At 37.1% G+C, this 144,179-nt stretch overlaps 1 pseudogene; it reads right to left on the minus strand.

Moving 5' to 3' along the window:
• Nucleotides 1-10,230: 10,230 nt before the first annotated feature.
• On the minus strand, nt 10,231-12,746 carry LOC134739970 (keratin, type II cytoskeletal 8-like; annotated as a pseudogene).
• Nucleotides 12,747-144,179: the final 131,433 nt, after the last annotated feature.

Here is a 144,179-nt window from a genome sequence, read left to right on the forward strand (position 1 = left end):
AATCAACATCCCTCATTCCATAGCCCCCTGCTCCCCAATCTATCTTTTAAAAAAAATCTAACATCTGAATTTTCAGGGAGGTTTATTTGAGTAATCATAAAACTATGGTCTCTAATTTAGCTGACTCTATGTGTATTGAACTGTTTAGTGTAATTCTGTTTTGATAAATTGGCTTCATATTGGCAGCAGGCAAGAAGAACCCTTTGGGTGGTTACAAGTTTGGGGGCTAATCACTGGTATAGCCCTTGAAGGTACCTGCTGCCCATGGTTCAGCAGCTCCTTACCAGTGACAGATCCAGAGGCCAGCTCAAGCAGCCACATAGTTCTCTTGGAATAAGTACTCCCCCGGTGCCAACTCTACCAGCAGAGTGCTATCCACCCATAGTGCATGGATCTAATTGTAATGGAGAAATATTTCCTCAAAGACATCTTGTAACCTGATTTGGTGAGTATACCAGGTGCTGCCAACACCCTCTTCCTTCCCTGAGTCTATTGATAGCTCTAGAGGCACTGTATGTAGCCCCATTATAGGGACTGTCTGGCTCTGTAGCCCTCTTATGGGGACTGTTCATCTCTCCCTTGATTGTAGGAAGAGTCTCATTTTGGGAAGATTTCTCTCCAAAGAAACAGAGAATAGGGGACCTGTTTGGAAGCATACTCTTCTGGTCTGTCATCTGGTCTGGAATCCTGGTTTGGAAGGCCTTCTGTTCATATTTACTTCATTGTGTGCATTTGTATACGTAGAGAAGATCTCTGATGGAATTGCTGCCAGAAATCCATCAGGCTGTCCTAATTTGTCTGGCCAGTCATATTTGGTGAGCGCTGAAGGAGCCATTAGCTGGAGCTCAACAGGTCTCATCAGGATAACCCTCTGCCCTTCCATCTTGCCCAGAGACTACCCACTGAAACTCCTGGTCAGAGGTCATCTCTGCCTACCTTAAGTGGATCAAATATAACAGAGACCAACGAAGACAAGTTTGAGCCTTGCAGATTGATACTTGGGCACTGAGTAGGGTGATTAGAGTTTGTGTTTTGTCATGTGTATTTTGCTCCAGCCAAAATAGGAAAAGTTAATTCAGCTCCCCCACATAGCCCATTGGGTGGCATCTTGTAAAATTGAAAGGCTTTTGCCTATGGTTCCATAAAACAGAAAAGAATGATTTTCTTTTGTAATGTGGTTTGGCCCCTTGATATGGTTTGGCTATGTTCCCACCCAAATCTCAACTTGAATTGTGTCTCCCAGAATTCCCACATATTGTAGGAGGGACCCAGAGGGAGGTAATTGAATCACGGGGGCTGGTCTTTCCCATGCTATTCTCATGATAGTGAATAAGTCTCACGAGATCTGATGGATTTATCAGGGGTTTCTGCTTTTGCTTATTCCTCATTTTCTCTTGCTGTCACCATGTAAGAAGTGCCTTTTGCCTCCCACCGTGATTCTGAGATCTCCCCAGGAATGTGGAACTGTAAGTCCAATTAAACCTCTTTTTCTTCCCAGTCTCACATATGTCTTTATCAGCATTGTGAAAACGGACTAATACACACCTCTAGCTATGGTGCAGCATGCAGGGTCCTCAAAAGCCACTCCATTCTTCTGGAAGCTTAAGAGCAAGAATTTCTTCAGGCTTCTGGTCTCTCTCTCTGTACAAACCAGTTGAATGAATGGTAAAAGTCACTGTTAGTCCCTTCTACAACATTTTGATTAATAGGAAAAAGGATTTGTATGAGTCATCTTTTTGTCTTTCTGTGTCATTCTGTACCACAAGATAGAACACAGGCCTATAACCCTTATAAGTCTGCTGTTTCAGCCAGCCCTAAAGACTGCTCAGCTACAAACTTTGCTGAGGTCCCTGAAACAAAAACCAAATGAGGTTTCTCTTTCATGTTGTGTCTTAACTTGACTTTGTGACCATGTGGGGGTACTCTCTCTTGGTCTACACAGTCCAGAGGGTGGGAATTTGGGGGTTCATGTCATGGTTAGCTTTAAGATTTCTCTTGAGCAGTTAAAATCCTTTGCAAGCTCAAAATCACCACCACGGACTCCTTCTGGGGAAACACAATTGCCCCATGCTGTAGCTCAGTAGCTAAGGCTTTGCCTTTTCACAATGGTGGCCTGGGTTCAATTCCAAGCTTAGGAAGTGGGTCACTTCTGCTTTAATACCTGTAGGACTTTTTCCAATTATTTTTCCCTTCATGGACAGCTTCTTGATTTCCTATCTTCAATTTTCTTTTTTCTGAGTGACCATTGGGGTGGTTCTATATCTTGTAAAAACCACTTACTATCTCTTTGAAAACACCTCATGCATCCATGGTTAAGTGATAGCCTTAGTTGAGGATTATTGATTTCACCTGGGAGGTTACCTTTAGTAAAAAATTCAAAAGCCAGAAATATTGGCTGTTTGTCTCAGCTAAAATCTGGTAATAAAAAAATAAAATTGATTTTTTACGAGCTCTAATAAAAAATTTACTTAATTAAGGCTGATATTTGGGCTATATGTATACAGATATTGTTTTAAAGCCCCTGCTCTCCCTCTGTAAAAGACATTTTAGTCAACAGAATTCTGTCTGATTCTCCTCTTACCCTTGTCTATTCCTACTTCCTCTTGTATCTAAACTTTTTTACTTTTGGGGGGCCAGAAATTACTTTGCATTATAAGAAAATTTTAACCTTGATGTATAATAGCTAGATAAGAGATAAATTTCTAAGTAGTTGATGGCAGTTGCTTACTGTGAATAATTATTACTACAGAATAATATTCCTTTCTTTGTGTGTTTAAATAAAAATAATGTGCTCTTAGACACCTAAAATACATAGAATGGATGGCTAAATATGGAATGGGCTGACCAGCTTGGGTTGCCCACCAGCCTCAGGGGGATGTCCTTGCAGGGAACTGCACAATAAAACTGTGAAACTGTCTGGCCCTGTAGTGTTCCCTTCTTTTGGGGGATCCAGGTTTCAGTGAAAAAATGGGATGTTTGATTTGGGGGGATCTGTTATCTCTTCTTGTTGTGCCCACCAATTAGGCCCTAAAAACTGCATGCTTTATTTCCCCTGTTTCTTAAAAGGCTCTACCCTAAAGCCAGTAGTCCAATTAATTTACAACTTTAAAGAACTCTCCGTATGTAAGAGTGTCTTATTTTTCTGCCTATCTTAACTCAACTTTTACTTACACAATTTTTCTTCAGTTTGAGTTAAGTATGAATTATCTATCTTGTTTCATCAAGAATTACTCCTTTAGAAATGCAAATTTTGAGTTGTCTAGCTGACAATTGTTTAGAGCAGGGAACAAGTAATTAAGAGACTAATGGTCTAAAATGGGGAAGAGAAACTTAAAGACTGACAAATGAAAAATCTTCTATCTCTACATTTTCTGTTTTGTGTGTGTGATGTTTCACTACCAAATTATATAAAGGAACTCTTATTAGTTGGCCGAAAGATAAATAAGTGCTTAAATCCAATATTTTGTCAGAAAAATAGAAACTTTAATGCCTTTTAGTTCATGTGACTCTAATAATCTTTGGTAAATAAAAATTATTTTAATATTATTAATAAAATAACAGTCTTCAAAATTTAGACGTTAGGTCTAAATTAGGCAAGGCAGATACTGCCTTGCTAGATGCTTTAAGGTTATAAACTGCTGCTATGACATTTTATTATTGTTCAGCTTGCCTGCTTTACAGCCATTAGATTCTAGGTAAGGCCTGGGGACATACCTAGCTATGCTGGAAACAATCTGTCATTCATTTGCAGTTCTGTCTCATGTCCTAGGCTCTGTACCTGGTACATAACTAAAATTGCTTACACTAAAAATAAAAGTTATGTGTTTTTGATAATGACATAGAAATGTAGTTTTTATAAGATTAACTTTCTCCAGTTTAGAGAGCTTAAAAATTGTTTTAAGTCAAAAAAACTAGAGATTTAAGCAAGCTATAGAAAATTTGTGAAATATTTACCTTATTTTAAAAATACTGTGTGTGAGCAAGTTGGCTATAATTAAAAGGGCATTATTTAGTTTTTCCATCAATTGAACATTAAAATAAAAGCACACTGATTCAGAGCCAGAATCTAAGCCCAAGTGTTGAATAAACAGGGTTTTCTTGGAACATTGATCTGTTCTTTATCAGAAAATTATAAAGGGTTATGAAAGGTTTATGAAAACCTTACCTATGGTCAAACAATTAAGATTAGATAGATTTGTTTATATAGTTTTATTAAGAATTGGGTTTAACACTAATATAATTGTACACGAATGCAAAGGTGAAATTTGGCTCCTTTTGAACAAGATTTTCATGTAATATTGAGAGAGATAATAAATTTTGTTTGCTTTTTGAATAAATCACAAGGGAGAGAGAAGAGACAGGTTAAGTTGGCCCCATGCTCTCTTTATTGAGTCTTGTTTGTAAAACTCAGTCTCCCCTCTACCAATTAATAAAGTTTTTGCCTTTTTGAAATTTTTAAGTTATCATTTTGGCAAAATAAGTGACTTATGATGGTGGGATTCCATTTTGTGACATCAAGTGTTTTAAAACTTTGACATCAAGTGTTTTAAAACAAGCTTTCCAAAATCAGATTTTTAATTGTCTTTTTTTGCTTCAATAATCTTTTAAGTATTAGGGTCTCTGAAGTCCAAGAGACATACTCAATTTATTTAAAATTATATAGGAAGTATTCTCAAATGTAAAATCGTGTTTTACTTTCTTTGGGTTATATTCATATAAATGTGTTAATTTCATATTTTCTAAAATTGTATAATATTCCTATTAGTCTGATATGTCTCAGTATATGTTATCAGTAGTAATTATGATTGTTATCTTAAATTGTTGTGTGCCACAGAGATGACCAGATTTCCTCGTTGGTTGCATCTTTAACCATGGATAGATGACCTAAGATTTTGTCATCCACAAATAATTACTGTCTTATTTTGATCTTTTTCAAAAGGTAATTTATAACCAGCTATAAGACTACGAAGAGTGCTCTTGAATACTGGTCTCAGACAACTTTGCAAATTGTGCCTTTATAATAGAGAGAAAAGAAAATATTCGAAGATTCTCATGGAGAGCTGATGTGTTCATGAGGACTGCTGGTTCAGCATCAGGCAGAACAGGAGATAATTACAGGGACTGAACTAATAAATACCAAAATAATATTTTCATGATTTTTGTTTAAAATGTTGCTAATTCTTTTATTGTTTGTAGTCCAGAAAAACCTATTTTTCTTTTAATCTATTTACAGTTTTTAGCTATTGGGTAAACTATACTCCTATGAGCAAAATTTGGAGGATATTTCTTTCTTTTTACCTGATTTCTTCAGAATTTAGAAACTATGAATATTCTTAACTATGGCAATATAGTTATTTGCATACATACAATAAATATCTGGGGTTTTATGTAACAGGACACAATTGAAAACACTGATTATTTTACCAAGGCTTTGACTAGAATGGTATGCCCCCAAATATAAACAGACTTCTTTAAGGAATCCAGGTTGACTTACAGAGCTGATAAAAGCTCCTTGGGAAAACGGCCTCATACTTTGTCTACATAGTCCCTGTACAGGCTTCCTGACTTAACTTTGGTTAGTAAAGAATGTCACTTTCTCACAGGTCCAGGGGCCCCAGGTTATCTTGGGACCTGGAGAGGAGAGGAATTCATTCAATTCATACAAGTATTTGCAGGCACAAATAAATTCATTGCTGGAACAAGACTCTAAAAAGTCTATGCTGAGGTTCCTTATGAAAAAACATTCCAGCAAAGCCAATTTAAAAAGAGCCTATGTGGGGCTGGGCACAGTGACTCACTCCTGTAGTCCCAGCACTTTGGGAGGCCGAGGTGGGTGGATCACCTGAGGTCAGGAGTTCAAGACCAGCCTGACCAATATGGTGAAACCCCCGTCTACTAAAAATACAAAAAATTAGCCAAGTGTGGTGGCAGGCACCTGTAATCCCAGCTACTCAGGAGGCTGACACAGGAGAACTGCGTGAACCTGGGAGGCGGAGGTTGCAGTGAGCAGAGATCGCGCCATTGCACTCAGGCCTGGGAGACAGACCGAGACTTCATCTTAAAAAAAAAAAAAAAAAAAAGCCCGTGTGGCAAATAATTATTCTTGCTGTACTTTATGCATACAATCAGGCCAAGTATAATAAGACTAAAGCTTATTTCACAAATAACTTTGTCCTACTATGATTTGCCTATAATAAAAATAAAGACTGGAGAGAGAAAAATTATTGCTACAAAAAATAACTAGAGTACACCTGTTGACAGATTCTAGTCTTGTCTGTTGTTTTTGAGTTTTTATTATTTTCTGCAATTTGGACTGAATCCTGAATTTTTTCTGGGCTAGAAGTCCTCAAATTAATATTTTCAAAATTTTCTTCCATTTTTCTGACTTGGACTAAATAAAATGGCTACTAACTTCTTCCTGAAGCCCTGCAAACTTGCTTGTGGTGCAGGCAAAAAAAAATTTTTCAGACTGCTACTTCCATCCTCCTCTATAACTAAATATCCTTTGAGTCTAACATCTGGATAAATTGTACCCAACATTAACCTTTATTTTTTTCTGTTTCCATGGAAATGCCTCTTATTAAAAATCCATTTGCTTTCATCACATATAAAGGCCTAGCTCATCTGCAATGCCACCTCCTGAAATGGGAAACAGCTGTTTAACTGCACTGAACTATTCTCAGGACTAGGAAACTGACTCAAAGGATATGGGATGGTATATTTGATTTTGTTATTTCTTGTTTATCCCAATTTGTCTTTCTAACAACCTCTGACCCAAATCTGTCTCAACCAGTGACCACATGGCTGATTGGTTCTCAGGGCTATTCACGTGGCTCCCTAGGGCTTCAGATTAATTCTGCAAAGACTTCTTGAAGCTAGGATTTGTACTCCTTATATTAAGACTCATTATCCTATAGTCTGCTGTTCACGTAAATGCTTTACTAAAACTGTGGATGAGAGTACTAATGTCTTTGTCATGCAAGCCTTGGAACCCCAACCAGGCACCTATAAATACATGCAGGCAGCTGAAAGGCAGTTTTACTCCTCTTGCTCTGGGGCCAAATCCTATCCCACTACACCCTGTCAGCAGGAAGAAGTTAGAGTAGTTGTTTGACTTTTCCCATCTCTGTTGCTCACACCTTAAAAATAAGATGTGTTGAAACCCCCAAAATGGGGACTGAAACTGTATTTGCAAACATTTTAAGAATTAGGAAAAGATCTGACTTCACCAACTTCATCTTGCCATTAATATTCAAGCTGCCCTTAGTCATTGCTGGACATGAGTCAGACTAACCTTGGGAATAATTTAGTTTATAATTTAACTAAGATAGCAAAGATAACAGCCCCTCCCCAAAACAAGCCCTCTCTTTACTGGGGACCAGACCACCTTTGTAAAAATAAAAAATCAGCCATAAAATTAGAAATTATGGCTCAAGAGGTCAAACCAAATTACAATAGCTATAAAATAAAATACACAAATGAAGTTAACCAAAGAGGTGAAAGACCTCTACAAGGCAAACTGCAAAAGATGGATGAAAAATATGAAGATGATACAAACAAATGGAAAGACATCCCATGCTCATGAATCTGAAGGATTAATACTTTTTAAATGACATATCACTCAAAGAAATCTACAGACTCTATGTGGTCTCTATTAAAATATTAATGACATTCTTCACATAAAGAGACAAACAAAACACTAAAATTCATACGGAACCACAAAAGACCCCTCATAGTCAAAGCAATCCTAAGCCAAAAGAACAAACCTGGAGACATTACACTACCAGACTTCAAAATAGACAACAAAGCTGTAGGAACCGAAACAGCATAGTGGTGACATAAAAACAAACACATAGACCAAATCCAACAGAATAGAAAACTCAGAAATTAGTCTACACATTATGGCCAACTGATTTTTGAAAAAGGTACCAAAAACACTCATCAGGGAAAGAACAGTCTCTTCAATAAATGGTGTAGGGAAAACTACATACATGTGCAAAATATTAAAACTAGATCCTCACCTCTTAACCTTTACAAAAGTCAACTCAAAATGGATCAAAGACTTCAGTGTAAGACCCAAAACTACAAAACTACTAGAAGGAAACATAGGGAAAATGCTTTAGGACACTGGCCTGGGAAAAGATTTTATGAATAAGACCTCAAAAGCACAGGCAACAAAAGCAACAATAAATAAATAAAATTATATCAAACTGAAAACCTCTGCACAACAAAGGAAACAATCAACAGAGTCAAAAAGCAACCTACAGAATCGGAGAATTTGAAAACTATTCATCCGACAAAAGATTAATACCCAGAATATATAAACATTTAAACATCTCAACAGCAAAAAAAAACCCAATTTAAAAATGGGCAGATAATCTGAAATGACATTTGTCAAAAGAAGACATGCAAACAGCTAACAAATATATATAAATTGCATCTCTAATCATCTGAGAAATGCAAATAAAAACTACAGTGAAGCATCATCTCACCACAGTTAGGATGACTATTATCAAAAAGACAAAAAATAACAAATGCTGGCAAGGATGCAGCGAAAAGGGAACACTTTTACACTCTTTGTGAAAATTTAAACTAGTATAACCACTGTGGAGAACAATATGATGGCTCCTAAAACAAAAATGATAACTAGAACTACCATGGGATTTAGCAGTCCCATTACTGTGCATTTATCCAGAGGAGAGGAAATCAGTATATTGAAGAGACACCTGCACCTCCATGTTTATTGCTACAGAATTCACCATAGCCAAGATATGGAATCAACCTAGATGTCTAACAACAGATGAATGGAAAAAGGAAAATATATATATATATATGTATGTATATATGCACAATAGAATGCTATTATGCCATAAAAAGGAATTAAATCCCATCATTTGTGGCAACATGGATAGAACTGGAGGACATTATGTTAAGTGAAATAAGCCAGGAATGGATAGCTAAACACCATATGTTCTCGCTTATGTGTAGAAGCTAAAAAAAGTTGATCTTATAGAAGTAAAAAGTAGAACAGGATACTAGAGGCTGGGAAGGGGAGTGAGAAAGAGGTTATTGGGAGAGATTAGTTAAATAATACAAAATTACAGTCAGATAGAATGAATAAGTTCTAGTGTTTTATAGCACTCTAGGATGACTATAGTTAATAATATATAGTTTCAAATAGCTGGGAGGATATGAAATGTTCCCATCACAAAGAAATGCTAAATGTGTGAGATAATGGATATCTTAATTACCCTGATCTGATCACTATACATTATATATATTGAAACATTATTACATACCCCATAAATGTGTAGAATTATTATGTGACAATTTTAAAAATAAAATAAAATTAGAAAAAAGTAAAACAATAACTCTGAACTTTATTCTTTTAGTGATGAGAATTCAATGTAGGATTTAAAAATGTATACAGCAGAAATGTAATTAAATTAACTTGGTGTTAGTTTATAGCAAAGCTTCCCAAATCAATATACAGCAGCATGTTATTTTGCCTGCAAGGGTTTCAATTGTTTTGAAATAGATATTTCCCCTCAGTCCCCAGAAAGAATAAAGCCTTGCAGACAAGAGGCCTTCAAATATGAGCAGACGTCTTTGTCTATCCCAGTGTGCTTTGCAAGTTTATTTTCTACATGGGGCATGAAGTAAAAATTATTGGGAAGCATAGATTTGCATGATGATGGAAAAGGGAAAGCCTAAAGACAACGAAAATAGCTAATAAATTAATATACAGTGTGTTTACTGGAGTTGTATGCATTCTCACAAGAGGCATTCTTTCCCTACCAGTTGAATGTTCCTGGAAGGTCACATACCAGTTAAACTCCACTATTTTGTCTTTTAGTGACCATGCTTGAGCCCACTTGTTCAACTCCTGAGATCTTATTAGGAAGCTGCTGAAAACATTTCAGGTGTTATTATCTATCAGGAGACTGTCTTTCCCTGGCACTGGCTGAGACGTATTGTATTGTACTGTATTGTATTGTACTGTACTGTACTGTATTGTATTGTATTGTATTGTATGGTATTGTATTGTATCGTATTTTTGGCAGAGCTAGCTGAGGCTTTATTTGGAAGAAAAAAATTGTTTCATAGATGGAGGCATGGGCAGGGGGTACCCCAGGCAGCGAACTCCCCTGATGGGTAGGCCGAAGGCTAGGGCTGAGCCCAATTTAGCCCTCAACCCACCCACGGTGGGAGTGACCACCAGTGTCTGCCTCAGTTGGGTCTCCTGTTCCCTGTGCTCCACTGAACAAAAGCCTCTGCCACAGGCTGTGGGGCAGCCACAGGATGGGGTAGGCTGGGAAGGGCTGCCATGGTCATTCTCTTGGGCAGGAGGTCAGACGATTCAGAGGCCAGTTTCCCATCATGGGTCTCAATCTTCTTCACAACCACAGCCCTAGAGAAGCTGGTACTCCTGAAGAAGCGGGAGCCCATGCCAGAGCCAAAGCTGGAGCCCAGGCCATAGCTAAGGCTCGTGAGGCCTCTGTAGACCAAGTTCAGCCCACCTGAGCAGACACTGGTGATCTTCATATGGATACTCATGTTCTGCATCCCAGACTCCAGCTGGCTCTCCTCTCCCTCCAGCAGCTTCCTGTAGGTGGCGATCTCAATGTCCAGGGCCAGCTTGACATTCATCAGCCCCTGGTACTCATGCAGCTGTGTGCCATGTCCTGCTTGGCTCACTGCAGGATGGCCTCCAGCTCCAACAGCTTGGTGGCCTTAACAGCCAGCTCCTCATGCTGCTTGGCATCCATGACGACAGCTTCCAGGGAAGTCCCTTGGCCTTTGAGGCTCTCAGTCTCAGCCTGGAGCCCACTGATGTTGATACAGGATTTTTCTCAGCCACTTTGCCAATCAGAGACCTCTGGCTGGTGATGCGCCTGCTCAGGCATGGGCTCACCACAGGAGACAGACACCCTGTCTACTCAGCCAACCAGGCCATGCCTGGCTTGCATGCTGACGTGGATCCCATGACCACTGAGACTGTGCACTCAGTCCCTGGCAGGAGGGGGTGTATGAGCAAGAATGCAGGGTCTGGCCAGCTGCTCCAAGCAGGACTTGCAGCTGGACCAGGTGTGTCACAAACAACTCTTATGGTGGACTCTGGTGTCCAGATGAGGGGAATGCAGTGGCACCCAAACCAGGGTGCCTGTGATCCCAAAACCCTAGATGGGGTGTTACAGTATGCTAATAGCTTCCTCCCATGGCTCTGGAACTGGCTTAAACCCATCGCTGTTTCCCATTGTGTGGGATGGCTGCCCTCCACCAGCAGAGGGCAAAGGGTCGCAGTGTTACAGGCTTCTTTCTATGCACATTCAGTGAGTCCCAAGTTCTTGTCCCACATCCATGAAGAATGAGGTTATGCTGAAAATTGAAAGGTGAGGAGAATGGAGAAGAGTTTTATTAAGTGACAAAACAGCTCTTAGTTGAGAGGGTATGCAGGGTGGTCCTCCACCAGAAGTCAGGTGGTCTCTCTCCCAGTGGGGCTGGGTCCAGAGCTTTTATGAGCTCAGAATGGGGGAGTGCATGCTGATTGGTTTGTGAGTGTGCAAAAAATGCTAAAACAAAAGCAACAATCAAAGGTGGGTACAACAGTGTAAAAAACCAATTAGGGAAGAGTAGCTATATGTAAAATAGGTGAAGGGTAGGGATCAAACAGAGGAAAGCATGCCAAATGGGAAAAGGTTCTCAATCTGGTCTGCGGATTTTCCAGGGACTTGTAGCTAGGCTTTAAACTGTCTTCAGCTTGAAACTCGGGCTTCATGAGGGACCAGCCCCTGTATTCCTAGGATTTGTCTGCCTCCTGCCACTAACAATGTTACAGCTCATCTCAGCAATGTCCATCTTTGTGTGACACGGCTCATCCCCATGCTTCTTAGCCAGCATCTGCAGCTCCTCATACTTGATCTGGTACATGCGCTCAGCCTTGGCCAGGCTGTGGTTGGCAATCTCCTCATACTGGGTCTTCACCTCAGCAATGATGCTGTCCATTTCCAGGGAATGAGATCTGGGAATGCAGCTCACAGATATCCTCTTTTTACATCTGCCTGAGGAAGTTGATCTCATCAGTCAGCCCTTCTGGGAGAGATTCTACCTCTACCTTGTTTATGCAAGTTTCATTCCACATCCTTCTTGATGAGGACAAATTCACTCTAAATCTCTGTGTGTTTATTGATGTCACCCTCGTACTTATTATTCAAGTCCTTCAGCAGCCCATGCATGTTGCCAAGCTCTGTCTCCAGCTTCACCTTCTCCTGGCCCAGAGTGTCCCACTGCCTCCAAAGGTTGTTGATGTAGCTCTCAAGCATGTTGTCCATGTTGCTCTGGGCTGTCTTCTGCTGCTGCAGGAGGCTCCACTGGTCTTCAGCATCTTCTGCTGCTGCTCCAGCAGTATACCTTGTCGATGAAGGAGGCAAACTTGTTGAGGGTGTTGATCTGCCCCTTCTCCTGGGTGTACATGGCCTGGATGTTGGAGTCCACCTTTGGCTTAAGGGGGCTCAGTAGGCTCTGGTTCACCATGATGGCTATGATGCCCCCCATATCACTGGCCCCACCATAGTCTCCACCCAGACCCATGCCAGTTCCCTGCCCACCCTAGAAGCTGCTGCTACTACCCATTCGGGAGAAGTTCAAGGAGTTGTTCCAGGCCCACACATGTAGGAGTAGCTGCTGAAAACCTGGGGGCCAGAGATGGACACCTTGTAGGACTTCTGGGTCACCCTGATGGACATGGTGAAGGCAAGAGTGGAGGCAGGCAGGCCAAACCAAGTGGAAATTTGAGGAGTGCAGAATCTGCTTCTAGGTACAATTATTATCGTAGAGAGACAGTTAGCAACCACCTGATGGTCTCCTGACATTCCTGGTTTTGTGGTGGACGGGGTCTCTCCTGTCCTGCTCATGTCTGACTAGCTGCCTACTGTTACAGAATGCCTAACCCAGCAATGCAAAATGCAAATACATTGTCCTGTAGACCTGGTAACATAAGAACTTAAAATGGAGAAGAAAATTCTATAGTGAGCACAAAGATATCATATGTATATATCCCTTATGTTAAAATATGACTCTGAAAATAGGTATTCCTAACAGCACTGACCAGATGGCCCTGTTCAAATGCAAGTTGCCAATCTGAACCACGTGAAGTACCAATGCAATGTGAAAGCCATTTATTAGCAATGCAAATGTCAAGCTACCTCTGATTTTCCCAAAAGCAGGATAAACAAAATAAATGAGCCATTAGGAGGCACAGGTGAGACACTCAGGCTTCAAGAACCCTGCTTTGATTACTTTGAAAGGCAGAGAAAGGCAGCATAACAAGTTTCCACTTGAACAGAGTGTGTTTATTCAGCTTGATGCAAGTCAGAGGAAATAGCCCTAATAGTTTTGAATTGCTATAAAAGGTTGTATGCACTTGTCAGATTTATGCATTTAGGCCATAAAAGCAAAAGAGTCTTACAGACGCATTTTCTTAATTAAGCAATTCAGGTATAAATTCAAAGACAGAGAAGAAATGCAAGCTTCACATACACCAGAGCACGTGCCCAAAATGACCTTTCTCTTACTTTTACCCTAAGATTTCCTTTTCATCCTTCAACACTAGCTCAAATATTTCTGCCTCAAGTGAAGTGTCTCCTGAACCCCTCTGCCCATCACTTCTGCCAGCTAATGACTTCCAGCAACTTGTACATCCCTCCATTGGAACACTTTGCTTTATAATTATTTATTTAACTTCCTCTTCTTGTGTTCTGTGATGTCTTCAAAGGCAAAGATTGTACACTATTTGTGTCTCCAAACCTCAGAAGCTTTCACAGAAAAGATTCTAACAATGTATATTCACAACCAAAATCAAGAAAAAGAGATGATCCCTAATACTTTAGTTTGCTAGATTTTTGTTGAGCTCATAGTGATGCTTATAAATTTGACAGTATAATGCTAGATAAGTATTTTAAAGGGTAATTGTACAAAGAGGATAAAATCATGACTCTCATGGGGATAGAAATTGAGCACTATTATATATTTTATTTAACTATAAATTAGAGAATCAGGCAGATGTCACAACTTTTCAATGGAGAAGTAAAACAAGCATAAATATGTATAGAGTAAACTTTCCTCAGTAAAGAAATGTTGAACTTAAATGATAAACCAATGCAACTGGCTTTTTTTCCATGGGAGGAGAATGGAGGAAAGTCAATTGAACCTCCCCACCAGACATAATTCATTTGCATTTCTAGGAACATGAATTATTTTGCATTGCTATCAGTTATCTACAATTTGCAGTTATAAAATACTGCAAAGGCTAGACTTAGATAACCTGGAAGTGCATTGCAATGAGTTTAATATTTGTGTACCTCCAAAAGTCATATGTTGAAAACCTAACCCCAAGTTAATGGTATTTGAATGTAGAACCTTCGGGAAATAATTAGGTCATGAGAGTGGAGTCCCCATGAATGAGATTAGTGCCCTTATAAAAGGGACCCCAAAGAGCTCTTTCTACCATGTGAAGATACAAGAAGTCAGCCATCTACAACTAACAAAAGAGCTCTCCACAGAAACCTACATTACTGGCACCATGATCTTGGACTTCTAGCCTCCAGAACTGTGAAAAAACAAATTTCACTTGTTTGCAAGCCACTCTGTTTATGGTATCTTGTTATAGCAGTCCAAGCTGGTAAGACAAATCTGCTCTAATCTAAATAATGCATTGTTTTTCATAGGAGACATCCAATAATCTTTTTTATTTAGTCCAAATTTTCTTACATTGTGTCATCTTAAAAGTAGAGTGTGAGATCCTATGTTCTTTCATTGAAAGGTCAACGTACGATCAAAAATTGTTTTAGTCCATTTGTAAGACAATATTTCTAAACTCCTCTCAACGTGTTGTTATATCCTTAGCCCTTCCATAGTAATGAACTAATAACAACAAAAACTAACATTTGGGAAATTACTTTTTGCCAAGTAGTGTGAAGAATGCTTTATCTAAAGAATTTCTTTAATCCTCATGCCAACTTGATGAAGTAAAAATTTCATTATACTCATTTCATAGAATAGAAAACAGCATTAACAAACCCTCTAAATCACACAACCGGCATGTGACAGATGTGAATTCTAAGCAGAAAACTCTATCTCTGCTGTCTAATATGGTAGCCAATAGTCACAGGGGCTATTGGGACTTGAAATGTGGCCAACTCAAATTCTGATGTTCTGTAGGCAAAACCGGCAATAAATTTTTAAGACTTAGTACCATAAAAATATTTTGAAATTATAATGGTTTGGATGATTGAGTTAAATAAAATATATCATTAACGTTACCGTTCTGTTTCTTTTTACCTTTTAAAATGTGGCTACTAGAACATTTTAAATCACCTATGTGGCTCACATTATATTTGTATTGACTAGCCTACTCTCTTACTGGCAGACTTGAAGGACAGAAAATTGCCAACAAAAATCAAACAAGCTCTCTTTTTAAAAAATGATATGATTAAAATATTTATGATATCAAAATATCCATCACTATTTTAGTGGACACATGTAATTAGCAGAGAATTTTCTGCATAACTTAAAGAATATTGTAATAGATTCACCCTCATACAAGAAGAGACAATACCACACTTAATGATTCTTAAATGTCAGTAGTGTTTTTAACACCAAAGATAGTAGTCTAGGGTATGGAGTCATCATGACAGGGAGTAAAGCAGTACCCATACCTGATTTCAGGAGGCCTAGCTTCACGTCTCAGTTGCACACTGACTTTAGCCGGTAACTACATGAGTCGCAACTTTCTTATCTGTAAAAGAAAGACATTTAACCTTGAGATCCCTTCCAGCTGAAGAAGCTCTGTGAACATACTGATCTTCACCTGGTACCTTCTTCAAGATGATTTAGAACAGCTGTTCTCGGACTTGAGTCTTGGAGGGTCATTAGGCCACAGATTGCTAGGCCCTACCTCTAGAGTTTCTGATTCAGTGGGTCCGGGGCAGAGCTGAGAATTTGCATTTCTAGTAAGTCCTTGGGATGTTGATGCTGCTGGTCTGGGGAACACACTTGGAGGATCACTGACTTAAAATAACATCACAGAGCCTCTCACATGAGGAGTCATAGGGGCTGCAGTAAGGGCAAAGTAGACTTCACCTACCTCCACTCAAAAGGTGAATTGAGGGTTTGACCTTTTTCAAGCCCTCTTATTGAGGATGATTCAAAGTTTTATATTCTTATCCAGATAAGGGGAGAGTTTAGACCAATAATGACTTTAATGATTTTTTTCCCTGCTAGCATTTTGCCTTAAAAAATTTTTTTTTAAGAATTACACACTCTGAAGGGAAATGTCAGATTCTAAGTCGTATTTTTTTTAAATTGGTTGGTATTCTAGTGTAAGCTGTGTTGCATTTTTAAATATGGGTGGTGGGCAAAATCTCCACCAACAATGTTACGTAACAGAAACACCCACACCTATATTTCTATTGATGATCTAATGTAGACTATTTATTTTCAAAGGATGTATAATGATAAAAGGAATGCATTTCCCTTTTGCCATTTTAAAATTTTATTTACTTTTACATTATTATAAAGTATGTTTTGTGCTTTTTGGGATAAAATCAGCTTGTTCTAGTTACATTTATAAAATTTAAAAGCTTCCCTTATTCTCTTAATGTTTCAACATTTTCATTGCTTTGCATCTGGATATTTTTAGGACATAATGTGCAACTTTATGGTTCTATGAGAACACCAACTGACTGTGCAAATATGTATTAAAGCAGTGGGAATTTGGGCTACCTTGTCCAGACGATGCTGACAGAAGCATTTTACACATGAGATGGCAAATATGATTTTTAAAATAATAATGACAAAAGCATCTACCCAGTTGGAAAAATAATGTAGATTTCTTTATTGCTGTTCTTTGTTCTATTTTTGTTTTAATAAGTTCACCTAGATATTAGTGGAAGTGCTGTGGAAATCGTGAGCCCTCTGTCTTAATTTCTTTTTTCAAAAAAACTTCAACTTAAATTATCTATTAAAAAAGCTTTGTATTTTTCTGTTAATTTTTCTTGAGGATTCTAATTAAGCCTCATCTCTATGAGAAACAAAATTAGTAGATATTAACAGTATTCTTTTACAGATAAAAAAGTTATAAAGTGTTGGTAAGTATTCTTACATCAAACTTACTGGTTTAAAATTATAAGGAAATTTACAAAGTCAATTACCCAGATGATGTGATGTCGTCAAAATAATCAACAAGGAATGGTTTTGTTCCTATTCTTTGTCTGATGTTTGGTTTATGTGGATATAATCTATGTCTCTGGCATGATTAATACCACAGCCATTTTAATACTTATTTTTAAGTACAGAGCTTTCATGATTATTGTGCCCTATCCTCATCATTAATAATGGCCATCTGCACTTCCTTTCCTTTAATGAGTGGTGTGATTTTACTTTGTCATCAGTGTGTTCTGGTAATAGCACTGTTACTGCTATACTCAGATAGAAAAGTGCCTGAGGCAATTATGGAACCCATCTGAAATTTCAAAATTAAAATATTTTCCTCAAGCCTTGTAATATGCATTTCAAGCACAAGCTCACCACCATTTCTAACTAATAAACATTCAGGAAAGCATTTTTGCCAGATCAATGATTTCTTTTTTTTTTTTTTTTTTTTTTTCTTTTATTATTATTATTATTATACTTTAGGTTTTATGGTACATGTGCACAATGTGCAGGTAAGTTACATATGTATACATGTGCCATGCTGGTGCGCTGCACCCACCAACTTGTCATCTAGCATTAGGTATATCTCCCAGTGCTATCCCTCCCCCCTCCCCCCACCCCACAACAGTCCCCAGAGTGTGATGTTCCCCTTCCTGTGTCCATGTGTTCTCATTGTTTAATTCCCACCTATGAGTGAGAATATGCGGTGTTTGGTTTTTTGTTCTTGCGATAGTTTACTGAGAATGATGATTTCCAATTTCATCCATGTCCCTAAAAAGGACGTGAACTCATCATTTTTTATGGCTGCATAGTATTCCATGGTGTATATGTGCCACATTTTCTTAATCCAGTCTATCATTGTTGGACATTTGGGTTGGTTCCAAGTCTTTGCTATTGTGAATAATGCCGCAATAAACATACGTGTGCATGTGTCTTTATAGCAGCATGATTTATAGTCCTTTGGGTATATACCCAGTAATGGGATGGCTGGGTCGAATGGAATTTCTAGTTCTAGATCCCTGAGGAATCGCCACACTGACTTCCACAAGGGTTGAACTAGTTTACAGTCCCACCAACAGTGTAAAAGTGTTCCTATTTCTCCACATCCTCTCCAGCACCTGTTGTTTCCTGACTTTTTAATGATTGCCATTCTAACTGGTGTGAGATGGTATCTCATTGTGGTTTTGATTTGCATTTCTCTGATGGCCAGTGATGGTGAGCATTTTTTCATGTGTTTTTTGGCTGCATAAATGTCTTCTTTTGAGAAGTGTCTGTTCATGTCCTTCACCCACTTTTTGATGGGGTTGTTTGTTTTTTTCTTGTAAATTTGTTGGAGTTCATTGTAGATTCTGGATATTAGCCCTTTGTCAGATGAGTAGGTTGCGAAAATTTTCTCCCATTTTGTAGGTTGCCTGTTCACTCTGATGGTAGTTTCTTTTGCTGTGCAGAAGCTCTTTAGTTTAATTAGATCCCATTTGTCAATTTTGGCTTTTGTTGCCATTGCTTTTGGTGTTTTAGACATGAAGTCCTTGCCCATGCCTATGTCCTGAATGGTAATGCCTAGGTTTTCTTCTAGGGTTTTTATGGTTTTAGGTCTAACATTTAAGTCTTTAATCCATCTTGAATTGATTTTTGTATAAGGTGTAAGGAAGGGATCCAGTTTCAGCTTTCTACATATGGCTAGCCAGTTTTCCCAGCACCATTTATTAAATAGGGAATCCTTTCCCCATTTCTTGTTTTTGTCAGGTTTGTCAAAGATCAGATACTTGTAGATATGTGGCATTATTTCTGACGGCTCTGTTCTGTTCCATTGATCTATATCTCTGTTTTGGTACCAGTACCATGCTGTTTTGGTTACTGTAGCCTTGTAGTATAGTTTGAAGTCAGGTAGTGTGATGCCTCCAGCTTTGTTCTTTTGGCTTAGGATTGACTTGGCGATGCGGGCTCTTTTTTGGTTCCATATGAACTTTAAAGTAGTTTTTTCCAATTCTGTGAAGAAAGTCATTGGTAGCTTGATGGGGATGGCATTGAATCTGTAAATTACCTTGGGAAGGATGGCCATTTTCATGATATTGATTCTTCCTACCCATGAGCATGGAATGTTCTTCCATTTGTTTGTATCCTCTTTTATTTCCCTGAGCAGTGGTTTGTAGTTCTCCTTGAAGAGGTCTTTCACATCCCTTGTAAGTTGGATTCCTAGGTATTTGATTCTCTTTGAAGCAATTGTGAATGGGAGTTCACTCATGATTTGGCTCTCTGTTTGTCTGTTATTGATGTATAAGAATGCTTGTGATTTTTGCACATTGATTTTGTATCCTGACACTTTGCTGAAGTTGCTTATCAGCTTAAGGAGATTTTGGGCTGAGACAATGGGGTTTTCTAGATATACTATCATGTCATCTGCAAACAGGGACAATTTGACTTCCTCTTTTCCTAATTGAATACCCTTGATTTCCTTCTCCTGCCTAATTGCCCTGGCCAGAACTTCCAACACTATGTTGAATAGAAGTGGTGAGAGAGGGCATCCCTGTCTTGTGCCAGTTTTCAAAGGGAATGCTTCCAGTTTTTGCCCATTCAGTATGATATTGGCTGTGGGTTTGTCATAAATAGCTCTTATTATTTTGAGATACGTCCCATCAATTCCTAATTTATGGAGAGTTTTTAGCATGAAGGGTTGTTGAATTTTGTCAAAGGCCTTTTCTGCATCTATTGAGATAATCATGTGGTTTTTGTCTTTCGTTCTGTTTATATGCTGGATTACATTTATTGATTTGCGTATATTGAACCAGCCTTGCATCCCAGGGATGAAGCCCACTTGATCATGGTGGATAAGCTTTTTGATGTGCTGCTGGATTCTGTTTGCCAGTATTTTATTGAGGATTTTTGCATCAATGTTCATCAAGGATATTGGTCTAAAATTCTCTTTTTTTGTTGTGTCTCTGCCAGGCTTTGGTATCAGGATGATGCTGGCCTCATAAAATGAGTTAGGGAGGATTCCCTCTTTTTCTATTGATTGGAATAGTTTCAGAAGGAATGGTACCAGCTCCTCCTTGTACCTCTGGTAGAATTCGGCTGTGAATCCATCTGGTCCTGGACTTTTTTTGGTTGGTAAGCTATTGATTATTGCCACAATTTCAGCTCCTGTTATTGGTCTATTCAGAGATTCAACTTCTTCCTGGTTTAGTCTTGGGAGGGTGTATGTGTTGAGGAATTTATCCATTTCTTCTAGATTTTCTAGTTTATTTGCATAGAGGTGTTTGTAATATTCTCTGATGGTAGTTTGTATTTCTGTGGGATCGGTGGTGATATCCCCTTTATCATTTTTTATTGCATCTATTCGATTCTTCTCTCTTTTTTTCTTTATTAATCTTGCTAGCGGTCTATCAATTTTGTTGCAGATCAATGATTTTTTAAATCTGAAATGAGTAAAATCAGAAAAAACCATTTGCTCATCTAACTCTGTTCTTTTAATGGGTACCCCAATTAAAGATAAACTTTATTACTATTTTTAAGATGCCCTCTGTTTTTCTTATTAAAATGTAAAGTAAACCTGGATTAAGGAGAAAAATGAACCATACTTTGCTAGATAGTAATACCTAATATCAGGGGACTAATGTCTACACATTCTGGTCATGGCTGCATAGTTCTCTAAAGGTTAACTGCTTCTTAATAGTCTGAAATCACTGAAAGCTAAATTTGTGTTCTATAGCGCCAAATAATAATTTTGAGTCTGTATTTTTCATTTTCTCAAGTTCTTAAATTTATATCATTAAACATAATAATTAAGGCATAAGTAGGCTAAAAAGCTTAAATTACTAACAGAAGCCACCAAAATCAGAACTACACTTTGAAGAACAGCCTATTGGGCTCTTTAATGTAAAGTCTGATAATGTTCAGCCATTCTGACTTGTCAGTCGAAGGGGATTATAATGTAACTAGTCTGATGTCATATCACACTCTATATCCCAAAGACATTGAACTGATTAAATGTGTTTACTATTATTATTGTTATGTATATTATCATTACATTTCTTAATAAAGATATCAGGTGTTTTTACGATGTGTCCTAGGCATCATAAACTGAGTGTATGATGTGTGTTTGGCAACAGAGTATTTCCTATTTGAAGTTAGGCTCTAGAGACTTACATAGAATTGGAGAACAGAATTGGGAATCATGCATCCAGATAATTTAGAGAGCTTATAAAAATTGGCATGGTGTAATTCTAGTGTTTGATAGACAAAATCTATATCTCTGATTATGATTAGAATAGTAGTCTTTGTTACTCATTTTCAATGTTCCTATCTCCCATGATAATATTCTATGATTCTGATTTGATAGGTCTGGGGTGGGGCCAAAGAGTTGATGGTTTCAAAAGCTCATCAGGTGATTCTGCTGTGCAGTCAATTTGTGAATGCTTTAATCATACAGGTGGGGATATTACAGACCAGAAGATAAAGTGACTTAACCTCTTAGGGTTAAGAGGCAATTTACTTCCTCAGAACTTGGCAATTTACTTCCTTGGAACTTCAAGATTTCTCAGACTTCAATATTTAAATGGAAATATTTTTAAGCAAGATTGTGTCAAATAAAAGACAGTAAGATTAAGAAATTGGATATGTAACTAGAAAGAGTTGAGATTCCCAGGGTAACAAGGATAATAAGGAAATTAAATTTATTTTCACTTTTATTATTACCTTGGAAAGTGCCAATGACCCAGGAGATAAGTAGAGAAAGGAGTCCTTGCCCGATCGTAAGAGTATAAAGATAAGAATAGGGATAATGTGGTTGAGCATGGTGGCGCACACCTGTAATCCCAGCACTTTGGGGGGTGAAGAGGGGGGGTGGATCACCTGAGATCAGGAGTTCGAGACTAGCCTGGCCAACATGACGAAACCCCGTCTCTACTAAAAATGCAAAAATTAGCAGGGCGTGGTGGCGGGTACCTATAACCCCAGCTACTTGAGAGGCTGAGACTGGAGAGTCACTTGAATCTGGGAGGCAGATTCAATTACAGTGAGCCGAAATTGCACCACTACACTCCAGCCTGGGCAACAGAGTGAGGCTCCATCCCAAAAAGAATAGGGATAAAGTAACTAAAGCTCTGAAAGTCTCAACGACTTACCCCAAATTACACAACTTTGTATCAGAGTTGTGTCCTAAACTCCAAGTCAGGACACCAAACCCCATATTCTGTCTGATGTTCAGTGTCCCATGATGGTCTAATTTCTCGTTTTACCCCAGGCTGACCTCTCTAGGGCAGAACATATGTTTCAGGAAAACCAAATTTTTAAATAGTACAATCAGTACCTGGAACAAATCCTAACGTATAATAAGTACTCAAAATATATACATATTTGAAAAAATAATCCATAGTAGTTACAATTTTCCTATAATGTGTTAAGCTCAGATTCTTTTTCTGCTTATACCATCTTTTCTTCAATTAACTCTACTTTAAAATTGTAACTCTGTTTTTGACAGCTTTATTTAACATGTGCGTATTTTGTTTAAAAGCAATCCTAATTTAGAAAACTAACAGTAGGCTAAACATAAGAATAACGGAATAAAATGTTCTTTCTTGTATTTTTTGTTTTTTGTTTTTTGTTTTTTGTTTTTGGCAGAATATGCAAGGTAATAGCAATAACAGGGCAGAATTTCTGAAAAACCTCATAGAACTTCTTAGAATCCTTAGCCTTACATTCAATCCCTCCTCAGTCTGTCCCAGTGATTTTTTTTTTTTTTCAAATTCCTTTATCAATGCTCTTCTCACACCTATGACATTCCCTTCACCAAATAATTGAGTGTCCTCATGTAGTTCCTGGTCTTTATTTTAACAATGTTCTCACATATTCTGTTTGTTCTTTGAGTTGTCAGTGTTCAAATGCTATGTGTCTTTCAAAGCATATTTCAAACATCACTTCCCCCTTCCCCTCAGCGGGAACCATTCTCCTCCTCTTAAAATTTCAACTAACACTTTTATTTGCATGACATTCATAATTTAATTTTGCCCTAAACTATACTTATTTCTGGACATTGTCTCACTTACAGGACAATGCTTTGCCCAGTAGTCAATTATTCCATGAATAAATGACTGAATGGAAAATTGACCAGATTTTTTTTAAGTTTAGAATTCAATTTTAACTGTTTTCATTATTACTAAATATATTAGCACGAGCCCCATTTTTCCATGCCTACCCAAATGAAATTTTTAAGAGACCACTACAAGAAAAATATATATCATTTCTAAGTATGTCACTTTTAATCTACTTTTGATGTGATTGATATGAAGCTCACCAGTACCTATTTATTGTTGAAAACTGCAAAGAAAAAAGTGAGAGATCCCGGCCAGAGCAATCAGGCAAAAGGAAGAAATAAAAGGCATCCAAATAGGAAAAGAGGAAGTCAAACTATGTGTTTGCATACGGTACAATTTTATACCTAACAAAGCTCATAGTCTCTGCCAAAAAGCCTTTAGATCTGATAAACAACTTCAGCGAGGTTTCTGGATATAAATCAGTGTACAAAAATCAGTAGCATTTCTGTACTACAATAAGGTCCTTCCTAAATGCAAAATCAAGAATGTAATCACATTCACAATAGCCACAAAAAAAATAAAATAAAATACCTAGGACTACAGCTAACCAGGGAGGTGAAAGATCTCTACAATGAGGATGACAAAACACTACTCAAATAAATCAGAGGTGACACAAATGAATGGAAAAACATTCTATGCTCATGAATAGGAATAATCAATATCATAAAATGGCCATACTGCCCAAAGATATTTACAGATTCAATACTATTCCTATCAAACTATCAACGACATTCTTCACAAAACTAGAAAAAACTATTTTAGGAGGCATTATGTTACCTGGCTATAAACTAAACCACAAGGCTTCAGTAACCAAAACAGTATGGTACTGGTACAGAAACAGACTCATAGACCAATGGAACACCATAGAAAGCCCAGAAATAATGCTGCATGCTATGACCATCTGATCTTCAACAAAGCTGACCAAAACAATCAATGGGGAAGTATTTTCAATTCAATAATGGTGTGGGGATAACTGGCTAGCCATATGCAGAAGATTGAAACTGGACCTCTTTCTTACACCATATACAAAAATTAACTCAAGATGGATTAAAGACTTATATGTAAAAACCAAAACTCTAAAAATCCGGGAAGACAACCTAGGCAACCATTCTGGACATAGGAATGGGCAAAGATTTTACGCCAAAGATACCAAAAGCAATTGCAAGAACAGTAAACATTGACAAATGGGATCTAATTAGACTAAAGGGCTTCTGCCCAGCAAAAGAAACTATTAACAAAGCAAACAGACAACCTACAGAATGGGAGAACATTTTCACAAACTTTACCTCTGACAAAGGCCTAATATCCAGCATCTATAAGGAACTTGAACAAATTTACAAGCAAAAAGCAAACAACCCCATTAAAAAGTGGACAAAGCATATGAACAGACACTTTCAAAAGAAGACATATAAGCAGCCAATAAGCATATGAAAAAATGCTCAATATCACTAATCATTAGAGAAATGCAAATCAAAACCACAGTGAGATACCATCTCATACCAGTCAGAATGGCCATTATTAAAAAGTCAAAAAATAACAGATGCTGGAGAGGTTGTAGAGAAAAGGGAATGCTTATACAGTGTTGGTGGGAGGGTAAATTAGTTCAAACATTGTGGAAAGCAGTGTGGCAATTCCTCAAAGAGCTAAAAACAGAACTAGCATTCAACCCAGCAATCCGATCACTGGGTATATACCCAGAGTAATAGAAATCATTTTACCATAAAGAGACATGCGTGTTCATCACAGTATGATTCACAATAGTAGACTTGGAATCAGCGTCAGTGCCCAGCAATGGTAGACCAGATAAAGGAAATATGGCATATATACGCCACAGAATACATGCAGCCATAATAAAGAATGAGATCATGTCCTTTGCAGCAACATGGATGGAACTAGAAGCCATCATCCTAGGCCAACTAACCCAGAAACAGAAAGTGAAATACCACATCTTCTCACCTATAAGTGGGAACTAAACATTGAGTACACATGAACACAAAGAAAGTAACAATGGACACCAGGGCCTACATGAGGGTAGAGGGTGGGAGAACAGTTAGGACAGAAAATCTACCTATCAGGTACTACACTTAGTGAGGAAATAATACATACACCAATCCCCCGTGACTTAAAATTTATCTGTAGAACCAAACTGCATATGGACCCCTGAAAAGAAAATAAAAGTTTTTTTTAAGTCAGTAATTCTGTTCTTTAATTGTGCACCTTAACTCAATATTTTCTAGTTCCTTTTTTCCCATACTACTATTCTAAATTTATAAAAATGAAAGGAATTCATTTGATATATTACTTTAAGATAAACTGCTTTTAAGAATTACTGTAATGCAATAATCATTCCTTGTTATAATTTATATATTATTTAGATATGATAAAAGTAGCACCAATAACTTTTTTGAAAAATTGAAAAATATTTATTTAAGAAGAGTTAAAAGAAATTCCAAACTAATTTTGGACATTTTCTACTTTTGATTTTTTTTACTTAGTCTGTAATTAAAGGGGATACATTTTTTCATTTTTTGCCCACCTTTATTGGGGTGTGATTAACAAATAAATATTGTATATATTTCAGGTGTTATAATAATTTGATGACTTAATATGCTATACATATACATTGTGAAATGATTACCATAATCCAATTAATGAACACATCCATCACCACACATAGTTAACTATTTTGTATGTGTATTTGTGTGTGTGGTGAGGAAATTTGTTCTCTTAGTAAATTTCAAGCATATAATACAGTATTACTAACTACAGTCACCATGCTGTATATAAGACATCCAGAACGTATTCATCTTATAACTGAAAGTTTTCAACCTATAACTGTTATCTCCCCATTTTCTTCATCTCCTGGACCCTGGCAAACACTGTTCTACTCTCTGTTTCTATGAATTTGACTTTTTTGATTCCACATCTAAGTGAGATCATATAGTATTTGCCTTTCTGTATTTGGCTTATTACACTCAGCATAATATCCTCCAGGTTTATTCCCATAGTCACAGATGGCAGGATTTCCTTCTTTTTTATGGCCAAATAATATTCTACCGTGTGTGTGTGTGTGTGTGTGTGTGTGTGTGTGTGTGTGTGTGTACCCCATATTTTCTTTATCCATTTATCCATCAATGGGCACATATTATTTTCTTATCTTGGCTATTATGAGTAATGCTGCAATGAGCATGAGCAGATATCTCGTCAAGATACTCATTTTATTTTCTTTGGATATATACCTAGAGGAAATATGTTTTTCTAAACTAAATTTATTATTTTGATATTTCCCAATAAATAATAAATGGGATAAACTTATAATTGTCTATATGTCTTTGTCCTAAGTAATCTGCACTGCAAAGAAATAACAGAGAATCTTAACTTTAAATGTAATAAGGTAATAAGCACATTGGATAACATAGCATTTTAGATCAAGAAACAGACATTAATTCATTTCTGAGAAAAAAAATGCTGTTGCTTCACATTTCTGACTTGATAGGGAAATTATTATGCTGTATAGTTGGGATTTCGGGGCCAGTTTTCAGTTAAATTCAGAATCACTGATGGAGTGGGGTGAGCATCTCTGCATAAATTAGAACAAATCTAGTTGATGTTATGGGATGAAACTACCAGTTACATAACAGATTTCTCAGTAATATTGACATATAGTGAAGAAAATAAATAACAGGCCTAAAACAAGCCAAAATGTAATTTTGCTTCTACATATTTATTCTTAAGAAATATTGACAAATGTAAACAATGATTTAGCAATTCAGCAATGTTTATAAACTAAGCAATGTTTACCACAGAGAACTGTAAACAGCCTATGACTCTAACAAAAGGGAAATCTTTAAATTATGGCCAGTCCATATAAAAAATGAAGTACTATGCAAAATGACATTAAACATCCTAATGGCATAGACAACTGTTCATGTTTTATTAATTTTAAAATCAGATTCTAAAATGTAGGTTCATGTTTATATATTTTTAAATAAAGGAATTTATGTTTGTTAGCATACAAACTAAACTGTTATAACAAAGAAACCCCAAACACAATGACTGGAACAAGGTAGAGACAGACTATTTTTCACTCCCATAACATCCAAGTTGACCAGGGCATGTAGGCAACTGGGCCCCATGATATCCTCCAGAAACCAGATAGTTCTATCTTGACACCCCACAGTCCTTTAGGTCACAGGCTTTAATTTAATTTTATTTTTGAAATAGAAGTTCACAGATCTGATGAAAGTTATCAACCCTCACCTCCGAAAAATGCACACCCACATATACTCCTACACTGTTTCAGGCTGTGTGTAGAAGTTCATAGATCCCTAACTAGGGCACCACCCAGACACTGCCTGCAACTGAATGACTAAAGCTATTTTGTCAGCTAACTCACCTAATTCACACCAAAAGAATACTGTATGGGGAGCTGGGAAATGGAATCCCCACCAAGGAAGCCATGTGCCCAGTTAAAACTTGGGAAAGAAGTGGTATTCTATTATTAAAGGGAAGACAGGTATGAGGAGAATGGACCCTGGGAATATTTATCAGTCTCTGCCACAGACACTTTGAAACTAGTGATATCTATGTGTCATATATTAACAATATTTTTGTCTGGTTGATGAAATACAGTTATTTTTAAATTTTTACTCATTTTATTTTCCAAATTCACTTTATGATATTTAATATTTTTTTATCAATTCTTCTGAATTCCTTAATCTATTTCTCTGCACTCCAGCCTGGGTGACAGAGTGAGACTCCATCCAAAAAAAAAAAAAAGATATCTCTTGTATGCAAATTCACAAGCTAGTAGAAGACAAGAAATAACTAAGATCAGAGCAGAATTGGAGATACAGACATGAAATACCCTTCAAAAAATCAATGAACCCAGGAGCTGATTTTTTAAAAAGATTAACAAAATATATAGACCACTGGGCAGACTAATAAAGAAGAAAAGAGAGAAGAATCAAATAGACACAATAAAAATGATAAAGAAGATATCACCACTGATCCCACAGAAATACAAACTACCATCAGAGAATACTATAAACACCTCTACGCAAATAAACTAGAAAATTTAGAAGAAATGGATAAATTTCTGGACACATACATCCTCCCAAGACTAAACCAGGAAGAAGTTGAATCCCTGAATAGACCAATAACAGGCTCTGAAATTGAGGAAGTAATTAATAGCCTATCAACCAAAAAAGCCCAGAATCAGAGGGATTCACAGCCGAATTCTACCAGAGGTACAAAGAGGAGCTGGTATCATTCCTTCTACAACTATTCCATACAATAGAAAAACAGGGACTCCGCCAGGCACAGTGGCTCACGCCTGTAATCCCAACACTTTGGGAGGCCAAGGCAGGTGGATTACCTGAGGTCAGGAGTTAAAGACCAGCCTGGGCAACATGGTGAAACCCCATCTCTACTAAAAATATAAAAATTAGCTGGGCATGGTGGTGCATGCCTGTAATCTCAGCTATGCCGGAGGCTGAGGCAGGAGAATCACTTGAGCTGGGAAGGTGGAGGTTGCAGTGAGTCAAGATTGTGCCATTGCACTCCAGCCTGGGTGACAAAGCAAGACTGTCTCAAAAAAAAAAAAAAAAAACAAAGAAAGAAAGAAAGACTGCTTCCTAACTCATTTTAAGAGGCCAGCATCATCCTGATACCAAAACCCGGCAGAACACAACAATAACAAAAAATTTCAGGCCAATATCCCTGATAAACATCGATGTGAAAATCCTCAATAAAATACTGGCAAACCGAATCCAGCAGCACATCAAAAAGCTTATCCACCGCAATGAAGTTGGCTTCATCCCTGGGATGCAAGGCTCATTCAACATATGTAAATCAATAAACGTAATCCATCACATAAACAGAACCAATGACCAAAACCACATGATTATCTCAATAGATGCAGAAAAGGCCTTTGATAAAATTCAACAGCCCTTCATGCTAAAAACTCTCAATAAACTAGGTGTTTATGGAATGTATCTCAAAAAAACAAGAGCTATTTATGACAAACCCACAGCCAATATCACACAGAATGGGCAAAAGCTGGAAGCATTCCCTTTGAAAACCAGCTCAAGCAAGGATGCCCTCTCTCACCACTCCTATTCAACATAGTATTGGAAGTTCTGGCCAGGGCAATCAGGCAAGAGAAAGAAATAAAGCATATTCAAATAGGGAGAGAGGAAGTCAAATTGTCTCTGTTTGCAGATGTCATGACTGTATATTTAGAAAACCGCATCATCTTAGCCCAAAATCTCCTTAAGCTGATAAGCAACTTCAGCAAAGTCTCAGGATACAAAATCAATGTGCAAAAATCACACACATTCCTATACACCAATGATAGACAAACAGAGAGCCAAATCATGAGTGAACTCCCATTCACAATTGCTACAGAGAGAATAAAATACCTAGGAATACAACTTACAAGGGATTTGAAGGACCTCTTCAAGGAGAATTACAAACCACTCCTCAAGGAAATAAGAGAGGACACAAACAAATAGAAAAACATTCCATGTTCATGGATAGGAAGAAACAATGTCGTGAAAATGGCCACACTGCCCAAGGTAATTTATGGATTCAATGCTATCCCCATCAAGCTACCATTGACTTTCTTCACTGAATTAGAAAAAAATACTTTAAATTTCATATGGAGGCAAAATAGAGCCCGTATAGCCAAGACGATTCTAAGCAAAAAGAACAAAGCTGGAGGCATCACGCTACCTGACTTCAATTTATATTACAAGGCTACAGTAACCAAAACAGCAACAGCATGGCACTGGTACCACAACAAATATGTGGATGGAACAGAACAGAGGCCTCAGAAATAACGCCACACATCTACAACCATCTGATCTTTGACAAACCTGACAAAAACAAGCAATGGGGAAAGGATTTCCTATTTAATAAATGGTGTTGGAAAAACTGTCTAGCCATATGCAGAAAGCTGAAACTGGATCCCTTCCTCACCCCTTATACAAAAATTAACTCAAAATGGATTAAAGACTTAAACATAAGACCTAAAACCATAAAAACTCCAGAAGAAAACCTAGGCAATACCATTCAGGACATAGGCACGGGCAAAGACTTCATGACTAAAACACCAAAAGCAACTTCAACAAAAGCCAGAATTGACAAATAGGATCTAATTAAACTAAAGAGCTTTTGCACAGCAAGAGAAACTATCATCAGAGTAAACAGACAACCTACAGAATGGGAGAAAAGTTTTCCAATCTATCCATCTGACAAAGGGCTAATGTCCAGAATCTACGAAGAGCTTACACAAATTTACAAAAAAAAAAAAAAATGAAAAAAGTGAGCAAAGGATATGAACGGGCACTTCTCAAAAGATGACATTTATGCAGCCATTAAACATATGAAAAAAAGCTCATCATCAGTGGTCAGTAGAGAAATGCAATCAAAACCACAATGAGATACCATCTCACACCAGTTAGAACGGTGATCATTAAAAAGTCAGGAAACAAGAGATGCTGGAGAGAATGTGGAGAAATAGGAACGCTTTTACACTGTTGATGGGAGTGTATATTAGTTCAACCATTGTGGAAGAAAGTGTGACGATTCCTCAAGCATCTAGAACTAGAAATACCATTTGACCCAGCAATCCCATTATTGGGCATATACCCAAAAGATTATAAATCATTCTCCTATAAAGATACATGCACACATATGCTTATTGCAAGCACTGTTCACAATAGCAAAGACTTGGAGCCAACCCAAATGCCCATCAGTGATAGACTGGATAAAGAAAATGTGGCACATACACACCATGGAATACTAAGCAGCAATGAAAAAGGATGAGTTCATGTCTTTGCAGGGACATGGATGAAGCTGGAAACCATCATTCTCAGCAAACTAACACAGGAACAGAAAACCAAACACCACAAGTTCTCACTCGTAAGTGGTAGTTGAACAATGAGAACACATGGACCCAGGGAGGGGAACATCATACATTGGGGCCTGTCACAAGGTGGGGGGCTAGGGGAGGGATAGCATTAGGAGAAATACTTAATGTAGATGACAAGTTGATGGGTGCAGCAAACCACCCCATGGCACATGTATACCTATGTAACAAACCTGCACGTTGTGCACATGTATCCCAGAACTTAAAGTATAATAAACAAATAAATAAGAAAGACATGTCCTGTGATCTGCTACATAATATATTTTTAATTATTCATATGTGCTGTTGAAGAATATAAATTTTTCTATTAATTCAGTTCATATATGTCTTGTCAAGTTTGATGGTGAGTTATTCAAATATTCAGTTTCTGACTATTTTTTGCCTGATTAGAGAAGTGTATAATTACAAATTTGAAAAATTTTCCATGCAATACAATATTTGTTTTCTAAATTTTGAGACTATGTTGTCATTGCACATAAGTGTACGATTATTTTATACTTTTGGTGAAGTTTTTCTTTTGTCATTAGGTACTGACACTATCTCTCTTAATAATTTTGCATTAAATTCTATTTTGTCTGATACTAATATTGCTATAGCAGCTTTCTTTGGCTTAGTGATTGCCTACTAGATTTTTAATTTTATATTTTCAATATTTTCAAGTTATATCATTTATGTGTATCACATATGCATTATATAATTTAATATTCTTTCTTATATAATCTAATTTCTGGTAAATTTTACTTTTTCTGCCATTGATTTCTTATTTACCATTTTAGCTTATATTTTCTCCTTCTCTGCTATGTATTCGGTTGAGTTTGCCAGTTCTCTTTTTTAATCTTTCTAACCACTCACTTATTTAGAACTTATGTGCTCTATTTTTATCTTTTATTAGCTAGCTTTAAATTTTTACCATGGACGCTAAACAAGACTTAAAGTTAATCAATATCTCTATTCTCCTCCTGAATAACTAAAAGGATTTTAGAATACTTAACTCTGATCTCCCCCTCTCCACCTCTATATTATTATAGCCTAATGGTCAACAGGATTTATGTGTTTGAAGGGAAAAGGGAATTTTCCCAGCTCAATGTGCTATGGTGACGTGAGGTCTATTTTAGAAATGTTCTCTTATATAATATTACACTTCCATAATAAAAATAGGTTATTTTACAAAAAATTAGCCAGGCGTGATGCGCATCCCTGTAGTCCCAGCTACTTGGGAGGCTGAGGCAGGGGAATCACTTGAACCTGGGAGGCAGATGTTGCAGTGAGCCAAGATCGCACCACTGCCCTCCAGCCTGGGTGACAGACCAAGACCCCATCTCGAAAAAAAAAAAAGTTATTTTATGGTGTATTTCTAGAGAGAAAAGTAAAGTAAATTCGTGCTATTAAAATACGTTTCTGAAAACTAAGAAAATATCAGGCAAATAAGTATCAAAAACAATATAAAAGTTCATATTGTTCACAAAAATTGTCTTAATTTTAAACTACTGCTTATGCAACTGATAAACAGTGAATGATATGGTTTGGCTGTGTTCATGAGATCTGATGGTTTTATAAGGGGCAGTTCCCCTACGCACACTCTCTTGCCTGCCACGATGTAACACATGCCTTTGCTCCTCCTTCACCTTCCACCATGATTGTGAAGTCTCCCCAGCCATGTGAAACTGAGAGTCCATTAAACTTCTTTTTCTTTATAGATTACCCAGTCTCGGGTATGTCCTTATAGCAGCATGAGAATGGACTAATACAGTGAACAAGTTGAAGGTAGAAAATACAAAACTTGGCTGGGTGCGGTGGCTCATGCCTGTAATCCCAGCACTTTGGGAGGCCGAGATGGGCGGATCACGAGGTCAGGAGATCAAGACCATCCTGGGCTAACACGGTGAAACCCCATCTCTACTAAAAATACAAAAAATTAGCCAGGCATGTTGGTGGGCACCTGTAGTCCCAGCTACTCGGGAGGCTGAGGCAAGAGAATGGCATGAACCCGGGAGGTGGAGCTTGCAGTGAGCTGAGATTGCGCCACTGCACTCCAGCATGGGTGACAGAGCGAGACTCCATCTCAAAAAAAAAAAAAAAAAAGAAAAGAAAGAAAATAAAAAGAAGAAAAGAAAATACAAAACTTAGAAAATGTCAGAGTGTCTTTTTTTTCCATTTTTTGGATCTTTTGGGGGGGTTGGTGGAGACACAATGTCAAAGATTTGCCTTCTTCTGTGATCATCATTTCATCTTTATTTCATTATTTTCTTATAAGAAGTAAGTCTTTTGAGCATTATTTGTAGACATCAAGGCCTAGAGCTATGGAGCATGAAATATGCTGAGCTTGAAAAATGAGAAAGGAGCTAGAGACTCTGCCCCCTCTTCTCACCTTTGCTGTACTTATAATTAACAATTTAGGCATAAGCAAAAAGGTGACAAATGGAGTAACAGTTTTTGGAAGATGCCAAAGGTTTTGCCTACTGCCAATCTTCCTCTTCAATCTAAAACTCTGTATGAATCACCAGAAGAATCATTCTTCAAGTTGCAATCATTTTGTTTCCAAAAAAAGAAATGTGCATAAGATCAACCCAAACATTCACTTTGTTCATATATTGAATGTATATTATAAATTATATAACTGTTTTCTACTTATTCTCACTTGTTTTGAATCAATAAATTCCTTTTTTGTTTTCTAAAGTTCTTTGTTAAAAACAGCTGACCAGCTCAAACCCACCATGATAGTCGCGGTCAAGAACAAATATACACGCAACAGGTATATTTACTAAAATCAAGAACCTGAAATACAGTATTTTCTAGTGGTCTATGAACTGAGGCTACATAAATGGTATTTACCCTTCTTAAACTCAGCATTTAAAATGAACTTCTAGATCTGTCTGTGATAATGATAATAATGAAGATAATTTGATGAAAGTGCTAAGAGTCATTTCTGCACACCAAGTGCTTCATATAAACAACCTTATTTATTTTTCCTATATTCGTATGAGATAGGTAACTATTATAAGGCCATTTCACAGATGAAGAAACTGAGACTATGAGGGAATAAGTAACCTGCCCAAGTTCATAGATTAAAATATGGTAGTCCTGGGATTCAGGCTGCCTAATTTCAAAGTTATGCCTTTAACTATTAAACTAAATTGACTCCCTACTCTGAAACGTTCACTCAGCATATATACCTTCCTTTGTTCCACTCACAAAAAGCCCTGAAGGGCTCATACCATTTCTTTGTTTTTCCTACATCAAATCTCTACGTGGCACAGCAAGACCTATGGAGTATAATTCTTACAAACAATGAAACATAGGTATAATTGAAGATCTGCTTTAATTATTGCCAGCACTTTCTCAGGATATTGCTCAATGTGAAAGGTGATGTCAAAATCAAAATTGTTGCTAGGTCTAAAATAGCCATTTTTGTAACAAGTGTAATCATGAACAGTAGGTGACTGTCCTTGGATCCTTTCCAGTACACTCTGCTCCCTCAGAGTGGCAATTCTCTGTCCATTACTTACTTTAGACAACAGTCAGTCAGAATTTGGATGTGGCAGAGTGTTTAGTGTTTCTTAGCATTTCATAAGTAGAAAAATATGTCAGTACATTTCTTGACAATACCAATTTTGTCATTTTTAAAGGACCGAGATAGCTCTTGCTTACTGTTGAAATCATATTTGAAAAGAATCTCCAGCATTCTCAGTTTAAAGACAAAATACCTTTTTTTAACTTCTTATATAAAAGACATATTGAATGAAAGAGAGGGTGTCATTTATACTCAGACTGCCTTTTGCCTCTGAAGCAGCAATAAACAATATTAAGAAGTTATAAATATTTGTAATGGAGTGAGGAAAAACATGATCCAGAGAAGAGCTGATGCTCTACACTACAGTGTGCTAGATTTAGGACCCTCTGGGTTAATATCAACTCCCACTGTCCTATTATTTACCTTGACTTTACAATAATCTAGGTTTAGGACCCTCTGGGTTAATATCAATTCCCGTTGCTCTACTTACCTTGACTTCTATTATATTAGTATCCTAGTGATTGTGTAGCATATTGCTGAATTAAAATACTTGTGGATACACTTTGTTGAATTTCTTCTATTTTCATAAAATTTATTACAAAAATGTTCAAAGCAACTTCTACATCTTAACTTCCCTCCAGAAATGGATTTTAAAGTTTTAAAAGAAAACTAATGCCTTATTTGTAATCTTAGGAGTCTGATGACAATATATCTTTTCTCTTATGGGACAAGAAACCGAATTTTCTTTTCTCTTAGCATTCATCTGTAAACAAAGATGTCAAAAGGCAATGAAACGTCATAACTATTTTATATAGTATTTTACTCTCATAATGTATTTATTACACTGGTAAAGAGCAAAGATTTTTTTAAAAGAGAGAAAGGCTTGTTTTCAAAAGGTAGCATTATCACATAAAATGCTTCACTGAACTAGTGCCCTGTAGTTCAACAACTGTCATAAAATTGTTGGAACACTTGTTAAAAATTAGAGACAAGCAGAAAGTGTTTGCTAAGGGGAAAAGGCAATTCTTGAATTAAATAGTTGCTTTCATAGGAACATAAACTTAAATCAATAAACCCATCTCTTTTAATAAACTTCTTCCAGTCTTGACAACAAAAGATTTATTTGGCCTACCCTTATTTGGAGAAGATAGAATGTGTTCTGAGATCAAGCTGTAATATATGACAAAATACAAGAGAAAAAGTGAAACATTAAATAAAGTGTACCACAGACCTTCATATTTCAAAATACACACATCCTTCTGCTCACACAAACACAGTCAACTGCCCTGCAGCTGACTATGAGTCTAAAATTCAACTAGCAATCTAATATATGCATGTCTCACAAAGCTGATCTTTGACAAATCAGCATAAGACTATAAGGAAAGTAAATACAACATTAAATATTAGATGTGATTCAAAAGTATAAATGGTGAAGAAATACAATCCCTGACATACTAGTGACTACAAGAATCATCAGCATATTTGGGAAACAAAGTTCAATGACTGGAGAATATATACGTGACTCATGGTGCTGTGTACCTTGATGTGCAAAGCAACACTGACCTTGAGATGATGCAAAATGATCAGCCTACAACACTTATGATGTTTGCTCCTGTACAAAACTTTGTGAGAATTCAGAAAAAATATATTGATGTCCATTCAGCTCAACAATGATGCAATCCAGATGGTTACTAAGTAATAAAATTCTCTTCCCAAGAGAGCTGCACAGATTGTCTTATCTGTTTATGCAGTCTGGGTTATCTATGCTCAAAAATACTCTAAGTACATTCTGGCTGAGAGGAAAGTTACCAGCTTTTAAGGTAAAGTTTGATGGAATTGTTTATGGAAAAAATAAATGTGCAGGACATTCATTTACTTAACATAAACAAGAAATTTTATGTTTTCAGGAAATACAGTTAAAGGTGAAATGTTTGGGAATCTTTGAAAACTATTGACTAGAACAAAAGACTTTATTGACCCTTTAGGAATGTGTCTGATTCTACACAGGATGAACTGAAATGTCTGTTTTGCCATTATCCATTAATACGATCATAAGGCCACATTGTGATACCCATACAAATCAAGCCTGAAATTCATATTTTTATTCCTGGCAATGACTCAGACTGCCAGAATTGAAAACATTCTTACAAGGTTTTTGGATGACGCTAAGCTATATCTTTATATGACAGACATAGATTTACATATGTTTTTTCTTTTAAATAACTCACATACATTTTTATTTTATTTTATATTTAGAAAAAGGAAGAAAGTCACCTGCTGGATGTTCAATTGCAGAGAAGAACAAGTAGTCAAAGCCTGGTGTGGCATAGGAAAAAAAAGGACAGGATTTGGAATCAAACTTGGGTTCCAACATGTCTCTGCCACTTTCCACACATTCTTCATCTCTTCTAGCTATTTTGAATTATATAATAAATTATTAACTATAATTTCCCTACTGTACTATCAAATACTAGAAATTATTCCTTCTACATAACTGTATTTTTGTATCCATTAACCAACATCTCTTGACTTCAAGGAATGAACCAAATCAGTTCCCAAATGTTGCACAAAAACAGATCCCTTGGTTCTAGTTTTCTCTTTTCTTTTCTAGGCTTAGCTAACATGAAGGTAAATAGGATCAAAACCCAAATGGGTACAGAGTGCTAATGGTTTCTATTTATGTTAATATTCATCATTGTGAGTAGTCTGAGACAAGGGATACTCAGCAGATGCCAAAAATAGAACAAGCTTGTCTTTACCAAACAGCAGCATTACATTTTAGAGCCTCAGCCCAGGCACATGGTTAATACTAAAGATGCCAACCACATCAGGAAGAGGCTGGATAAAGGGATAGCTCTTGTAATTTTATCCTTGGAATAACATCCATTTAAAATTAAAGAATAGTTTAAAAATTAAACTCTAAGATGCAACATAAACATTCCTATGATAAGGAAATTTTGCAGTCTGGAAGAAATTTTTAAGATATGTTTTAAAAAATGATTATGGCCACATCAATTTAAATTAGATTGGGTAATAGAAAACTCAGCTTTGTTCATTACAGAGGGGGAAGTCAGGCAAAAGGAAGTACGTTATAGTTAAATGTAATATTTAGAGAATATAATAAAATATCTGACAATATATTCCTGGGTTTCAGAAGGGTTATGTATAAATACTTTTGTAGGATTTAATAGTCTCACCAAGTAAAATATCATATTTCAAAATAAGCATATTAAAAATAAAATGGAGTTTTCAAAATAGTGAGCATAAAAAACTATTTGTATATAAGTCAAGTTATGATGCAAAAGAAAGTTTCATAAATCAATCATCCCTCTATACTTGTTTCATTAAAGGATAATGTATTGGAATATCATTTCAGCAACATTGCCAAAGCTTCCCAGATTTGATTTCAATCCAAAATTTGTATCAGAACTCAGTACTTTAAAAACAAAGAAAAAACGAAAATTCAGTGCAGATGTACATTTCTATGATACTTAGTGCATAAGACTATAGGTGAAGCATATTTGTCATCATGGCAACCAGCCAACAAAAAAAATATTAGAGAAACATGAAGACAAGCTGCATATTTCTGTACAATCATTCCATAACTCAGATTATAGAGCAACATAGTAACTTAATGTATATTTATAATGATATAATTAAATCTTCCTTCCACAAGTTCTACAGAATCTGTCAGTGGATTGGGGAAAGAAAAGAAGACAATGTATTAATCAATCATCAAATGCTTAACAATACGCCTAACAAACCATGTGGCTCTTTGAGTGAATCAAAAATATTAGAATTGTAGGATTAATGTATGCCTCAGGGACTTAACAATTATATGTCTCCTGTTGTTTTTGTTTCTATTTAATTATATTGATTTATTGACAAAATATATGCGTTAAAAAGATTTTTTTCAATGACCTGCATAAATTTATCACATTTAATATACACAATGAAATAAAAACTTAGAGAACTGATAAATATGTCTGGAAAATAAAGCCTAAAAAACAGTTGAATGTCAGTATACATAAAAGAAACACTGTAGAATTAGAAAAATAATACTTAAAACTCCAGATCTATCATGTACTAGAAATAGACAAGATGAATTCCTCTTTTTCTTAATTCCTTGTTCATCTATAAAATAATGGACATAACATTGGAATGAAATGTCATCATGCCATTATTTTCAGGAGTGAGTACCTCCCTAGAGAATTGAAGAAAATTAATGAAAATGTTTAGAAATAGGGAAATTTATTAAAAGTAACATAAAAAATAACTTTTCAATGCATCAGAATAATCTTTTGGAAAATATAGTGAAAAATATGCCATTTCTAATTGTCTAGGAATAAATTTTATTAGAATTTTATGAGACAAATAAAAAGAATCATCAAAATTTACTGAAAAATACAAAAGAAGACTTGAAAAAATGGAAAGACTATTCTCCTTCATGAAAAAAATATTTTCTTCTAAATTATTTACCAATTTAAGAATTCTAATCAGAACTCCAAAAAGTAGAAAGAATCTCAAATTAATGATCTAATATCACACTTAGAGGAAATAGAAAAGCAAAAGCAAACTAACCCTAAAGTTAGTAGATGAAAAGAAATAGTTAAAACCAGAGCTGAGCTGAATGAAATTGAGACCCAAAAATCTATGCACAGCATCAATGAAATGAAAAGTTGGTCATTTGAAAAGGTAACCAGAATCAACAGGCCACCAGCTAAATAAATAAATAAAAAAAGAGAGATGGTCCAAATAAGCACAATCAAAATAACAAAGGAGATATTACAAATAATCCCACAGAAATGCAAAAGATCTTCAGAGACTGAGGATCACCTCTATGCACACAAACTAGAAAAACTAGAGGAAATGGATAAATTCCTGGAAACAGACAACTTAAGATTAAATCAGGAAGAAATTGAAACCCTGAAAAAACTAATATCAAGTTCCAAAACTGAGTCATTAATGAAAAACTTCCCAAACAAACAAAAAAGCCACATCAGAGAGACATACAAAGAAGAGTTGGCACCAATTCTACTGAAACTATTCCGAAAAATTGAGGGGGACTAGGCTTCATTACTTGAAAGCAAACTTGGTTGAACATATGCAAATCGATTAATGTAATTCATCACATAAACAGAATTTTTGAAAACCATATGATCATCCAAATAGATGCTGATAAAGCTTTCAATAAAGTCAAAAATTTATTTATGATAGAAACCCTCAACAAACTAAATATTGAAGAAACACACCTCAAAATAATGAGTCATCTATGACAAACCTAAAACCAACATCATACTGAACACACAAAAGCTAGAAGTGTTTACTCTTAAGGAATAGAACAAGACAAGGATACCCGTTTGCACCACTCCTATTCAACATAGTACTGGAAGTCCTAGCCAGAGCAATCATGTAATGGAAAAAAATAAAAGGCATCCAAATAGGAAGAAAGGAAGCCAGACTTTCTCTCTTTGCTGATAATATGATTCTATACCTAGAAAACCCTAAAGACTCCACCAAAAAGCTCTTACATTTCATTAATGACTTAAGTAAAGCGTCAAAATACATAACTAAAAACATTGCTGAAAGAAATCATAGATGAAACAAACAAATTGAAAAACATTTTATGCTCAAGGATTGGAAGAATCAATAACATTATAATGTCCATACTGCCCAAAACAATCTACAGATTCAATGCTATTCCTATCAAACTACCAATGTCATTTTTCACAGTTAGAAAAAACAACTCTAAAATTCATATGGAACTAAAAAAGAGCCTGATTAGCCAAAGCAATCCTAAGCAAAAAGAACAAAGCTGAAGGCATCACATTACCCAACTTTAAATTATACTATAAGGCTATGGTAACCAAAACAGCATGGTACTGGTATAAAAACAGACATGTAGACCAACGGTACAGAATAGAGAACCCAGAAATAAAGCTGCACACCTACAGCCATCTGATCTTTAACAAAGTCAAGAAAAATAAGCAATGGAGAAAGGACTCCTTATTCAATAAATGATGCTGGATAGCGGCTGGCTATATGCAGAAAATGAAACTGGACTCCTACTTTTCACCATATACAAAAATTAACTCAAGATGGATTAAAGATTTAAATATAAGACCTCAACCTCTGAGAATCTGATATGGTTTCGCTGTGTCCACACTCAAATCTTATCTTGAATTGCAGTTTCCCCATGTTGTGGGAGGGACCAGTTGAAGATAATTGAGTCATGGGGGCAGTTTCCCCCATGCAGTTCTCATGATAGTGAATGAGTTCTTGCAAGATTTGATGGTTTAATAAGGGGCTTTTCCCCTTTTGCTCTGCACTTCTTGCTGCTGCCATGTGAAGAAGGACATGTTTGCTTCCCCTTCTGCCATGATTGTAAGTTTCCTGAGGCCTCCCCAGCCCTGAGGAACTGTGAGACAGTTAAACCTCTTCCCTTACTAAATTATCCAGTCTCTCATATGTCCTTATAGCAGCGTGAGAATGGACTAATACAGAATCTTAGAAGAAAACCTAGGAAACACCATTCTGAATATCAGTTTTGGGAAAGAATTTATATCTAAGTTCTCAAAAGCAATTATAACAAAAAACAAGAATTTGCAAGTGAGACCTAATTAAACTAGAGTTTCTGCACAACAAAAGAGACTATCAACAGAGACAAACAAAAACCTACAGTATAGGAGAAAATATTCACAAGCTATACATCCAACAAAGATCTAATACTCAGAATCTATAAGAAACTTAATTCAACAAGCATAAAACAAACAACCTCATTGAAAAGTGGGCAAAAGACATGATCAGAGACTTCTCAAAAGAAAATGTATAAGTGACCAATAAACATATGAAAAAATGCTCAACATCACTAATCATCAAAGAAATGCAAATTAAAACCATGAGATACCACCTAATACCAGTCAGAATGACTATTATTAAAAAGTAAACAAAGAAACAAACAAAAACCAGTGTATGCTAGATAAAATTGAAAACTTATGCATGGAGAGTGGGAATGTAAATTTGTTCAGCCACCGTGGAAAACAGTTTGGAGATTTCTCTGCGAACCTGAAATAGAAATTATAATTTAATCCAGCAATCCTATTACTGGGTGTATATCCAAAGTAAAATATATCATTATACCGAAAAGACACATGCACACCTATATTCATCACAGTACTATCCACAATAGCAAAGACATGGAATCAACCTATGTGCCCATCAATGGTAGACTGAATAAAGAAAATGTGGTAACTATACACCATGAAATTCTATGTAGCCATAAAAAAGAATGAAAGAACGTTCTTTGCAGCCACATGGATGCAGCTAGAGGCCATTATTCCAAGCAAATTAATGCAGGAACAGAAAAGCAAATATTGCAGGTTTTTACTTGTAAGTGGGAGCTAACCATTGGGTAATCACGGACATAGCGATGGCAACAATAGAAACTGGGGACTGCTAGAGTGTGGAGGGAGGGAGGGAGATAAGGACTGAGAAACTATTGGGTGCTATGCTCACTATGTTGGGAATCAACCCTACCCCAAACCTTAGCATCATGCAGTATACCCATGTAACAAACCTGCGTATGTACCTCCTGAATCTAAAATAAAAGTTGAAATTATTTTTAAAAATTTCAACACGATATCTTTGCATCTTAACTAGCCTATTTTAATGTTCATGTGGGAGGAAGTATGCAGAAAGCAACTGACCAAGGCAGCCTTAATATTCCCCTCAGCTTGACTAAAGTTTAGACAGATTTTTTTCCTGACTATGGGTCTCTGATCTCCCTGTTCTTAGAGCATTTACTTTTAAAAGCACAACTGCATTCTTACTCTGCACTTTTGAGATATAAATCTTCTCTCAGCTTCTTGCCAGTTTCACAGCCCAGGAATGCCTTTCTTAAGAACCTGGGAGCCATACTTTTGAAATGTAATTATCAAGAAAGATAGGGTCCCTATTGTCTAGCTCTGTCAGAGGGTGGGAGCCTAACTTTGATAAGCATCAATTAGCAAACAGAGATGGCCTACTGACATTGAGCATTCTTCCCCTAATGCCCATCAGTACTTTTTCGCAGGCTCACCCCAGTGCTGAAAATCTCCCCTTGTTTTGTTTCAGAGGAGTTAAATTCACTCTTTATCCCCATTGCAATAGTCTTGACCCCTATTGCAATACCCTTGAATAAAGCCTTCCTTGTCTGTTTTACTCTGTTTGATCCAAATTTTATTTGGATCAAGACACTTTTGAAAAAGAAGAAAGGGGTGTAAGAAGAGGAAAGTATATATATTGGGTATCGAGTATCATAAACTTACAATAATTAAAAACCAAGATATTTGTGCCCAGTAAGATAAGTTAACCCTTTTCTCATTTGCCCTGAGAATACTTTCTAGTAGTGCTTGAGGCTGCAGCATTTACCCCAAGATAAACTTTGCCACTAAATATCTGTCTTTTATGATTATTTTTAAATCACTCTAGTATATCAACTTTGGAAACAAAAGGCATCATTCTATTTATAACATTCTGTTTGTAGCAGTAGTATTTCCATTTAAAAAATATAGTAATTCTTGATCACTGAAAATGTCAAACCTTAGAAAACAGCATTCATATGCGTGATGTTAACGTCATTCTCGAACAGTCGTTGGCCGAAGATTCATTTGATGAATCCGATTTTTCTGAAATACACAATTCTGATGATTCAGATGATTCTGATATTAGGTCTGTTTACAAATAACTCCAAGAACAGGTTTTTTTAAATGATTTTTTAATTTTATTTTCACATTGAAAATCAATCAGATTTGCTTCAGGCTCAAAGAGCGTGTTTACGTAAAATTAAATGCTGATATTGAACTGCACTTTTTATTTTCTGAACAGGAAAAGGGTTAATATATCAGGATAGTCAAAAACATACCTATGTATGTGTGTAAATTTAGTATGTTATACACACAGAATTTTAAATCAGTAAAAAAAAAATATGAACTATACAATAAAGATGTCAGGACAATGGAATCCCCACATGGGGAAAATAAAGTTTCATCCCAGCCTCATGCCATACACAAAAATAAATTCTGGCTGGATTAAAACTCTTAACTAGAAATTGAAAAGTTAGTGCCAAGGGACCAACCATAGCTGAGAATTTATGTGTTTGTTTTAGTTTTTTTTAAATTATACTTTAAGTTTTAGGGTACATGTGCACAACGTGCAGGTTAATTACATATGTATACATGTGCCATGCTGGTGTGCTGCACCCATCAACTCATCATTTAACATTAGGTATATCTCCTAATGCTATCCCTTCCCCCTCCCCCCACCCCACAACAGGCCCTGGTGTTAAAAAATAATTTGAACTTGATTGCACTTTGAGTATCTGTGCTGCTACATTAACCCTAACTCCTACTGCTTTGCATCCTACCTGTTTCTAGGTAGTCAATCATACCTGCAATTTTGTACCTATGATTAAAAAATGGAGTAAATAATTATAAAATATTCAAGGAGCATATTTAAAAACCATTTTTATAATGAGTAAAATCATAGAAGTCAGTCTGGAAGGATATTCAGCAAAGTGTTAACAGTAGTTTTCTCTGGATGGACAGGAAGTAAGATTAAGTTCAAAAGATGTTGAAGAAAAACTTAAACATTTGATCTAATACACTTAAGAGTTGTTTAAATGTTTCATCGCAAGCCCATACTCAGGTATTTCTCATGAAAGTTTCATAATAATAAAGTAAATAAAATTGAAACAATAGTACCCATCTATTAAAATTATATTAAAGATTAAAGCAGATGGCCTAGTGCAGTCTCTGACACATAATAAATACTTGATAAAGTATAGTCATTCTATTAATATTAGAATCATTCTAATAATTTTCTCTATTTTTATCATAATGTATGCATGCATTTTACATATTTATCTCTAATAAGAAATGATCACATTTCTACCTTGGGATGCAGAAAATTTTTAAAAAAACGAAATCATCACAAATTATATATAAACATGTAATTCAAAGAATTGTAATGTGATCATAATAAACCAAGGATATCTAAGGAAAACATACAATTAAAAATATTGCCATGCATGTGTGGTCCTCCATTCTCTCTGATATGAACCAGGATCCTCACGCCTCTTTAAAGGCTTAGTGAATGGTTATCAAAATGTATGACAGTCAATAGTTCACACTTAAGAGATAACAACAATAAAAAGCTTTCTGGTAGCAAAAGATGCTTGCCCACGGCAGAATAATTTACTAATGTGGACTTGCAATTGTTGGTTATAAAAGAAGAACTTGAAACAGAAAAAGAGGTCAGATATGATCCCAATATCTCAAAGCAATGCTACTTTTTACTCAAAATGGAAATCATTGTATCCTCTAATCCCAACCCAGTCTTTTCTCCACAAAAAGGCATCACTACAAATTTGAATGCTTAGAAATTAATGAATTCAGCTAATTCCACTATTTTTTTTACAGGCAATACAAAGAAAGAACAAAACATGATACCTGCCCAAAGAGAGCTTATAATCTAGTGGAAATACAGAAATAAATCCGTAAGACAAGTTAAAGGCCGAACCCTGATGTCTTGAATAACAGCCATAAAAACTCAAAGACTATCTATTAGTATGGGATGGAAGAGTCAGAGATAGTTTTATAGTTAAAGTGTGATGATGATGATGATAAAAACAGCAACAAAAATACCACTAATAACCTACCTTATGTAGTGTTGCCTGCATGCCAGGTGTGGTTCTAACAGTTTCACATATATTAGTCATTTAACCCTCCCGCTAACCCTATGAGGTGAATGTCTTATTCTCCCAATTCTTTATAAGAGTCACCTGAAGCACAAGGAAGCTAAGTGACTTCTCAGAGTCAAACATCTAGTGTGTAATATTGTTAGAATTTGAACCCAGGCAAAAGGCTTTAGACCTGATGCTACTGACCAAATATTAGGAAAGCTTGCACCTTAAAAGATAGATGTTCAGTAACAGTAGCAAACATGACATGATTCACCCACACTCTTTCATACAGTTCCCACTGGGTCTAATTTTCCACTACTGTGTAACAATTTTCCAGGATTGGGGAAAGAGACAAAAGAAATATAATAGGGAATCATCAGGCTGTACCTGGTCCATAGGAGAATTAAAATTAATAGACAGCCCTCTTCTGCTCAAGCTGAATTACTCAAGCATCGTTGTAAGTTCAGGACCTTAGAAAAGATGGAGAGGGAAAGATAAAACCCTGCTGGGTTTTCTAGGTTTCAATGGGACAAGAGGAAAAATCATTATGGCAGCTAAAAGGAAAAAAAAAAAATCAGTTACAAGCTGCCTGTTACCATGGAGAAAGATATGCCACTTTCTAAAGGGGTGGTTCTCAAATTTTAGTGTACATCAGAATCCCCTAGAGGGCTTTTTAAACCATAGACTGCTGGGTGCTACCTTTAATTTCTGATTCAGTAGGCTAAGAAGGGGCAAGAATTTGTCAATTTAATGGCTTTCCCAATGCCACTGATGCTGCTGAGGACCACACTGAGAAATAACGATCTAAATATTTTTACATCACTGGGCTTATGGAGTGAATCCTGTTGTGTGTCTGATTAAATGTATTTTATAAATCGTGATAATTAGAGGGAGCAATGGGCTCTTCTCTGTTATTGGTGCATGGCCAAGCAGATATTGGCAAACTTGGGCTGCATTTCAAAAAACATCCACAATCTTGGATTATTTTGCCTTATAATATATATTGGTTTCCTAAGGTTGCCATAACAAATTATTCAAGCTGTCTGGTTTAAAACACAGAAATTTATTCTCTCACAGTCTAGAGGCCAGAAGTCAAAATTGAGGTGTCAGCAGATTTAGTTCCTTCTGGAGACTCTGAGAGGGAATCTGTTCCAAGCCTCGCTCCTAGTTTCTGTTGGTGTGCTGGAAATCCTTGGTGTTCTGTGGCTTACAGATGCATCACTTCAATCTCTGCCTCCACCAGCACATAGCATTCTTCCTGTGTGCCTCTCTGTTTCTCTTCTTTCTATAAGTGATTAGATTTAAGGCACACCCTAATCTATTAAGACCTCATCTGAACTAATTAAGACCTTGTTTCCAAATAAAGACACATTTTGAGATTTCAAATGGACATGAATTTGAGAAGGATTCAACCCAGTACATTCTCTATCCCAGTTTCTTAACTGCATTGTCATAAATAGTTTAAAGTGGCAAAATATGGTTCTTCTTCAGTCCTCAGGATGCTAGAAGGAGCACAGAGTACGGAGTCCACAGCCCTTGGCACTGTGTAAAGCTTCATCCATCCATATATCCTCATATATCCTTGTGCATTGTACAAGCATTGTCATTTTCTATGCATGCCATCATGTGAAAATGACTGGAAGGCACTACAACCAACTGAACTAAATAGATAGAAATAGACTAAGATAATAATTTCATATTCCTTTTCTACTACATTCAAGTCTTATTATGCCAAAGTTCTCCTAGGGAGTAACAAATCCTGTAAAAAAGGAAATTAGTACCTTTGTACTTCCTTTGTGAAGAAAATTAAATTTTGTTGACACCAAAATTGTTGCACTGGAGTTTTATGCTTCTCAACAAATTTGAATATTTATGAGTTAGTTATATTTCCATATTTGGCAGTCTTTTGAGAAATATACAATAGCTACTGTGTGTCAGGCTAAAGATGCAAAGATACAAAATAAGACACAGTCTCTTCCTTTAAAGAGTTTAAGAGTCAGTGAAGGAAATGGCACTAAGGGCAAAATTTTAAAACAATCTGTTAATACAGACATGGAGATATACAAAGAGAGTTTAAACCTATTTGGGAAAAGTGACCAAGTAAGGCTTCTTAATGACATCCTTGTTAAAAATCCAGTGGTCCATTTTAAATCCTCTTCTTGACTTGGCAGCATCGTTTTAAATAGATTCTGCCTCCCCAATTTAGAACCCCAGTACTCTGCTGCTTTGTGGTGCTCCTGCTTCTTCATTGCCTCCCCTTTAATTTTTTTTTTCTTAATCTGCTTTATCTCACCAATCTCTAAAGTGTGTTGGCTCTAGGGCTCAGTCTTCAAGACTTTTCTATTTGTACTTTCTGTGTGCGCGTGTGTGTGTGTGTGTGTGTGTATGTGATTTCCTCCAGCCTCGTGGCTTTAAACACCAACTATTTACATCTGATTCTCACAGTTATCTCTTTGCCCTGGACTTTTCCCCTGAATTCTAGATTCATATATCTAATGACATTTTCAACTCTACTTAGTTTTTAATAATAGTCATCTCAAGCTTCATCTATTCATCAACAAATTTCTGGTTTTTCCCAGAAAATTTTACCTCTTCCCCTGTTCTCTCCCTCTAAGGAAATGGAAACCCTATTCTTACAGTTGCTTGGACCAAAAATCTTGGTGTCATCTTTGATTAATCTCTTTATATCACTATGTACATCCAATTTATTATTAAGTGCTGTTGATAATTACCATCAAAACGTATTCACAATCCAACTACTTTTTGCCACCTTCACACTAACACAACCTAGGCTCGTCAACTCTCAGATGGTGGCAAAAACTTCCTAGCTGGTGCCCTTGCTTTTGCCTTTCTTCTAATTCAGTCTGTTCTCAATGTATCACTCAGAATGATACTTTTAAAGTTGAATTCAGATCATAGGACTTTGGGGGGCAAAACTCTCTGTGATTGGTAATATTGAGTGTCAACTTGATTGCATTGAAAAATGCAAAGTACTGATGCTGGGCCTGTCTGTGAGGGTGTTGCCAGAGATTAATATTTGAGTCAGTGGGCTGGGAAAGGCAGACACACCCTTAATCTGGGTGGGCACCATCTAATCAGCTGCCAGTGCAGACAGAATATAAAAGGAGGCAGAAAAATGTGAAAAGGACAGACTGGCTCAGCCTCCCAGCTTACATCTTTCTCTCATGCTGGATGCCTCCTGCACTCGAACATGAGACTTGAAGTTCTTCAGCTTTGGAACTCAGACTGGCTTCCTTGCTCCTCAGCTTGCAGACAGCCTACTGTGTGACCTTGTGATCCTATGAGTTAATACTCCTTAATAAACTCCCATATATATATAGCCTATTAGTTCTGTCCCTCCAGAGAACCCTAATACAGATTTTGGCACCAGGGGTGGTTCTAGAAGAACAGAATATTAAGGATGGAGCTCTTTCCTTGATTTTGGGGTTTCTGGAGTTGGCTACTTAATATTACACACAAAAACACTAAGGACTCTACTTCTAATAGTATGAAAAACACTGATAGTCCTTGGCGTGAACTGTTTAGAGAGTTATGCAGAAAAAACGCATTTGACACTCCTGATTCACTGCTCTTAAGAGGCAAGGAGTACACTTTATGTGCAAGTTATTGTATGTTACATCTCAATAAAGTAATTTTAAAAACAACAACAAAAAAAGAGGCAAGGAGTTTAGTGACTCTATACATAATACCTTTGACCATGTATGGAGAACCAAGGAACATAATGAAGCTAGTTGGTTGCTCCTAAGTTCACTGAATAAAGTGATGAAAGAAAATTATGAACTCAGGGATTCTAACTCCCAGCTTTGGAAGCAGATACTGAGCCTCAAATCTTCTAAGATTGCCCTGAGTCAGTCTTATCTCCTGTAGAAAAAGAGCTGAAATTGTGGAAAATCAGACACAAGCTCCTCTCATGCAAGGAAAGGTGTATGCACAGCCTTGCCAGGTGTCTACTGTTAAAGTGAGGGCACTGATTGGAAAAGAATGGGACCCTGCAACCTGGAATGGGGATGCGTGGGAGGACCCCGATGAAGCTGGGGACACTGAGCTTGTAAACTCTGATGAACTTTTTGCCAGAAGAAACAGCTTCCCTATCTCCAGTAGTAGCAAAATCCCCTCTCCAACCCATGCTGCCATAAACCTTTCCACCTTTGTCCAAGGATATAAACAATGTGCTGCCTGAGGCAACAGTGATGGCCCCCCCTAAGGCAATTGCCAGCCAACATAATGTTGATTTTCCTCAGGAGCCACTCCCAACACCCCTGTTTGCTTCTAGACCTATAACTAGACTAAAGTCCCCATGGGCCCCTACAGGTGAGGTTTACAGTGTGACCCATGAGGAGGTGTGCTACACTCAAAAAGAACTGCTTGATTTCTAATTTATATAAGCAGAAATCTGGAGAACAGGCATGGGAATGGATATTAAGAGTGTGGGATAATGATGGAGGAACATAGAGTTGGATCAGGCTGCATTTATTGATTTGGGCCCACTAAGTAGGGGCTCTGCATTTAATGTTGCAACTCAGGGAGTTTAAAAAGGTTCTAATAGTTTATTTGCTTGGTTAGCTGAAATATGAACTAAAAGATGACCCACTATGAGCAAGCTGGATATGCTCGATCTCCCTTGGTTTAATGTAGAGGAAGGGATCCAAAGGCTTAGGGAGGTTGGGATCACGGAGTGGATTACTTACTTTAGACCTACTCATCCCAGCTGGGAGGGTCCAGAAAACATACCCTTGACAAGTGCTTTGCAAAATGGATTTGTGAGGGCAGCACCTGCATCTTTGAAGAGCCCTGTAATTGCTCTTCTCTGTATGTCAGATCTAACAGTGGGAACCGCAGTCACTCAACTACACAATTTAAGTACAATGGGAATAGTTGGATCCCAAGGTGGTAGGGGCCAAGTGGCAGCACTCACTAGAACATCAAAGGCAAGGTGGGTGTAGCTAGCATAATGGATAGCAGAGGCAAAGCGGCAACCAGAATGCTCTGATTCATGCAAAGCTTTGGTATTGGCTAATTAATCACAGTGTTCCTAGAAGTGAAATTCATAGGAAGTCTACTACATTCCTACTTAATCTATATAAGCAAAAAAATTCCAGGTCGAGTGGAAAAAAGACTAATTTGAATTATAAAAACAGAGAAATACTGCCTTCAATCAATTTCCAGACTTGAGCCAGTTTACAGGCCCAGAACCTCTTGAGTGAAGGGGAGACTGGGTCCTGTTGAGGAAGGACCCCAACACACTATCAACAATTTATGCTGTTAATCTTCCTCCCATCCTTCCCCAAGGAGACCTTTTACCAGAGTAACTGTGCACTGGGAAAAGGGAAATTATCAGACATTTTGGGGACTACTGGACACTGGCCCTGAGCTGACATTGATTCCAGGGGACCCAAAACATCACTGTGGTCCTCCAGTTAAAGTAGGGGCTTATGAAGGTCAGGTAATTAATGGGCTTTTATCTCACATCTGACTTACAGTGGGTCCCCAGACTTATCCTATCATCATTTCCCAAGTGCCAGAATGCATAATTGGCATGGACCTACTTAACAGCTGGCAGAATCCCCACTTTGGCTCCCTGACTGGTAGGGTGAGGGCTATTACAGTGGGAAAGGCCAAATGGAAACCATTAGAGCTGCCTATACCTAGAAAAATACTAAATCAATAACAATATCACATCCCTGGAGGGATTGCAGAGATTAGTGCCACTATCAAGGTTTTGAAAGATTTGAAAGATACAGGGTGGTGATTTTCATCACATCCCCATTCAACTCTCCCATTTGGCCTGTGCAGAAGACAGATAGATCTTGGAGAATGACAGTGGATTATCATAAGCTTAACCAAGTGGTGACTCCAATTGCAGCTGCTGTGCCAGATGTGGTTTCGTTGCTTGAGCAAATTAACACATCTCCTGATACCTGATATGCAGCCATTTATTTGGAAAATGCCTTTTTCTCCATTCTTATCCATAAGGCCCACCAGAAGCAATTTGCCTTCAGCTACCAAAGCCAGCAGTATACTTTCACTGTCCTACCTCAGGGGTATATCAACTTTCTGGCTTTGTGTCATAGTCTCATTCAGAGAGAGCTTCATCGCTTTTTGCTTCCACAAGATATCACACAGGTCCATTATATTGATGCATTATGCTGATCAGATCCAGAGAGCAAGAATTGGATCCAGTGAGCAAACACACTGGACTTCTTGATGAGACATTTGCATGCCGGAGAATGGGAAATAAATATGACTAAAATTCATGAAACTTCTACCTCAGTAAAATTTCTGGGGATCCAGTGGTGTGGGGCCTGTTGAGATATTCCTCCTAAGGTGAAGAATGCATTGCTGCATTTGTCCTCTCCTACAACCAAGAAAGAGGCACAATGCCTAGTGGGCCTATTTGAATGTTGGAGGCAACACGTTCCTCATTTGGATGGTTATTCTGGTCCATTTATTGAGTGACCTGAAAGGCTGCTGGTTTTGAGTGGGTTCCAGAACAGGGGAAAGCTCTACAACAGGTCCAGGCTGGTGTGCAAGCTCTTCTGCCACTTGGGCCATATGACCCAGCAGATCCAATGGCTTGAGGTATCAGTGGCAGATAGGGATGCTGTTTGGAGCCTTTGGCATCCCTATAGGTGAATCACAGTGGAAGCCTATAGGATTTTGGAGCAAGGCCCTGCCATCTTTTGCAGATAACTACTCTCCTTTTGAGAGACAGCTCTTGGCCCATTACTGGGCTTTGGTGGAAACTGAACATTTGACTACGGGTCATCAAGTCACCATGTGACCTGAACTGCCTATCATAAACTGGATATGAAATTCTGGGTTGAAAATTCTTTTCTTTAAGAATGTTGAATATTGGCCCCCACTCTCTTCTGGCTTGTACAGTTTCTGCTGAGAGATCTGCTGTTAGTCTGATGGGCTTCCCTTTGTGGGTAACCCGACCTTTCTCTCTGGTTGCCCTTAACATTTTTTCCATCATTTCAACTTTGGTGAATCTGACAATTATGTGTCTTAGAGTTGCTCTTCTCAAGGAGTATCTTTGCGGCGTTTTCAGTGTTTCCTGAATTTGAATGTTGGCCTGCCTTGCTAGATTGGGGAAGTTCTCCTGGATAATACCTTGCAGAGTGTTTTCCAACTTGGTTCCATTCTCCCCGTCACTTTCAGGTACACCAATCAGATGTAGATTTGGTGTTTTCACCTAATCCCATATTTCTTGGAGTCTTTGCTCATTTCTTTTTATTCTTTTTTCTCTAAACTTCTCTTCTCACTTCATTTCATTCATTTGATCTTCAATCACTGATATCCTTTCTTCCAGTTGATCGAATCAGCTACTGAAGCTTGTGCATTTGTCACGTAGTTCTCATGCCATGGTTTTCAGCTCCATCAGGTCATTTAAGGACTTCTCTACATTGGTTATTCTAGTTAGCCATTCATCTCATCTTTTATCAAAGTTTTTAACTTCTTTGCATTGGGTTCAAACTTCCTCCTATAGCTCAGAGAAGATTGGTCGTCTGAAGACTTCTTCTCTCAACTTGTCAGCAAATGCTGAGAGATTTTGTCACCACGAGACCTGCCCTAAAAGAGCTCCTGAAGGAAGCACTAAACATGGAAAGGAACAAATGGTACCAGTCACTGGAAAAACATGCCAAATTGTAAAGACCATCCAGCCTAGGAAGAAACTGCATCAACTAACGAGCAAAATAACCAGCTAACATCATAATGACAGGATCAAATTCACACAGTACAATATTAACCTTAAATGTAAATGGGCTAAATGCTCCAATTAAAACACACAGACTGGCAAATTGGATAAAGACTCAAGACCTATCAGTGTACTGCATTCAGGAAACCCATCTCACATGCAGAGACACACATAGGCTTAAAATAAAGGGATGGAGGAAGATCTACCAAGCAAATGGAAAACAAAAAAAGGCAAGGGTTGCAATCCTAGTCTCTCACAAAACAGACTTTAAACCAACAAAGATCAAAAGAGACAAAGAAGGCCATTACATAATGGTAAGGGATCAATTCAACAAGAAGAGCTAACTATCCTAAATATATATGCACCCAATACAGGAGCACCCAGATTCATAAAGCAAGTCCTTAGAGACCTACAAAGAGACTTAGACTCCCACGCAATAATAATGGGAGACTTTAACACCCCACTGTCAACATTAGACAGATCAATGAGACAGAAAGTTAACAAGGATATCCTGGAGTTGAACTCAGCTCTGCACCAAGCAGACCTAATAGACATCTATAGAACTCTCCACCCCAAATCAACAGAATACACATTTTTTTCAGCACCACACCATACCTATTCCAAAATTGACCACATGGTTGGAAGTAAAGCACTCCTCAGCAAATGTAAAAGAGCAGAAATTAGAACAAACTGTCTCTCAGACCACAGTACAATCAAACTAGAACTCAGGATTAAGAAACTTACTAAAAACCACTCAACTACATGGAAACTGAACAACCTGCTCCTGAATGACTACTGGGTACATAATGAAATGAAGGCAGAAATAAAGATGTTCTTTGAAACCAGCGAGAACAAAGACACAACATACCAGAATCTCTGGGACACATTTAAAGCAGTGTGTAGAGGGAAATTTATAGCACTAAATGCCCACAAGAGAAAGCAGGAAAGATCTAAAATTGACATCCTAACATCACAATTAAAAGAACCAGACAAGCAAGAGCAAATACATTCAAAAGCTAGCAGAAGGCAAGAAATAACTAAGATCAGAGCAGAAATTAAAGAAATAGAGACACAAAAAAACCCTTCAAAAAATCAGTGAATCCAGGAGCTGGTTTTTTGAAAAGATCAATAAGATTGATAGACTGCTAGCAAGACTAATAAAGAAGAAAAGAGAGAAGAATCAAATAAACACAATAAAAAATGATAAAGGGGATATCACCACCGATCCCACAGAAATACAAACTACCATCAGAGAATATTACAAACACCTCTACGCAAATAAACTAGAAAATCTAGAAGAAATGGATAAATTCCTCAACACATACACTCTCCCAAGACTAAACCAGGAAGAAGTTGAATCTCTGAATAGACCAATTTAACAGGAGCTGAAATTGTGGCAATAATCAATAGCTTACCAACCAAAAAAAGTCCAGGACCAGATGGGTTCACAGCCGAATTCTACCAGAGGTACAAGGAGGAGCTGGTACCATTCCTTCTGAAACTATTCCAATCAATAGAAAAAGAGGGAATCCTCCCTAACTCATTTTATGAGGTCAGCATCATCCTGATACCAAAGCCTGGCAGAGATACAACAAAAAAAGAGAATTTTAGACCAATATCCTTGATGAACATTGATGCAAAAATCCTCAGTAAAATACTGGCAAACAGAATCCAGCAGCACATCGAAAAGCTTATCCACCATGATCAAGTGGGCTTCATCCCTGGGATGCAAGGCTGGTTCAATATACGCAAATCAATAAATGTAATCCAGCATATAAACAGAACCAAAGACAAAAACCACATGATTATCTCAATAGATGCAGAAAAGGCCTTTGACAAAATTCAACAACCCTTCATGCTAAAAACTCTCAATAAATTAGGTATTGATGGGACGTATCTCAAAATAATAAGAGCTATCTAGGACAAACCCACAGCCAATATCATACTGAATGGGCAAAAACTGGAAGCATTCCCTCTGAAAACTGGCACAAGACAGGGATGCCCTCTCTCACCACTTCTATTCAACATAGTGTTGGAAGTTCTGGCCAGGGCAATTAGGCAGGAGAAGGAAATAAAGGGTATTCGATTAGGAAAAGAGGAAGTCAAATTGTCCCTGTTTGCAGATGACATGATAGTACATCTAGAAAACCCCATTGTCTCAGCCCAAAATCTCCTTAAGCTGATAAGCAATTTCAGCAAAGTCTCAGGATACAAAATCAATGTACAAAAATCACATGCATTCTTATACACCAATAACAGACAAACAGAGAGCCAAATCATGAGTGAACTCCCATTCACAATTGCTTCAAAGAGAATAAAATACCTAGGAATCCAATTTACAAGGAATGTGAAGGACCTCTTCAAGGAGAACTACAAACCACTGCTCAAGGAAATAAAAGAGGATACAAACAAATGGAAGAACATTCCATGCTCATGGGTAGGAAGAATCAATATCGTGAAAATGGCCATCCTTCCCAAGGTAATTTACAGATTCAATGCCATCCCCATCAAGCTACCAATGACTTTCTTCACAGAATTGGAAAAAACTACTTTAAAGTTCATATGGAACCAAAAAAGAGCCCGCACCGACAAGTCAATCCTAAGCCAAAAGAACAAAGCTGGAGGCATCACACTACCTGACTTCAAACTATACTACAAGCCTACAGTAACCAAAACAGCATGGTACTGGTACCAAAACAGAGATATAGATCAATGGAACAGAACAGAGCTGTCAGAAATAATGCCACATATCTGCAACTATCTGATCTTTGACAAACCTGACAAAAACAAGAAATGGGGAAAGGATTCCCTATTTAATAAATGGTGCTGGGAAAACTGGCTAGCCATATGTAGAAAGCTGAAACTGGATCCCTTCCTTACACCTTATACAAAAATCAATTCAAGATGGATTAAAGACTTAAATGTTAGACCTAAAACCATAAAAACCCTAGAAGAAAACCTAGGCATTACCATTCAGGACATAGGCATGGGCAAGGACTTCATGTCTAAAACACCAAAAGCAATGGCAACAAAAGCCAAAATTGACAAATGGGATCTAATTAAACTAAAGAGCTTCTGCACAGCAAAGGAAACTACCATCAGAGTGAACAGGCAACCTACAAAATGGGAGAAAATTTTCGCAACCTACTCATCTGACAAAGGGCTAATATCCAGAATCTACAATGAACTCCAACAAATTTACAAGAAAAAAACAAACAACCCCATCAAAAAGTGGGCGAAGGACATGAACAGACACTTCTCAAAAGAAGACATTTATGCAGCCAAAAAACACATGAAAAAATGCTCACCATGACTGGCCATCAGAGAAATGCAAATCAAAACCACAATGAGATACCATCTCACACCAGTTAGAATGGCAATCATTAAAAAGTCAGGAAACAACAGGTGCGGAGAGGATGTGGAGAAATAGGAACACTTTTACACTGCTGGTGGGACTGTAAACTAGTTCAACCATTGTGGAAGTCAGTGTGGCGATTCCTCAGGGATCTAGAACTAGAAATTCCATTTGACCCAGCCATACCATTACTGAGTATGTACCCAAAGGACTATAAATCATGCTGCTATAAAGACACATGCACACCTATGTTTATTGCAGCATTATTCACAATAGCAAAGACTCGGAACCAACCCAAATGTCCAACAATGATAGACTGGATTAAGAAAATGTGGCACATATACACCATGGAATACTATGCAGCCATCAAAAATGATGAGTTCATGTCCTTTGTAGGGACATGGATGAAATTGGAAATCATCATTCTCAGTAAGCTATCGCAAGAACAAAAAACCAAACACCGTATATTCTCACTCATAGGTGGGAATTGAACAATGAGAACACATGGACACAGGAAGGGGAACATCACACTTCGGGGACTGTTGTGGGTTGGGGGGAGGGGGGAGGGATAGCATTGGGAGATTTACCTAATGCTAGATGACGAGTTAGTGGGTGCAGCACACCAGCATGGCACATGTATACATATGTAACTTACCTGCACCTTGCGCACATGTACCAGAAAACCTAAAGTATAATAATAATAATAATAAATAAAAATATAAAATTAAAAAAAAAAAGCAATGAGTTGTTAATGGCAGATTTCTATCATCTGGGAAAGACTGGTCTCTTTCAATTATACCAGGTAGGCGGTTACATGTTCTTACATAAAGCTACAAACTGTTTTTGTCATGTTAATGAAAGCAAAGGAAACAAGGAGTCTTTTATTGATTCTGGAGACCACGTTATACAAAGAGAAAAACACTAGTCAAGAGGGCTTCTTTCTAGTTCCAGTTCTGCCCCGTTATTAGCTGCTCTGGACCTCGAATTTCTTCACGTGTTACATTTGCCCTACCTACTCCAGAGAGAGAGAGAGAGGGAGGGAGGGAGGGAGGAAGACAGAAATATCAAATGAAATTAACATGAAAGTGCTTAAATAGTAGAATTTTTCAAGATTGAGATTATAATTTTACATTCTGGAACTATTTGCACCACACAATAAACCTGGCGATTGAAATAAAAATGTATCTGTAAACTAAAGATTAATATCTTTTTGCAAAGGAACCCACCTAATATATATATATATAATATATTATATATATTATTTCAATAATTTTTGAGGGGAACAGGTGGTTTTTTGTTACACAGCTAAGTTCTTTTTTTTTTTTTTTTGAGACGGAGTCTCACTGTGTCACCTAGGCTGGAGTGCAGTGGTGCAATCTCGGTTTACTGCAAGCTCCACCTCCTGGATTCACACCATTCTCCTGCCTCAGCCTCCCAAGTAGCTGGGACTACAGGCACCCACCACCATGCCCGGCTAATTTTTTGTATTTTTTAGTAGAGACGGGGTTTCACCGTGTTAGCCAGGATGGTCTCGATCTCCTGACCTCGTGATCTGCCTGCCTCGGCCTCCCAAAGTGCTGGGATGACAGGCGTGAGCCACCATGTCCCACCTACACAGATACGTTCTTTAGTGGTGATTTCTGAGATTTTGGTTCATCCATCACCCAAGCAGTGTACTGTACACCCAATGTGTAGTCTTTCATCCCTCACCCTCCTCCACCCTTTCCCCCGAGCCCTCAAAATCCATTATATCATTCTTTTGCCTTTGAGCTCTCATAGCTTATCTCCCACTTATAAGTGAGAACATATGGTATTTAGTTTTCCATTCTTGAGTTACTTCTCTTAGAATGGAGTCTCCAACTCCATCCAGGTTGCTGTGAATGCCATTATTTCATTCTTTATGATGGAATAGCATTCCATTATATATATATGATATATACATAATAATATACATTATATGTGATATATACATAATAATATACATTATATGTGATATATACATAATAATATACATTATATATATGATATATATATATATCACATTTTCTTTATCCACTCATCGGTTGATAGGCATTTAGGCTGGTTTCTTATTTTTGTAATTGTGAATTGTACTGCTATAAACATGTGTGTGCATGTGTCTTTTTCATATAACGACTTCTGTTGTGGGGAACTGTTAAAAATTTAACTTCTATCATGTCTTAAAAAACATCAGTTCCTATTCTGGAGGAGTGCTGTCCCTGATCAGAGGAATCCGCTTCTGCTTCTCTGCTCCTCATCTCAGCTGAGTAATTGAAATACAGTGTGGTAACTTTCTCTTCCTGTACCACACTCTCTAGAGAATGTGGATGTCCTGTCTATTGTTCTAGGTCACCACAGCAGCAGCCCACCAATTCTCCATGTGTCAGTAGCCTGGACAGGACTTAGACGCTTGAGACGGACACCATCCCTCTAGACCTTAACTTCCTCACCTGAAAAATTAGAATAAGTTAGAATACGTCTTTAGTCTCTTCCTTAAAATTCCATACCCATATTTAGAACCAACAAGAAAGAAAAAAGGCTTCTTTGGCCCCATGTGGGAAATGGTCTTGTGAACCCTGCAGATCATCAGAGCCACACTGTGTAAGGAAGCTTCTGAGTCTCTCCCAGGAAGAAACCCAAATTTTGTGGGGCCCGAAGTTTATACCATTGATGTAAAAGATTCTTGTTGAAAAAGCATACAATATTTTGAATACAAAATTAAATACAGAGATGAATATCTATTTAGAATGACAGATAAAACATCACAAAAAATTTCCAGTTTTAAAATGTTGGAAAATAAAGCAAACATCATAAAATGAAAAAATCATAATGATTTTATTACTTAATTGCTAACCTACTTTTATAATAGTTTTTCCTACCCTTTTGACACTATGCTCTTTCTTTCTTTGTATAACAGTGGTATTTAAAATATTTTACATGAAAACATTATAATGATGACTCAATCTTTTCTCTCTCACAGCTAATAAAAAGTTATTTTTTATTATTGATGTTTGATATGCACAAAACATGTGACTTCACTAACAGATATATTCTCTGTAATACTGTTGTTATCAGTGTGTGCCCTACAAATGCAAGGATTCTGAAAACCTCTACTTTATGATTTATTACTATGAATGTTACATTGCTGCATACATTTCCGTTGTGGCAAGGCTTTGATAAGAACCAAATACTCCAATTATAGCTTTGTTCATCTGATGAATTGACGAAGTACCTCTGCAAGCTAGTTCTGTTATTAGGATAGCTAACAATAACCTCATTATACATGAAAGTGGCTTTAAATCACATAAATACATTTCACTGAACACAAATTAAATGTATCCGTAATTCAACATTCAATTAGCTCAATTCAAATAATGTCTATGCTCATTCTAATGTCACCTGTCAGGAGGAAGAGTGCTTTGCAGGAAAAGCAGAAGTAGAAAGATAAAGAGGATTTAACAAATTGTGGCTAGAAACACCTTAATTTTAAAATTTGATAAAACTTCACAAAAATAAAGACTTTTCTCAGGGGTTTGGAAGGCACCATGTAAGGGCCCCTGAGGGTTATGTCTCATTGGTTTTATGGCACGTCTTCCTTCATCGTCCAATTGGACCCAGACCAGCAGCCTGAGCAGAATACAAATCTAGACTATGGCTCCAAAAGAAGACACTGGAAGTTGAAACTGGAAAATCACATGAAAGAGCAAAGTCCAGGAGTTTCTGCAACAGCTCCTAAATGTAGGATGAATGAAGTCACTGCCTCCATCTTGCATTAAAGACAATATGAAAATAGACAGCTTTTTTCCCAGACAGAAAAATAGGAAATGAGCAAGACTAGGCTATCATTGGATACTTGCAAAGGGGCCAGAGCACTCTCTTGCACTAGAGCCTACTGCCTATTGCCAATTGCAAAATGCAGTGAGATTATTGGAAGCCAGGATAAAATTAGTGATGTCTGTTAGGACACATGGGAAAGTGATACTATATGACCAGATATTCAACACTCATGTTTTGAAAAGTCAATCCAAATCACAGAATATAGGTGAAGTGAGCTGGAGATAATCTACAGAGATTCAATCTACATTCTGAATAAAAACAGTCATCAAGAGACCAAAAATAATCCTTAAGTATGTAAGAACAAATGGAGAATACAATTCCAATGAAAAACTGTATGTATGTCCAAGTCAGTTATATACTAACAGAAATTAAAAAGTAGCATAATCAAGGAATAAAAGACTTCTCTCTCTCCTTGTTTTGAGGAACTCAGTGGTATGGGCAGGTAAGCCAGTAGTAGTTATGTTCTGTTCATTAGACTTAAGAAGGATTTCCAAATACTCATAATTCATGAATGCAGAACAATTGGAAGAATCTGGAAAATCTTCTAGTTCTAATGGATAAAAAGATAGAATATAATATATGCCCTGACAATTCATATACATAGGTAGAAAAGTATAATATATTAGGTCATAGGCTTTAACATGAGATTTGCTTGCAGTAATTTTATTGGAGCATGCCCTCAGGAACAACATTTGCAATGAAATGAGGAAAGCAGAATGGTGCAGAGGGAGAAGTTAACCTGCACTGCAGTTGCAACAGAGCCCTTAGCCAATTCTGCAGAATGCTCTGGGGCTGAGACAATCCTTCAGAGTTGTTCTTCAGTGAAGCAATGGGATCTCTGAACTACCACAGTAGACCAGTCATGATAGAGGTTGTCCCTGGGGTAGAGTGTATAAACTTGGTGGGGTGGGGTGTACAATTCTGGGTGAAGCAGCTCCCTGCAGATCAAGGGCAGTTCCTGGAAAAGACTCAGCTATGAGTTCTCTGCAGCCAGCACTCCCAGTAGCCAGTGGTATAAACATCATCATCCTAAAGAGGCAAATCTGGGCAGCATGTTAAAGTGTCCACTACAGACAACAACATGAAGAAATAACGTAAAATTTAGAACAGCATTCTAAGCTCCAGAATCCTTTAGCCTTAGTTGATGGATCAATTTCAAAATGAGTGGCAGAGAGAGCAGAGAGAAAGCGTCTTTCTGATCATCCTCTCCTATGTGAGTCTCTTCTGAATCAAGATCACATGGCTCTCAAAACTCCTTGTTAAAATGTCAATATGTCCCTTGAAAATTGTGAGGCACTAATGTAAAGGTACCAATGACCACTTTTGAGAAGAGAATAAAGATAATGCTATATTTAGATGGACTATGCTGCAAATGTGTGTTCTCACTAGAAAATGGCAATGGAGGCTTGTGTTTCACCAAAGGGCATTGTGAGGGCCATGACTACCCTAGAAGATGACAAACTGCAAAAGTCACCTAAGGGAGTGAGAGAGCATTTCACTCAAATTTCCTATTCCTTCCTATTTTACTAGGCCAACCCTGCTGCTCCTGTCCTGTTTTGAATATTCTATTTCTGTTTAACTACATTCTGTGATTTCTGTCCCCTGAAAGCAGATGCTTGGCAAACTCTGTGGGCAATTGAAGGATTTGTTTACCTTTGCTCTGAAGCTCTGTTGCACTTGTTCTTGCATTCCAACACAGGCAACAGAAGGAAAATAAATGCATAACGTAGAAAAGCAACTACCATTACCTAGAAAATAGGCTGGCTCGATATGTGTTTTCCCTTAACTGCAATTAAATATTTTTTATAATAGTTAATGACAAATAAGTGCAATGGTCCAAGAGAAAATAGAGAAAACAAATGCCAACAGCCGCCATGTGGCAATCCCAGTTGTATTTGGATATAGTCATTAACTTTTCTTCTCTAGAATTTATGGAGGAAATAATGTTATTCCTTAATATTATTCAAAAATGTTGCAAATTAAGTCTCTGTCAAGTGAATCCAAGATTTGCATGTAAAATTGTGGAATTAGGAATTTGGCAGGGTGACACTGAGGAGATTCCTCTGCTTTTCAAAATATATTCAGTAATTTTCCAAAGAAAACTGTAGCAAGTGCAGGGTGGAAATCTCTCAGTCAATAGTCTACAGCTTTATAAAGATGATTTTTCCTTGGAGACCATGATCTGAACTACATTATTTCTATACTCTGTATTTCAGCTGAATTTTAAAATTAATTTTCAATTTCCAGACACACAAAACCACTTATTGACTACTAAAATTTCCTTCTTCGCTCTCCTTCCTACCATTGTATCTTTTTATTTTTACAGACTCAAATCAGTCTCCTAAGGTCCTAAATGTAAGCTAAAGGTCCTAGCCAAAATTATCTTAGAAAAGATCTGTTTGACTTTATTATTTACATGAGTTAAGGATTACTTTATGTACTTCCTGCGAGGTTTTCTGTTTTTGCTAATAAAAAAAAATGTGACAAGCAGTTCCTTAATGATTCCTTTCAATTCACTCTTACTATTTTGCTAGGCATTTATTTCCCAGAGACCCAGACAGATATTTTTTAATGGTTAGCATGTTATACATATAACCCATAATTAGGCAATTTTGTTCACCCTGGAGGATTCTGATTATACCCAGCCATTTAATGTTTCAATTCAGTTGGTGTTTTTGCCTTTTTCTCAGAGCACAGCAGATGAGAATGTCCATTCTTGGCCCAATAGGGATTCAGAAAAAGAATAAATACCTAATACTTTGTTACTCTAAGATTAAGTAGGTATTTGTTATATAAAATTTCCCTAATCAATTATAACTTTTACTTTGTGGTTTGTGAATTTTTATGTCTGAAGTTCACTTCCACACCAGAGTTGGGCCATAAAGTTCTTCTTAATTTCTATTAAGCATGGAAATTGATCATTTCGGACTGTAATTAAACATAAGATTCTGAAGAAAAGAATTCTAGCACAGAGATTTTCCTATACACATGTTAGATAACACTTAATGAAGCGTTTTATATCCTGTTAAAACTTTATACCATGCAGTCTGTGTATAAAATGGTTATTGAAATAGTTTTAATATTTTAAAAATTATATAACTTCTCATCTAAATAACAAAGTTGGGACTGACACATAAAACAAACAGGCCACAGGCAATATTGTATGATATGTATTACTCTTAGTCATTACATTAATATTAATAATATTCATAGGGAATTAAACTATTAATTTTTCATAAGATCTAAAAAAGTCATATTATTGCAATAATTAAATAACAGAAAACACAATTAATGTGGGACTCTAGCTGAATGCAAATAGTATTTAAATAGGTATGTTTCAATTTTTCTGTAGTGGTATACACTCACAATTTGGCTTAGTTTTTTTGTTCTAGCTATGTGAAATAACCCAACCAATTTTCCTCTTTGCACACAAAAGGAATATTTTGTGCAGTAAGGTTTTCTCCATCTGAACTGAAGAAAATTCCTTTTCCCCTTTTTTAATCCGTCTTTTAAAAGCCACATTTTAGCCCAGTCTTCACTGAATAACACTGCTAGGGAAACGAGTTTTTTAAAGTCCAAAAAGACAACTTTCTTGTGCTTTCTCTCACACAATCTGGATGATTTTTAATTACAGAGCATTACTAGCCTTATTATAGACACATCCAACCACATCCTCTTGTAGAGATTAAAATTGTGCCCAAGGTACTTTCTCCACAGATGTATTATGCTTGAAAGCAATATAAATGAGTCATGATATTCCTGATTGTGAAACAGAAGGTTGAAATACACAGCAATACCAGAAGTCAGGTGATTCCACACTAATTCTTTCCACTTACTTCTTTTAACAGTGGATAAAATTAGGTATTTGTTGTGATCAACTAGGCATTCAAACATGATTTATTTGGCTTAGGTCATCTCCATGCTTCATTCACATATTCATTGATTCAGGGCCTGCCTCCTGGGCTCTTGTGACATGCCACGTTCCTATCTTCTCCATCAATAGAGTTTTCTGCTCTATTAGTCAGGATGGGCTAGGCTGGGCTGTGACAACAAACTAAGGCTAAAATCTCAATGGCTAGACAATACAAAGATAGATTTCTCACTCATATAAAGTCTAGTGGAAATCAGGTGACTCTCTAAGGCATCTGATCTAGCCTCCAGGCAGTGACTCAGTAACCCAGCTACATTATCCCATGGCTTTGCCATCTCAGCTTTAATAGTGGAAGAGATTACCTAGCAATCACAGTGTTGCTGTTCTGTGCTTTGGCCCAGAAGTGATACAGGCATTTGTACTTTCAGTCTATTGGTCAGAACTAGTCATACATTTATGGGACCTGCAACCAGGGAAGGTGGCCCAGGGTGTCTGTCTGCTGGTAGAATTCTTGTTATACTCGCTACTTTGCCACCATAAAACTAGTTGCCTAAGAAATTATGAGTCAATCTCTTTTGACTCTTTAAGTGAAAAGAGCACTTAAAACATCACCATTTATTGAAGTGATTTTGTTTGTTTTAATGAAATAAGTGTAACTATTGAGTTAGGTAATTAAATAGCTTATATAATTTGAACCTTCATCATTAGCTGGAGTGCAGTGGCACAGTCTCAGCTCACTGCAACCTCCACCTCCCAGGCAAGCGATTCTCCTGCCTCAACCTCCTGAGTAGATGGGATTACAGGTACTCGCCACTACACCCAGCTAACTTTTGTATTTTTAGAGGTTTCACCATGTTGCCCAGGCTGGTCTTGAACTCTTGACCTTAGATGATCCACCCACCTCGGCCTCCCAAAGTGCTGGGATTACAGGTGTGGGCCACCACTCAGGGCCTTCATATATTATTTTTAAACTCTTTAGATTTTTAAAAGTTAAACAAAACATTACTTTTAAATTTCATCTAGAAATGTAAAAACCAGTGTTAATAGAGATACATTTATTTGCAATGCATCTTTTTCCCTTTCAAAGAGCCCCAATGTCCCATCTGTATTACTACCAGTAGGTGCTAAAATGACTGTTTATCTTTAGTGATAATTAGTTCATTACTTCTTAATTAATTATTAATATCTGCAATGTTTCTACCCAGGCAACCTAAGGATTAAGGAGAAATCCTGCTCCTTTGTCTTTCTCATCTTTCATTTACAAGCAATCATTAAATTCTGTCAGTTCTACTTCATCAATATCTCTCAGATCTGTTCATTTCCTGGCTTTTCCATTGTCACAATATCTTATTTCACATTTCTGCCATCTCTCACCTGCATAACTATGAAAACCTCCTAACTTCCTTTTCTGAATCTTATTTTGCACATCTCCAATCTATTCTCTGCTCCTCATCTACAGTTTTGTAAATACAGCAGTGTAGTTGTTCATGTGTGTGTATATTCAAATGTGGTCACATAATCATCATCAGCCAGTAGTTTATGTCATATTCTGAGCATAGAATACCAAGGCTTAATATGTCCTGCCAACCTTTCCAGCTTCATCACTGCCAACCTCACCTACAGTGCCTATTGAGATCTAACTGTTCTCAGAATCACACTTCTCTCATTATTGGAGAGATTCACTGTATCTCCTTATGCCTGAAATATTCTGACTTCATGGCTCCCACTCCCAACTAATTTCTCTTTAATTTGGGGGACTTGGTTTAACAGTTGTCTCTAAACATGAGTGAGGCCCTCTTCCTTCAAGCTTTCACACTTTGTGCTGGCCTATCATATCATAACTCTCATTGCACAAGATGGTAATTTCCTCCTTGTTGTGGGCCTCTCGAGTTACATCAGCATTGTTCAAAGTGTGGTCCAAAGAGCACCTTTATCTGAATCACTTGGGGAGCTTGTTAAAATTGTACATCCTAAGATACCACTTTAGATCTATGGAATCAGAATCTCTAGCAGTAAGGGCCAGGACTCCATATTTAAACAAATTACTCAGGTAATTCTAATCCTACTACATTTGAGGAACTATTACAATAGGGCTGCATGTCCTCTTGGAGACAGGCTGGGGCTTGAGTAGTTTCTTCCTGTGCATCTTCTTCTGTTTAGCACGGTGCCTGGAGCATGGTATGTAAGCAAGAAAGAACTATGGATATTTTAACCATTTGCGACTTATTGGTCAATATCTCCACAAACCTGATCTTCATAACTCAACCAAGACTAAGCCTAGATTTAATTGGCTCCCTAAAAATATGAAAACAACCTGAGGTTTATGAACTTATCGTTAAACTGTAGGTGTTTCTAATTTACCAATCATTGTTTTTTACATGTTTCTACTTAAGCTTTATTTCTAATTGTTACTTAACATATGTGAAATTATAAAACAAATTGTTTTCTAGAATTATTTTACATTTTTATTAACATGAAAGTGTGACTTCTAAACATTTTTAAAATTTTAATTTAAAATGCTCTGCTAAAGTTATGTAGTTTTTACACTTAACATGTCTACAGATATTCCAGATACCTAAGATATTACTATATTTATTTCTAAGATTCATGCATTCATTCATTGGACAAATATTTAGAGAGCATATACTATGTGTCAAGCACAATGTTAGGTATCACATATATATTGGTTAACAAAAGAGAAGTAGTTGTTCGTGCCCTTAAGAGTGCACATTATTATTGGGACACAAGCATTAGATAAACAAACAAATATATGTGTTGGTGAAGGAAGTGTGTATGTGTATGTATTATACAAAATGTGAAGTGCCAGGAAAGAAATAAAAAGGGGTGTTATGTGGGAATAATAAGATCAAGGGCTTATTTAATGTCTACCCATGGCTTCCCTGGAAAAACATTTCTGCTGAAGTTGAAGGATGAGTGAAGTCGTCAATGTCAATGAGAGACAGATGGAACAATAAGTACAAAAGCCCTGGGACAGAAACTTGGGCATTCATGACCTAAAAAAAGCCTAAGGTATTTGAAGGATCACGAGCAAGGGGGGAAGTGGCCCAAGATGAGGTTGGAGCCACAGCTTCAAGTCAGGTCAGAATGGACCTTGCCAGCCATAGTAAAAGAATATGAATGTTCTTCTAACAGCAATGGGAAGTTACACCAGGGTTAAACAGGATTGATGTATAATTTAATTTTTAATTTTTAAGAGAGCATTCTCTCTGAAGTGTAGAGAATTGAATTTAGAAAAGTAAGAGAGTATTAAACAAAGGGATTAGATGGATATTGTAGTTGTTCAGATGTGAGAGGGTGGACTCTGATGTTGGCAATTAAGAGAAATGAGCAGATTGAGGTATATTTTGGAGATTATAGCAACAATAACTGCTCATGGGCTTGACTCCACAAGAGGGAGTCAAGGTGGGGTTAGCGGGGAGGAGGGAAGTCAAGCTTCTGAGTTGAAAGCTTCGTAGTCCAATCAACTGCAAGCAGGAAGCCTGAGGGAGAGATAAGCTGGGAAGTAGAGGAGATTACAAGAGTTCAGTTTAGGACATGTTAAGGTAGAGATGACTCTGAGACATTTAAGTAGAGATGTCAAGTAGGTACTTGATTAATTGGTATAAAATATAAACCACAGAGGAAGCTCAAAATGTTCTCACCACTTGAGTTGTATTCTGAGATTAATGTTAGCAGCATTTCCATCTTATTATTATTTTTGTCGATACCATGGCCCATTTTTACAATTAATGTAGGGATAAACCTCTAAATTTAACCCCCTTTACCCTGCTGCGTCTTTCTACCCTGAAGAAACTCAGAAGACAAAACAAATTTATTCAAATTCTAAAGCCATTTTATATTTGAACTGGAGGAAAACTGAACACATATATTTACCTCTAGACATTTCTGTGAGCAAAGTATGAATTTAAAAATTGGAATTCAAATTCAAGAAAATATATGCATTTTCTCATTTTACTGTTGAATATTCTTAATGTCTCTCTGTCATTTTACAGTCTCCAAATTAACTGCAATGACAGCTGTTTTACATAAGAAAGAATAAATTAGTAATTGAGCTCAACAAGCATTTATTGAGCATAAACTTGATGGATAACAATAATAATAGATCACTTTTATTAAGGGCTTACTAAGTTACAGACACAATATTTAATGCTTTCTCATATAAATTTAGATTGAATTTCATAAGAAGTCTGTAAATACTATTATAACCCCCATTTCACAAATGAAGAAACTGAGACTTAGACAAATTAAATAATTTTTCTAAAAGCACACAGCTAAGGAGTGGCAGAAAGAGGATTCTCAGTTCATCATACATCAAAATTTTTGCCGTTAACCATGAAGTTAGGCTGCCTAGAAACTACAAAGAATGAAAAAAGAATATAACTCATTTAAAATGTTGATAATCCAGCCTAAGAAGGAAAATGTGGGAGAAGGAATTAAGATCTGTTGAAAGCCTGCAACTATCCTTTGCCCTACCTAAGGCAAAGAAGCCTTCCCTCCTCTTTAAACCACCACCTCCCTCACTTGCTTGCTCTACACCCAACAATATGAATACAGAGCCGGCCTGGGTAGCTTCCAGTGCACTAAGAAGGTCATACTTGCAGAGATGAGGCTGCAACCCCAGGAAAGTGGCTGGTTTCCCATCTCAGGCTGAACATTGATGGAAGAACCAGAGCAAACAATCCAGATTGTTAAGTGTCAAGAAATTCATGCCTATGAAACAGAGAAATAGAGCTTTCCATGTGCTCAAGACTTATTCACTGGAAGGCTTTATTGGAATTTAGGACTAAATCCTCGTTAGTATGTGTTATGTTGCTTGGCCTTCCCTCCTTCATTATGTATCTTCCTCAGGGGCTTTACTGGAAAAGATAGATGGATTCAGGAATTTCTAGGGCCATGGTCTAGTAACATTAATGCCATCTTTAATGGAACCACATCCCGTTAGCCTTAATACCTGCAATGTGCTAGGACTTTGAATACGGTTGATCCTCTGCTTCACAGTGCTTGCTTGGTTTAGTAGTACCATTATGCCTGCTATACTGAGACGCTCATAGTTTGGGACTCTAAGAAGCTAGGATTCAAATTTCCTAACCACAGAAGGTTCTTATATATCCAAAAATTAACCCCTCCTAACTGCTGTGTGTGCTGGTGTGATTGTAGATGTATTATAGAATTAAAAGAACAGCTTCTGTTTTGAATTGTGGTAGGATTACATTATAAGTGTAAAATTTTGCACAGCACATTCAATTTCTTTGTGCCTCAGTTACCAAAGGCACAAAATGGTAGTGATAAGATAGGATCACAATAAAGATCAAGTGATGTATACACTAGAGTGCTTACATCAGGCCTGATACACAGAAAATATTTTATGTACTAAAACATACACCCATTTCATTTTGTACAAAGCTTTTTAGCTGTAATTACAAAACTGTTAGACATTCTCTTAATTGCTTATCTATATTGCCTCATTGTTGCCTATGTTACTGAAATAATCAACATATTCCATAAAAAGATTACTTACTGTTTCATTGTATTACCAATTAAATTAACTCTTTGCATCTCTCATTTGGATCTCTACCTATTTTTAGATGCATTTCTTTATAATGTAAAGATTATTCACCTGTATTTCCCATAGTTTCTATGTGATTCCAACTCTGCATGGGCAGCAAATTTTTTAACATATACCTTTTTAATTTTAACTTCATAAATATCCTCAAGGTATATTTTATTATCCCCATTTTACAAAGAAGGCAAATATATGCCCAATACTGTGTATTAAAAGTCTTCACCAAGATTCAGACCAAAACTATGCTACTTCCCAAGTTACTCTGAATAAATAACAATTATGAAATAAACTAAAAATAATAATTAAGTGCTAAATGAAGGGGGCTTGACCTGAGTGCAAATGTGATCCTAAAAAGAGAAGCTCAGTGAAGGTACACATTTTTTTAAGAATGACTGCAAGGGGAAAGCAAGAAATGAGCTTGTCCTGACAGAGAGGTTTGGTGAGCTGGCAGATTAATTATGGCTTTGCCTAAATACATCGAACTTGAAAACAAAAAAGTGATAAATGCAGGGCACAATAAAGAGTACCTACCTGAGCAAAAGCTAACTGTTGAGAAGCTATAGGAGATGTGGTTAGATCTTAAAATGGGCCAGTTTGTAAATGTCCATAAAAACTAAGTGATGAATTTTGTAATTAATAAAAACAACCTTTTCTTTTTGGTGATTTTTTTTAACATCTTATTTTCTCTACAGATATGATACTTATTCCCTTTGGCTTCATAACAATTCTCATGTATGCCTCAAATTTCAATTGAAATGCTTTCTCCCCCAGGATGTCTTCTCCAGTATCTTCAGGCACAGTTAAGCACACCCTCTTCTTTTCACCCTTGGTGCTTAACAGGGAGAGTGCAGCAAGTTTCCCATTAATCTAATGATTTCTCAACTATTTGTGTTCTCCAGTGAGTTGTGGAAACACTGGAGAACAGGAAATATGTTATATGTGGTTTTTTGTATTCTAACATTCATCTTAATGTCTAGCACACAGCAGGCACTTACTAGATGCTTGCTGCTTGAATGAATAATCAAATGAATGGTTCTGTAGAAGAGAAATGATACTGAAAGCGCTATCTGATAAAAACACAAAGAATGGACTGGAACAGGAGACATTTACAGGCAAATTGTTCATGTCAAAAATGCATCAGGAGTGTGATTTGGACAATATGTAGGAAGTGCTCAGTTACATGCTGTTGCTGAATCACTGATCATACAAAAATAGCTTAATCCTGTGACCCTGACTCTCCAAAGTTACCCTATCAAAAATCACTAATGTGAAAAATTACTTTAGTTTAAATAGATTTGACAAATGAGGCAAATATGATTTAATATGAATCAAAGGTTTTGAGGCAAAAATTCTTCAGCATTTTTTTCTAATGAGGCTCATATGACTTAACAGGAAGACTTAGAAAACAATTGCTAAACTGAACTGTTCAAATCTTTTGGATTTTTTTTTTTTGCTATGCATAGTCTGTAACAATAATTAGAATTTACCATGGAAAAGTTCATTATATTGAAATCTACAAACAAAATAAAAAACTATAGCACTGTGAGACCATACTTTACCAAATCCGTTTATTTTATTATGTCTTGCTTATCCATAATGTACTATGACAATATGGCATTCTTGGAGGAGAAAAAGGAAAAGAATGAATTTCCATAGCCTTATTCCTAACTGTGGCCTCAAGCAACAGAAGATTTTTAATGTGCCGAACAATTAAGATTCTCCATTGCACCAAATGAATTGGCCTAAATGAAATTTTATTTATTATACCTGGTGGAATCATTGCATCTCCCTTCCTAAAGAATAAGCCACTTATTAAGAATAAATTGTATGTGGATTCAAGTTAAACATTAATATTAAAATATATTTTGCTTTAAAAATGTGTACATTTATGAAATCATCCGTTTTTATGGGGAGGAAGGATAATTTAATTGATTTCCACCACTGCTCAATGAATACAACCAGCTTCAGGCAAAATCCATTAGAGGAATATCTCTACCAGAATGAAACACAAATTCAATGAACACTTATATGCAACATTTGGAAATTCAGGCTCCAGGCTGATGAAAGTGATTCAAATGACTGCCTCTCATTAAATGTTGAGAGCAAAACAGAACTGATCTGTCACTCTAAATGAGCAACTCTTTCAACTGTTTTACAGGGTAGAATAGTATCTTGAACATTTCTTTCTTATAAACAAATTAAGGTAATAATCAATGCAGTAATTCAATCATCACATAAGGTAATGAAAAGACTTAACCAGAAAATGCATAAATTAATATACAGAGAATATATATTCTAAAATTAGAAAACAAATTAAAGAAGCCACATGAGTAAAACAGAATTAATGAATGCCATAAGAATTTTTGTTCTCAGTATTGTTCCCAAACATGAAATAAATCTAAATTTATTCTTGTTTTATTAAAATTGCATATTTAAGAAAAAGATTATAATAACTGATTTTAAATTGTGTGTTCCTTGTATTTGTGTAATCAAGGAACATCACTTAAATTCATTTTCTACTTTTTTTTGTGGAAATTGATTTTTAAATTGTGTGTTTATTGTATTGGTGGTATTGAGGAACATCACTTTAATTCATTTTTTATTTTAAACATGTAACCAAAAATCTCCTTCTATCTTTTAGATCATTTCAATAATATTGAACATAAGTAGTCTGGAAAAGAAAGGATAAAAAATTGCTAGCTAATAAATAAAGAGTGGTCAAAGAATGACTAGATGACAGAGGTAGTTTACGGCATGAGTTTTTTAAATAATATATTTTCTTGTCAGTCAACAATGAGAAATAGAGAAGATAGTGCTTTCTGAGAGTACATAGGGAAGGTACAAAGAAAAGAAGGAGCAGGAGTGATTTAACAGGTGTAACAGCTGAAGAGAGTGGTAAGATGAACAATGAGAATGAAGAAAGAAGTAATGATGTAAATAAATATTACTCAGAAAAGGAAAAGGATCTAACCAGGGTGCTCAGGAAATTCTCTCTACACCTTCTAGAACCCTACCATCTTATATATAGGACAAATCATGCCATCTAACGTATCTAAAGCTTTCGCAACCTTCTCCATCCTATGGACTTAGCCCTTCCCATTTTCCACTGATATCCACTAGAGTACTTCCCTACCAGTGGCTCTCAAAGTTTTCTAATTGTGCTCCACACATGTGCTTCTCATGCCTACAAAAATCTAAGAAAAAAGGAAAAAGACTCAGAACTCTTAGGTCATCATAGGGATAGCTAAGAGGATTCATCTTTATGCCTTCCTTTACTAAGGAGTCTTTCAGACTTGTTGATGGTCAAGATGGATGAGTCAGACCAAATAGACATCACCGGGAAGCATGGGCAGTTTGGAGGAAGAAGGTCTGTGTTCATTCCAGCCACCAGATCCACTGTCTCCTCTTTTCCATCATGTTCTCTCCACATGAAGTTACCTTTTAGTATTGCAGTACCCAGGCTTCCTTATTCTCTGGCTATCATTTTGTTTTGGCTAAAGAGAATGGCTGACAAAAGTTGGAAGTTAGAAAAGGAGACACTGATTGGGCATTACTGACTTCCCACTTGATTTGTCAGTCTGCTGCTGGCATTCAATAGTCATTGCCATCATCACAGCAGCCACTCCTCCCTGGATCCAAGCTGTCTCCCAGCTCCAACAACCAATTCTCTCCTCTTGCCCCTTCAAGCCTAGGGGCAGTAACAGTTTCCCCTGAAGCCAGTCCCTGATATAGTAGTCTCTGATCATTTACTTAACTCTGTGCACACAACAGTGATTGTTCTACTCATAAATGTCTCCCCAATTAAACCCCCTGAGTGCGCCATCTTTTGCTGTCAGGACCCTCACTGACATCGCACATCATACTCCTTCCCTAAGAAGCTCTGGGAAAGCCAGAATGCAGAATGCCAAGGGGTCACTCTGGAAGGGCAGAACTGGAAATAACGACTCTATGAACATCACCCCACTTCTTCCACTGACCAGGATGAATCTACTCAAGATATTTGCCAGAAATTATTGCAAGATCCCTCAGCATATATCCTACATGTTATTGACAAAGAAGAGAAGGTTACTAAGAATGTACAATGTGATACTGGTGGATATTTAAAATAAACAAATACAAATATTACCCATATCTTTACCCTGCAAAGCTGTCAAGCAATATTTTAATGGTTATTCTATCATAGTTCCTTATTTATTTTATTTCTTGCAATATTACAAGCTACTATAGTTATAGAGGTGTTTTCATTTGCTTTGCTCCCTTGATTGTTTATGTCTCTCTCACTCACTGCACAGAAGTCATGTCTACATTCTTTATTGTGCATCCCCAATATCCAAGCAGAGCACCTGGCACAGACAGTCATTCAATTAAAATATTTGTGAACAAATTATTAAAAATAGGTTTTCTTAAGTATATGTTGTGCTCATAGCCAAGGGGAAAAATCCAAAAAGGAATACAACTGCAATGGGGTATGATTGGTGTACAAGGCAATAAATTGAGAACTTTATGTCCATTATCCATGTAATTGTCCTCACCATCCAATGGAATCATGTATTATTGTTATTCCCATTTATAGATAAGAAAATATTTTCAGAGAAGATTAGTAACTCACCTAATTTCAAACAGCTAGTAAGTGAGAAATTAGGACTTGAGCTTATATTTATCTTATTCCATTTCATGGCAGTGCTGAGTATTGATTCATTCAATTAATATTTATGTGAGTGCTTATTTTGTACCATATACTATTCTAGGAACTTGGCATATTGCAGTAAACAAAAGCAAAAAAGTCTCTCTCTTTATTGTGCTAGCATTCAAGGTTGCAAAGAAAAACAACAAAAGTCAATAAGATATATAATAAAATGAGTCATTTTTTTTAAGACAAAGCAGAGTAGGGGTATAGAAATAATGAGGAGACTGCTATTTTAAATTGAGTAGTCAGGGAAGACCACTCTGAGAGCTGTGCAGTTGCTAGCCCATTTAACACCTCTAGGCACATTAGAAAAAGGCACACCTTCCTCCAGGCGTATGCACCCTTTCCTTGGCCATCAGCATGGCTCTCTGTTTCTGCGGCAACCACACAGTCCAGGTTCTCATTTTGTCATATTTTGTTAACTGCAAGTTTTCTGATTTCTCTGTCTACCTTTAGGCTTTTCCTCTCTTAAGCTCTCATGACCACTGCTATCAGATTAATTTTAATTAATCTTAATTAATCTACCCTAGCAAACCAAGGAGATGTTGGATTTCAGCCCCCATTTTAATCTTACAATTGCAGCTTTCTGTAGAGTTCAGCTGATGCAATGGCCTATTTGAGGAGGGCATGTTTGATCAAAGGCCTCAATGAAATAAGGAAATGTGATGTAAAGAGCAATTTAAAAAAAATTCTAAGACTAGAGCATGTTTGGTACATTGTAGGCACAGCAAAGAGACCAATGTGGTGGGGTGAGCAAGGAAGGGGAAAGGGACATGAAAAGGGGTTGGAGAGGTGGCCATTATAAGCCTGGTAAGGACTTTGCACCTTATGCTAAGTGTAAGATAAAGCCATTAAAGTAGAAAGATATTTTCACTTAACAGGAAAAACTTCTTCACACGAAGAAGTAAGATTTGACCCGAAAGTATAAGAATGAGTTGGAGTCAGCCGGGTGCAGTGGTTCATGCCTGTAATCCCAGCACTTTGGGAGGCCGAGGCGGGCGGATCACGAGGTCAGGAGATCGAGACCATCCTGGCTAACATGGTGAAACCCCGTCTCTACTAAAAATACAAAAAATAGCCGGGTGTGATGGCGGGCGCCTGTAGTCCCAGCTACTCGGGAGGCTGAGGCAGGAGAATGGCGTGAACCCGGGAGGTGGAGCTTGCAGTGAGCCGAGATCGCGCCACTGCACTCCAAGCTGGGGGACAGAGCGAGACTCCGTCTCAAAAAAAAAAAAAAAAAAAAAAAAAGAATGAGTTGGAGTCATCCTATGAATAGAGGTTCCATGTAGAAGGAATCTGCCAGGTTGGAGGGTAAGGTCCGAAACAAAAATAGTTAGACTCCCTTATCCTTGCCAAACCACCAGCAGCAGCACCAAGACAGTTTGTCAACAATGTGGTATTTCTGGCTTTTCTCCAGATCTACTGAATTAAAATGTGCGTTCTAAACAAGATTAGCAGATGAATTATAAACATGACAAGGAAGGTGGGTGATGTTGTTTGTCTGTGTCCTCACCCAAATCTCAACTTGAATTGTAGTTCCCATAATCCCCACGTGACATGGGAGGGACCCAGTGGGAGGTAATTAAATTATGGGGGCAGGTATCCCCATGCTATTTTCGTGATAGTAAGTGAGTTCTTATGAGATCTGATGGTTTTATAAGGGGCTTTCCCCAACCTTCACTCTGTATTTCTCTCTCCTGCCGCCATGTGAATAAGGATGTGTTTGCTTCCCCTTCAGCTCTGATTGTAAGTTTCCTGAGGCCTCCCCAGCCATGCTGAACTGTGAGTCAATTAAACCTCTTTCCTTTATAAATTACCCAGTCTCAGGTATGTCTTTATTAGCAGCATGAGAACAAATTAATACAGTGGGTGAGAGGGAATGACTAGCCCAGCATTGCTGGATCCCAGGGATCAGGTGAGAGTGGGCATAGAGGCTTAAGAGGCTGGAAAGTTAGGTTGGGCCCATTGAGAAGGGCCTTGAGCACCATGATTAAGAGTCTGGAGCATCTTGTCCAGAGAAAATGTTCCCAGCTTGACACAGCATAATAACTGCCTCACAATGGCTAAGTAACACATCTGTGAAACTCAATATTTTAAAAAAGTAAAAAACTTCCTTGTATTATTTCAAACAAAATCAAATAAGTTAACAAATACTAATAAATAGAAATGTATTCTTTTAAAAAATGGCCATATTTTTGTCTATTTGAGATAAAAACTATTATTTGATTATATATGATTACTCACCCCATGTTCATTGATATCTATTCCTCAAAAGCCCTGAAATATGCTGAACGAAATGAGAAACAAAATAGCTCTTGTAGACGTACATCAGTGAGTTGTTTATTCTTTTTCATTTCTCATGTTCCAGAGGCCAGGTTACATTGCAAATGTGTTCTTTCTAGGAATGTAAATGTGATCAATTAAAGGGCTTCTCCCTGTCTTTGTTTTGGCACAGAGGCTGCTCCACCTTCCCCTGCCTCTTATTAAACATAATAAATAGGGATATTCAGAATTCATCACAAGGAGAAGAGGTCAGAATAACAGAGAAACTGACAAATGCAACATATGACTTGAACATTTTTACTAGTATAATGTTTTGCAAGGTGACTTTTATTTTTCCCTTGTTTCTTTAATCTTTTTTCTTTTCTTGCTGTCATTTCAACAAGCTAGGGCTTCAAAAAGAAGCAGACTGGACAGACAGGGACAGTGGGTACCCTGGACCTGAAAGGTGCACAGAGGGAGCCTAGGAAGGGTACCATATGCAATAGAAAAAAAAAAAAAAAAAAACAGGGAGGTTCAGTCAGACCTCATTGGCCTCCGAAAGAGCTGGCGCTGAAATCTTGGCAGAAGTTCAATATGTAGGGACAGAACTTCACTAGAGGAGGAGAGATGGAGCTGAAGATAGAGAGAGAATCATGTGGCACACTAGAAAGAGCCCTGTACATCATGATGACAAGTCTGTACTTCAACCTGATCTCTCAGAAGCTGTATTAGTCCTTTTTCACACTGCTATAAAGAACTACCCGAGACCGGGTGACTTATGAAGAAAAAAGGTTTAATTGACGCAGAGTTCTGCATTGCTGAGAAGGCCTCTGGAAACTTACATTCATGGCAGAAGACTAAGGGGAAACAAGGACCTTCTAGACATGACAGCAGGAAAGGGAGAGAGTGAGGGAGAAACTGCAAAACACTTTTAAACCGTCAGATCTCATGAGAACTCACTATCATGAGAACAGCATGGGGGAAACTTCCCCCATGATCCAGTCCCCTCCCACCAGGTCCCTCCCTCGACATATGGGGATTACAATTTGAGATGAGATTTGTATAAGGACATAAAGCCAAGCCATATCAGAGGTATTCATGCCCGCACCTTTATGTCTTCTTCTGTCCCATCCATACAGATCATAATCAATTCTCATCTACAACAGCTTTCTAAATATCTATCTCTCTTTCATTCTTGCCCCATCCTAGCCTCCAACTCTAATCCATTTCTCACAAAGCAGCTAGAGGATAAATCATACTACTCCCTGCTAAGAATCCTTCAAAGACTTCCTAATGCTCTACCAGTGAAATTCAAATTCATTACTATTGAGCCCAAAAATCTACATGCTCAGGGCATCACTTTCCTTCTTGCTGATACGGTGCCTGGTTTTGTTCTTCCAATGTGGAAAGTTGTTTCCTATCTCAGTGCATTTTCATCAAACATTCCTTCTGCTAAAACATCTTTCTGTCTTCTATTCCACTTCGAGATTGCAATCTCTCTCTCACTCTTTGGGTTTGGCCAACATAGCATCTCCTCAGGAGACACCTTTCCTGATTGTCCATCTAAGATAGCCACTGTCTCAACTTTCTATCTATAATATTACTCTATTTTCTTCATATATTTTAATCCAATTTAAAACTGTGTATCTATTTGTTGATATGCATGTTAGCTGCCTCCCTGTATTAGTTTTCTAATGCTGTACAACAAACTTAGCAACTTGAAACAACACACAGTTGTTATCTCAATTTCTGTGGGTCAGGAATCCAAGCAGGCATAGCATCAACTTCTGCAAAGCTGCAATTAAGGCTGTTGGCCAGGACTGGGGTCAAATCTGGAGGCTTGACTGAGGCAGGGTTTACTTCCAAGCTTACTTATGTTTTTGGAAGAATGTATGTCCTTACAAGTGTAAGACTGCACCTTAGCTTTTGAGGACAGCCAGCTAAAGGCTTCCTTTAGCTCCTGGTCACATGGGACTCTAAATATGGCCTCTTACTTCCTCACAGCCAGTAAGGAGACAATTCCTAGAATAAGGCTACTAGCAAAAGGAAGTTTTCCACCAGAAAATTTAATTACAGAGTATCACTTCTGCCATATTCTATTAGTTTGAAACAAGTCACAGGTCCCAGTGACACTCAAGTGAGGGGATCATACAAGGGTATAAACACTAGGAGGTGGGGATAATTGGGGCTGTCTTAAAGGCAGCCTCCCACAGTCTACCTTCTGACCACCAATGATTTATGCCCCACCACATGTAAAATACATTCATCCTCCTCTCAAGGTTTCTATTATAGCATCCTTTTATGGAATTCTACATAACATCAATTCAGTGTCCAAAATCTCATTATGTAATCAGGCTCAGGCAAGGATGAGAGATATGGGTGTGATACATTAAGTAAGGCTGCTAGGACACAATTTCTGTCTGTGGACCTATGAAACGAAAAAGGACAAGTTATCTGCCCCCAAGACCCTGCAACTAGAATCTTTGTTCTGCAAAAGTGGAGACTAAGTCAATTTAATTCACTGCTTTATCTTCAGGGTGAGCACTATACCTAACTCATTGTAAATGCTTAAATAAATATGGCTGAATAAGGAATGTAAAGTTTCAGCAAACAGGCAGAGCCTAGTTCTGAGGTTAGACAAGAGCCCAGATTTAAGACTCAAAGCTAAGAAGCAAATAACTAGAACTAGATCACAGTAGATTGAATGTAAAACCCAAAAACAAAGGAAGGAAGGAAAGAAGGAAGGAAAGAAGAAAGGAAGGAAGGAAGGGAGGAAGGAAGGAAGGAGAGAAGGAGGGAAGGAAAGAAGGAAGGAAGGAAAGAAGGAAGGAAAGAAGGAAGGAAAGGAGGGATAAGAAAGAGCAGGATCAGTAACAAAGGAGACGATGCTGATTCAGGTACTTATCGATAAGGCTTGGCTGTGTCCCCACCCAAATCTCATCTTAAATTGTAGCTCCCATAATCCCCACATGTTTGGAAGGGAACTGGTGGGAGGTAATTGAATCATGCGGGTGAGTTTTTCTCGCTCTGTTCTCATGATAGTGAATAAGTCTCATAAAAGCTGACAGTTTTATAAAGGGCAGTTCCCCTGCACACACATTCTTGCCTGCCATCATGTAAGACATGTCTTTGTTCCTCCTTCATCTTCCACCATGATTGTGAGGCCTCCCCAGCCATGTGGAACTATGAGTTGATTAAACCTCTTTTCTTTATAAATTACCCAGTCTCAAGTATTTCTTCATAGCAGTATGAAAATGGACTAATACAGTAAATTGGTACCACGAGTGAGGCACTGCTATATGGAAGTGACTTTGGAACTGGGTAACAAACAGAGACTGGAACAGTTTGGAGGGCTCAGAAGAAGAGAGAAAAATCTGGGAAAGTTTGGAACTTCCTAGAAACTTGGAGGGCTCAGAAGTCAGGAAGATATGGGAAAGTTTGGAACTTCCTAGAGACTTGTTGAATGGCTTCAACCAAAATGTTGATAGTGATATAGACAATAAAATCCAGGCTGAGGTGGTCTCAGATGGAGATGAGGAACTTCCTGGGAACTGGGGCAAAGGTGACTCTTGTCATGCTTTAGTAAAGAGACTGTGGCATTTTGCTCTTGCCCTAAAGATCTGTAGAATTTTGGACTTGAGAGTGATGACTTAGGGTATCTGGCAGAAGAGGTTTCTAAGCAGCAAAGCATTCAAGAGGAAGCAGAGCATAAAAATTTTGAAATTTTGCAACCTAATGATGCAATTGAAAAGAAAAACCCATTTTCTGAGGAGAAATTCAAGCCTGCTGCAGAAATTTGCAAAAGTAACAAGGAGCCAAATGTTGATGACCAAGACAGTGGGGAAAATGTCTCCAGGGCATGTCAGAGACCTTCATGGAAACCCTTCCTATCACAGGCCTAGAGGCCTAGGATTAAAAAAATGGTTTCCTCGGCCAGGTCTAGGGCCTCCCTGCTGTGTTCAGCCAAGGGACTTGGTGTCCTGAGTCCCAGCCGCTCCAGTTGTGGCTAAAATGGGCCAAGGTACAGCTCAGGCCATGGCTTCAGAGGGTACAAGCCCCAAGCCTTGGCAGCTTCCATGTGGTGTTGAGCCTGTGGGTATGCAGAAGTCAAGAACTGAGGTATGGGAACCTTCGTCTAGATCTCAGAGAATGTATGGAAACACCTGGATATCCAGGCAGAAATTTGCTGCAGGGGTGGGGTCCTCATGGAGAACCTCTGCTAGGGCAGTGCAGAAGGGAAATGTGGATTTGGAGCCACCAGACAGTCCCCGCTGGGGCACTGCCTAGTGGAGCTGTGAGAAGAGAATCACTGTCATCTAGACCCTAGAATGGTAGATCCACTGACAGCTTGCACCATGCACCTGGAAAATCCACAGACACTCAATGCCAGCCATGAAAACAGCTGTTAGGGGGGCTATACTCTGCAAAGCCACAGGGGCAGAGCTGCCCAAGGCTGTAGGAGCCCACCTCTTGCATCAGCATGACATGGATGTAAGACATGGAGTCAAGGAGATCATTTTGGATCTTTAGGATTTGTTGACTGTCTTATTGGATTTTGGACTTGAAAGGAACCTGTAGCCCCTTTGTTTTAGCCATTTTGAATGGGTGTATTTATCTAATGCCTATACCCCCATTGTATCTAGGAAGTAACTTGCTTTTGATTTTACAGGCTCATAGGTGAAAGGGTCTTGCCTTGTCTCAGATGAGACTTTGGACTTAGACTTTTAAGTCTAATGCTGAAATGAGTTAAGACTTTGGGGGACTACTGAGAAAGCATTATTGGTTTTGAAATGTGAGGACATGAGATTTGGGAAGGTCTGGTGGCAGTATGATATGGTTTGGCTGTGTCCCCACCCAAATCTCATCTTGAATTGCAGCTCCCATAATCTCCACGTGTTGTGGGACGGACCTGGTGAGAGGTAATTGAATCATAGGGGAGGGTGTTTCCCATGCTGTTCTCATGATAGTGAATAAGTCTCATGAGAGCTGATGGTTTTATAAAGGGCAGTTCCCCTGTGCAAACACTATTGCCCACCACCATGTAAGACTTGCCTTTGCTCCTCCTTCACCTTCCACCATGATTGTGAGGCCTCCCCAGCCATGTGAAACTGTGAGTCCATTAAACCTCTTTTTCTTTATAAATTACCCGGCCTCAGGTATTTCTTCATAGCTGTATGAAAATAGACTAATACACTCATGTTGTTTTATTAATCCATACAGTAAACATTTATAAGGACCTATCATGATACTACAAATTGTGGTACCATAGGCATAATAGTGGACAGGATACAGTCCCTGCCTTCAAAGAACTTACAGTCTAATGGGAGAGATTCAATTCAAAATGTTACATTCTCAAATAAATAGAGAGTTAGTGAAAACAAATGGGAAGAATAATTATCCTCATATAAGAAAGTAGCAGGGAAATTATCCCAGAGAATATGACTCTAAGCTTAGTCTTAAAGATTAAGTAGAAGTTAACCCAACAACTACAGTCTGGGTTGTGGTGGGAGAGGGAGGAAAGATGGGCAAGCTTCCAGGAAGAGAGAAAAATTTCGTGTTAAATCCCAGCAGTGAAAGAAAACATGGCACAAGCAGGGAACTAAAAGGCTGAAGTACAATTAGATGAGGAAAAGTGCTGAACAGTTAGGCTGCATGCTTGGCCAAGTTCCAAGGACAGTGGAGAGCCATTAAAGAATTTCAAATAAGGAAAGAGAAAGTCAAATTTATGTTTCAGAAAGCTCATTTTGATTTCAATATGGATAATTCACAGGAGTGGGAACAACCTAAAGATGGAGATACTAGTTGTTAGGAAGAAGCTGTTGCTGGAATCTAAGAAATGGAGAAGGCTGGAAAAGTAGAGGCAAAGAGCACAAAGAGAATTGAGCAATATTGAGAAAGTAAATGGATAGGAGGAATTAGGGTTGGTTGAATGTGTTGGGGCAGGGTGACAAGGGAGGGCAGTCAGCAGCGAGACAGGAGATAAGGATAAGTCCCAGTTACCTAGCTCTGAAAACTGGATGAATAATCGCACCATTTGCCTAGGAAGCAAACAAAGCAAGAGTAGAGAAGCAGGTTGGGGGACAATTAAATTAAGGTGAGCCAAGCTGGAATATTTTAATTCTGAATATCCTCTGGGACTTCCAAGCGGAGAGGCCTGAAGATAGTTGGACATTCATGACTCTAGAGATCAAGAGAAAAATTTGATCTGGGTTCCTGATTTTCCCTAGCAGAAGAAAAAGATTGGTAACAGAATGTCAGGATGAATAAATGACTGGTAATGGAAAACTGAGAGATGAATGCTACCTGCTGCAAAATTCAGGGACTAGAGAAAAGAAATCTAGCAAATATTTTCCTAAATATTCTCCTAGCTTTTCTAATTTGTTATTTCACAATATAGTATATAGAACATCCATTTAGACTTCCAGACAAATTGCGTTCATCTATGTTCCCAATGGAAATAATATTAAATGTCAATACTATACAAAAAGGTATAAATCCTAAAAACAAAGGAAAAATGAATGGGGACCAGAGTTAGTGAAAAGTATCACCAAATGTTAAGATGTGGAAAGCAAATCATGGAGTGGCAACTGAATTTGTAGGTAAATGGAAATTGAAATTTAGGAGCTTACAGTGGGAGACGATGCTGAAAACGGCTTTTCCCATTGGATCACTGGAAAAATGTGGAACTTGAGACAACACCAGGCACATTGGTTGGCCATAGTGAGCTTTGGAGCTGGGAAATTGTTGAAAAATATACATAACCAGACCTCTTGCTTCCTGTCCCTCTCCCTGACCTGCACAGCCAGGTTAATACCCCTTTGTAACTTCCCCAGCAAACCAGATGTCTAGTCTCTGAGCAATTGGTCCACAGAAATTCTGGACTAGAGACACCAAGAACAACAGTGTATAATGGTGATGAAGGAAAAAGAAGAGGGATTAAGTGCAAACACATCATTTCTGGATAGCATTTTATTATCAACTTTCCAACATAATTTTAGTTTTTTAAGTAATGTAGAGGTGATTCAATGAAAATGTAAATTTGCCTAATAAAAGACTATCAAATCATCCTCACGTAATTCTCTCATTGTTTTTATTTTTTTAAGAAGGAAGAAATATGCGAAAACATCCATGTTCTGTGATACTATTATAACTTAGGGCAATGCTCTTCACTTGGATAGTGATAAAAGTGAAGGAAAACAAGGCAGTAAGATTGGAATCAGCATCTCTACAACCATGCTTCCTGACAACTCTTTCAGAATCATCAGTGGTAACACAAAGGCCAGCAAGGACTAAAATCCTATTAATATGGGAGGGGGCATGGAAGTGCTGGGTAGAGAAAGGCAGGATCCCTGGCAAGGGCTCCACCCTTGGGCCTGTGCCCATGGACCTAAATGAGGACAGGTGTTTCTGTTTTCATGCCCAAAAGATTGCCTTTTGGCCTGCTACATCCCCCACGCTGTGCCCATAAAAACCCAGGAACCTAGCCAGCACAGACACAAACAGCTGTTGAGAGGAACAGAACACATCGACAGACACCAGCAGACATTGGCAGGCCAGCAACAGTGGAACAACGTGGACACCAAGGGGAATTCAGCCAGGGGCAGTCAGATGCAAGTCTGGCCACTGGACAGCCCAACTCCAGGGGACCACCTTCCCACTCCATCCCCCTTCTGGCTCCCCATCCCTCTCACTGACAGCTACCTCCACCACTCAGTAAAACCTTGCACTCATCCTCCAAGCCCATGTGTGATCCGATTTTTCCAGTACACTAGGGCAAGAACCCAGGATACAAAAAGCCCTCTGTCTTTGCTAAGGCAAAGGGTCTAATTGAGCTGATTAACACAAGCTGCCTGCAGACAGCAAAGCTGAAAGAGCATACTGTAACACACATCCACTTGGGCTCCAGGAGTTGTAAACACGCACCCCTAGACGCTGCCATAGGGTCAGAGCCCAAAAACACTCTCCACAACCTCTGCAGCTGCCCATCTGCATGCTCCCCTAGGGGTATGAGCAGCAGGGCACCAAAGAAGCCAGCTACACCCCTGTCACATGCCCTGTGAGGGGAAAAAGGGACCTCTCCCGTTCCACTATGCTGCCCAGAAAATTTGGATTTTCTTGAATTCCTTATCTGTCTAGTGGAGGTTTCTACCAATGAAAGGACCTGGGAAGTTCTTCAAATCCAAAGGTGCTGGCTGGGAAGATGAGTGCAGAACGGGAACCCAGTCTTGCTCCTCCATAGGGCTGCAATTGCCCCCAACAGCTGTCAGAGTTCCAGGTGCCTGACCCCCTCTGAACTCCCTTGCAGCAACTAGAGAGTATTGCTACATGGCCATGTGATTCTCAAGCCTGCCACACCCCTTATTTTCCTAATAACTACCTGAGGGACTCAAATTACAAACAATACTTCTTTGCCTTTACCCTGCTAGCCAGAACTTAGGTGACCTGCAAAGGTTAGTAAACCTGTCCAAATCCAATTGCTGCACCTTTTTGCTTCTCCTTGCCTGACTCAAACCAGTAACCCTGGGACCAAGAAACTCCTCTCTGACATCATGGGATAAAGTTGAAGCTCTGCTGTTAGCTCTGTGGTCTTGATCAATTTACCCATCATTCTTTCTTGTACTTTCTTGAACTTTTCTGCTCTACCTCACAGACTTGAGAGAGAAGACCCAGTTTTCATAATAGAAAATTCCACCTACCCATGGATGAAGTTTTCATTTCTTTTTGCATAAATATACATTTTCTTGGTCACCTCTGAAATTATTTCTTCATCAGTCCTCTTAGATTTTTATTTTGCTCAACTGTTTTCCTTTACTTCAGCTGATCTTACAGATCTTACAGGCAACTCATTTCAGTTTCTTGCTTATTCTTAATCACATGCTTCTGAAATTATATGTTCATGAAAACACACACCACACACACACACACACACACATGCACACAAGTGCTCATTCCTGGATGGCTGTTTATTGTTACCATAGAGATACATCAGTTTCCTATCCAGTGAAAAAGCTGAATCATGACTCATGAATATTTATTTCATCTTATATTTGATTATTCCATTTTTAATATCTATGGCAAAAATGGAATTTTGTTTTCAATGTCTTTTTAGTTCAACTTTTTTCTTTTAAAGATAACAGTTCATGCCCACTCAAAACAAAAAAAATGCACTGAAACTATTAATGTAATTTGGACAATTATCCTAATAAGTTAGTTTCTAAATAGGTATATAAAGAGTTAATATGTGTAAAATTTTGGTGTACCATTGAGTATTTTTCTACATTGTATACTTGTTAACCGATATGTTCACCTGAAGAATTACACATCATTATTAAGGACTCCTCTAGTTAATCACAAGATGTGTGTTCCTGTTATCTGCCTAACACAATTTCTGTGGTTCATGTGGACAAAGAAGTTTAGAAACTACCACTAAATGAGAATACCTCAGTAACATTCACCAAGTCTTGGAGGTGATTCAACAGTTCTTACATTTCTTTACATTTCTGGATGACTTTACGATTTTCAAAGCACTGTTATTTATGTGACAGGGTATGAGCATTCAACCTTCTTTATTATGAAAATAACTCTTTTGCTCATGTATCTATTCTGTGCTGCATTAGAAAGTTAGAATGTATACATATATATTTTCCCCACACTTCCTAAGAATGTTTGAAGCTTAAGCTTTTCTTAACTTCAAAGAAATAAAACCAGTTTTTAGCTTGATACTACTTCTAACTCTGAGTTTAATGGCAAAACAAGGCCTTTTATAAAAGCAAATGAAAATAGATGGTTTTAGAGGTGGAGAAAATTCATGTGAAAAAATAGAGTTTGGTGAGGGAATTACTGACCAGGAGCAAGTTTATTTGATGATCAGCTGGGGCTCTGGGAGTCTGAGGAGAAGGAAAGGCTCTGGCCTGAGAAAAAGCCTAAGTATCTTTCAGGTGTATGAAGAGATTTGTCTATTGACTGCCCACCAGGAGTGATGACTTTACATGGCACCTAGAACATCTCCAAGCCTAGTACCCCAGAACACTTATAAACCCGAGGGATCCCTGGGACTGGCAGGGGAAAGGCAGGGAGGATCCCCTTACCAGTACTCGGTGGCTAAACTGAATAAGCCCCAGACCCTTGTTCTGGGACAGGAATCCTGGGTTTGGGACACTATGTTGACCATACATTATCTCACTGAGCCCCACAAGAGCCCAGCTATGGGGGTTGCGCATGTCTTTGTTATCCCCATTTCCTCAGATGAAGATGAAATCACATGTGGTTAGGAGCATGGGCTTGGGGACCAAGAAGATTTGAACTCTGATTCCATGTTATTCCTTAGAAGTTATGTGTTTAGCAAGTCATATTTGGTTTCTCTAAGCCACCCTTTCCCCATCTGGAAAAAATAGTCAAAATATCATAGCACATAGGATTATTGCCAAGAGCTCATGAAAGTGAGCGCATGCAAGTAACAAATGTAAAAATCCAGAGGCTAGATCATAATAAGTATTCAATAAGTATAAGCTCTTGCTAGCATTAGGTAAAGCACAAAAAGATGAAGTGACTTGTTCAGGATAGTGTGGCTGGTTAGTAACAGCATCAGGGATCTCTCCACCAGCTCACATTCCTTCTGAGACATCAACATGGTATCCCTCCTGGGAGCTGGCAGCATCACTGGAGAGACTCCTTCAGGCTTTACCAACTTAACTGATTATACCTAGAAGGGATACTTGGTTTGTTTATGCTTTTTGTCACTCAGGCTCAATCAAACAAGCAGACTGTGTGCTTAGTCATTTCTCCTGCCTCCCATCTGTTCTTCACCCTACAGAAAGAGAAATAGAACTCCTTAACTGGAAGTCAAGGCCTGTTACCACCGGCCCATGAGCTTGCTCATCAGAAATGTTGTTAACCATGACATCTTCTGGGACCCCTTGAAGCAGATGGACTCCACTTTCTCTGTGCCTTGAGGACTGGAGATTCAGTTCTGCCTCCATGCATTGCCTACATCATATTCTCAGGGATGGGGCAACCAGTGTCTCTGTTTGCCTGTGACAGTCTCATTTTATGCCTCATGTCCAAGTATAATTACTAATAGCACCACTTTCACTCTTAAGAGTGGCCTGAAGCCTGAATTGAATAAAACATTATATAATCACTCTATTATGGCCTCTCCAATCTGAAAGCTCCTCTTGACTGCTCTCCATTCAACCAATTCCTGCTAGTTCTTCATCAGTCAACTCAATTCTACCACTGTGTCAACTTTTCCCAACTATTCTTTATATGATGATTTTCCTCTACCTGGATCATTTACTGGGTTGCACCAGATTCTGCCATGCATTTCATACATAGTTGTCTTCCATTTTTATTGAATCCTTAAATGTCATTTATAATAATGACATTTATATAATAATAGCTTGGGATACCACAGTTCTCTAAGAACCAGTTTTCTGCAACGTAGAATGTATATAATAATATATTTCTATAGAAATAAGGCCAGGTGTGGTAGCTCACGCCTGTAATCTCAGCACTTTGGGAAGCCAAGGCGGGCAGATCACTTGAGGTCAGGACTTTGAGATCAGCCTGGCCAACATGGTGAAACCCTGTTTCTACTAAAAATACAAAAATTAGCCGGGCATGGTGACAAGCATCTGCAATCCCAGCTACTCAGGAGGCTGAGGCAGGAGAATCGCTTGAACCCAGGAGGCGGAGGTTGCAGTGAGCCCATATTGCACCATTGCATTTCAGCCTGGGTGACAGAGCAAGAATCCGTCTCAAAAATAATAACTACAATAAATTTATATAGAAATAAATAAATCTTCAGCTAAATATTGCTTCACCTATGAAGAAGAAAAATCTTAAGTTATCCCTCCCTTTTCTGTTTCTCTTAGTACTCAACAATTTCATTATTAGTTAAAAACGGGTATTTATCCCACCCCCCATTTAAACATTGCCAAATATTTTTCAATTTCAATTCCTCCTTTCTGCTTTTTTCATCATTCAATTGCTCATTAAGTCCTGTGAGTTCCGTCTCTAGAAATGTTTCACCTCTGCTTTTTTCTTCCTTCCTATTGTCAGGGCCTTCCTTTGAACTCTTCATCTTCTGCTTATTAGATGACGGAATTAACATCCTTACTAATTTCTCTGTATGTAGCTATTTTACTGTCATAGAACTTTTGCACTACTATTAATGTAGTTTTCTAAAATTTAAATGTAATTTGGCTCCTTCCCTATGGGAAAATCTTTACATGCCGTCCCATAAACCACAGGAAAAATTCCAAATTCTGAGGTATAGAATGATATAAGCTCATGTCATTCAGGACCATTTTAGTTATAAGTGAAAGAAAACCACAATTAAATTTACTTTTGGAAGGTATATATTGGCTTAGATAATTGAAAACATAGGGGCATAATTTCTTCAGTGACAGCTTGATCAAGAGGTCCTAAGGACATTGCCAGGACTTGGTCTTTCTTTGCCCCTAGTTTTGCACTACTCTACATCATTCTTGGACTGCACATTGTTGCCAACTAATTCAAATTTGTAAAAATCAAATAGAATATATGTGTTTTTCAATAGTTTGAATAAAAGTCCTATGCCTTTTGGGGTTACCTGTTTGCAATTGAACCAGTCACTGTTAGAAAATACAATTTTGTTTTAATTTGCCAGGCTTGAAACACATACCCAGCTCTAGAGCCTGGGAATGGAGCCAATACCTTCAGAAGCAGGTGGACTGAGAGTGAGGAAGAGTTTTAGTTACCTAGAATAAAACTGAGGTGCTTATATCAAAAGATAAAGCCAGTGGGAAATTCTGGATTGCTGGCAGCAGTGGAAGTATCGTCATTTTTGGATCTGCCAAGATCCGCAGGGAGCTAGATAGCAAAACCGAAAACTACTGGACAATAATTACAAAAAAAAATCTAAAGGATGAGGTATCCATTGTCAAAATGAAAGTAAGTGGAGACAAACCTTCAATAGCCACAAGTCCTGCATGATATTGGTCTTGCAGGAGCAAGCAGGAAACAAAAGGATGCCTGATGAATCCAAGAACAAGAGAACTCCCAAATAGTCAAGAGTCTGGAAAGCAACACAGGACTAATTGAGAACAACAGAAAATTAATAAAATAAATGAATTCAAGGAAAATTTGAAGGAAATGAAATATTCTAGCACATGTGAACTTTCAAAATGGATTTTCTAGGGCTTTTTCCCAGAGAAAATCTCCGTACTCCAGAGAAACTGCTAGGAGTAGAATCAGAAGGATAGGAGAGTCCAAGTTTTATAAACTTAATGTTAAATACGTCATCCCAACACTTCTCCTGTATTCTATTTGTTGGAAGCAAGTTACTAATCCAGCCTCAAGGACAGGGGATTGTACAAGAGTGTGCATGCCAGAAGGTACCATTGAGAGCCATTTTATAAGCTGCCTACTGCAGAGTTCATTCTAAGAGGTAACAGGAAAGATTCAAAGAGGAGCCAACATCTATGGGTCTTGAAACATGTGTAGGTGTTCGTCAGGAAGACCAACATGTAAAGGGCATTCTAGACAAAGAATGCAGAACACCCTTGGAAACACCTCTTCCCTTCTGGGAAAAGCAGGACTAGAAAGTGAAGGCCATGATTAGAATGCTCCTGAAAGACAAATCTGGAGATGTGGAGAAAAGTCCAATTATAGGCCTGTGCCTTAGTCAGTTTTGGCTCCTATATAAAAAATTCCATAGACTGTGGGGCTTATACAATAGAAATTTATTTTTCACAGTTCTAAAAACTGGGATTTTACAAGATCAAGGCACTGTCAGATCTAGTGTCTGGTGAAGCCACTCTTCCTGGTTTGCATGTGGTTCTCTTTTTATATCCTCACATTGTGGAGAGAGAGAGGGGAAGCAAACCCTCTAATGTCTCTTCTTATAAGGGCACTAACCTCATCACAAGAGCTCCACCTGATGACATAGTTGCCTCCCAAAAGCACCATCTCCAAATACCATCACATTAGGAATTAAGGAGGATATAAACATTCAGTTCATAACAACATAATATGATACTGTCTGATCCTTATGCTTGGATGCACTGAATTGACAGCATTTTTTACAAAATTGATTGGTATAGTTGAGTTTATTTTCAGATGGCCAATGTAAGACATTTTTCTAGCTTTTGTGGCTTCCTATTTTTATTTGGAGGAATATGGTCACACCAGAAGCACTGCAGCTTTTGACCACCATTCTCTCTCAAGTTTGACATATTCCATCTTAAACTAGCCTGTTGTAAACAAAGATCTATGTTCCCAATTATAATGGTGGGGTCAAATATGTTTAATTTTCATCAACAACAAAGTGTTTCAGACACAAATCATGGAATGGATAACTAGTATCCATTGCATCATTCCTATATTCCTTTCTCCTATCATTTGTTGAAAGCTAAATTATAGTTGTAAAGTATAATTTAGTGAGAACACTTGGACACAGGAAGGGGAACATCACACACTGGGGCCTGTTGTGGGGTGGGGGGAGGGGGGAGGGATAGCATTAGGAGATATACCTAATGTAAATGACGAGTTAATGGGTGCAGCACACCAACATGGCACATGTATACATATGTAACAAACCTGCACGTTGTGCACATGTACCCTAAAACTTAAAGTATAATAAAATATATATATATATAAAATTTAGAATAAATAAGGATCTTTCCACCTCCACTTTCAAAGTAAGAGAAAAGAAACAGAAGGAAAAAGGACCACGGACTACCCGAGAACCACAGATTAAGAATCCATGATGTACTTGAACATGTGTAGCACAGTAGAAAAGGGAAGAAAATATCAAAAGCATGTTAAAGAAGAATTTTGTGCTGGGTGCAGTGGCTCACACCTGTAATCCCAGCGCTTCGGGAGGCTGAGGTAGGTGGATCATGAGGTTAGGAGTTCGAGACCAGCCTGGCCAACATGGTGAAACCCCGTCTCTACTAAAAATACAAAAAATTAGATGGGCGTGGTGGCAGGCACCTGTAATCCCAGCTACTCGAGAGGCTGAGGCAGGAGAATCCCTTGAATCTGGGAGGTGGAGGTTGCAGTGAGCTGAGACCATGCCACTGCACTCCAGCCTGAGCAACAGAGTGAGACTTCGTCTCAAAAAAAAAAAAAAAAAAGAAGAAGAAGAATTTCATTTTCAATGTTTGCCTTGCGTCCAAAATATAAGCCTGTTCTAGGAGAGTCTTATCTGACATTATTTTCTTCCCCTGTACTCCCATAGCATTTTGCTTGTAACTGCTAAAACACTTATTACAGTCCACCCTACTAGAGTTGCAAATTAATATGCCTGCTTCTCCCACTAAATAATGAGCCTTGGAGTGAAGAGATCTTGTCTTATTTGACTTTATATCTCTGTCTAAGCATTATGCTTAACACAGAGAAGTTTCTCCATGAATGTTAAGGACTTGACATGAATTCAAATAAAGACTTTAAAAATATAGTTTACAAGAAGGCAATCCCAGAAGAATTGCTCTTGTAATCAATATGATATCACATAATGGAAGATCAGTTTTCAAACTTCTATCACTCAAACCACCCAAGAGTACAAGTTTTAAAATATTCAGTGATTATATGTTTTAACTTTATGAAATTTATTTTCAGTAAATTCATTAATTATTCACTAACTTATATGCATTTATAAACTTAAATGTCTCTTATGTGGCAGTGACTGTGCATCTATTCTTATATTAATTTCTGATTACCAATTATAGTACCTACTAAGTTACCACCTATTATTTTCTGAACACTATGATAAGTTATTGAAATGACTTCTGACACAAATTACCCAGAGTTAGGCCAAACTTCACAGGTTAAGGGAACAGTCCTACATGAGACTACCCCCACTTCAGACACCAGCACAAGTTCAAAGGTCCACATGCCACCCTCACTTCTGACCAGATGGCTATTATTTCAGGGGTTTTCACTACCCTTTCAGTTTCAACAATTTGCTTGCATAATTTATAGAATTTAGGAAAGTACTATTCTTACAATTACAGTTTTATTGTAGCAAAACTGAACCAGCCAAATCAGAACCAGCCAACATGAGAGATGCACAGGGCAAAGTTTGGGGTATCCTAAATGCAAAGTGTCCATTGTCTTTCTTTTTGGTGTCAGGACACATCCCAACACATCAATGTGTGGCAATCCACCAAAAGCACTGTACAATACAATACAGAGCACAGAAAGCTCACCTGATGATATGGTTTGGCTGTGACCCCACCCAAATCTCATCTTGAATTGTAGCTCCCATAATTCCCACTTGTTGTAGGAGGGACCTGGTGGGAGGTAATTGAATCAAGGGGGAAGGTCTTTCCCATGCTGTTCTCATGGTAATGAGTAAGTCTCCTGAGATCTGATGGTTTTATAAATGGGAGTTCCCCTACACAAGCTCTCTCTTGCCCACTGCCAGGTAAGACATTCCTTTGCTCTTTGTCTTCTGCCATGATTGTGAGGCCTCCCCAGTCATGAGTCCATTAAACCTCCTTCCTTTATAAATTACCCAGTCTCAGGTATGTCTTTATTCGCAGCTTGAGAACAGACTAATACACCTGAGCTTCAGATTCTAGAGATTGTATCGGGGCTTTATTATGTAGGTAGGATTGGCTGAATCATTGACCATGAGGTTGAATTTTCTCCTGTCTGAATTCTCCCTGGAGATTAGGCTAACATTATGTGACTCAAAATCCCATTTGTTTTTATTTTTTTCAACTTGTATTTTGGAATAAGGGGGTACATAGGTACATGTGCAGATTTATAAGAAAAGTACTTTGTGTGATGCTGAAGTTGGTAGTGCAAATGAAACTGCCACCCACGTAGTTGGCATAGTACCCAATAGGTAGTTTTTTTCAAACCTTATCCCCTTCCTTTCCAATCCCCTCCTTGTATTCTCCAGTGGCTATTATTCCCATTTTTATGCACATGAGTACCCAATGTTTAACTTTCACTTATAAGTGAGAACATGGGGTATTCATTTTTCTGTTTCTGTGTTAGTTTACTTAGGATAATGGTTTCCAGCTGCATTTATGTTGCCACAAAGGACATGATTTTTTCTCTTTTATGGCTACATAGTATTCTACAGTGTATATGTACCATATTTTCTTTATCCACTACTACTGACGGGAAACTGGGTTAATTTCATGTCAACCCATGTAACATTCTATTGTGAATAATGCTGTGATGAAAATACAGGTGCACGTGTCTTTTTGGTAGAATAATTTATTTTCCATTGGATATATACCCGGTAGTGAGATTGCTAGGTTGAAGAGTAGTTCAACTCTCAGTTCCTTGAGGAATCTCCTAACTGCTTTTCACAGTGACTGAACTAATTTACATTCCCACCAACAGTGTATAAATGTCCCCTTTTCTCTGTAGCCTTGCCAACACAAAAACCCTTCTGTCTGGTGTGAAATGGTTTCTCATTGTGGCTTTGATTTGCATTTCTCTGATAATTAGTGACGGTGAACATTTTCTCATATGTTTGTTGTCTGAAAGCCCCAATGCTTTAATCACATGGTTGGTATTTCTGTGTGATCAGCCCCTATCCTGAGTCATCTCATTAGCTTTAAATATCTAGGGGCCTACCTTAAGCCACCTTGTTAGTATAAACTATCAGAACCTACCAAGAATAACAAAGATACTCCTCTCACTTGAACAATCCCAAGGATTGACAGGCTACCTCTCAGAAACAGTGGACAAAGATCAGCCAAACCCTCCATTACACTGGAGTGCTTTTCATGTATTATCTAATATAATTCCTATAATTCATATGTTCACCTGCAGAGTTGGGTGGTTTTACTCCAGAGCTTAGGAAAACAAGTTCAGGGAACTTGAATAAATTTTCCAAGGTCATGCAGCTAATGAGTGGCAATGCCAGATTTGAAACCATGTCTTTCTTTTTATATTTCCTTTCCAAAGTTTTCTAATATCCAACCTAATTATGGCTCAAGTTCAACTTTATTAGAAAAATTAATAATAATTTTTCATCTCCCATAGTACAGTTACCTGGTCATGGTTTCAGCAGAAGAATGAATATTTATATGAAAGATATTTAGCACGCTTAGTAATTATCTTCAAAGTCAGGAGAGGCAATGAAATGTTAAGGACAAAAATGGACTTTTTTTGTCCATTTTTAATTCCTGCCAATGACTTTTTAATTCCTGCCAATTCCTAACTAGCCACTAAATCTGTCACTTTAGTTATTTATGATCTCTGATAATCAGTTTCTATCTATGAATGCTCACCTATATTCCAGGATTATCATAAAATTCAAAGAACAGTTGTGAAAGTAGTGGCCATATTTCCCAAACTCCCTTATTTTCCTCTATTTATCCATAACACTTTGTAACATTTCAAATGATTTAAATATATAATTTCAATAGTTAAACAGATTGTAAAATTTCAGTCACAAAGAATTAGTTTTTCAATGATATAACCCAAATTTCCAGATTAGGTTCTGGTAAGTAGTAGACACTCAAGTTTTGAAGCATATGGTACATGGCATGAACTGTGAATAGAGCAAACTTTAACTTCCTCAAACCAATTATCCCACTGAGGAAACCAGGAAAAATTGTAGAAAATATTTTTAAAATATGTGTATGGTAACAGAGATGATAAGAAAATATTGCAAAGTTACTGGACCAAGAACCAAAGAAGAAAGAAGTCTGGAAAAAAAAAAACAATTTCAGCTTTTTTATGTCAAGGGCATTTGCTAATTATAGAAGATTGCTCTTAACAGATTTGCTGTGCTAGTGAAACAAAAATTGGGGTCCAAGGATCCCCCATTAGACAGCAGGTCAGAAAAGCTGATGGATCTATCTAACTTTGGACTGGATCCCCCAGGTGCTTCACCCTTAAAGTACAGATAAACTAAAAGTACACAGGTCCTTGTAGAAATTGGCAGTTTTGCTTGAATCCTGTCAATTCTGGAAGTTGTTTAGGTTGATCCATGATTGCTAGTGTCTCCAAGGCACCTATAGGTACAAACACAAGTTCTCTCTGAATAAAGATAATATCTATAAACAATTTTGAGTATAGTAGTATATAATAAAAAGTAACCCGGCACCAAAGGGAACAAAACTGCCTAAATGAAAACTAGTAGAAACAGGTAGTGAAAACAGGTCAAATTATACTACAGCTGTTGGAGTTATCAGGCATAAAGAAAAGAGACAGGAAGATAAAGAATAGGAGTTGAGAGAGAGAGAGAGAGAAAACAGTGATATGATCTAAAATACATGTAATTGGAGTCCCTGAGATAAAGAAGGAAAAAAAGCAGAAGAACTATTTAATGTAAATGATTCCAAAACTGAAGACCTTAATCCAGAAATCAAAAAAGCCACATAAATCCCAAGGACACAAATGAAAAAAAAAAAGCCTGTACCTAATAGCATAATAGTATAAGTGCTGAAAACATAAGTAGAAATCTTAAGTAGCCAAAGCTAGGAGACAAGGTGGAAAGAATGTTTCCCTCAAAGGAGTAACAGTAGACCTTTCAATAAAAACAATGGGGCCCAGAAGAAAATTGAATGCTACTTTCAAGTGAAAATGACTGAAAAGAAAATACCTTCCAACATAGAAATCTATATCCAGTGAAAATGTTTTTCAAAATGGAAGCATATTAATGATGTTTGAAGAAAAATAAGAACACAGAAAATGTTTCTCTGATAAACTCATATTAATGAAAATAGCAAAATGTTACAAACTTCCTTTTTGAGGTCAGAAATAATACAAGGATATCTGATATGACAACCTCTGGTCAAAGATTAGAACTGAAGAAGATATACTGATATTATCTGTCAATAATCCCAAAGATTATATTAAAAAACTATTACAATTAATAAACAAGAGTACTAAGATTTGTGAATACAAGGTCAATGTAGCATCAAATACATTTCTATTTATTAGTAACAAACAGTTAGAAAGTGAGCTGAAAAAAGAACACTTCCAATAACATCAAAAATATCAAATACCTAGGAATGAACAGCTCTAACAAAGGAGGCAAAAGACCTCTATCTAGAAAACTCTAAAACAATAATGGCACATTTAGAAATTCTTTAATTTTAAAGAGGGCTTAAATAAATCAAAGAATATACCATGTTTGTGAACTTAAAAATTAATTATTATGTAGATATCAGATATCCCTAAATGTGCCTATAATTTTAGAGCAGTCTCTCAATTAAAATCTGTGTGTGTGGAGGTACTGGTGTATGGGTGTATAGACTGAGAACAATCACAACAATCTCAAAAAAAGAAGAGCAAGAAGAGAGAATCTGCCTTGCCAAATATCAAAAATGATAAAGCTACAATAAGATAATGTGATATGGGCATAAGAATAGACAGACCAATGGGATAGAACAAACAGAAACTAACACACATATATAAGGATATTTGTTTTACAATACGGGTAGAGGCAGAGCAGTGAAGGAAGTCTGTTCAATATATAATGCTGTGACAATGGCTACCCACCCAAGGAAAAAAAGTAAAACTTAACATGCACCTTACACTGTTCATAAAAATAAACATTTTATAAAATCAATTCCAGGTGGATGATAGTTCTATATGTGAAAGACAGAACAATAAAAATGTATAGAAGATAACATAGGAGCATATCTTCATAATTTGGGAATAAGAAAACTCTTCTTAAACAGAACATGAAAGTACTAATCATAAAGGGAAAGACTGATAATTTGGGCAACATCAAAAGATGCCATTAAGAGAGTAAAATGACAAGCTACAGAGTAGAAGAAAATAGTTTCAATATCTAGTAACCTAAAATTTTTCTACAAAATATGAAGAATCCTACACATCAATAAGAAAAAAGACAAAGCATGCTGGCTCCTGCCTACAAACTCAGCACTTTGGGAGGCTAAAGCAGGAGGATATTTGAGGCCAGGAGTTCAAGACCAGCCTGCGCAACATAGTGAGACCCCCGTCTCTACAAAAAATTAAAAAGTCAGGTGTGATGGTGCACACCTGTAGTCCTAGCCACTTGGGAGGCTGAGGCAGGAGGATCACTTGAGCCCAGGCATCTGAGGTTACAGTGAGCAATAATTGCACCACTGCACTCTACCCTGGGTAACAATGTGAGACCCTGTCTCAAAAAATAATAAAATAACATAACATGAATAAAATAAAATAATAAGACTCAATCAGACACTTTACAAAAGAGGATGTCCAAATACTCAATAAGCATATGAAAATGACTTTAAGATCATTAGTCCCAAAGAAATACAAATTAAAACTAGAGAGAGATAAAATAAACACCCCCCAGAATGGCTGAAATTGAAAGAACTGAAATATCAAGTGTTGGTAAGGACATGGAACAATAAAATTACTTACACTGCTGGTGGAAATATAAATTTGCACAACCACTTTGTAGAACAATTCAGAAAGTTCTACTAAATTTCAGGATAGACATATCCTATAAATTAACAATTTCACTCCTAGGTGTATATCCAACAATAATGAAAGCACCTATGCAACCAAGAGTTATGTACAAGAATATGTATAGCTGTGTTCTTTGTAATAGTCAAAAAACTGAAAGAAATCCAAATGTCAATCAACATTAGAAAGGTTAGTGTTACTTGCATACAAATATTTACAGCAATGAAAATTAACAAACTGCAATGACATGTAATGTAACAACATAGATGAATTTCACAAATAGGTTGAAGAAAATAAGCCAGACAAAATCTCTACAAACCATACAATTACATTTACATAAAACAGGCAAAGGTAACTTACTGGTGAGAATATCTTACAGAAGCTTGAAAGCAAGGATTATTAAAGTCAGGATAATGTACTTCTGGGTGAAAGGAAGGAATGATGTTCAGGAAGTATATGGTGGGTTCTTCTCTGTCTTGACTTTCTTCTTTCTTTGCTTGAATGATGATTAAATGGCATTTTGGAATATGATTCATATATTTTTGGGTTCTGCCATTTCTCTATGTCTATATCTTACCACAAAGAAAGGTTTATAAAATTATGAAGGGATAGTTTATAAAAATATAAACTTCTCAATGGTAATTACCTCTTAAAAGGAAAGGGAATAGTATAAGTAAGGGCGTGCAAAAAAGTTCAAGTATATCTGTAACACTTTATTTCTGAAAAGGAATCTGAAGAAGTAATGTCAAATATGAACAGGTTATGTCTCTTAAATCTGGTGAACATTAATTGTATTATTAGTCTCTGCACATTCTGTAGATTTGAAATATTTGAAAATTATTTTTAAAAGAAACTTACTATTTTCTATATCCCAAGGGACTCACTCGATGCATAGGGAGTTTAAAATAAATAATTGCACATTGCTTGAGGAATTGATTTGTGATTTATTTCAATTAAGAAGAAAAAACATTCTTAATTTAACTCTGTGTCTTGCCAGCACCACTGGCCTTATTCCTCCTACCAAACAGGATCCAGTCAAGCTGGCCTTGGAATGTGCTGTTTTCTCTTCCCAGGTTGCTCCTCCTCAGCTTTTTGCATGACTGCTTGCTTTTCATTAATTAGGTCTCAGTTTAAAAGTCCCTTCTTTAGAGAACAGAGCTTGCTTGATTGTGGTATACACCATTCCCCACCCAAATAGGCAAGTTCTGTTATATACCCTTTTTACTTTCTTCACCAATTACTATTTGAAATTACATTTCCTTTTTTTCACCTATTTATTGTCTTACTCTCTTCACTAACAGCAAAGTCTCGAAGAGGGCAGAATATCTGTCTATATCTATATTGTTCACCACCATTTCATCAGCGTGTAGAATGCCTGGCAAATAGTAAATGTTTAATAAGTATTTGTTGGACAAATGATTCAGTCGAGGCAATAAGAATTTTACTATGCATTTCATTTTATTGCCACAATATATATTTAATATATATTATTATAATTCTATATATATATAATTTAGGAATAAAAGATGTTCTTAGGAAATTTGTCAGGAAAAATGAAATTTATTAACACAATTCAGACTGCAATCTATCAGTTATTACTACATGTTAACTACAAGCTGAAATAATTATGATCTATATTTTAAATAAATGTTACGAGAAACTTTTTAAATGTCTTTTTTTAAGACCCAGAAGGAAAAGCAGTTAGAAATAGAGCCAAAGAGCTAATGCATCCTTTGTACCTCACAAAGAAATGTCATCTCTCAGAACCAGGCTTCAAAACATTACAGAGGAAAACAGAATTTTAAATGGTCAACAAAAGGAAAAAAAGCACATTTCATATTTGAATATCACAAGGTACAAAAAATCAATATAGGTGGAAATTCTTAAAGAAAAGCATTTTTAAGCTGTTTGACTATTTTGTAATACTTGTAAATGCTGCATGCTGAAATTGTGGTACTTAGAATAATTCAATAAAACTAACTTTAATTTCTTAAAGTCAAGATTGTAAGAAATTACCTGAGTAATGAAGAGTTCATTTGCAAGAATCAGAAAGTTTTTAGGAAGGGAGGAAATGTAATTTCACATCTGGTTGAATTACAAAGACTATATTTCATTCTTAAGAGAACACAGAAATGATTGTTTTTAAATAAGGAAGATGCCCAGCATGTTACAGCATTGCACTGAGCAATAATAGTGATAAAAGTTTTTAAGTTAATTGCATGTTAATGACTAAGTTAAATTCAAAATGGCAATCAGCAGAAGCTAGGAAACATTTTGTCTTGTTTAAATCACATAGTAACCTTTAAATATCATGAAACAGTCACTACATAAAAAATGCAATCAAATTATAAAAGAGGCATATAATATTTTAGAATGTTTACATAAGATACAAAAAAATGGTTAAAGGGAGAGAAAAACATAACAAGGAAGATGTAGAACTAAGATAATAAGTCACAAAGATAGCTGGAAAGAAGTAATTAACATTTTATAAAATGACTCTATGAAGAATAATTATCTTTTAAATATTGCTGATGGCTATTTTTAAGGAATCTCTTTCCTGACAAAGAGATACATGTTTTTCTTTTTTCTTATTCTTTAATTGTTTAATTTTTGTTCAGGTTTTTAAATTCCTTCTCTCTCTCTCTCTCTCTGTCTCCCTCTGTCTCTGTCTCATTCTTTTTTTACCAGCCTACAGTTCCCATTGTTAGATTTGTTTTTTGTTTGTTTTGTTTTGTTTTTTTAGTTTACTAAAAAACGTAAAAGAAGGTAAAAGAAGGTACTCTACCGGTATAATGTGAAGGTTCTCTCACATTCAGAAGAAACTAATACCTTAAAAGAAGTATGCTTTATTTTAAACTAACAACTGTGATATCAGTTAATTTAATGTAATAATTACCAATGTGTCTCACTTGTTTTCATTCACATTAGAGGCTCGTTGGAAAAGTGATGAGCTGATCACTAATTGGAACTGGTTAGACTCAAGGATTATTTTTTAATAATATTTATTGACTGTATATAATGGGTCTGAATTGGTGCTAAGCAATGAGAATAACAAAAAGCAAAGAAGACATCATCCCTCCTTTCAAGGGAATCAACATCTACTGGCAGAGTATTACTTGTAAGTGTATTATCATACTACGTGGAAACGTAAGTAGCAATCAAATTCTTAGATTTAAAAAAAAAAAGTCCCTAGGTTTTTCTACCCATAAGCATTTAAACAGCTCGCTTCACATCTTTAAAACAAAATAAAATGAAACAAAAACACTCCTTGGATCCTACATAACCTTCCAACTACCTTTTATATATATTCCCCCCTTTCCTTATCCAAACTTCCTGAATGTTGTCTACACTTGCTGCCACCATTATCTCACCTCCCTCTCAGTCCTAAACCCAAATTCTATCCATCCAGCTTCACTCAAGTGACCCATAAGTGGCAAATCCCACGGACCTCATATTTCAGCACTCATCCTGCTACCCTTCAACAACATTTGACATTCCTGGACATGCTTGCAGACTTGAAGCACTATTTCCTCTCTTTCCTCTGGCTTTGCTCTGTAATGTATTTCATTCACTGTCTCTTTTGCGAATGCCTTCTCCTCTACCAATCATTAAATGTGAGTGTTGTTCAGAACTGTGCCCTACACTCCACTTTCTTCATGGGTGCTCCATCCCACATGACATCAATTGCATCAATACTCTAACCACTTTCAAATTTGCATCAATAGCCCGGACCTCAGTTATTCTAAATGGATCTATTTATACAATTTATTTATAAACACTTTTACTTTTATGCCAAAATTCCTTCAATATAACATATCCATAACTGCAGGCATACAATCCTTCCCTCAAGCAACCATTGCTCCTTCCCAATTCTCTTTAGAAAACTGCACAATAATCACCCAGTTGCTAAGACAGAAACTTGAGACTCACCCTTCACAGCTCTTCCTAGCTTCAGCACCACTCATATCAAGTCCATTACTAACTTATCTATGAAATGAATTAATTTTCCTGTGTCTCCACTGCCATCACCTTAGTTCAAGCATCCATAGTCTCTTTCCTGGATTTCATTAATAACTCCCAGGCTGTCTCCATACTTCCAACTTTTCAACAGATTCCTCTTGCTGCAAGCATAGTAATCACTCCTGAAGCAATTCTACCTGTACCACTTTTGTGCTTAAAGCCTTCTGGTGACCTTGTGTGGCTATAAAGATACTAAGAGAAGCTGGGTTTAGTGGTATTTCTGAAGTATAATAAATAGGATTTGATACATGGAGTGCGAAAAAGAGGCAACTCTAAGACGTTTTTCAAATTAGCTTGAGATATTGAGATAATATCATTTTAAAAGACCACATTTGTGGGGCAAAGACGAAGAGAAGACAGGTTCAATATCACACCTGCTGAGGTTAGAGTACATGAGATATTGCAGATCAGTAACCATGGGAAAGATGGAAGCTAGAGGTAGATAGATGTCATAGACATGACTCAAATTCCCAGGAAATATTTGTAGAACAAAGAAATAAGGACCAAGAATGGAATCCTGAAGAATATTAACATTTAAGAAGTAGGGGTGACAGAAAATGAAAAGTAAAGGAGACTGAGAACAACAGAGAAAAGGGAAAACCAAAAACGATATTTGAACCCTGGAATGAAGTAAAAATGTGCATTGCTTTTTATTACACACTGAGCTTAGTTCTAAATGTCTTTTCAAAAAAAAGTACAATGACAATAAAATAAAAATAAAAATGCCTAGTAGAGATGATCCTTGAACACCAAAGGTTTGAACTCTATGGGTCCAGTTATATGCAGATTTTATTCTGCCTCTGCTACCCCTGAGACAGCCAGACCAACCCTCCTCTGCTTCCTCCTCAGCCTACTCAACACGAAGACAATGACAATGAAGACCTTTATGATTATCCACTTCCACTAAATGAATAGTAAAATATGTTCTGTTCCTTGTAATTTTCTTAATAACATTTTCCTTTTTCTACCTTGCCTTATTGTACGAATACAGTATATAATACATATATCACACAAAATTGTGTGTTAACTGTTTATGGTATTGGTAAGGCTTCCAGTCAACAGTAGGCAATTGATAGTTAAGTTTGGTGGGTGTCAATTTACACATGGATTTGCAACTGCTCGAGGTGTCAGTGCCCCTATTCTCCATGTTATTCAAAAGTCAACTATAATTTGGTGACCAATTTTTATAAAGTGAACTTTGTGTTTTCATATATTAAGTAAATAGAGTTAAGTAAATCTTAATTCTTATTTTATTATACATTACCATTGATCCATGTAAGGCCTTTTCTTATTTTATTTCCTTCTTAGCTATACCCACCATTTTAATAGGTGACCATTCTGTTGTGTTTAGTGAATCCTTTTTTATGTGTTCTTGCAAAATGTGCTCTGATTAGTGGAAAGATATTATTAATTAAATAAGCAATACTGTGTGATATATTTCATTATGTTCCTTTGTTTTTCACAGGCATCTTTTTAATATCCATTCATTGTTGTGTTTCTAATTCATTGTTTCTAATTGCTACATGGTAAGTTACCATGATGTACAATCATCACGCTTTATCCATTGTTTTAGTTAGTCCAGGTCACTATAACAAAGTACAACAGACTGGATGACTTGAACAAAAAACACTGATTTCTCCCAGGTCTGGAAGCTGGAAGTGAGAGATTAGGGTGGTGGCATGGTTCGGTTCTGGTGAAGCTCTCGTTCATGTTGCAGACCTCCAATTTCTCTTTGTGTTTTTATACGGTGGAAGGTGAGCCAGAAAGCTCTCTGAAGTCTGTTTTATGAAGTCACTAGTACCCTCCTGACCTAATTATCTCACAAAAGCCCCACCTTCTAATACCACCATTTTGCTAGTTAAGACATAAATTTTGGAGGGACACAATTAAGACATAAATTTGGAGGGACACAATTAAGACAAATTTTGGAGGGACACAAACATTCAGTCCATAGCACCTATCTACTCTCTCCATGATAGACACCCAGGTTGCTTCCAACTCTGACCAACAACAGTAATATTGCAATAACATTTCCATTCACAGATGTCGCCTTGTGATCTTATGTAATAACTTCTTTGGCTTATACATTCAGTGGCAGAATTGATAGGTCAAAGTGTATGCATATACTTAATTTCAGTGAAGATTGCCACATTGCTCTCTGAATGGCTGGCTCAGTCTACACTCCCTCCACAAGACATATGGGTTCTTGTATCCTCAAATATCAATCAAGAGTTGACACATCTATCTTTTTAAATTACGGCTAGGCTAATCAGTGAAAAGTGATATTTTAACTTGCATTTCTGATTGATAATTATTTTGAGCATCTCCAGGTATTTGATTTAGTTTCATTTTATATAAATTGCCTATTTTAAATCTTTTATCCATTCTTTTGCTTATTTAGTTTTTTCTTATTGATTTGTTGTGTTTGTCAGTTTTAAACTTCAGATATATTCTCTCATTGCATATCTGTCAGATAGATCTGTCCATGGTATCTATATTAGGTTCCTAGAGCTGTTATAACAAAGTACCCCAAATCTTTGAAACAAAAAAAAAAAAAAAAAACAAACAAAGTACCCCAAACTGGGTGGACTATAAAAAACAGAAATGTATTCTTTGTAGCTTTGAAGGTTACAAAAATCAAGTTCTGGCAGGGTCAGGCTCTCATCTAAGTCTTCAGGGGAAGATTATTCCTTTTCTCTTCAAGATTCTGGTGGCTTCTGATGTTCCTTGGCTTGAGGCAGTGTAAGTCCAATCTCTGCCACCATCTTCACAAGCCTTCTTCCCTCTGTGTTTCTCTGTGTATCTGTGTGTTCACATGGCCTGCTTACAAGGGCACCACTCATTGGATTTAGAACCACCCTAACCCAGAATGGCCTCATCTTAACTAATTACATCTGCCAAGACTCTATTTCCAAATAATGTTACATTCTCAGGTTCTGAGTGGACATAAATTTGGGGAGAAAAGGAAGGATGCTATTCAACCTCGTAAAATGTCCTTCTTTAAATAGCTGATTTTTTTCATAAATTACATTATTCTATTGAGGGGAGGACTCCAGCCTAAATATTCATTAAACAACACTGTTGAAACAAGATTTTATACCTATAAGTGTGTGTGGTATACAACTATTGTTGCCTTCCCAGCATGTAGCTAGAATTCTTGTGACTTAAGAGATGCTAACTGTACCTCTGGCTTAACCCTGATTGAGTTAATCTCCATGGTTATAGAAATGTATTCAGGCCTTGACACATCACTCACCTGGGGGCAATGAGACATTTGCTGAGGATATCTGGAAAAGAAGCTTCTTCACTAGTCTAAAAGAACTCCTGGAAGAGAGTCTCCATTCTTATTGGAAGTGACCCAGACTTGTAGCCCCTTGAAGCTCCTGACAATTATTTTACTGTTGTGATAGAAGCCAGCCTGAGGACTAAACTAACACAAAGTTGGGAAAATCCATGAGCATTACAGATAAATTGATGCTGAGTACTAAGTTTTAGATTTTTAGTTAAGTTGATATAACTTTTTCTAGGTGAAATAAGCAAGTCAGAGTTCCATCACTCTCTAGCTATATGGCATTAGGCAAGTTACTTAATCTCGCTAAGCTTCCCTTTCCTCATCTGAATATTGGATTTCTACAGTGTATAGTTCATAGAGTCTCATGAGGACTAAGTAAGAAAATGTGTACAAGGCACTTAGTCCAGGATTGATCAGTTTTAATTGTGAGGCAGTTGTAAGATAATATTTATTGGTATTATTATTATTTGCATCGGTAACATTATTATTAGATTATAGCAAACCCAGGATGCACTCTCAAATCAAAAGGCTAGGCTTCTCAGCTGTTCAGGACAAAAAGCGACAGGGAGCATACCTTAAGAGTTTCACCAAAGGTCAAGACACGGTTCTGTTTTTCTGGTTGAGCAACATTTTGGTTTGTTTGTTTGTTTGTTTGTTTGTTTTCAGTGCAACTGAAGACTAATTCACAATAACCAAAAGTCATAAAAGACTGATAAACTTGAGTAGAAAGTTATTTCTCAATGCTTGTGATAATAACAGCCAAGTAGGTCAAATGATCCTTTTCATCTGATCAGAACCTTTCATCTCCTATCAGAAAATGTAAGTGGAATGACAATTACTTTAAGTAGGTCATTTGGCAAGCCCTGAATCAGAGAAAATTGAGTTATCTGGGAATTTTCTACTGTATGGAGCTATTAAGCTCTGATAGCCTAATGTACCCATCTCCACCATGGGGTAAAATTGACAAGGAAGCCACTGGACTCACCATGCTGTCTGTTTAGGACCCATACCCCTGCATATGACAGGGACAAAGAGAAATATTTGTATACTTCAAGATTCAAATTTTCCTATGCTCCATGTAAGAACAATGCTCCATTTAACACAGCCTTATATAATCACATAGCACAAGTGATTTTGGTACTTCCCTCTTCATTGTGTCCTGGTCCTGAGAATAAATCCTGGACAGCATCAGATTATTCTAGTCTCCTAAGCAATACACTTAAAAATTATTCTTTTGTACAGAGATCATATCTTTGTCATTTTTCTATTTTTATTATCAGACACTGATTTTTATCTCCAAATTTAGAGGGCCCCTATGATGGCCCTACATGCTATCTGCGATGTTCTTTATTCCAGGTCACTTTTTCTGTTTTAGTAGCCATCATCTTTGTAGATACTGAGGAAAACACTAGCTATCAAAATCACACACCCACACAATGTCATTGACTATGTGGAAGTCAGCATGCCTTGGGAGTTAGCCAATGTCTCAGTCAGAGCTGAACTCAAAGAGGAAAACTTCCACAATTATAAGCCACAGTTCTGTGAGACTCTAATTTCTTCTATATCCCCCTTCAAGCTATGCCCACTCCCACCACCATGGCATTCTCATGACAAGAGGGCCCAAGTAAAAGTTTTCTTACATTATCTTATTCTGGAACATTTTTCCTCCATTTTCTAAATTAAAAGCTCTAATGCATTCAGCATTGGCTGATGAAGACCCTGCTACCTAAATTCTATATATCAGTGAGGAAAGGTCTCTATGAGAAAAGTTTTTTAAAATTCACCTAAAGCACTGGTTCTCAAACTCCAGTTCATAGACCATTGCATTAGAGTTTATAGCATACTTGTTAATGCCACAGTTATTTATTTATTGGCAAACAGACAATTCCTATTTTGTGCAATAAGCCTGGCTAAACAGCAAGGACACAGCTGTGAAGATGGGAGGTTGAGAGGGCTGACTTGAGACACTCTTCATTTTTAATGAGTCAGTTATCCAAGAACTAGACTTTTTTTTTTTTTTTTGCCTATAAGATCAAGTAAATCAGGATTTCCATGTTTGGAAACAACTGTTATAAGGCAATTAGTTGGAAACTGTAAGAATAAAAGAAATCAGAGAAGAACAATTACAGAAATTCTAGTCATCCATAGCTATTGTGCCTTGAGAAATAATGAAAGACACCTGCCGGAGAAGGGGGTATTGGACAGGGACAAAAAAAAAAAAAAAAAAAAAAACCTGCTCTTTCCATCTCAATTCACTCCAATTTTATTTAAATAATCTCTCTTTATGCTTATTATTAAGCCTCTGTTGCATGAGGCATCTGAAACTTTAACTTACTAATATTCCTCAACATAAAGTGTTACATCTAAAATTGGAAATACCCTAAAATAAGCACACATTTGTTTCTTACAAAATTTGGTAAGTGAGGTATATTGTAGTAGAATTCTAAAACAGGTTGATTATTTTCATGACTTAAAAATAAAGACAACTGTTTACTTTGCATATAGGAATTTCCCCATGCAGGCAGTGTATTTTATCACAGAGGGTAAACATATGAGAGGTAAAATATTGAAAAAAAAAAGTTGCTCTGAAATGTTTGGGGGAAAAAAGTAAGCTAGCAAAAGAGAAAACATTTTTTTTTCTTTATGAGGAAATATCAAGGAGTGAAACAAGCAAACAAACAAAAGAAGAAAAAGGGAAAATAAAACACAACTGCACACCCAGAGGAGCAAGAGACAGAAAATCTATGTAGCCATAAATAAACACCTTGTCAGAGAATCTATACCAATCCGAAGAGGCCAATTTGGGAAGTGGCAGCAAAGTAGGGAAGGCTCAATCAAACCAGTTATTGAAAAGAAAAAAGCAACCTATAAAAGAGATAGGAGGTATGCACTGACTCTTCTGTGAGAATGATTACACGTTGAATCTACTGGTTTTCATGTTTCCAGGGAGTTTTGATTTTTAGGGCTTGAGATGAAGTGAAACAAGGAAGTGCCTTTCCCTGTCCCCTTAGAGCTCTAATTCCCCTTCAGAGCAACCAGAAATCATCTCAGATTACCTCTTCCAGTTCACCCACTGTCTTCATTTTCGGGCTAATCCCATATTTTTTTATTTCCTGGCCTATTCTCCTCCATTCTCTCCTATTGAGAGCTGGGCTGGTCAGACCGGAAAGAAAAGGCAGAAGGAAAGAAGTACTGGGACGAGAAGCAGAGAGGACTCTCTCACCCTCCAGGGAGGAACCTGCTATCTCCCTGTCACAAATGGTCACCCTTTTTTCACTTGTCTCTGTGTTGGTTAATTTTATGTGTCAACTTCACTGGATTAGAGCATTCTAAGGGATGCTCACATAACTAGAAAATCATTATTTCTGGATGTGTCTGTGAGGATGTTTCCAGAAGAGATTATCATTTGAATAGGTAGACTGAGTAAAGAAGACCCATGCCCACCAATGTAAATGAGCATCTTCCAATCCATTGAGGGCCAGATTAAAGTGAGAAGTCCAAGTAAGGGCAAATTCTCTCTCTCTCTTCTTGAGCTGGGACAGTCATCTTCTTCTGCCCATAAGCATTTGGTTTCTGACTGAGAGTTACACATTGGCTCCTTTAGTTCTCAGGCTTACTACAGACTTGAAATGAGTCACACCACTGGCTTTCCTTGTTCTCAAGGAATGCTTGCAAACAGTGTATCATGGGATTTCTCAGCCTCCATATTCACATGAGCCAACTTTTTTTTTTTTTTTTTTTTTGAGATGAAATCTGGCTCTTTCACCCAGACTGGAGGGCAGTGGCGTGATCTCGGCTCATTGCAGCCTCCGCCTCTTGGGTTCCAGCAATTCTCCTGCCTCAGCCTCCCAAGTAGCTAGGATTACAGGCATGCACCCCCATGCCCATCAAATTTCTGTGTTTTTAGTAAAGGCAGGGTTTCACCATGTTGGCAAGGCTGGTCTTGAACTCTTGCCCTCAGGTGATCTGCCTGCCTCAGCCTCCCAAAGTGCTAGGATTACAGGCGTGAGCCACTGCACCTGGCCGATGCAACTTTTGTAATAAATCTTCTTTTATATATCTGTGTATTGTCTATTGGTTCTGTGTCTCTGGAGAACCTTGACTAATACAGTCCATATCACTTCTAAAAGCAAAGACCATTCTGTGTAGTTGTCCACTTTATCCTAAGTTTTGAATAGGTAAATTTCAAATATTTTTATATTAAGAATTTTAAGAAAAGGCACTTTTAAAATCCAACCCAATAGCCAAGCACCCCAAAGGTTTTGTGTTATTTGACACTGTGACAGAGATCCCAGATCCAGTGGGAAGAGTACCAACTAGAGGAAAACCTTTCCCTACAATCTAACTATCCAGTTCCTCAGAGTCTAAGAGCTGGGTAAGCACTACATCAACAAGTGCTTGTCCAGACCCTACCATGATATATTAATATCCTGGGTGGCATAAAATACCTGTCACATAGGACCAAGACCCTGAAAACTTTACAAAAAGTAGAAGAACAAGACGTGAACATGAAAAAATTAATGAACCAGGCAGGATAATATGTTCAATACATAATGGTTCAATTTAAGGGCTAAATTATGTGAAATAAATAATTAGTGAATATATACGAATATGACAAGTACAATATACATAGAAAATAAGTTCAAACTAAGTTAAAAAGAAAGGTAGAAGCTATTAGATATTATTTAAATTCAGAAGATAATTACAGTGTTAAGAAACATTTAAGATAAAAATTCTGAGTGTTGTTATTAATACCAGAAGATTAAATAAACAGCCAAAGACAATTTCTAATTAGGTAAATTTCATTCGTATTTCTTAGAGAATATTAACCTTCTTAAGGTATTTTTATAAATTATAAATATGAATATATAAGAATATTTTAAATTAGTAAGAGATAAGGTATTAATCATAGTTTAGTCTTCTCTTTAAAATCTAACAAATTTTCCCTATTTTCAAAATACTCTAATTTTGCTCAAAAATTTATCTAAACTAAAATATTTATTCACTCCTGAAAAAAAGTGCAGTACAAATTAAAATATATTTTTATTTTTGTTATCAGAATAGAAGGTAGATATAATGGAAAAAAATTGTAATTACCCATAATACTCAGACCTAGCCATTATTAACAATTTGGAATATATTCTCTAGTCTAGTTTCTATATGATACTCATTTTATTTAAAAGGAATCATACTATATATGTTATTTTTGCCGTTTTCTGTATCAGTTTATCATAAATATCCAAAAATATATACTTAAGACCCATAAATTTTTAAGATTTTATGTTAAAACTTATTCACATAAATTTTTCTTTCAAATGTAATGTCTACTTAAGTGGTTCCACTTTTTCCTCTTCATTTTCACTCCATAGTGCATATTTTTTTAACAGTTATAAAATCAAAATCGCTCAGAATTATCACACACTGGAGTCAAGTGTGGTGCAGAGAAGCAATACCAACCTCAAGTACCAAATCAGAGAATGGCCTGAGATGAGAGGTCACTAAATCTGAGTTCAGCTCTGGCTCTGCCACTGTGCACCTATGTCCACTTAGGCAAGTCACTGTCCACTGCAAGATCTATGGATGAGACATTAAATGACCTCTGAAGCTCAATCCAGTTAGAGCTCAGATACTGATATTCTAGAAATTAGAATACAAGTTGAGTTTAAACATGCAGTGTTAGTGGCTGGTCTCCTCAAATTTCATTGGCCTTGGTTTGAAGACTACTTCCATTCTACAGGTTGCTGGAAGGGTTGAGTCCATAATGAAATCTGTGCAAAAAATGGCTAAATAAAATTTTGGCCAGTGTTGTAGAACCTGCTCTTTCAGAGCTAAAAAAAAAAAAAAAAAATGGCTCTACTGGAGAATCTATTTTGGCTTTTAAAATAATGTCAATCAAAACCACTATATTCTCCTATTTTCATATGAATGACTTTTCCTTTCTAAATACATATGTTTGTCATATTTTAAATATGCTAGAAGTTATTTTTAAACATAAACACTGATGATATCTGCCTATGTTTTCCATTTTTAATATATAAATACAGACTACTCAGAAATGACATATGAATAATAATCAAAAAGTAAACTCCAGAAAACAGTTATAAGGTTTTGCTTTCATAGTCTGAGATCTAATTAAACAGATATTTGCACTTATAAAACATGTTATAATGTATTAGTAGATGCTAACAAACAAAAATTATGTTATTATGCATTTAATTATAAATTGATGGTCTCATATAACTGACCATCAGCACTGACCAACAGAACTTAGGTGATGGTGGAAATATTTAATATCTGTGGTATTCAAATATAGCTACGATTGAGCACTTGAAATGTAGCTAATGCAAATGAAGGACTGGTTTTTAAAAGTTACTTAATTTTAATTAATTTATATTTAAATAGCCACATGTGGCTAGTGGCTATCATATTTGACAGCAAGATACAGACCAAGCTTGTCCAACCGCAGCCCTCAGGCTGCATACGGCCCAGAGCAGCTTTGAATGCGGCCCAACACAAATTTGCAAACTTTCTTAAAATATTATGAGGTGTGTGTGTGTGTGTGTGTGTGTGTGTGTGTGTTTTAGCTCATCAGCTATTGTTAGTGTTAGTGTATTTTGTATTTGGCCCAAGACAATTCTTCTTCCAATTGTGATCCAGGGAAGCCAAAAGACTGGACACCCTGAAATGGATCATATATGGAACAGAAAATTTAATTAAGTTCTATCTTTCCATAGAAAAATATTTATAAAACATCTGATGAACATTATGATATTTTTCCTTCCATAAGAATATAAAATGATTGAGTTAACTTTACGATTTATCTGAAAAAAAATCCTAGAAAAAGTTATTAAAGTATTAATTAGGTTTAGCTCCAGACAAAATATTTCTCCATAAATTATACTTTAAAAATATATGAACTTCTACTTTTGCTTTAAGGACTTTTTGTTAAAATAACAAAACCATGGCTCGCCCAAAAAAATCTTAGCAACTTAAAGTATACTCATTCTTTTCAGCCTCAGAGCATTTAAATTCAACTTATTTTTCTTTTTTTCCAAGTATTTGTATCTAAATATCAACATAAATAATGATAAGTGATCAGGCAAGGTACTGAGGGTTTAAACTTCTCTTATTCATAATATGTTTATAATTAAAACAAATAGAATTAAGTACACTACTTGGGTTAAAACAATAATTAAGAAAAAATTAGGATTTAAACTTTTTTAAAAGTTAAAATTCCATGATTTTAAAGCTATTATAAACAGTAGCTTTCATAGATCTTTTAAAATTTTAGTTAATTAAAATATTTATTGACTTTCACTTGACAAATTTTAAAACTACATAAAAATATGCCCATGTTAATACACTTAAGGATACATGCAATGTACCTCACAACACAGAACAAGCTGGAAAGCTGTCAAAATCTTCAAGAAAATAAACCACAAAAACTTACATGTTTTTAACAGTTAATTAATTGGAGGAAAACTGACAGTTTTTGCCCCAGAACCAAAAGCCAGCATTCCAAAAGAAATGAAAGGTGGTCCTAGCGGGTGAGAGATGGGAAATGACGGTGAAAGCACACTACAGAAGCTGGGAAGAGGGGGGTGTTTTTTCTCTGGTATTAGGGCCAGATGAAGATCTTTCTAGGTTTTAAAAGATTTAAGTGTCCCTGCTCACCCATTCACGTAATTCAAAATAAAACAACATGGTAAAACACAAACTTTACAGGCCCATTGAAATTATAATTATTGATTATAAAATCCTGGAGAAGTTCACAAAGTTTCAATTTTTTTCACATTTTTGTGCTTTTGAAAACAGGCAGGTTGGGGCAGAGGGTTCCGATGACTAACACCTGATGACTTACCTAGTACCAGATAAAGATAGAGACTAGCTCCTATACAAGAATGACTGAAGTACACCCCTGATAAAGTGATCTAAGGAAGCCTGGTGCCAATCATAAAATACTGTGGTGATGTTAAAGAAAAGTTCCTAGGTTCAAAATTTGGCACAGAGAACAACCCATTCTCACAAACCTTGTGAGCAAGTTTAGACAGAAGGCCTATTAAATGTGAACTGAATGCCAAGCTCCAACCCCAGATATTTCCATCTGCTTAAGACCCAAGGAATCTTAATTTTATCTAGAAAGTAGACAAAAGAGAGTCTCATCTCCTGCTAAGACAAAGAAGAGGAGGGGAACTCAAAAGAGAATACCCTCGATTTAGGAACATAAAGGAAGAAGATAGTTCTTACATACAGAGTTTGGAGGATCCTGCTTCCTGCTTTGACATGAGGCTTGCCCAGTATCCTATAAGAATATCATCACATTAGTCACAAAGCAAGTCTTTCAAGAAAGATGTTGAGTACACTTGGGTCAGGACTATAGATAAGTTGTATGGCTGTTGTACCTGCTTGGTAATAAATATATATGCAGCTGAAGTTGGTGTTAGATTTTCTTTCATTGTGACTGACCATCTAGAGTGAGGCTTCAGGGTGGAAATACTTATACACTACTGTGGTCTATAAACACCAGATGCTAGGATATTCACCAAAAAGTAGCCAGGCATGGTGGCACATGCCTATAGTCCCAGTTGCTGAGGAGGCTGAGGTGGGGGGATTGCTTGAGGCCAGAAGTTGGAGGCTAGAGTTGTAGCCTCCAACAGTTGGAGGCTGTCATTGGCTACAATCACAACTGTGATTAGCCACTGCACTACGGCCTGAGCAACACAGCAAGACCCCACCTCTAAAACAACAACAAGATTCTGATTCTCTGAATGAAGAAATTGACTTGAGTGGCTCACATTTTTATTTATCTATAATTTTAATTTGTATTAGTACCATAGTTGCACTTACCCATATTTTAAACAGAAATAGAAAAGAGCTTTTTTGGTAGGAGGAAGAGCACAGAAGACAATAAAGGAGCACAGAGCTGTTAACTCGTCTCTCTCTAAATTTTTATTGTGTGAAGGAGAAAGAAAGCCATAAATCTATTTAAAAACACATCTATGGCTACTATTACAGACAACATAAGACAGGGGAGCAATTAAAATCCAATGCAGTTGAAGTGAGACTGTTGTCCCTACTGAGACATTATCAGCTGAGCTTAACTATCTTAAGAGAAAGGACAGAAAAAAAGTGCTTTCATGTTTAGTACCTAAATATTTGTCAAATACAGTAAGAGAAAAGAATTGAAGATAATCATGCTAAATAAAAAAAGTCCCAAAGATAAATAGTCGGAAAAATAGTAATTCTTCTTTTTGATCCCTCATCTGCCAACTCATTGCCAGGAGAGTTTAGCAAAGTTGATACCCTAAGAGAGAGCCACCTACTAAGAATAATATATAATGATAGATAGCAAATAAAAAGAAAATGCAGGAGAGGAAGAATTTACATCTTGTACAAATTACAAAACATAAGGAGGAAGATGTTCCCAAGATAAAAAAAAAAGTTAGATTTGCTTGACTAAACAGAATTTATACTATAGAAGCAGATACTGTTATATTAATAAAAAAATTAAATTAGAATGCTAAAAGCGATTTCTCATGATATAAGTCTTGAGTGATATTTAAGCCATTTTAGAGATCTGGTTAAACGAGGGGAAGCCTCATAACTTTGTTGTGTACTTCAGCCTGGCAAATAGTATGTCCATAGCTAACACATCCACTCTAATGACACAGAAATAAAATCATTCTGGAAATAAAAGACGGATTTAAGTGATTGGCTATGAGTTTAATCAATTGAATGAGTGCATCATGAGACATAAAACTCCATTAGAGTTACTATGGGTACCACTTACTAAAAGGACTTGGCTAATCAATACATTAGAGAATACAGATATAGAACAATGATCTCTAGACACCCTAAAATTGGTAGAAGAATGTTCATAGGTAACTAGCTTTACATTAGTCATTCTACAACTGGGTCCACTTTAGCAATTAGCAATAAGCTAACCAGAGAAGAGTTGTGGAGAAGTATAAGCAAGTGAAAGGTCACAAAAGATAAAAATAGTGGTGAGTAAAATGAAGCATTTTGAAGATGTTACCAGGAAACCAAAACTAAATTTCAACATTAAGCCACAAGGGGAAAACAAGTGGAGAGCAAGACTTGGAAATCGAGTTCCCCAAGGCAAAATAAATAAAACTAAAGATGGCATGAAATATTTCAATTTAAGAATGCTGTAGTCTCCTTAACACACAGAGTCGATAGAGTATTCTGAAATGCATACCCCAGATAAAATCTCTTATGACATACAGGAACTTGAGTAATCATTTATTCAAATGAGTTTAATATCTAAAGTATGTTCTTATCAAATAAATAACTTCAAAATTTTTAAATGGCCAAATTTCAGTTCTAGCCATGACAGAAGAATGGGCATTGGATTACCATCTTACTTTAAACAATTAGAAATACATGAATCAATCATTATTAAAAATTGGACACCAGACATCCAAGGTCTGTGATTTTTTTACAGAAAGGATACAGATGAAATGAGCTGCAAAGTGCAGCATAGAAAAGTATCCTGGAAAAAAAGCAATAGTCTTGCTCAGTAGGGAAAAAAAATATCAAAGTTAATGGCTGCTGAGGCATCAGAAACTTTTGGGGTATGAAACCAGAGAAGAGCAAGCTATACAGAGAAAGATCTCCAGAAATCTGCAGAGATGTCTGAGATTTTGGTACAGTATTAACTTGCGTCTATACAAGACTTCATGAGGCATGGTAGAGAAGAGTTACTGGGGACTTGTACTGAATGGAGGCCCCAGAGATTACACAGTGCTGAGAGATATTAATGTTCTGATTATCCAGAATGAGTGGCTTCACTGAACTCCACAAGCATTCAGTTACAAGTCTAGAAAGGCCACACATTAAAAGTAGTATTACTTTGGCCTCAACAGCATAAAACTTACCAGCCAGTAAATTAAACAGTTTCTAGAACAAAACTCAATACTCTTTAATAAAGACCATGAAATATAGGCTCTCAACAATGTAACATCACAATATTCAGCATGTAATCAAAGTTAGTGGACATGCAAAGAAACAGAAAAACGTAATACATAGTCAAGAAAAATAAAGTATGTAAAAACACAACCAACGATGACAAAAGTGTTGTAATTAACAAATAAGGTATAAGAAATGTATTCAAATACTTAAATATATAGACATAATAAATAAGTGAACAAATAGGAAAGCTAAGCAGAAAAATAAAAATTTATAAAGAACAAAATTGAAATTCTATATCTAAAAATTCCTGAAATTAAAGAAAGAGACTAGATTTTTCTCAATAGCGGAATGGACACTATGAAAGAAAAGACAGAGTAATAGAGTCTATCTATACAGAAGCATAGAAAAGAAAAAAAGAAAACATTAAGAAGTAAAACAAAATTCCAGTGACATCTGGGACAATAACAAGAGGACTACCATACATGTAATTGGAGTGCCAGAAAGAATGAGACAGAGGTGCAGAAAAAATATTTGGGAAATTAAGTAGTGAAAAAATTCCAAATTTGATATAAGCTATAAATGCACAAATCCGAGAAGCTCAACAAACCCCAAGTAAGATAAACACAAAGAAAACAGCAACAAGACCTATTATAATCAAATTGCTGAAACCCAGTGATGAAAAAATCTTAAAAGTAGCAAGGGGTGGGAGATGGGAATCAGATTACATAGAAAGGAAAAATAAGAATATCTGTTTACATCTTATCTGAAACAATGTGCAACAGAAATCAGTGGAATGACAAATTTGAAGAGCTAAAAGAAAATAAATGTCAACCTAGACGTCTTTATCCACTAAAAATATTTTTCAAAAATGAAGGTAGGATAATGGCATTTTTCAGACAAACAAAACAGTGAATTTGTGGCCAGTACATTTGTACTTAAAGAAATGGTAGCAGAAGTTCCTCAGGTAGAAGGAAAATAACATCAGATGAAAAATCAGATACATACAATAGAATGAAGAGTACTAGAAATTCTAAGTACGTGGGCATACATAGATGTCTTTTTCATTTTAAAATTTTCTTAAATAAAATTTGGCTAATCAATTACTAATTTAAAAAATGAATAAAAATGTATCTTGAGAGTTATAACAGATGTAGAAAATGTATAGCAACAATAGCACAATGAATAATTGAAGTGAAGTGGAAATTGTGGTAGGCCGAATTACACAAATGGACCCGAAGATTTCCTGCCCTAATCCCCAAACAGGATTGTGAAAATGATAAGCTATCACAGCCATGATTATCCATGTTACCTGGCAAAAGATATTTTGCAGGTGTAGTTAAGTGTACTAAATTCATTGACCTTCAAATAGCGAGATTATCAGGATATGTTTAATATAATTACATTAGCCCCATAAAAGCAGAATTTTCTCAGACTTTCTCAGTAGAGGAAACCAAAGACATCTGAAGCATGAAAAACATAGATGTTCCTTGACTCACAACAGGGTAACCTCTCTCTAAACTCATCTGAAATTGAAAACACTGTAAGTTTAGAGTGCATTTTAGATTTACAGTATTTTCTTTTTTTTTAATTATTATTATACCTTAAGTTTTAGGTTACATGTGCACAATGTGCAGGTTTGTTACATATGTATACATGTGCCATGTTGGTGTGTTGCACCCATTAACTCGTCATTTGGCATTAGGTATATCTCCTAATGCTATCCCTCCCCCCCCCCACGCCCCACCCCACAACAGTCCCCAGAGTGTGATGTCCCCCTTCCTGTGTCCATGTGTTCTCATTGTTCAATTCCCACCTATGAGTGAGAACATGTGGTGTTTGGTTTTTTGTCCTTGCGATAGTTTGCTGAGAATGATGGTTCCCAGTTTCATCCATGTCTCTACAAAGGACATGAACTCATCATTTTTTATGGCTGCATAGTATTCCATGGTGTATATGTGCCACATTTTCTTAATCCAGTCTATCATTGTCGGACATCTGGGTTGGTTCCAAGTCTTTGCTAGTGTGAATAGTGCCGCAATAAACATACGTGTGCATGTGTCTTTATAGCAGCATGATTTATAATCCTTTGGGTGTATACCCAGTAATGGGATGGCTGGGTCAAATGGTATTTCTAGTTCTAGATCCCTGAGGAATCGCCACACTGACTTCCACAATGGTTGAACTAGTTTACAGTCCCACCAACAGTGTAAAAGTGTTCCTATTTCTCCACATCCTCTCCAGCACCTGTTGTTTCCTGACTTTTTAATGATCACCATTCTAACTGGTGTGAGATGGTAGTATTTTCAATATAGGATGGGTTTATGTAGATGTAATCCCATGTAAATCATGGAGTGTACTGAATGAATATCACTTTCACACCATTCTAGGGTTGCAAATTTTTAAGTGGAGCCATCATAATTCACGAACCATCTGTATTAGGTGAAGTATTGGGGCTATAAAATGGTGGTCGGGGTGACGAGTAACATAGGAGGCCTCTCGACACTGAGCACAACCCACCACCAGGGCTACCAGGACACAGAACTGAATTCTGCCAAAAACCTGAATGAACTTGGAAGCAGATTCTCTGCCAAACCTTCTAGACAAAAGCTCAGCCGCCAACACTTTGATTTCAGCTATATGACAACCTGAGTATAGGACCCAGTTGCACGTCTTTCATGACTGTAAGCTAATGAATGGGTGTTCTTTAAAACCATTAAGTTCATTGTAATTTCTTAAGCAGAAATAGAAAACTAATATAGAAGTATACTTTGTAAAGTTCTTTCATTATACATTAAATAAGATTATTTAAAGGTAACTTAATACCATTTGTGATTAAGTTAAGTGTGCATATTGGAAACCCTATAGCAATCACACCAGAAAAAGAGCTATACAGCCAGCAATCCAAGTTGATATAAAATGGAATATTACATGCCCTCGACGAATCCCAAAAATGTTTGGAGTCTTCTCAGAAGGGAGTAGGCACTTTGCATGACCTGTTTTAGGACCAAAAAAAGTGCCTGGTATATAGCGGGCTGTCTCTAGACCTTTAGGAAATGAAAGAGTGAATGAATGCATAAATGAAAAGTCAACTCCATATGCTAAGCAATATAAATCAATTAGTGGTTCTAGAACCAAAAATACCTAGATAAAGAAACATTTTAGACCATAAGCAGAATAATCAGAAGGGAAAAAACACTTAAACAGAGCAACCAGCAGATTTTGGGTTTTATTATTTATACCCAACCTGGTTCTAATACAGATTTAAGGCACCAGAGAACAGCTAAAACTCTGCTTTAATAAACTATGTGTGTAATAACTGTGAAAATAAAGAAGGAAAATGAAGTATATTATAAGCAAATGTAGAAGGACCCATTATAAATAAAAAGAAAGCACATACAAACTTCCTGCTTTTATAAGCAGAATATGTGGGTTCTGGGCCTAGCACTATGCAAACTATTTTTTGTCACCATGCTACACACAGTAAGAGGAATGCCTGTATATTTGCAAAAGGTGCAAATCTAATTCTAACACGCAAGGTCAAATAGCAGCCCAGAAATAGAAACTGAGATTTGCAGAAAATGCTTATATCTTCAATTAATGCATACTTCATGAGATGAGCCAACCTGATTTAGCAGAATCAGCTGGAGTTTTACAAACTCCACATTGCTCCTAGAAGACCACATTTAAGACAACATTTCTGCCTATCATAATCTGTAATAAATGGTAAAGTGAAGGGTAAGGACAAAGGAACAAATGTATCTAAAGTGTCTGTTTTGAATAGGAGAAGACATCACTGCAGACCTTACTGAAGTGCATGCAGCAGGTACATTTTGTTCCCTTCAGGAGAATTTCTGGCACAGGAGTATGTTCACAAGAATGTAGATTAATATGCTTGGAGTTTTGGCAGTGCTGTAGTTTATTCTGGATGTTACTGATTGAGATGTTTCAGTGATGCTGTAACCCAAATCCCAAACCTGCACATAATTGTGAAACCTGTTCATATATTCACATACTTCAGATAAGAATCAAAAATGTCTCGTTGACATTATCAAAATTTGGAGTCTTCCTTTTCTACCATTTCATATAACACTGCCTTTACACAGACCCATGGGAAAATGGAAGGTATATTTTACTCTCTGGATTTATAGAAGCTTGGTCTCCCTCTGACTCAGTGACTCTGGATCACTAATTAACAGCCAGGTGCTGGGTGTTTTACTAAAAAAACAAAGTGACTTCATTAAGTGCAAGCTTTTGAACAAAATACAATACAAGTGCATCCTCTTTTAAATTAGTTCTTCTGAAGCACCTCCTTCTCTGAGGATTTCCCATTGGGAAAATGAGCACAATCCTTAACCAGATTGTACATAATTCACACTAATTAAACATGTCATTTATGGGCTTGAACCTATTACATCAAGTTATAAATTATTTAGTTTAAAAGCTGCATTAACTTTTTCTAGGACTAGAAACAAAGGAGAGGCTACTTAGCGGTTGTTTAATCCAACAAACACAAGCTGAAATTTGTGGTCACGTTAAATATTTAGCTAGTGGCTTGGTTTTTAAGAGACCACTTACCAAAAATAAAAAGGAAAAATGAATTTATAGATAATACCACCAAGCTTTGCTTGGCTTGAAACATAAGAATCATACAGTAACTAATATATGCAGTAATGTAATCATCAACTATGTTCCCAGTATTGTGTAACATACTAGGGATATAAAGATGAAAAAGATATGATTCCTTCTCCCTATCACTGCCGGCCTAAAAAGGGAAAAAAACAACGTTAGATATCAGTAAGCTCAGCAATTATGCTAGGTGCTCTGATGGAGGGCAGTGAGCAATGATCATAAGGAATGTAACACACGAGGTAGGGTCTAAAATATAATTATGCCTTTTGCAGGCACAAGAAACTCAATGAACAAAGGCAGAATTGTGTGCAACAGGGAGGCCAGTCTGGAGAAGCATAGGAGGACTGGGTGAGCAAGGAGAGAAAGATGAAAGAGGGACTGCTCTTTGATGAAGCAGAATCAGTAGATAGACAAGGGTCAGAATGCAGAGGGCCTCAATAAGGATTTGTGACTTTCTCCTGTGGGCAAATGGGAAATATTGAAGAGTTTTAAACAGTTGAGCTTACATGATCAGAATTACGTATTAGAGAGTATCGTCACAACAATGTGGAGGAGGGACTGGGAAATGACAGACTATAGGTCAAGAAGAATTAAGTTAAATTAAAAGACCAATTAAGAAACTTATTGTAATCATCAGGTAAGAGGGAGAAGGGCCTAAGCAAATGTAATAGCAGTGAGAATAAAAAACAGAGAGAAAAAGTTTTAAATTATGTTCAGTGAATAACTTCTAAGAATTGTTTTATTAATAGTATTAGGTTCCTATAAATTCCTCAAGTGTAATATCATTACATCATTAAAATTAGACTCTATTGACACAAATGGGCTTAATATTAAATAATAATTATATTTATGCATAATTCTTTCAAATTAAATTATTAAATATTTAAGATTCATGTGATGACCTTCTCATAAAATTTTACTTTTCTCTCATAAGCTAATTCCAACTCTAATCTTATATCCAAATCTCAGTCAGACTAAAACTCATCTACCCATGTTTTAATTACCTGTTTGCTTGTATACTAGACAGTAAAGAAAATAGCAAAATTCTATCGACTCTCCTACCTTTACAGTCATGCTCATAGCCCACTTGCACCTGCTTTTACACTTACCAAGGCACTTCCCAAACATTGTCTAAATCAATCATCATTACCACCCCCAGAAGTAGACATTATAAACTTTAAAAAGTAGACACTCAGGCCGGGTACTGTGGCTCATGCCTGTAATCCCAGTGGGAGGCCGAGGCAGGTGGATCACCTGAGGTCAGGAGTTCAAGTCCAGCCTGACCAACATGGCGAAACCCATCTCTACTAAAAATACAGAATTAGCCAGGCATGATGGTACATGCCTGTAATCCCAGCTACTCAGAAAACTGGGGCAGGAGAATGGCTTGAATCTGGGAAGTGGAGGTTGCAGTGAGCCGAGATCACACCATTGCATTCCAGCCTGGGCAACAAGAGGGAAACTCTGTCTCAACAACAACAAAAATAATAGACACAGAGATATTATGCAATTTGCTCAAAATCACATGGCTAATAAATAAAAGGCCGTGCTGGAATTTAAACCCACACCACCTGATCACTAACTGAGCTCTCACGGGGTGTCATTGTTCAAAGTGCTTTACTCATACTATTTTAATCCTCACAAAACTCATATGAGGTATATACTAGTGTGCTTATTCCCATGCTCTGTAAAAATGAAAGGAGGAACAAAGAGCTTACATAAATTGCCCCAGGTCGTATAACCAGTAATAGGCAATACCAAGTTTCAGATACAGACCCCTGGACTAGAGAGGTCATATCCTTTACAATTAGTCCTGCTGTAAGCTGGCCTAACCACAACTACTTGCATTTGTTCCATCCTACATCAGAAGTAAATGGACTACTCAGCAAACCAAACATGAACATAATGTTGAATTATTCTCCCAGATCTTTAGCTAAACTATAGGTTCTTGTATTCTTTTCTCAGTACCCATAAGCTAAAACACCCCAAGCATTATCTGTACATTTCTGGCATAATACCATTACTTGACTCTTTTCCAGTAAAAGAAAATTTGTCTCACAGTAATTTTATGAATCGATCCAAGTTTCTCTTAGTCCTACCTAACAAATAAAATAACTTATGGTCTATATTCAGTAGTTTCCACAATAATCAATTTACACAGTGTCATATCATTGTGCTCTTATGCAGATTACTTTCTGCAAAGAGGCTGAAATTACAAAATAGAAGAGTATCAGAACCAAACATTTAAAACACATTTAAATAAAATATAATAAGATGTTGAAATACAAATATAAATGGTTTTCACTACAGGAATTTTCAAAATTAGGGCATCAAAACAAGTAAAGAATACTGTCAATACCTAAAATTTTAGCAACTTCTTTCAATGTAATTTTTTAAAGCCAATGTGAAAGAGAAACACAGAACATCTTTCTAATGCCCTGCTCTCCAGCATCCTTTCTTCCCTATTGCTAATAGCAGTAAGTTGTTTCTCATCTCATATATCTCGGTTGACACATTCATTTTACAAATTCCAGAGATCTGAGACAGAGCTAGGGGTTGAATTTAATGGGCCTTGTGATGCAAGAGATTATAAGTACTGGCTGTTTAGACCCTCCTTCAGCCTGGAGGATGGTCCTCCTGGTAGAGAGCCTCTCCCAGGTGGGTGCTGGCTTCAGCTGGCGTTTCTGTTTTTGCATATCCTTTGCCCTTCCTCCTCTTGTATCTTTTACCAAAAGCTTTGTGGACAGAGGGAGCTGTGGCCAGAACATCCTGAAAGAAGATGAGCAATTTGAGGAAGGAGAAGGAAGTGAGGAAGGATGCAGAAAGCAGTACCTAGAGAGAATCCAAAGGACTCTACGTAGGGAATGCAGCCAGCATGTTTCAAGGCAGACTCCAAGTCTTTCAAGTTGGTTGTGTCTAACCTTTGAAATCAGGGTATCTTGCTATTAAAAATATCAATTTGGTAAGACCACTGAAGGAATTCTATAAATAGATTGTTTTCTTTTATAATTTCCTTTTATCATTAATTGCTTTCAACCTAAAATATGAACTTTGGGGGAAAAAAAACACGTGCTTTCTCACAGATAAAGCATCAAATGATGGTAGAACCCTCTGCAGAGTGCACCCTCACTCCTTGGTCTGTGATCTCCAGTAAACTCCTTTCAAGTCCAAATCCTCAAGTACTTCACAAGCAAGAGAGGAACAATAGCAGCTACCTTATTGGGTATGAATATTAGATAATGAACATGAAGACCTTGATGCATAATAAATTCTCAATACATGTTAGGAAAAGGAGGAGGAGGAAAAAGAAGATAGAAGTATTTTTCTTTTTTTCTTTTTTTTTCTGGAGATGGAGTCTTGCTCTGTCGCCCAGGCTGGAGTGCAGTGGTGTGATCTCAGCTCACTGCAAGCTCCGCCTCCCGGGTTCACGCCATTCTCCTGCCTCAGCCTCCCGAGTAGCTGGAACTACAGGCACCCACCACCACACCTGGCTAATTTTTTTGTATTTTTAGGAGAGATGGGGTTTCACCATGTTAGCCAGGATGGTCTCGATCTTCTTACCTCATGATCCGCCTGCTTCGGCCTCCCAAAGTAGAAGTATTTTTCTTATACATTCTTTTAGATTCTAGGTCAGAGTAGGATAAAAGGATTTGAAATATCCAATTCTGATTGAGAAGGTTAGAAGGCAACATAATGTTTTTTATTTGAAAACTGAAGAATTAAAATGTGATCACTTTAAGATTTATACAAAAGTAATGGAGGGCTGGGCACAGTGGCTCATGCCTATAATCCCAGCACTTTGGGAGGCTGAGGCGGGCGGATCACGAGGTCAAGAGATCGAGACTATCCTGGCCAACATGGTGAAACACCGTCTCTACTAAAAATACAAAAATTAGCTGGGCATGGTGGCACACACCTGTAGTCCCAGCTACTCGGGAGGTTGAGGCAGGAGAATCGCTTGAACCCAGGAGGTGGAGGTAGCAGCGAGCCGAGATAGCGCCACTGCACTCCAGCCTGGCAACAGAGCAAGATTCCGTCACACACACACACACAAAAAGTAATGGAAGGACTACACATCAACATAAACATAGTTTATTTTGATTCATATAAATTAAGTTTTCACATAATGATTAGTGTATACAGTTGACCCTTGAACAATATAGGGTTTAGGAGCACTGAACTCCTGTGCAGTCAAAGATTCTCTTATAACTTTTGACTTCCCTAAAACTTAACTTAATATCCTACTGTTGATGAAACCCTTACAGAAAACATAAATGGTTAATTAACACATCTTTGTATTTTATATGTATTAATATTACATACTGTATTCTTAAATAAGATAAAGAAAAGAAATTTTTATTATGAAAATCACAAGGAAGAGAACATATATTTATCATTTATTCAGTGGAAGTAGATCATCATAAATGTCTTCATCCTCATTTTCATGTTGAATAGGCTGAGGAGGAGGAGGAAGGGGGGGGTCTTGCTGTCTCAGGGGTAGCTGAGATGGAAGTGGTGCCACACAGTTCAAACCTGTGTTATTCAAGAGTCAACTGTAATTTTCTGTTGCCAAGGCTGGAGTACAGTGGCGCGATCTCAGCTAACTCTAACCTCCGCCTCCTGGGCTCAAGCTATCCTCCCACCTCATCCTTCCAAGTAGTTGGGACTACAGGCGTGCAACACCATGCCCGACTAATTTTTGTATTTTTAGTAGAGACGGGGTTTTGCCATGTTGGCCAGGCTGGTCTCAAACTCCTGACCTCAAGTGATCCACCTGCCTCAGCCTCCCAAAATGCTGGGATTACATGCATTCAGCCACTGTGCCCCGCCAAACTGTAATTTAAAAAGAAAAGAAATCAAGAGCATTGAGACAACATATTTTAAAATTTAAGCATACTAGAAAAAGGCAGATTTTTAAAGAAAACCAAAATAATATATTAAAAATTGTATTTAAATCTGAATCGAACGACAAAAAGAAAATATGTAGAAATGAAGATTTATCTGTTATAGAACAGAGTGCAAAACTCAAAAGTTGTATGGAAAATATGACTGCAGTATGGAAGCAAATCTTTTAAAAAGAGGGAGTAGGGAGTGAAATGGCCCCAAATCCAAGGTTAAAGGAAGGAAGGTAGACTAATCAAAATGGATTGTTATGAAAAACAATGGCAAGCGTGTTAAATAATGACTTTTCAAAGGATGCTTCACCCTGGAATCTTACTACCCTTTTGAAATCTCTTTTTGGCTCACTGGTTGTAGTTTTTCATAAAGTTTAAAAGAAAGGGTAGATGAGTAATGCTATGAGTCAGAGGTTATTAACAGTCATTTTTAACAAAAGTGACTTTAAAATCTTGGTGACCTTTAACATTTTATAATACCTGCTATTCAGAATTATTCTAAGAAAGTTACTAAGGTTTACAGAAAATTTGGCCACTTTATATCCAGTGTGCACTGTTAAAAAGCAAAAGTTGGCAAAAGGTTTAGTTGTCTTAGGAGCAGTGGCAAAGCATTAAAATTTTTAACGCTACTTAGGTTTTATTTTGCTAAGTTTAGGTCATAGAATTAATTTTCTCAGTAAAAAAGTTGCTTCTTAAAATTGCTGCAGATATTTGGCACATGCTAGCAACCAAAATAAACTGTAATCTCTTTGTCTAAGATTTAGGCCAGGTGCTTTGCTTTACATAAACTCAAAATTTTGCCTCACAATAGCTTTTGGCAATTGCAATAAACATACGCAGGCAAATGGGGTACCTATCTATCTTAACAGCAAATCATTTTTTGCTAATAGTAGATACTGTTTATACAATTTGGGAGAGAGTTCAGTTATTAGGATTTTGTATCTTCAACATATTCCTGTCAAAAAATCATAGGAAACAATGGATGTTTAAAAGTCTGTAATAAGAGTCTAACACAATGTGCTAACCCTGGGACTATCCATATAGGTTTTAGCTGGTTTCGATTATAAGTTTCTGCCTTATAGTGGAATCTGGTCAATAAAAGCCCATTTGTCTAGTACTAAATTGCTCTGTTTGCTACATACTTAATGACAGTTCCTGAAAAAAATTGTAATCATTTCCAAACTTCATCCTTTGTTTTATATCAGGATAGAACATTAAAGGGTGATTTGCAGTTGGCATTCTCATACACATTCATACACAAAGGAGCCCACAAATACGCCTATATGCAGAGTAGAGCTATTTGTAAAAGAGCCTGTTGATTTGAAAAATGTCAGAGGGAAATTGCCCAAGATCAAAGAAAAACTCTGTCAGCATTCCAATATCAATTCAAATCTTAAAATGATAAAGTTAATTCTAAAATAAAGTTTATTAAATTGCAAAAAAAGCTAATAAAGCCATCTCACCATATTTTTAATTCCATGAAAGCTTTCAGAAATAATTATTTGTTTTATTACGCACCATCTGTTAACTCAATGAAAACAGAATTTTAGAAATTTTTGTGAGATTGTTTTATATTTGAATATTTATATTTATAATGAATTCAATATTTATAATGAATTCTAATTGCTTTAGAATCGTTATTTTTGAAACAAATGCGGGAAAATTAATTTTATTACATTTTTCATTCTGAATCTAGCTTTCTTATGCCCCCGCACAAATTCTAACTAACATTGTATACATGGGACCTATAAAAAAGAACTGATTTCTTGACATGAGCTTTTTCATAAGTGTAGGTTTACATAGCAGATATGGGCTCTATCTGACTATATTATCTTTTATCTGTTTAATGCTCATACATCGTGATAAGGGAAGAAAAATAATCTTTTCCAGAGTAAAGACCGTCTGTACTACCCATCAAAAAGGAGTAAGGCTTTGTAAATTGAGAGGAAAGTCTACTCGTTTGACTTAGTAACTTTGTCAAGGTTACAATTGTGAGTAGATAAAAAAGTAACAATTAACGTGACATACCTAGAGGAGGCACAAGGCTTTTCCCAAAATATAGAAGCCAGTGTCTGACATTCATTCATCTTAATATAATTCCTTAAGATCAGGAAGGCTCTTCATTCAGGTTTTCAAGAGAATCTATTACAATTAAAATGTGTTTTACAGGAAAAGGACTGATAGTTATTGCCAGTTTAATATGAGTACTACTGGATGTGCTTTACATAAGTTAATTTAACTTTTATACATGTACATCTTTGCCTTAATTATTAGCTACCTTGTGCATGAGGATCGACAGAAAAGCTTTTAATGAACTAGTTCCCAGAGAGTATTCACAATTCGGCAGAAAAAACTTAAGAAGGACAAAAAGCACTCCTGAACCCCAGCACTTAGAACGCTTACAATTACCACCACAGACAGAGGAGAATGATGGCGTCTTTATGGCAGATATGCCATTTATTTATTTATCAGTTTACTACTCTATTTTATGACAAAATACTTTGCTATGTGCTGTAAAGGATACACTAGTGTGTCAAAGAACCAGTCAGTGTAACAGCATATGAATGAAGATATTTGAAAGGTACAAAACACGATAATGCCTTTCCATAAGCAGTAAGCTTTCTCTTGGCAAGATTGCTTGTGGGAGGAGCAGTGTACAAATGTTATTCTGAAATAAGCAAATTAATGAATAACAAAAATGTATTTCTCTAAGCTTTCAAATATATAGTATCTTTAATTAGTTTAAATATTTCCTAGTAAGTATTCTCCTCTAATAAGCCTTAGAAATTAATGTTCATCAATATATCAAGGCACTAGCTCAGATCATCTGGCAATTATTCCAGCTGTATATAAAAAAGATGTTTCTCAAGTTCTAAAAACAGTACCTTCTCTCTCATTAGGTAGTTTTTTCTAAAGGCTATTCACTTTGTTGATCTGTTTGGCAATGCTTTCGTAAAAATGTTCAGATGAACTTTCATCCTGCAAAAATATAAGATCTCTGATCCCAAATCCAAATTAATACATAAAATAACCAATCCAGATATGAAATTTTGTTCTGCATTCTGTATAATTTCTCATTTAGAAGATACTGTCCATTAAATTATCAAGTATACTGGACATAAAGCCCCATATGATAAGTTTATTTTAGAATTTTCAATTAGGGAAATCTCCCCTAAAGAACTGGTATATGTCTTCTTTTCCAGTAATGAGAGTAATTTGTCTTTTTGCTCTGATAGCCAGGAACCTCAGAGTCAAACCTGAAGTACAACTACAAAAATATGATACTAAGCTCATGGTTACAGTATTGGTAGCTTTCATTTTTCTACCAGCTTTATTTTCCATATTAATCTCATTTTGTGTGGAGAGAATGAAGCATAAAAATATTTGGTAAATTAAAATATATGGAATAATACACTATACATCCACCAAAGTCATACATAATGAGCTACTACTTTTGAAATAAATTATTAATATACGTTTATTTGTAAAGCCACATCAAGTGGACATAAACACCTCGTTTTCTTTATAAATAAGATTGTTTAAGCAGAACTTGAAAATTTTAAAGTGAGTTTCACTTGGTCTTAATTTCACTATTAATTGTTTACCAAATATTTTAGACTTTAGAAAATGTATTCTACTAATAGTGCAGAAAGCCAACATCATTGTTATAAATCACTTGACCAGCTGATCATGTATTAGAAAAAAAAACTTAGAGAAAAGAATAACTCCATGAATAAACAAAAAACTGAATCACTTATGCCAAAATGAGAAAGCTGACCAATCTATCTTTGGGAAGTGATTGGAAAAACTGGTCAGAAGCTCCTATTTCTTGAATAAAAAAGCCTAGTGATTATACCTAATAAGGGCTTATTTAAGGAAAAAGTAATAAATGTTAAAGTAAACTGAATAGTGTCCTTATTAATGTATGAGATTTTTTTATTTTGTGGCTTTGTTTCATTCTTATTAATTACAATGATAAAATAATAGCATAAGTAATAAATTCAAACAGAATGAGTCAGCTAGTTTAGTAATATTATACTTGCTTTTTACGGAAAATGTCATGCAGGTTTGCAATTTTTGCTACTGTTAACAAAATAGTGAAGAGTGTATAGATTGACGGAAACTAAATGGTTGGCTGAAACTAAACACATAGCTTACATGTATAGTTTTGTTTTTTTTTTTCCTTCTTCACAGTATGCCTTCTGGAAAGAAGACATGAGAGAAGGAATGGAGAAATGTAATCTGAAGAAATAGAGCCTCCTTGTCCTTCCTGTCATTTCCACTTTGCTGTAATAATCATTTGAGGATTTGGGCTTTTTCCTTGGGGCTCCAAATTTAGGAATGCAGAGCTCTCTCTTATTGCTTGTCGTCTTAGGCAAAGCACTTCCATAAGCTCCACCATTTACCTAGTGTCCCTTTAAGAATGTTGAAGACAAGACCTCTAAGAAATCAAGGGGACAGGCCGGGTGGTGGCTCACCCCTGTAATCCCAGCACTTTAGGAGGCCGAGGCAGGCGGATCACGAGGTCAAGAAATCGAGACCATCCTGGCCAATATGGTGAAACCCCGTATCTACTAAAAATACAAAAATTAGCTGGGCGTGGTGGTGCGCACCTGTAGTCCCAGCTACTTGGGAGGCTGAGGCAGGAGAATCGCTTGAATCCGGGAGGTGAAGGTTTTCTTTTCCTTTTGTTTTTATGAAGAGTAATAACTATCCAGCCTACTCAACATGGTGAAACCCCGTCTCTACTGAAAATATAAAAATTAGCTGGGCGTGCTGATGCGTGCCTGTAATCCCAGCCACTCAGGAAGCTGGAGCAGCAGAATTGCTTGAACCTGGGAGGCAGAGGTTGCAGTGAGCCAAGATTGCGCCATTGCACTCCAGCCTGGTGACAGAGCAAGACTCCGTCTCAAAAAAAAAAAAGAAATCAAGATGCCCCTGAGCAGATGTTCTCCTTATCTTGCTTCATCCTCAAGTCCAGGCTGTCTTCTGAGCTTTCCTGCTTGTCCTTTTGTCTGGCCATTAGATTCTGACCTTCTAGGTGATAATAATGAGTCTACCACTTCTTTGCTTAGGTTTCTACTTCAGGGCTCCAGTCTGCCTCCTGGTGAGTGAGTGAGGGCCGCTTGTTACCCTGTATCACTTCTCATTAAGCATCGGTAGCAATAATGGCTAATATTTGTGGAGCATAAGTGCTCTACATGCATATTCATTCAACAAAATTTTTTGTTTACTACACACCAAGCTTACTATTATATTTGCTAAGAACAAAAAAAAAAAAAGAAGGAAGCTTCAATCCAGACAAAACTCTTTGTTCCCGTTCAGCCTACCAGAAATAAGACATGAATATAAACAAAGTAAGAATAAATGAATACAAACACATACAGATATACAGATGCTGTGAAAAAAGAAGCCGTTTTTTATTAAGAGAGTATATCAAAGGATTTCACCTCGCTAAAGGAGTAAGAGAAGGCTTACCCAAGAAAGCGATGTTCAAGCTGAGATATAATAGATAAAAAGAATTAATTAGGCACAGTGGACAAACATTCCAGATAGAGAAAACAGTCTATACAGGGAGACTATCGCATCAGAGAAGCAGGGAAGTGGTAAGGACAGGGTTGCACGGACCACCTGAAAAACTGCAGAAGTGAGCATGGCAGGAGTGCAGAAAGAGGCAACCACCAGCTGAGACAGGGCCTTGTAGGTCATGTTAAAGATTAGGTCTTTTTCCTTAGAGCAGTTGAAGTCATTAAAAGTTTCTTTTTTAGGAAATTTTTTTTAGTATTACTATACTTTAAGTTCTGGGGTACATATGCAGAACATGCAGGTTTGTTACATAGGTATACACGTGCCATGGTGGTTTGCTGCATCCATCAACCCGTCATCTACATTAGGTATCTCCCCTGATGCTTAAAAGTTTTTAAGAAAGATACAAGTATATGTGAACTTTGCAGAGATAACCCTCATAAGGTTAGGACTGCAGGCTAGGGTTGCAGTGGAAATGGACAGAATGGATGCCCAGAGACCAGTCAGAAAGATATTGTGATAGTCCAGGCAAGAGATAATGGTATCTTAACACTAGCTCATTTAGAATTCATGCACCAGATATACTATATCCCATGTAATACTTACAATAATACTATGTATTAGAGATTGTAAATATCTTTACAATGTGGAAAATGAACTTTGGAGCTGTTGAGTGACTTGACAAGTTCACAAAGATAAAAAGCAATGGGAAAGAAATCCACGCCATGCAGTCTAGCTCATATCCCATGTTCTCTAACGCTGCCCAGAAAGTGATGGCAGCAGAGTTGAAAAGAAGTATACAGATTCAAAAGATATCTGGAAGTTGAAATCCCAGAGCGTAATGATGAATTGGTTATCGAGAATGAGGAGGTAATATCAGTTAGAGTGAGGAGACATTAATGATAATGTCCAAGGGTCTGACATATCCAGGTGGATGGATGAGGGTGCCTTTCACCAAAATAGGAAAGTGAAAAGAGACCAGCTTTTTTTTTTTTTTGAGAGGTAAAGGGAAGGTGGGTGTGGTAAGGAGACTCTGAGTTCAATGCCACACATGTTGAATTTGAGTAACCTCTGAGACACCCAAACAGAAATATTAAGTAGGCAGATATATATATGGGTCTAAAGACTGTAAGAAAGATCTTGTTTGGAGATGTAAATCTGAAAGCCTAAAGCATATGAAAGATAATTAGAGTTATAGACAGCTGTGCTTACTAGGATGCATTATCTTTTCCTGTGAAACTCACACTTTGGGCCCATTCTTCCCCAAACTTGTGATAAAAACTCAGGCAGATCCCATAGCTTTTCTATCAGTCATGAGTAATAAAAAGTCGCTTATAAGCTTAAATAGTCAAATCCAGTGTAATGACCAAAACTCCAAACTCCTCAGCTCTGGCCTGCCAGGGTAAAGAGGGATACGGTTGGTTTCTTTTCTCTTCCTCACCCCACTTCCTTTTCTATCCACTCACTGGCTGTTGTGGTTGATTCCTCCTGGAGAGAACCCAGAGGATTAGTAAAGAAAGAGCACACAGTTGAAGTAGCTGATAGAGTTGAAATGTGGGATCATTACCCTCTTGTGGAGACCCATATGTCTTGCTGATTACTTATGACCTCTACTCGGATGTCTAAAGACATTTCTAACTTAGTGTGACTTAGATCAAACATGATTTCCTCTCACCCACTAAAAATGCTCCTCCCACATAAGCAAATGGCAACTCCATTCTGTCATTTGGGCCAAATACCTTAAAGTCCTCTTTCTCTCATAACCCATTTTCAAACCATTAACATATCCTGTCACTGTCTTTAAAATATAAGTGATTCTCATTATTAACAGTACTTATGTTCTATAAAGTCACTGTAAATACTGAATTAGCTAATATGGAATCATTGCCCCTAGGGGAAATACAGGGTTATGTTCTGACACGTATTTTGTTCACAAAATTTTCATCAACTGATCCACACATACCTTGTTTAATGTGTGTTTCTGTTTAAAGACACAGTGATTTGTTTTATAGATTCATTAGCAAAGAACTCACGGCCAGCAGCAGCACTATAACCCACGCCTGTACAAGGCTGATCTGGCTTTAGTATTTTCTCTCTAAGGAACATCACAGCCTTCTTGTTCTTAGAAACACTATATAATACTTCAGGACTACATTTGGGGCCATTTTAAACAGCAATTATTACCAAAAAAAGGGACAAAAATGAAAAAAAAAGGCACTAAATATACCACGAGAAGGAAACTTGTTTACAACATGAGACCTGAAATGAGAAGGAAGAGCGTCATCTTATTAGAACTCAGCAGGGAACATGCACAGCAGGCAGATTTTTCACTACTTTGTGCATATGCTGGTCTGTGAATGACTGTAAGAGACATTGAGTATTGACTTTGGGGTTACAAATCAACTTTAGCAAGGAGGCTGGTTTGCAAATACAGAATCTGCTAATAAGGATGGACAGTATATCCAGAATCTGACCACTTCTCACCACCATCACCACTACTACCCCTGTCCAAACCATGATCATCTCTTCACTCGCACTGGTCTCCTTACCAGCCTCCCAGCATCTAATCTTTCCCCCAAGGGTCTAAAATTCCCCTGTGTTTTTAAACTCAAAACAAGATCATGTCACTGCTCTATTCAAAGCCCTCTGGTGCCTTTCAGTCTCTTCTGAAATGAAAGCCAAAGTCCTGGCCATTGCTACACAAGGTCCCCTGTGATCTTAGTGGTTCCATTTCCTATCACTCTGTGCCCTCCCTCACTCCATTCTAGACAAACACGTCTTACCTGGCAGCCTTTGAACTTGTGTTTTCTACTTGCAAGGTTGTTCATATGGCTCTCACTATAGTGAATTCCTATAATTTGTCAACAAAAAGAGTCAAACTCTATAAATATTTGGAGAGATTTATTCTGAGCCAAGTATGAGTGATCATGACCTGAGGCAGAGCCTCAAGAGGTTCTAAGAACATGTGCCCAAGGTGGTCAGGCTACAGCTTGGTTTTATACATTTTAGGGAGACATAGGCATCAATTACTACACGTAAGGCGTATATCAGTTTGGTCCGGAAAGGTGGAACAACTCTAAATGGGTGGGGGAGGAGCCTTGCCAGGTCATAAGTGGATGCAAAGATTTTCTGATTGGCAATTAGTTAAAAGAGATGTTATTATTTCAAGACCTAGAATCAATAGAAGGGAGTGTCTGGGTTAGAAGAAGGCATTGTGGAGAACAAGCTTCTTATGCAGATGAAGCCTCCAGGTAGCAGGCTTCAGAGAGAATAGGCTGTAAATTTTTCTTAGCAACTTAAAAAGGTGCCAGATTCTTAGTTAATTGTCTCCTGAATCAGGGAAAAGACCTGGAAAGGAAAGGGATGCTCTACAGAATGTACATTTTCCCCAGAATAGACAGTTTTGCAAAGACATTTCAAAATATGTCAAAGAAATATATTTTGGGGTAAAATACTTTGACTTCTTTCAGGGCCTGCAATCTGTGGTGTTGGTATCTTACTGCTATAAATAATCTGTTGTAATGTTAATGCTGGTCAGTTGTGCCTAAATACTAAAGGGAGCAGGGTATAATGAGGCATGTCCAATCCCTTCTTCCCATCATGGCCTGAACTAGTTTTTCAGGTTAACTTTGAAATGCCCTTGGCTTAGAGTAGGGGTCCATTCAGTTGGGTAGGGACTAGAATTTTATTCTTGGTTTACAAATTTTATGTTGCTTCGATGTGCATTTTGAATGTAAGTTTCACTTTCTCATACCAGAAGCAGGACTCATTTGTCTTTGACACAGTTTCCAGTTACACACCCCCTCCCAGTTCCTCTATGTGGTCAGGCCAGATATCACCTTTTACTACTGCCTTTTGGTGACCAACTCTCCAACCTCCCTACGGCTCAGCTAGATACTCCTACTTGACTCGCCCCTCTTGTTCCCCACACCCTACAGGCACTGCATAGAAGTGCTGCAATAACCACCTCTCAGTCACTGCGTGACCCCTTGGAATTCATGCCTGTTGCCTTTAGAACCACCAATTAGAAGCTCCCTATAGGAAGCCTGCTTGGGTAACACCCTGGACTCCAGTAAAGACTTTGGTCCCACAGATCTTCTCTTGCTCCCAACTCACTGGTTGAGCAAGCTTGTAGGGGACAACTTCCTCACTCTCTCACCTTCCCTCTGGCCCTGTGAAGCCTGCTGGCTTCTTCTCTTTGGGGGCTGTAAGTGATCAAAATGCTTCTGCCATTTCATGGGTTTTGTTGTGCTGCTTCCTCTGTGTCTCACCTGACTGATACACCCAAATCTAACTTTTTTTCTGTTCAGGGCTAGAATTTATAGCTACTCTCAAATGAGACCTTGAGACCAAATTAGAAGGAAATGATATCTACAAAACAGCCCCTCAGTTTCTTCAGATCTCCGTTCAAGTTTCTGCTTACAGACTTAGGCCTTCTATGACAACTTTCATATGTAACAGCACCCATTACCCTCTATCCCCTTACCCTGCTTTAGTTTTCTTGAGGGCACTTGTCACCACCCAACATCATGTGTATTTTCATTGTTGTTCTCCCCATTTTTTCACTGTTCTATTCCCAGCATCTAGCACATCTAACACAATGTGAGTGTTCCATAAATATTTATCAGATAAGTGAAGAGTCCCTGGCTTTCTCACACGGAGCGCTTTCATGGGTGATCTGTCCCAGGCTTGGGACTGAAATTCCATGATGCTGCTCATCCTTCATTCCCAAACCCACTTTTCTACTGGGTCTCTTCACCAGCATAGCCATCCCTCTAGCCCTTGAGGCATTCCTGTTAGACAGAGTCCAAGACTGACTCTCTTACAAATGGGCTTCACATGTGGTCCCCAGAAAACACATTTTAATTCAGCTAATACAGAAAATTTTAGTACCTGAATATGCCAAGCTCTTCTCTGGGCCTCCACATTAGCTGTTTCCTTTGCCTGAGAATCTCCCAGCCTTTACCCATTACCCCAATTTATCCCTCACTCCTCAGATTAAATACCACCTCCTTCAGCAGCCTCTGACTCATTAGCCTAGATTAGGGTCGCCTAATGCATTGTTTCTCAAACTTTAATCACCTGGAGGCTTTGTTAGGCGTGTTCCCTGAGCTCTATTTCCAGACTCTGATTGAGTCCATCTGATGGAGTTAGTAAGTTTGTGGTTCAAAAAGCTCACAGGTGAGTCTGATAATGATTGTCTAAGGTCTATGCATTGAGAAGCACTAGATTCTCTGCCTGACACATCCAGCTTACGTTTCACAGCCCACTTTTATTTCGTTTCTGTTGAAATCTTCCCTGATCATTCCCAACAATGAATCATCCTCCTCTGTATAGTTTGCCTTGAATTATGGTTAACTGTAACTGCAAAGTATGCATCACACTTTATTATAATTAAATATTTAAACACATGTATTTCCAGCAAAAGAGTAAATCCTGTAAGTACCTGTAAAGTACTCAACAACAAATAATTTTTTAAAAAATAAGTACCCACTTTGGGGTTGAGGAATATGGAGTTCAGACATGTAAAGTAATTTCCCCAAGGTCACAAAACCACTAAAGATAGAGGCAAGAAGGAAGAATATGGAAAGGAAAGAAACTACTCTAGTTCTAAAAACCCTGAAAGGCAGTGAAAATGCAGCCATTCTAGGACCAAAAATATTGCTACTGGGGGGCCTTGGCATTAACCTGTAGTTGAAAAATCCACAAACTAGTGGAATAGAACTGAATGTGACAGAGGTTGAATTCTGTCACCTCTTCCCTTTTCCCATCTTCCCTTCCTTCCTAGATCCTTCATCCCCATCACACACACGCACCTGCTTCTATGTCAACACTTACTGAGGTCTTGAATACAACCAAGTTGGAATTGCTGATTGAGAAAATGGCTTAAAGGGTAGCTGGGAGGTTTCAATTGCCTTGCAAGATATTAGGAACTTCCTCTGCAGAGAAGCTTGTGAGGACCCCTGAGACATACCTTTGATAGGCCCCAAGGAAAAAAAATTGAATTAAAGGAAGTGGGTTGCTCAATGAACTAATACTCCCATTTCCATTTTCCAGAAGTTCAGATTTGAAGACTGATGCAAAGTCTTAACAGTCACATCCTGTTTACCAAGGTCATACTACTGTTCTTTGCATTTCAGTGAATCAAAGCCACATTACCGATTTCTGTAAAAGGAGGAAGAGATAAATGAATTTAAAATTAAGCTATGTAAATCTATGCTATATGACTATGCTTGGGAAATGCTTAACTCTCAACTCTCATGTGTCCATAATAGAGTATAGGAATTTTTACCTCCAGGAGGGAAAAATCTAGAAGGAGGAGTTCTAAGCCTCTTTTTCTCCGGCTCCCTAGCTTACTTCTCCTTAGCGACTAATGAGTTTGAAAAGAAAGGGAGTGTATGTGGACTTTTTTTCTTTCTTTCTTTATTTAGGACTGGGCTGTCCTCACCCTGTTTATCCCTGCAGTGAGCTTACCTTAACATGTTCTGAACCTGCGAGGGGAAGGCCTACAGTTTGGAGGTGGGGAAGTAAGGTCAATTACAGGAAATCAATTCAGCCTTATCTATAATAAAGCTGAACATGTTGGTGTCTGAGGGATCCCTGCTCTACTTCTCAACTGACTCTGATATTCAGAAGAGGGGATGGGGGAATCATTTATTGCACCCCTAAACCCCAACAAGCCCTCGTGCTTCAAACTTTTGCTCCTCTCAATTTTTTCTCCATTTGCCATTCTCAGCCTGACACATTCAACTCACCTTTCACAGCTCACTTATTTAGTTTTTGTTGAAATCTTCCCTGATCACCCCCAAATAAAATGAGCTATCCTCCTCTGTGTATAGTCTGCCTGAGTGACAGTAAACTGTGACTGCAGCTGTCACCCTTATGAGATTATAAACTCTTTGTAGATAAGGACTATATTTTACTCCTGTTTGTGTGCACTGAACTACATGGTTCCTTCCCAATACAGTATTTAACGCAATGTCTTTTTCTATTAACTTATCAAATTTTTGCTGACAATTGGCTATGTATCAGGCTGCTTGTTAGATGCTGGGACACAGACCGAGACAAGATAGATATAGGCCCTGCCACCACTTTGTTGAATAAGTACGTAGACCATAATGAGTCCTCAAGAAAGTTCAATTGATTTGCTGCAATAGATGAAGGACTGCTTCCCCTGCCCCAATGTTCACTCAGATTCTGAGGGTTGAATGGGGAAAAATGAGAGATGAAATCTAAGATCAATATTTTTTTCTACAACATCTTTCAGGATATAACACACTACACATTACATGATAATTGTTCTAAGCTCCTATCGTATCTAGTATTTATTGAGTACTTAACTATGCACCTAGTACTTTATATGAATTATTTACACTTACTCTTCATAATCATACTACCAAGAAACTGATGCACAGGTTGTGAAAAGTAAACCACCCAAAAGCAGATTTGAGGTTAATTCTAAAATGGATACTAGATATCACTTAAAATTATGTTACTTCCATGTATATGTCTCATAGTTACAAGAAAAAGAAATTTTAAGCATTTGTTTACCTCTAAGAATATTGCACAGATTATTTATTTTAATCCTTCTAACACTGCTCTTCAAAGAAAGTGTCTACTTTCTAGAGAATCATTCTCTGTATAAGTCAGAATATAGCCAGGAAAATAAAAGTCACTCCAAGCCAGGCACAGTGGCACGCACCTGTAATCCCAGCTTCTTGGGAAGCCGAGGTAGGAGGCTTATTCAAATCCAGTTCAAGTCCAGCCTGGGCAACACAGCGAGACCCATCTCTAAAAAATAATAATTATTAAAATAAATTAATTTTTTTAAAGCCACTCCAGTTATTTTGTATAGGAAGAGGTTTAACACAAAAAAAAATTATTACAGAACCATCAGGAAGTAGGAGGAGCAAATATCAGGAAGAACTCTTCGGGGAAATTCAAAAGAACAGAGGCCAAATGCAGGGAAAAGCTTCCACCAATGGTCTCAACTGCCTGCAATGCCAAAGTGAGAGATTCTCAGGAAGTGCCCATAGCTGCAAGCAAGAACAGTAGCAGCTCTTCTAAAGCAGGTCTTCTGCTGCCTTCTAAACTTTGTGCTTGAGACTTCCATTGACAGAATCTAGCTGGCACTCTGCTGGCAAGGGAAAAAGCAGTTTCCAGGCTCAGTGCTGCTGTAGTATAGACAAAGTTTAAAATGTCAGGGATGGAACTGTAACAATATCTGGTAATTTCTACTCTTTGGATATTCAGTGTCCATTCACAATCTTTGGCCCGTCATTAACCTTCCAAACAATAATAATATCAAAAATACACTTCCAAATAACATAATAAAACTATATCTTATACTAACAAAGACACATGCAAGTTCTCTCCCAAAAAAAGAAAGACAAAAATTCCCATAAATTACTGTATCAATGTCTGAGTAATATTCATTTATTTTGTAGCTCAAGCACGACCCCTCTTTAATAGATAATTTATAATGTAAACAACAAATGATAATGTTGATTCCAACCAATACATATCATATAAAACAGTAGAGAAAGGGGGAGAAAGGCAGTTAATATATAGAAGTGTATATATATATAAACAAAGTGAGGATTTAAAAAATATACATAGTTGCCCTTGATTCTGAAACTGTTCCCAAAGTCAGAATTGTTAAGTTTTCTTCTACTACATTCCATTTTGCCTTTTGCCTTAACCAATACTGAAATTTGTCATTGTTTGAAGACAGTTCATGGATCTCTCACTTTGCTATACATCTTTTGAGCACAGACACTGAAAGTAGTTGTTCCGGGATTCTTTTAAAGGATAGTTGCATAGCGAATCACCTTTGAAGACAGAGATAGGGTATCCCTGCAGAGCAAAAGGTAGATTTATTTATTGTCCAGTGTAATAAAGACAGTATCTCTCACTGACACATGGCCAGGCAGGCTTACAGCCCTTTATAAAGGACTGAGGTTTCCTAAGCTCAGGGTCCTTCTTCTGTAATGCAACTCAGTGTGTGTATACATCTTCTACCACCATGTGGGAACTGGTACTTGAGAACCAGCACAGATGCTGACACTCTGCCTATTACTATTGGTAAAAAGTAAAGTCTCTTTTTTTTTTTTTTGCCTATCCCGAGAATCTCATGCCATTTGGCAATATTCATTAAACTGTGACAGGCTAACTTGTTAGCTTGCAGTAAAGTCTCAGCTTCTCCAACTCTTGACATTCAAGACTCTATACTAGTGACCTAAACTTTTATTCCTGAAGAGCCATTTATTCCTGAAGCGATGTGCGGTCTTGCGTTTTTGGGTTGCTATAGCTAGTCTCCCATTAACTTTTATCACAAAATGTGGAACTGTTAAAAGACAACCCAATAAATCTTTTGGATTCTTAACATACTCCTCTCTGTCTCCATTAAGAAGTAGCACCCTTGTTCCCCTCGATAGACAAGATCAGTCACATTAACAACTTTATTAACCCCTTTGTTTCTTGATTCAATGGCATAAGAAGCCCAAAGCGGCCAAGTGATAGTCTCAACCTCCAGTTTCATGGAGTTGCTATTAAGTCCCCTGGTAGAAACATCTTTCCCTTGGTAATTAAGACCACAAACTAGCAGAGTTCAAGATAGAAAGCAAAATTTTGCAAGTGATCACTAAGGATTAAAGGAACCACTTCTATTTCTATTCTTTTGTTCCAGAACCTGGTTCCATAAGGTGCTATGACCTATACAACACTGTAATTGAGCCTTCAATAGATCATTTCATCATCCCAGTCATCAGTAGGTAATTTCATCATTCTATCAGGCCAGTTGTTTCTGGGAATTGAGCATATGAAAACACAAGTGAATTCCGTGGACATAAGCCTATACATCACTTCTTTTGCTGTTCTTTAGTCAGAGGAAATCTTGCATGCAAAAGCAAGGTGGTGAATAAAACATTGGATGATGGTGATGACGAAAGCAATGTACACAAGAAAGACAAATCTGTATCCAAAATATATGTCTATTTCAGGAAAGACTAGGTGACTAGCAGATGCCACTAGGGAACAGTGTCATATTGGAAGCCCAGTATTGTTCGTTGCTGTTAATAAGCTGATTAGTCATCAGTGGTGGCAGCAAGATCAGGCTTGATAAGGGAAAGTCTACATATTCCATCTTTGCATAGCTTACATCCCTGACATAATGGTCAGTTTAAACACACAGTTATTGAGTAAGCACTGGGGTTACTGGAGAGAGAAGCTAACTTATGCCCATAAACTGGATCTTCTGGTCTATATGATTACTGACAGACTTATATGCAGTAGATCCTTATGATCATGAGATACAAAAATAATCCATTCTGTGGCTATTCTGAGTGGTTCATCTTCACATACGTCTTCTTGAGATCTTCTAATCAACAATCTTTCAGTTTTATTCCTTCCAAGTCCCTAATCACTTAACCAAAATTTCAGCTACTACCTACCAATGACATAATATAGATATATATATTACCTCAGACCTTCTTCTAGGCAAAGTGAAAATCCAGATTTGTGTTTACACTTCTACCTTCTAGGAGGATTTTTCTTTACCCACTATCCTTCAGGGCTATCTCTGAGTCAGGATAGAATAATGTATCACTTTTGGTACATTATTTGCTCCCCATGATATCATAGGGTTGAAGAAAAACCAGCAATGCCACAAAAGGAGGTGTCACATGGGTTTGAGCCTGCTCAAGCAGCTTAGCTTGTATCTTGGGATCTGCCAAAGCTCAGCATCACAGAGGACGCAATGCAACTATTTAGGGCTGAATTTATAGCTGGATAGGTTAGATCGTTCTCAGTTCATGGTTAAACAGTTCCAGTTGCTTCAAAACTCTGAGTTTTCTCAGAGTCCCTATCTGCATTTCTACCTACCATTATTTCAAGTGCCAGTAGATCTGTTGGGTCATAAGGCTAAGTGGTATACCATTGCATTGCCTGAAATGGTTGCAGAACTTTATTTTGTTCTGTGCACTAATCAAAGCTGAAAATCTTACTAGTTATTCAGGAAATGGATTAGAGCAGCACACACTCCAATGTACCTCAATGTGGTATATGTTGAGCTAGACTCCAAAGATTCTGTCAGTCATATCACAATCAAGATGGAAATGTGAGAGCTTAATTCTGAGAATTTTTTACCCTGATTTGCCAGCAATACTGCATGCTGTCTGTAGAGCAATCCAGACAAACCTTTGGCTGCAGGAAACACTACTTCTTTACCTCCTTTGAGAGTACAAAAGAGATTGAAATCCCATATTTTCAGTCTTTTGAGAAATTATAGAATTTGCTAAAGTTCCAAGCAGAATATGCATAGAATAAATTGGTATTGTTTACTTCCTGACTCTCATTTTGAGGCATTCTAATATAAGAGGAAGTTTTATTGAAGCACTCTATAGCAAAAACAATTGTTGCCTGACCTTAAATTAGAAACGACAATAATATTAATAGAAGCCTTAGTACAGAAACTATTTTGAGATAATCATGTCTTGATTATAAGTACTGATGTTCTTATAGGCATGCAAGCTTTATCAGAAATTCCAGCAAATATTTCAGTGCCTGAAATCTATTGTTCTGGATCTAATATGATTCTGGGATAACCAGTTTAAGATGACAGCATTAACAGCCCAATTAAATCACAGCATGGCACTACACTTTTCTCCCATTGTGCAAATTCACTGGAATTCTCCAAGGTAATGTCCTTATCTTAAAAATCTGGAGTTAATGTTTTTGCTCAAGGAAGCTGTAGACTATCAATAGTCCGTGGTTCTAAGTTGTTAAATAAATCTTAGAATTCCTTCCTTCGCACTTGCTTTTGACTCAAAGAGTATAGACAATCTTGGTTTATCACTAGGTAAAATCTTCAAAAACAAATCATTCTGTAATTACATGTGTGATGTGAAATGAGGTACTGGTGATGTCTGAGTGGTTTTCAGAAAAATGTCAACAATTAGAGGAAGCTTTCTCTGATGTGACACTAAAATGAGACATATTCCTCTGTATGTCAGAGAATTGATGTTTTTGGTTTTTTTTTTTCAGGATACCTGCTGGCAGGGGTTATTTTCATCCCACCCTATTACCTTGGTGATTACGTAGTAATGAATATGATCCTCTTAGTAAGGAGAGAAAGAATTTCCTAAATTAAATCACTCTGACTGGCTGAGTCATATTTTGGGTGGAACATCAATCACAATTTGACCTTCTCTAACAGTGCTGTTTATAGACTATCACCACCTTTCTAATAAGCATATAAAATAATTCATTTTTAAATTGTCTCATATCAGTGAAGTATGAGCAATGTGTTTCTGCAGAGGGTAAATTTTTAAAGAATTCATGATGGATTATCGAGTTATAGTATATCTTTTCAAATGAGAAAGATAACTCACAAATGGCTTAGCTACAAAGATAAATGCCATAATAGTTCATTTCATATAGATTGGTGAATCTAATATTCTATTGCATTCTTCATTCTTCAAAATTCATTTCCATTGAAAATTTCTCCATTTATGCACCAAGACATTAAAACAAACAACAGTCACTGTACATCAGAGGAAAGCAGCCTAATGAAGTAAATCTAAAAGAAAAACAAAAAGGCTCTGAAGCCACTCCTAATGCTTTTCCTTCCTGTGTACGAAACTGTCCTGCTTAAATTAATAATCAAAGAGGTCAGTCATTTTAAAGCTGATGTTCAGGCCCCTGA

This window comes from Pongo pygmaeus, chromosome 7, assembly GCF_028885625.2.
Source record: "Pongo pygmaeus isolate AG05252 chromosome 7, NHGRI_mPonPyg2-v2.0_pri, whole genome shotgun sequence".
Taxonomy (NCBI): Eukaryota; Metazoa; Chordata; class Mammalia; order Primates; family Hominidae; genus Pongo; species Pongo pygmaeus.